Source organism: Macrotis lagotis, chromosome 1 (assembly GCF_037893015.1).
Source record: "Macrotis lagotis isolate mMagLag1 chromosome 1, bilby.v1.9.chrom.fasta, whole genome shotgun sequence".
NCBI classification, from domain to species: Eukaryota; Metazoa; Chordata; class Mammalia; order Peramelemorphia; family Peramelidae; genus Macrotis; species Macrotis lagotis.
In genome coordinates, this window is record NC_133658.1 from 507,064,916 (window position 1) to 507,184,386 (window position 119,471).

General features: G+C 36.4%; 2 protein-coding genes and 1 pseudogene across 2 annotated transcripts; all 3 read right to left on the reverse strand.

The window, feature by feature from the left end:
- Nucleotides 1-3,387: 3,387 nt before the first annotated feature.
- IFNGR2 (interferon gamma receptor 2) lies at nucleotides 3,388-48,293 on the reverse strand. Its single transcript, XM_074210471.1, has 8 exons — nucleotides 48,246-48,293; nucleotides 31,200-31,557; nucleotides 23,175-23,307; nucleotides 16,532-16,725; nucleotides 14,113-14,246; nucleotides 11,043-11,199; nucleotides 10,302-10,456; nucleotides 3,388-4,937 (listed from the first exon to the last, which is right to left on the reverse strand). The coding sequence occupies exons 1-8, from the start codon at nucleotides 48,291-48,293 to the stop codon at nucleotides 4,761-4,763; spliced, it is 1,356 nt and encodes a 451-aa protein (XP_074066572.1). The 3' UTR covers nucleotides 3,388-4,760.
- Nucleotides 48,294-70,003: 21,710 nt separating this feature from the next.
- Nucleotides 70,004-111,717, reverse strand: IFNAR1 (interferon alpha and beta receptor subunit 1). Its single transcript, XM_074214079.1, has 11 exons — nucleotides 111,509-111,717; nucleotides 100,429-100,552; nucleotides 96,873-97,054; nucleotides 95,077-95,225; nucleotides 94,801-94,936; nucleotides 94,111-94,222; nucleotides 88,023-88,219; nucleotides 87,769-87,923; nucleotides 86,336-86,489; nucleotides 78,209-78,348; nucleotides 70,004-73,957 (listed from the first exon to the last, which is right to left on the reverse strand). The coding sequence occupies exons 1-11, from the start codon at nucleotides 111,585-111,587 to the stop codon at nucleotides 73,736-73,738; spliced, it is 1,650 nt and encodes a 549-aa protein (XP_074070180.1). The 5' UTR covers nucleotides 111,588-111,717; the 3' UTR covers nucleotides 70,004-73,735.
- Nucleotides 78,355-86,329, reverse strand: LOC141506895 (PRELI domain-containing protein 1, mitochondrial pseudogene; annotated as a pseudogene).
- Nucleotides 111,718-119,471: the final 7,754 nt, after the last annotated feature.

Sequence of the window (119,471 nt, forward strand, 5' to 3'; positions counted from 1 at the left end):
GATAATTTATCCCATTCTCCCTCATCCTTTCCCTTTCTTCCAGTGCATTCCTCTTTCTTACCCCTTAATTTTTTTAAAGATATCATCCCTTCATATTCCACATGCCTATGCCATCTGTCTTTATATACTCCTAATTGCCCTAATAATGAGAAAGTTTTTAATGAGTTACAAAGTATTATTTTTCCATGTAGGAATGTAAAAAGTTAAACCTTATTAAGTCCTTTATGATTTCCCTTTCCTGTTTTCCTTCTTTATGTTTCTCTTGAGTCTTTTATTTGAAAGTCAATTTTTTTTAACTCAGCTCTGGTCTTTACATCAAGAATTCTCGAAAGTCCTTTATGACATTAAATGTCCATTCCCATGCCATCCCACCTGCTACCCAAAGGATCGTACTTTTTATGGGGTAGATAATTCTTGGTTTTACTCCTAGCTCCTTCACTCTCCAGAATGTGGCATTCTAAACCCTCCTATTCTCTAATGTAAAAGCTGAAAATTGACTATAATATTCTTGGAAGTTTTCCTGGGATCTCTTTTAGGAAATGATAGTGGATTCTTTCAATTTCTATTTTACCTTCTGGTTCTAAAATATCAGGGTAATTTTCCTTGATAATTTCTTTTTTCCTTTTTTTTTTTTTCAAGACAATGAAGTTAAGTGACTTGCCCAAGGTCACACAGCAAGGTAATTATCAAGTGTCTAAGGCTGGATTTGAACTCAGGTACTCCTGACTCCAGGGCCGGTGCTCTATCCACTGTGCCACCTAGCCACTCCAATCTTTTATTTTTTTTAGGATCATAATCTCTTGTTTTTTGCAATTGCTAGTATTTTTTCCAATCGCATGTAATGATAGTTTTCAACATTCATTTTTGTAATATTTTGAGTTCCAAATTTTTCTCTTTCCCTTCCTTCCCCCCCCCGCAAGAAAGCAATCTGAGATATGCTATGCATATGCAGTTATGTTAAACATACTTCCATATTAGTCATGCTGTGAAAGAAGAATCTTATCAAAAGGGAAAAAATATAAGAAAAAATTTTTTAAATGAAAATAGTATGAAAATAGTTCTTTTTCTGGATGTGGATGGCATTTTCTATCATAAGCCTTTTGAAATTGTTTTGGATTGTTGTATTGCTGAGAAGAGCTAAGTCTATCATGGTTGATCATCACATCATCATATTGTGAAAATGCATAATGTTCTCTTGCTTCTGTTCACTCTTCATTAATTCATTTAAGTCTTTCCAGGTTTTTCTGAAATCTGTCTGCTCATCATATTTTATAATGTTATAACAGTATTCCATTACATTCTACACCACCTCAATAAATAGGCTTCCCCTCAGTTTCTAATTCTTTGCCACTACAAAAGGAGCTGCTATAAATATTTTTATGTATGTGGGTTTCCCCCCCACTTTTTATGATCTCTTTGGGATATAGACTTAGTAATGGTAATCCTGTGTCAAAGGGTATATGCAGAATTTGATTTCCCTTTTGGCATAGTTCCAAATTGCTCTGCAGAGTAGCTGGATCAGTTCACAACTCCACCAGCAATGAGTGCATTATGAGTGTCCCAATCCTCCCACATCCTAACACTAATAATTTCTCTTTTCTGTCATATTAGCCAATCTAACAGGTGTGAGGTGGTACTTCAGAGTTGCTTTAATTTGCATTTCTCTAATCAATAGTGATTTAGAGCAGCTTTTTTAATAACTAGAGATAGCTTAAATTTCTTCATTAGAAAACTGCCTGTTCATATCCTTTGGCCATTTGTTAATTAAGGAATAGTTTGTTTTTTTATAAATTCATGTAAGTTTTCTATACATTTGAGAAATGAGATCTTTATCAGAAACTCTGGCTGTAAAAATTTCCTCCTAGCTTTCTGCTTCCTAACTTTGGTTGCATTGGTTGTTTGTGTCAAACTTTAATATAATCAAAATGATCCATTTTGCATTTTACAATGGTCTCTATCTCTTTGTTATAAATTATTCTATTCTCCATAGATGAACAGGTAAACTATTCCTTTTTTTTTTTTGGCTTTTACAAGCAATGGAGTTATGCGAGTTGCCCAAGGTCATATAGCTAAATAAGTATTAAGTGTCTGAGGGCAGATTTGAACTCAGATCCTTCTGACTCCAGGGCTGGTGCTCTATCCATTGCAATACCTGTCCTGAAACTATAAATCATATACCCATTTTGATGTGAGATGTTGATCTATGCCTAGTTTGTGCTATGTTTTCCCCATCAGTTTTGATCAAATAGTGAGTCTTATTCTAGGAGTTGGTCTTTAGGTTTATCAAATAGCAGATTACTAAAGTCATTTATTATATGGTGTCTTGTATACCTAACCAATTCCACTGATCCAACACTTTATTTCTTAGTCAGTACCAAATAGTTTGATGATTACTGCTGTATAGTTTTAGATCTGGTATGGCTGGGTCACCTTCCTTTACATTTTTTTCCATTAATTTTCTTGATGTTCTTGACCTTTTGTTCTTCCAGATGAAATTTGTTACTTTTTCTAGATCTATAAAATATTTTTTGGTAGTTTTGATTGGTATGGCACTGAATGATAAATTAATTTAGGTAGAATTATCTTTTTATTATCTTAGCCCAGTCAATTCATGAGCAATTGATATTTTTTCAGTTTTTATATCTGACTTTGCATGAAAAGTGTTTTGTTGATGTGTGCATGTATTTCCTGGATCTGTCTTTGCAGATAGACTCCCAAATATTAAATAGTGCTTACAGTTATTTTAAATTAAATTTCAATTGCAAAGAGTATTGGTTTTGTTTCTTCTGCCTATTTTAATTTCTTTTATTCTTATTGCTAATGCTACTATTTCTAGCACAATATTGAGTAATAGTTCACCCCTGATCATATTGGGAAGGCTTCTAGTCTTATGTCTCATGCCCAAGATCAAGATTGCTTTTTTTTTATTCAGTTGAAGCATCATTTATTCTCTCCAGCCTTTTTACCTTTACTTTGTGTTTTTTTTTTGCTTTAAATGTTCTTTATCTGCTTTCACTTTATGGAAGAGTTCATCCATTCACATTCAGTTATGATTGCTGTGTTTCCCTCCATCTTATTTTTTCACCCATTTATACTCTTCTTTCTCCTTTCATTGTTTCGTCCCCCCTTACCAATGTTTTTTTTTTCTCACATCTTTGTCTTGGATTTAATGGGGCAGCTAGGTGGCACTGTGGATAGAGCATTGGTCTTGAAGTCAGAAGGAAGTGAGTTCAAAAGCAGTCTCAGACACTCGGCACTTTCTAACAGTATGACCTTGGGCAAGTCACTTAACCCTGACTGCCTCACATCCAGGGTCATCTTCAGTCGTCTTGATTCATATCTGGTCACTGGACCCAGGTTGACTCTGGAGGAGAAAGTGACAGCTGGTTACTTAGCACAGACCCCTCATTGAAATCCAATTCACATGCTTGTTATGGCATCACCTGCTGGTATCATGTCTTCAGAACAAAGGACAAAACAACAAATGTAATTCTTACGTAAGTTATCCTATGGGTCTAAACCTGATTTCAGCTACCAAGAGTCTGGTACTTTTTTTTTTTTTGCAAGGCAAATGGGGTGAAGTGGCTTGCCCAAGGCCACACAGCTAGGTAATTATTAAGTGTCGGATTTGAACTCTAGTCCTCCTGACTCCAGAGCTGGTGCTCTATCCACTGTGCCACCTAGCTGCCCCTGAGTCTGGTACTTTCAAATTGGTTAATGTTTACTAATATTCAGTTCAAAAGCCATTTTTAATCAAGAGGCCTGAGCATATCAGCAAATCAGCAAGTATAATTTTAGAAGCCACTTTACTTTGATGATTAGGAAAGATTTGTAAAAAAAAAAGAATGGAATGAAAATCTTGCTCCTTCTGTTAAAAAGTATTATTTGAAGGCTAAATGAAATTCATCCATATTGTCATAATGCATTACTAATTTTTATAGTGCTCATCTACATATACATCCTAGACAGTGTTGTGGAACTCATATAAAGTGCAAATTCATCACCCGAAAACTCCTGATTTCAGGGAACCAATCCATAAACTTAATAGATACCAGAGAGAAAACTTCATCATGTTTGTATATAAACCGAGAAATAAAGCAGAAGAAAAAGTTGAAACTTCAAGAAAACATGGAAAAACTTAAATTGAAATATTAAAAAAATACCTTTTTCACAGAATGTATTAAAAAATTTAATCATCTTATTTTTAAAAATTTGTAATTAACAAATATTTACAAAAATTAAATGAAAACATTTTCTTAGAACTGGAATATGGCCAAGACCAGTATTTAACTTACAATTTCATTGAAGTACCAGCCAAGGAAGTTTAGAGGTAGGAAACACCTGAAAGTTCCTATAGTTCAACTTCATTTTACAGATGAAGGAAATGAGGCAGGGAGAGGTGAAGAGACTTGCTGATGGCCACCCAGTGAAAACAGTGGTGCAACTGGAAAATAAAAATCCAGCTCCTAGACTGCAGTTCTTTCCATTATTCTTAGGTTGTCTCTCAATTAAGGTATTGTAGGTGTGTACATGTTTTAAGAGATACTTTTAGTGTTGTTTTGGGGGGTACATTAAGAAGTGTTTTTCCCCCCTAGGCCAGGAAGATAGCTTATAATTGAGCTCGCCAGGCCAGTAATGTGCATTTAAAAAGGAAAATAAAACTCATCCTAAGTCCTTAAATATGGCATCTGTGGTAGACAGAAATATGGGAAAATGTCCTCTTGTAAAGTTTAGACAGTAATCTTTACAGTTTATTGGCTCTAGGTCATGTTTGCATGTGACTGGTTATCCATACAAATGTTGCTTAAATTACTGCTGAAGACACCATGATTGTCTTCTGTGCAGGAAACAATAGATAAGGAAACCCAGCAATCCTCTTCCACTAAGTTGTTCTTGTCCAGTGCCTCTAAAATAGGTTCATTGGGATCCCTTAAATACTAGAAACAAGAAGAAACAAGGTCAAGTTAGTACATCAGACCCAAAGAAATTGGCTGTTTTTGTGAGGCAAGTCCTTAGTGCTTTAATGCTATGCATCACCATCTGCAGCCCCCAAACAAATATACTCACACTATATTATAAAAAAGATTTATCAGTGTAAGTTACAAAATACTCTTCCACAAATCTATTTACAAAGTCCAGAGGATCACAGAAGGTTCCTAAAAAGTCTTCTAGTTCAAACTGGCCATTTTATAGACAAGGAAGCATGAGTTGATAAGAGCTAGGAGTTAATTCCAAATCCAATGTTGGCAGTGTGCTATACCATATAGTCTAGTGATTTACTTGGCAAGTACCTTTCCAAAGGGGAATGTATAAAAAGGGTAATGACTAACTTGAAGTTAATCATCAACATGGGGAGTTTCCAACCCATCTCTGAAAAATCAATATATGAATACTATTTTAAAAAGTTTTTTCTGCCTGTAGTTTTTTTGAGTATTAACTTACCAAATGATTTATTTCATCCACAAAAACTTGCACATCTACTCATAACTGATAAGCAGTAAGATTAGTCAGAATATTTTAGCTTTTTAACATGAATCATTCTCTCCTCTTAATGGGTTGCTCTTAAGTTCTCTTAGTCAACTAGTATTCTGGAGTTAACAAAACTTGGCTACACAATGCATCCCATAATGCCTAGTTGCTACTGTATTGTATCCCTGCTCAAAATGTATACAAGATAAGTTGGTTATTTACAACTTTATCTTTTACTACAAATGCCAGCCCTTCTCTGAGAATGTTTCCAAAGTGGCATTACTTTTTAGAGATTTTAAACAGGAATACATATTTATACAGATATATTTGTAAATTATATTTCCATATATAAAATATTCCATAATAAAAAATATTCTCCAATATTAGAATCCTAGCAAGGTCTTCTCTCTGAACTTCACACTCCTGGCTACAGTAGGTGAACATTCAAATATAGACTACCAACAGAAGAGTTGTAAACTGTTCAGTGTGAATACCCCAAGGAGCATACTTCAACAGCATTTCCTTTGGTGTTGGAAAAATTCATTTAGAAGATTATGGATACTTCCTTTAGGAAATTTTGTTTTCCATTTAAAGGCATAATTTTCCACAATGATGGGAAGATATATCCCTTTTTCCAAAGTTGTGATTATGTTCACCAACTCAGAAGTACATTTTTATAGTACTCAGTTCTCAGAAATAACAAATGTCTGCATTCTAAGCAGTTACAAGATAAACTTTCCAATCACTATCCTAGAATTTCTGAGAACTAGAAAACTGATTATGCATTAGAGATATGCACTGAAATATGAATTAAAGATAGGGACATTTATTTGTTGAATACAAGAAAGGTTTGTGAACCATTTTTGTAGGTACTAATAATACCTGATTTTGTCTTTCAATCCTTGACTAGGTGAAATCTAAATTGTCTAAATTGTCTACATGGCACAGATAAAATTGGTGGCTAAGTATCTTTGAAGTTATCACAGTTTGTGGTCTTGCAGCCCCCCCCCCCACTAGTCTGTTGAGGAGATACTCTCTTTTTCTCTAGATAACTTGAGATTAGAGACTACTGTGTTGATGTTAATGGAGACCTAACTTGAGACACAGAACTGAAAATGAATATGCAGGATACATTTTAAAATTTAATCTGCATTATTAACATTTTTTCTATCACTCAGTACAGACAACCAACAGAAAGATAAATCAAACTGATTTGTAGTATTTTTCTTTTTTTGGGGGGGATGTCATTTTCCCAGAGACTACCTGGTAGCCCTATATTATTTTTCAATTTCTTCAATAAAAATTTAACAACTGGCTTTCATGATCTGGTCTAAGAGGGTTCCATATATCCTTGTGAGTGTCCCATCTCAACCTCTGCCTTCAGGAGAACTCATCTCACCTCAAAGAATATATTATAATAAACCCTTAAGAGGATATATTAAGTTATATGCATGTAGTCTCTTTCTTTCTTCCCAGGTATTAAATTGACAAAATTACTCATTTAGAGGGGAAAAGTTGTGAATTAATATGAAGAGGAGAATTTGGCCAATTTCATTCTTTTTCTTTTTTTTGTTTTTATGCAAGGCAATGGGGTTAAGTGACATGCCTAAGGTCACACAGCTAGGTAATTATTAAGTGTCTGAGTCCAAATTTGGATTCAGGTCCTCCTGACTCCACTGCACTACCTAGCTGTCCCGTGACCAATTTCATTCTTGAGTTATTTGCTACAATCCCCTAAAGGAATCCCTGACTCACCTGGTAAAAGGAGTGGCATTATTTTAAAAGTGCCAAACAGTTTACTGGCTGAAAAGCAGATATGAAGAAATTATATATCTTGGGAGAAATGCCCATCTAACTAGATCATTGAGATCATCTGAACATTTCTACTACAATGCTTATTTTGAACTTATTTGGTCAATTTGCTGAATGAATATACTTTTTTGTTAGATGGCATTTCTTTCCTTCACTGCAGAGATTTTAGTAATTAGTGATCACAGCTTTCTGTGTTGCTATTCAACAATTCAAAAGATAATGCTGGATGTGCAGGGTAGGCTTGGACATTTCTGCTGCTTCTGATACTTATCAGCTCAGTAACCTTGGGCACTTCACTTAAGATATTTAAACTTCAGTTTTCTACAAAATACAGGGGGTTGGACTCAATAGCCTATAAGGTCTCATTCAGTTCTAAATGAATAATCCTTTAAGAACAATAAACCTTAGACTATGTGTATAATCTATAAACACACAGTTCCAGCTACAGTTCTCTTGTTATATGTTTGTGTGTAAATACATTTATACACGTCTTCATTTTTTCCTCCCTTTCTTTAGAACTGTCTTCTATTAGATGTCTAACTCTCATCCTCTTACCATTTTTTAGCACACCAGGAAACATGACTTCTCCCTTGCCCCATGAGAGATTGCATCCTTATACATACTCTTTTATATTGAATGCATGTTTTTCCTTGTCCTGATATAATGGGCCACCAAGAGGAGGAAGCTGCTTGCTTATTTGCTCTTCACTGTCATTTCCTAGCTCTTCTCTTTTCAGGTTAATTTTGCCTATATTATTACCCTCTCCACTGGCTTGTCATAATTATCATTAAGACCCAAGTCATTCTCCCTCCTTTCTCTAGGAATTCAGCACTCCCTTCAATAAACATGCTAATGTCCCTTCAAATACCCAAATTCACCACCTCTTCAACTGCCATGACCTGTTCCTTTAATTTACTAGAGCCACACACAAGGCCCTTGATCCTGATCAACTTCTTCTATGAGGAAACCTCTGAAATTTTTCTAGGATCACAACTTTTTTTATCTCATCCTGTTCCTCTCTCCTTTTTTTTTTTTAAAGTTTTTGCAAGGCAATGGGGTTAAGTGGCTTGCCCAAGGCCACACAGCTAGGTAATTATTATGTGTCTGAGGCTGGATTTGAACTCAGGTCCTCCTGACTCCAGGGTCGGTGCTCTATCCACTGCGCCACCTAGCAGCCCCCACTGTTCCTCACTCCTAAGCTAATTCAGTCATTCTACCTCTTCATTAGCCAGATCCTGTTTTTTTTTTAAGACGGTTAAGTGGTTTGCCCAAGGCCACATGGCTAGGTAATTAAGTGTCTGAGACCGAATTTGAACTCAGGTACTCCCTGACTCCAAGGCCAGTGCTCTATCCACTGCACTACCTAGCCGCCCCTAGATCCTGTTCTTATTGCAATGTTCTGCCTTCCTGGTTTTCATTCTGCAGCTGACCTGTCCAACTACATTTCCTATTGAAGCTCCTTCCTCTCTTGTCCTACTCACCACTCATGCCTTGCCAAAATCCAACTCTAAAACATCGCCTATTTGAGAGCTTTGTCTTATTGGATGAAGTTACAACTGTCCTAACTGCATATATCTTGTTTGTACATAGTGGTTTACTTATTGTCTCCCCATTAGACTGTGGACTCCTTTTTTTTGGATCCAGTCACAGTGGCTGGTTCTTACTACTCACTTAATAATTATTAGTTTGAGGGCAGCTAGATGGCGCAGTGGATAGAGCATCGGCCCTGGAGTCAGGAGGACCTGAGTTCAAATATGAACTCAGACATTTAATAATAACATATTTGTGTGACTTTGGGAAAGTCACTTAACTCCATTGTCTTGCAAAAATTAAAAAAAATAATTATTAGTTGACTAATTAGTTGAGTGCTCTAGGGCAGGGGTGGGGGTCTTCTGTTAGAGGCCTTTTGGATATTTAATGAACAATGAACAAACACTGAAGAAATTTAAATATGCTATGGAAACCTCAAGGAATACAACTCCATTCAACAATAAAGGCAGCTAGATAGCCCAGTGGATTCTGTCCTGAGTCTGGAGTAAGGAAGAGTGGCCTCATTAAGCTGGGAGACCCTGGGAAAGTCATTTAATTTATGTTTGCCTCTGTTTCCTCAAGTATAAACAGTACCTCCCTCAAGATACTATTTGTTAGGGGCAGCTAGGTGGTACAGTGGATAGAGCACCACACCCAGAGTCAGGAGAACTTGAGTTCAAATCCAGCCCTAAATACTTGAAAACTACTAGCTGTCACTAAACCCCACTGCCCCATAAAACAACAACAAAACAACCAAAAGTTGATATTTGTTAAGTGTTTAATCGTGAGTCTGGTCCAGAGTAAGTACTACATAAATGCTAGATATCATCATCATCATCATCAAGTATAAATACAGGAATAATTAGTAACAAGATAGGCCCCACAATTCAGAAAAATCTTACTTCTTTAAGACTGGACCTCATATATACAAGTGAAGTTTAAATTCCTTTCAGATGTAAAATAATGAAGCCTAGTGACCTTAGGCCTTGGAGGAGGGAGTTATCTGCCTGCTTTTTTGGCCCACAAGATACTTTCCTTGATATGAAGCAATAATGTAAGACAGAAAAGGAAGGAATTTAGATCAGAAGAAAGAGGGTAAAAGAGATGGAGAACAGGTTATTATCTTGGGATATATTTTAGGTACCTATTTTTAAAAGTTTTTCCTAAATGCCAACTATTTCTCTAAAGGTAAATTGAATCTTGTTTTTCTAAATCAACCAGTTCATCATTTCCTACACCATAGTGGTAACATTTCTTTTGGGGACTTAATCATAAAGGGATGCTAGCCCTAGATCCATGTGGAGTGGCACTACATTAAAAATCACTAATTTCTTCTCTCCAGCTTCCCTATTTTCTCACTCTGACCCAGGATCTAAATTTCTTCCTTTTCTGCCATATGCCATTTTTCAGACCACTGCTCTAGACAGAAAAAGCTGCAGATAATTAACTAGTTTCTTTTTCTTCTTCCTGTTTTGAATTTGTGTACATACCTCTTTTATCTGGGATGGGATTCCCGGAGAATGAAAATAATTCTTTATTAGACGTTGGAAATATGGTACCAGAATGTAATAAATCAGGACCAGAAGAATCAATGTGGTAATTACCGAAAGGATTATTATAATGTTCTGTTGAAGCTTAGCTGAAGCTGCAAAAATCATAAAGCATAAAAAAATCTATTATGACTGAGAGCATGAGTTAAATATTTGTAAAAACCCTTTATTCAAATATTAGCTTAAAAATCTATCCAGTATGCACTTTCAAATAAAACAAAAACACAAAAACACACAGTCTTCTAACACTGTTATTAAAGAGTTCTTACCTTTGTCTACAATTTCTGAGCTTGTGGTATGATGCTATAATTCAAACACTAGTACATGGGTTTTTTTTTTTGGCAAAGCAATGGGGTTAAGTGACTTGTCCAAGGTCATACAGCTAGGTAATTATTAAGTGTCTGAATCCAGATTTGAACTCAGGTCCTCCTGACTCCAGGGGCAGTGCTATATCCACTGCACCACCTAGCTGCCCTACATGTTTTTCACTTCTGCAATATTATGTTCTATTCTTACAGCTGTCCTTCCCTCAAAAATGGAAAGAAATATCCCTTATCTCCACCACACGCAAAACTTGAAATTCCCATATTTTATGCTGATAAAGGATTTCCAGTCTATCTTAAATTGTATGCTACTTGAAAAGGATAAAAAGAAAATACATACACTCATAAATGTACATACCCTTAGCTGAGGTTTTATGACAAAATACGTTACTTAATTGTCCTCGACGTCCCTTCCCTTCAAAGAACAATTCTGCTTGCACTTGGAAGCAGTATTCACTTGCGACTTTTAAGTCATTCAATTGAATGGATTGGCAAATGAAAGGGCCCAACTCAACCTATTGGACAAACATCACAAACAAATTATTGGAATCTCTCATGCTTTTGCTTATGTCAGAGGAAGAAACTACCATTTTTCATTCTTTAGAGTATTTTCTCAACTTCAATATTTATATGCCAAAGAAAGCAAAAATGGTAAGTTTTTATTTAAAAATAAATACAGAAGAAAGGAGAAGGAAGTGTATAAGCAGTCACAGACAAGCAGGAGAATTTTGTTATTATCAAGTTAAAAACAAAGTTAATAGAAGTTTATTTTCACAACAATCCTCTCTTGTATAGTGAAATATTTGCTTTTGTTTATGTCTGTTAAGTTCAAAATAAAAAAGAATTGTATGGAAAATTATTTCAGTGTATTAAATAAAATTTGAATGTTTCAATTGTTAAAATATTATGAACATTCGAATTTTGAGGTCTTTCCCCATTTGTCTGAAAACTTGGAAATTTGAACACAAATATATATATATTTAAAATCAAGAGCTCTGATTTTTAGAATAGATTTTTTATATTTTTTTATATCACTTAAATTTCATTTTATATCTTTTCTTCTCCCAGAGGGCCATCCTATAATAACTTTTTTTTTTTTAGGTTTTTGCAAGGCAAATGGGGTTAAGTGGCTTGCCCAAGGCCACACAGCTAGGTAATTATTAAGTGTCTAAGGCCACATTTGAACTCAGGTACTCAGGTGCTCTATCCACTGTGCCACTATAGCATCATTTTTTAAAAAAATTTATTTATTTTGAATTTTACAGTTTTCTCCCTAATCTCGATTCCCTCCCACCCCCCACAGAAAGCAGTCTGTTAGTCTTTACATTGTTTCCATGGTATACATTGAGCTAAGTTGAATGTGATGACAGATCATATCCTTAAGGAAAAAAAATAAAGTATAAGAGATAGTAAAATTACATAATAGGAGATCTCAAACATACTATAAAATAGTAATCACTAACATACAAGTGTACTGGTTAGGAAATGGAGAGATCAATTAATGAAACGATCAATGAAATGATAGTGGTAGAGCTTTTAACTTGGAATATTGTATTTTAGAAGGTAAAGAATATAGTTTTTACAGTCCTGAATAACTTATTCAGTTAAACTCTGTATAATCCTAATGGGGGGGGAATGAATTTTAAATGAAACAGAAAACCTTCAAGCCTTCCTGATGAAAAGAATTGAGTTGTAGAACAATTCTGAAGATCAAACTGAGGAATTCAGAGAAACATTTAAAAGGTAACACAAAATAACAACCAAAAGGGACTCAACAAGGTTAAATTGCTTAGATGGGGAAATAACATGTGTCCCCACTGAACTCTATAATCATCAGAGGTCACAGAACGAGTGTAATTAGAAGGCCTGGGAGAGGAAACATGTCATGAAAATTTTAAGAGAAGAATGGAAAGAAGGTAAGACAAATATATGAGATAGGGAAGGGAAAGGAAGGCTAGGGAAAATTACCTCACATTATGAAGGTGCACAAGTAGATATCTAATCAAACTAAAAGGAAAAGGAAAGTGGCCTACACTTGAACTTTACTATCATATGAACTAGCCAGTGAAAGGCACAGAGTTGGGTACATCCCACTCAAGGAGAAAATAGAGAAGAGAGAAGCAGGGATTATGGGGAAGGTGGATTAAGAGAAGTCTTAAGCAAAACAAACTCTAAAGATGTTAAAAAATATTTATAACTTCTTGAAATGTCAAAGAATGGAAATCTGAGACGATGGGCCTACATAAAATGATGAATAGCTGATCAAGTTGTGTTTTATAAATGTGAGGAATGCTATTGCACTATACAGAATATAGAACACTATATAGAAATGATGCAGAAATAGATTTTTAGGAAATTCTGGGAAGACTTATATGAACTGATACAGAGTGAAGTGAACAAAATATGGAGTAGAATTTGTACTGTAACAATATAGCAAACAGAAAAAAACTTTGAAAGAGTTAGGAATTCTGATCAGTTTAATCATCAACCACAATTCTAGATTACTAATGAAATTCCTCTCCCTTTAGAGGAAAGAATTATATATATATATATATATATATATATATATATATGTAGAGAGAAAGAGAGAGAGAGAAAGAGAGAGAGAGATACAATGTACAAATTTGTTTTCTTTGACTATACATGTTTGTAACAGAGATTTTGTTTTTCTTTCATTCTCAAGATGAGTGCTGAAAAAGGAGGAGGAGAGGGAGAGAAGGGAGATTTTTGCAGATTAAAAAAATATAATTTAACGCAAAAGTATTTTGAAGGGATACATTTCTCCTCCTCCCACTTTTAAATGTAAGCATGCCATTATCACTTAATCCCTGTTGTTCTCTTTGGATTTCTTGATAATAATTTGATTTGCAGCTCTTTATAATCTATTTGCCAGAATGTATGTGTGTGAGAGCTGGGATTCTTGACAATGGTTATGATGACATAATCACTATAATCAAAAGTTGATAAAAAATGGAAATTCCATGCCAATGCAGACAAATGTTTACATTGTTTCCATGGTATACATTGGTTTGCTAACACCAGTAATTCAAGTGGGCCTTATCCATTGTTATATGGGCTTGAAAAATCATATAGCCATGTTCTTTAAAACAGAATCCACCAGTTTTCCACTAATTCTGACAGAAATTTCATTTGTTGCTTAAATTACATGGATTTTTTAAAATGTTAGAATAAAACAACCATTAAGATCATCTCTAATATCAAACCAGTAACAGCAAATTAGTAAAAAGGCAACTTTAACTGATAACAATAATGAAGATCATTTTGCCTTAGTTGCTCATCACAAAGTATATGACTGATAGCAACAAATATCACTTGCTGAGAATAAGGTTAAGAATATATATTTTGCTTCTTAATTGAGTAAAAAATGAAAGAGAAAAAACCAAGAAAATAAGAAAATTTACTCTTGCCTTTTTCCCCCCATCTTTCTCCCAGTAATAGACATAACATTGAAATTCTTCTTTGAAGGGAGGCTGGAAGCTGATTATAAGAGAGCCATTAAGTGCGGGCCTTACAATAACATCTAAAGGAGGTCCAATTGTTGCTGAAAATGAAAGAATAAATCAAATTTAAAAATTAACAAGAGAAAACATGATTTTTAAGAACTTTAAACATATCTGTCTCTACATTTTAGTGTAACAAGGAAAAATAAAAAAGCTAAACTATAGAGAGGCTAATAGCCAACATTTGTAGACCACATGATAGTTATAAGGACTTGCTAGTCTCATAGCAACTATTCACATCTAGCCTTTACTTATAATCTTGTAATTTAGTCATTCAGACATGTGAGTCTTTGTGACAAAATAAACGAAGAAGCATATATTAAGAATTTACTATGTTTCGGGTACTCTATTACCTTACATAGAGGTTGTGGACAAAATCTATTGAAAACTACAAAGGATGACATTAATGTGAGGTAAAGGTTGGCCAAGGCTGAGAAGGTTGCCTGGTTTGCCAAAAATAAGTTATTGTTTTCCTCAATGTGTGAATCTGTAATTATGACATTGTTGCCTCTAAACCTAACTGAATTCACAAGAGAAACACCTCTATGAAGATAACACACAAGGTCTTTTTTTTTTAAGGTTTTTTTTTTTTCCAAGGCAAATGGGGTTAAGTGGCTTGCCCAAGGCCACACAGCTAGGTAATTATTAAGTGTCTGAGACCGGATTTGAACCCAGGTACTCCTGATTCCAGGGCCGGTGCTTTATCCACTACGACACCTAGCCGCCCCTACACAAGGTCTTTTGAAAGCCAGAATTTGCCCTCCATTTTCCAAATTCCTAATAGTGTAGGTTAATGCTGTCACTGGCAAGAAAACTATTTTGTTATACTTGTCCATAGATACCTGAGTTTAGAGTGGTCTAGGTGGAGGCTGAATGGTTTTGAGACTCTACTAGTCTCTCCTTGTAGAAGTTAGACCCTAACAGTTTTAACTAGCTGTTAAATCCACTGGGATTAACCTTAGTTCCCTACTATTAATGAAATTCCGTCTTCTTAGATGAGTTGGTCACACAAGACTTAGTTTGTTATTAGAATGATACTCAAACTATATTCTACCATGTTTCCAAAATAGTAGAAACTACCTGTTTCCAAAATAATAGAAACTACCAGACTTATTCTCAGCTGGTCTAGATTTTGAAAGTGATCACAAAGTATTTTTAGTTGGTTGTTATTGTTTGTCCTGTGTTTTTAAAGAGGATCATGACATCAGGAAGGTGATTCTATGACTTGCTAGTGAATTGGATTTAAATGAGAGAAGGCTGTGCAAAGCCTTCACTATCTCCTCCAGAGTCATCTGGCAATATATAGATCAGGATGATTGCAGATGGCCCTGGATGCAGTGGGAGACCTTGGCTTTTTTAAGTTAAAGTCTTTCCCAGGTCTCAAACTGAGGGCAATATCCATTCAGTGATTAAGCTAAATAAAAAATGAGGCAAAGAATGGCCTCTTTTTTTTTTGCAAGGCAATGGGGTTAAGTGACTTGCCCAAGGTTACACAGCTAGGTAATTAATTAAGTGTCTGAGGCCAAATTTGAACTCAGGTCCTCTTGACTCCAGGGCCAGTGCTCTATCCACTGCACCACCTAGCTGCCTCAAATGGCCTCTTTTTTTAAAAAAAAATATTTATTTATTTTTCCCTGGTTACATATAAAAGCAATATTTAACATGCATTTTTTAAAACTGCCCCCCCCCGAGAAAGCAAGCAATTTGATGTAGGTTATAAATGTGTAGTTGTACAAAACATTTTAATGGGGTGACCTAGCTGTGTGGCCTTGGGCAAGCCACTTAACCCCATTGCCTAGCAAAAACCTAAAAAAAAAAAATTCATAATAGTCATGGTGTGAAAGAAAATAGACCCCCTTTCCTCCCTTAAAAAAAAAGGAACCTCAAAAAAAATAAAGTAAAAAGAAATTATGTTTCAATCCATCAACTCTCTCTCTGGGGATGGATAGCATTCTTTATCATAAGTCCTTCGGATTGGTCTTTGGTCACAGTATTACTGAAAAAAAAGGGAAGTCATTTACAGCTGATCATCCTACAACATTGTTGTTACTTTGTACACAGTACATTTCATTTTTCATCAGCTCATGTAAGTCTGCAGCTTTTTCTAACAGCTCTTATAGAAGAATTGCAAGGAATGACCTTTTTTTTAAGTCCAAAAAATAATAATAATCTGGGTGGAGATGGATACTTACTCTTACAAAAGTTGAAATGAATATAAAAGAAAGAATATGGAAATAGAAAAACAGAAAACTTGGAAACTGAGAAATAATTTTTCTTATCTAATTACCAAAACAAAGAGGAAAAAATAATATTAAAATGTTCTTACCACTTTGCAAATGCCGAAACTGAGGAACCGATGCCCAGTCAGAAACGAGCTCTCCTAGCTCAGCTTTAACACGTAAAAGAACATTGAAATAATATGGAAAACACCCAGGACTTCTGGCTGCTGTGAAGTTACATATTGGTTCTGCAATTCTGGTACAATTAACACAATGCACCTTGCTCCAATTGTTACTGAGGCTATTAGGGGGGAAAAGCATTTTCACATCAATGCTTTTATTGGTATCTTTTGTTTTTAAATTTATTTTTCTAATTTATTTCTAAATTTATCTTTCCCCACTTCCCTACCCAATGGTGTTCCTTTTAAAACATTTTAAAAAGATAAAAAGTTTAGCAAAACTAGTCAACACATCAACATTCTATATATTCTGTCTCATTTCTTTTAACATTCATTGCTATGGTCATATTTATTGTTTTTCCAATCTGCTTTCTTCTCTCTGAATCAATTTTTATATCTTCCAGTGCCTTCTCAGGGATGATTTCAAATCCTTTAACACATTATCCAAAGAATTGGTATTTTATTGGGGGGACTTATGACAAACTGTTCAAGCTCCAGTACTGGGGAAAAATATGGAGAGAGAGAGAGAATGTGTGTGTGTATGTGTGTATCTATATTTATATTTCATGGCACAGTGACCTTTTAGAGGCATGCTTTGGAAATACATTCCTATCACCCTCCTAGTAGCAAAGTGGATACATGCTAGGCCTGGAGTCAGGAAGATCTGAGATTAAATTCCCACCTTACTAGCTGTGTGACCTTCAGCAGGTCACTTAACCATTGTCTACCTCAGTTCCCTCAACTATAAAATGGAGATAATAATAGCAGGAGAAACCAAGAAACAAAAGAACAAAGTCAAAAATATACAAAAAGAAGATATATATTTTTCAAAATATTAAAAAAAGATACCACCAAAAACAAATGGACCTGGAAAATGAGTCAAATATAGATAACTTAAAACTCAGTAGACTGCCCCCAAACCACAACCAAACCAAAACAATGGCTAGATTAATTCAAGAAATTATAAAAGAAAGTTTGCTAGGCCTTTTAGAACTAAGGACCAAATTGAAGAACAAAAAATTCTCCTGAAAGAAACTTCAGACTAAAAATACCAAGGAATATTAAATTCAAAATTCAGGGCTTGTAGAAAGAAAGAATACTGCAAGCAGCTAGGAAATAAAAATCTGAGTACCAATAATCAGTCAAGATCACATAAAACAATAGTAACTATTTTAAGAAAGAAAACTGAGGAATATGATATTACAAAAGTAAAAATATAGTTTTTCAGTTGTGTCTGACCATGACTTCATTTAGTGTTTTCTTGGCAAAGATACTAGAGTGGTTTGTCATTTCCTTCTCCAGCTCAATTTTACAGGTCAGGAAACTGAGCAAATCGGGTTTGGTGACTCACTAGTCAGTGTCTGAGGCCAGATTTGAACTCAGGAAAGAGATTCCAAGCCTGGCATGTTATCCTTTACACCACATAGCAGACTATAGTACTGTCTCTTAGAATACTAAATTCTACAGGATTACTACTTATTATTTAATGAGATTTGAGACTGATCTCTTTCAAGTTTCATTGAGTTCCTATATACAAAATTGGATTTGGTCATCAAGTCTTGGTTTGCCTTTCCTACCTTGTGTGATCTCTTAGTCTGCTTTTATGTCTGTTTCTTTCTTTTTTATAACTTAAACTAGACTAATAGAAATTTTCCTCAGGGAAAAAATATCTTTTTCTAGAGAAGGAGGCCAAAAATGGCATGCAACACTGCATTTACCACATGACACTAATTTCATTATGCATACTCTCTTCTAGATAAGAATTATTACTATTATTGATAATGTTGATAGTTTTGTTGCTGTTAATAATGATGATGGTAGCAGTGTTAACTGAAGTTACTGGTCTTTTACAAACTTTATTTCATTTGAACCTTATAAAAATCTGGTGAGACAAGAATGACGAAACTGAATCTTAAAGAGGTTAAATAATTTCTTATTTTACACAGTGTTGCTTCCAAGATTTGAATTCAGAATTTCCTAACTCCAAGTCTATTATTCTCTCCATTATGTAACTTTTCCATGTCTAATGTTTATGGAAATGTTATAAAAAGCACTGGTCCCAGTTTCTTGGTGAATTGATTTTTCCATGGAATTATTCATATATTTCCTTTCTTCTCCATCAATTTCATGGAGATTCAATTATTTTTAGTTAGTTCTTGGTGTAAAAAGCTTTTTTAAAAATAATTTTCTTTTCAAAATTAGAAACTTAACAATTAGCAACAAAAGTTTGCTAGGCCTTTTAGAACCAAGGATCAAAGTAAAGAACGAAAAATTCATTAATACCAAGCATTTGTATAGCATTTTAAAGACTTCCAAAGAATGTAGCAAATAGATGAGATTTTTATGAGAAAATACATCTAGAAACAGAGGAACTCTGCATGTGCTATCAGGCCAGTGAAGCAAAGCTTGGTTTGGATGTACTGCCATTCCTCTCATTTCTTTCTTTTTGTTCTTTTTTCGAAGATATAGCTTTCTGAGGAGAGGTGGAATATATCTGGGAGTGAAGAAGGCAGGTAGGTGCCATAAAAGATAAAGAGGGACTTTTAGAAAGAGTTTTGTTTTTTTTTTTTGCAAGGCAAGGTGGCTTGCCCAAGGCCACACAGCTAGGTAATTATTAAGTGTCTGAGGCTGGATTTGAACTCAGGTACTCCTGACTCCAGGGCTGGTGCTCTATCTACTGTGCCACCTAGCTGCCCCTCTTAAAAATATTTTTAAAAGAACTCTTATAGGTGAAGAACAGTGACCAGCCAAGGAAAAGAAGTTCTAGAATTCTCCTTCCTATGCTTACCACTCCATACAAATTCAAATCCAGCTTTAGACAATTATAAGAATGTAGCCCTGGGCAAGTCACTTGGCAACTGTCAATTCTCCTCATCTATAAATGGATCATAAGAGCACACCCCCTCCCAGGGTTGTTGTGAGGATCAAATGAGATCAAATTTATAAAGCAATTAGCATAGTGTCTGGAACATAGGCTTTTTTTCTCCCCCACTTCTTTTTTAAAATTTATTTACATATTACTAAAATAGTCTTGTAAGAGTAAACATCATCTCCCCTCCCTCCACAAAAAGAAAAAACCTCATGAGAAATAAAGTGAAAAAGAGAAAAAAAAATGTGCTTCAATCTGTGTTCCAATACCATCCACTCTGTCTCTGGGGTGGATCACACTCTTCATCATTAACTCCATCAGAGAAGTTACTCAGAGAAGTTACTTCCATATCTTTTCACATATTTTTGCTGTTCCTGATTGTAATTCCCTCCATCCATTTCTCCTCACTACTATTTAATATATTTTCTCTCTTTTCACTCTGTCCCTCTTCCAGTGTGCTGTGGGACAACCCAGTGGCACAGTGGACAGAGCAGTGGCCCTGGGGCCAACATGCAACAAGCCTACATTCCCCTCCAGAGACCCAGCAACCACCCAGAACTGTGGTCCCAATCCCATCACCTTGCAAAAAGTAAAAAAGAAAATGTGTTATATCTGACTATCCTCTCCCTTGATCTACACTTTCCTCTATCCCCTACATCCCCTTTCCCTTCTCTCATCTCCTTTCTCTCCTTTTTATTCTCGATTTCTATGCCCTATTAAGTATATATTATTTCCTTTCTGAGCCATTTCTGATGAGAATGAAGGCTCCCTCATTCTCCCTTACCTTCCCCCGCCTTCTATACCATTGCAAAAGCTATTTCTTGACTCTTACATGAAATATCTTAGTCTACTCTACCTCTCCTTTCCTTTCTCCTAGTACATTTCCTTTTCACCCATTGACTCCATTTAAAAAATATGTTATACCTTCATATTCAGCTCCCTCCTGTGCTTTGTCTATATAAGCACCTTCTAACTGCTCTAATAAATGAGAAGGTCCATATGAGTATTATCAGTATCATCGTCCCATGCAGGAATACATGCAGTTCATCATCATTAAATCCCTCATAATTAGCCCTTCCCGTCCACCCTCTCTATGCTTTACCTGAGTCCTGTACTTAAAGATCAAAATTTCTGTTCAGCTTTGGCTGCTTCAACAGGAACATTTAAGTACCACTGTTTCATTGAAAATCCATCTTTTCCCCCTGGAAGAGGATGTTCGATTTTGCTGGGTAGTTGATTCTCGTTTGCATTCCAAACTCTTTTGCCTTCCAGAATATTATATTCCAAGCCCTATGAGCCCTTAATGTAGATGCTGCTAAGTCCTTTGTGATCCTGACTATGGCTCCATGATATTTAAATTATTTTGTTCTGGCTGTTTGTAGTATTTTCTCTTTGACTTGAGAGTTCTGGAACTTGGCTATAATATTCCTGGGGGTTATTTTTTTTTGGATCTCTTTCTGTAGGAGATTGGTAGATTCTCTCAATTTCTATTTCGCCCTCTGCTTTTAGGATATCAGGGAAATTTTCCTGTAGAAATTCTTTGAAAATGAAGTGAAGGTTCTTTTTTGGATCATGAATTTCAGGTAGCCCAATAATTTTTAAATTGTCTCTTCTGGTTCTGTTTTCCAGATCCATTGTTTTTTCAGTGAGATATTTCATGTTCTTCTAGTTTTTCATTCTTTTGATATTGTTTTAGTGTCTTGATTCCTTGCAAAGTCATTGACTTCCTTTAGCGCCATTCTGCATTTGAAGGAATTGTTTTCTTCAGAGAGCTTTCTTATCTCCTTTTCCATCTGGTCAATTCTGCTTTTTAAGCTATTTTTCTCCTCATTAATTTTTTGAACTGTTTTTTTCTATTTGACCTAGTTTTTAGTATGTTGTTTCCTTCAGCATTTTTTTTAATCTCCTTGACTAAAATGTTGACTTGGTTTCCATGTTTTTCCTGCATCTCCCTTATTTCTCTTCCCAATTTTTCCTCTACCTCCCTTACTTGATTTTCAAAATCTTTTCTGAGCTCTGAAATAGCCTGAGACCAACTTCTACATTTCTTGGAAGATTTAGATGCAGAAGCTGGAACTTTCATCTTCTCAGTATGTATATTGGTCCTCCAGGGGATGAAAGTAATTGTCCATGGTCAGGTTCCTTTTTATTCTGTTTACTCATTTCCCCATCCTGTGCCCTGGTTTTGGGGTGCTTCCTGAGCTTTTGAGTATTATTGGGAGACCCCCCACAAGGACCTCAATTCCTTCAAGGTCTTATGAGAGGCTCTGACTGCTCTCCTGGACTGTGCTTTGGTCTGTGGATGACCACAAGTATATCCCTCTGCCCTGGAGCTGTGAGGAGGCTCCCTGATCCACTATGGTAGTATGGAGGCCCAGACTGTGACCAGGGTCTGAATATAGACAAAGCACAAGAGTCCTGTCCCAGGGCTAGAGGAGAGATCTCAACAGTCTCCCCCACCCTCTTACCTTCTATGGCCTGAGCGCTCTGGAAGCAGCTGCTGAGTGACTCTCTGCTGGGTGGCTCTGTGGGCTTGCTTCTGTTTCTTGGGATCTGGGCTGCACTGATGGCCATGGCCATGCTGAAGAGGGCCATGCTGGCCTGGGCTTTGTGCTCACTCTAGCAGAAATTTCCCTGCTGATCTTCCAAGTTGTGCTTGGTGTTCCCTGGGTTGCAGGTCAGGAAACTGCTTCTGCTGCTGGAAGCCAGTACTCCCTGGGACTCAGGTGCCCAGGCACCCAGTGGGCTATTCCTGGAAGAATGGAGTTTCTTCACTCTGGCATAGTAGAGCTTTCCCAAGATCTTCCAGGTTACCCTAGGCTGGAGAATTGCCTCATTGGATCTTTCTGTGAGTGCTGTCTCTCAAAAATTTAATTAGAGCCATAACTTTAAGATTTTTAGAATATTTTGGAGAGATTCTAGGAAAGGCTGTTCTCATGCTACATCTTGGCTCCACCTCCATAGCAGGCTTTTGATAAATATTTGTTTCTTTTCCCTTCTCTATTTTTGACAATGCCCTGAGATCTGTAAACTTTTTCCTACTATTTTTTTGCTGATGAAACAAACTGAATATTGAAATCTCTCCCCCACCAAAGCCTTTATCTATTCATTGAAGACCAAAGACCAAGAGAAAACATACTTTTATGGTGACAAAAGAAGGAATTAAGTTTTTGATAAGAATATTCTGATGATGAGGGTTATTTAGACTCTCTTAAAAAAAGCGCTGTTGGAGGGAAGAATTGAATTTCACTCTTTAGAGTGAAAAATTAATAGTGTTAAGTTTTAGAACAAGTGTTGTAGATGGTATTTTTGTTCAGTCTTTTTTTTTTTTTTTTGTAAGGCAATGGTGTAAGTGGCTTGCCCAAGGCCACACAGCTAGGTAATTATTATGTGTCTGAGGCTGGATTTGAACTCAGGTACTCCTGACTCCAGGGCTGGTGCTCTATCCACTGTGCCACCTAGCTGCTTCTGTTCAGTCTTTTTCAGTTGCATTTGACTCTTCATAACCTTTTGGAGTTATCAAAAGAAACTAGCAAATATGAGAAAACTGAAGGAAAAAGGATTAAGTGACTTGCCCAGGGTCACCTGGCTAGTAAGTGTCTGAGGCCACATTTTAACTCAAAAAAAAGGAGCAATGCTGGTACTGACTCTTTATTCACTGTGCCCCTAAGCCACCCCAAAGAGAGTAGGTGGTATACTTACTATTTATATTCCACACTGTAGAGCACTGGACCTGTAAGATTGCTTATGGGAACAGGATCCCAAATTAGAACTTGTTCTAAATTATAGAGGTGAATTCTTGGGTTCTGTGGAGCTGGTAGATGAGTAAGTAATTCTTTAAAAGAGAGAAAGATTAGCAGGTTACTAAAACTATTATTTGCATTCATTTCATACACAGCACCAAACATCATCACTTGTTCTATTTCTTTCTTTTTTTAAAATTTATTTATTTTGAATTTTACAATTTTCCCCCTAATCTTGATTCCCTCCCACCCCCCACAGAGGGCAGTTGTTTCCATGGTATACATTGATCTAAATTGAATGTGATGAGAGAGGAATCATATCCTTAAGGAAAAAAAAATAAAAGAGATAGCAAAATTACATAACAAGATAAGGGTTTTTGAAAAATTAAAGGTAACAGTCTTTGATCTTTGTTCAAACTCCACAATTCTTTCTCTGGATACAGATGGTATTCTCCATCACAGATATCCCAAAATTGTGCCTGATTGTTGCACTGATAGGATGAACAAGTCCATTAAGGCTGATCATCACCCCTTGCTGTTAGGGTGTACAATGTTCTTTTGTTCTGCTCATCTCACTCAGCACAAGTTCATGCAAATTCTTCCAGGTTTCCCTGAATTCCCATCCCTCCTGATTTCTAATAGAATAGTGTTCCATCACATACATATACCACAGTTTATTAAGTCATTCCCCAATTGATGAACATTCACTCAATTTCTAATTCTTTGCCACCACAAGCAGGACTGCTATGAATATTTTTGTACAAGTGATGTTTTTACCCTTTTTCATAATCTCTTTAGGTATAGACCCAGTGGTGGTATTGCTGGTTCAAAGGGCATGCTCATTTTTTTTTTTTTTAGGTTTTTGCAAGGCAAATGGGGTTAAGTGGCTTGCCCAAGGCCACACAGCTAGGTAATTATTAAGTGTCTGAGGTCGGATTTGAACTCAGGTACTCCTGGCTCCAGGGCCAGTGCTTTATCCACTGCGCCACTTAGCAGCCCCGAGTATGCTCACTTTTAAGGCCCTTTGGGTATAATTCCAAATTGCTCTCCAGAAAGGTTGGATGAGTTCACAGTTCCACCAATAATGTATTAGTGTCCCATATTTCCCACATCCCTTCCATCATTGATCATTGTCCTTTCTGGTCATATTGGCCAGTCTGAGAGGTGTGAGGTGGTACATCAGAGATGCTTTAATTTGCATTTCCCTAATAAGAAAGGATTTAGAGCAATTTTTCATATGACTATGGATCGCTTTGATTATTTCTTTCTTAATGAGTGGTCTTTGGCAATCTATCAATTGATTAACAGACATTATTGAAGTGCCAGTCACTAGAAAACCAAGATAAGGTTTCTAAGATATAATTCAAAAGGTGACATATGCTTTAAGTGGTTTTTTCATATTGAAATGATGGGCTGCAGGAAACCATCTAGATTCTCTCTCTTGAGATTCAATTTATTCTCCATTGAGGGGTGCAGCTTTGGAAAACAGCTTTTTTCCTATAGAACGCTAAATGCCCAAAAGATTTAGTAGGTTCCATATAAAGAAAAATTTCTTCCATCAACATATCCAGTTAAGTCAACAAGATGTTATTGTTAAGTATTTGCCAAACACTCTACTATAAAATTCAGTTATAGATAAACAAATCAAAATCAAAAATCCACAGTCCGTGTCCTTAAGGAATTTAGACATTCCAAGGTGGCAAGTAAGAGTTGATCTGAAATGAAACAGGCCTTGAAGATACTGCCTGAGCTCCCATTCATTAACAGCATCCTTGTTGTTGTTGAGGTTTGCCCTCTGTTCTTTCTTTTTTTCTGCAATGGAGTTAAGCGGCTTGCCCAAGGTGACACAGCTAGGTAATTATAAAGTGGCTGACACAGGATTTGAAATCAAGTCCTCCTGATTTCAGGGCTGGTGCTCTATCTACTGTGCCGCCTAGCTGCCCCTTGCCCTCTGTTGTTGAAGAATACCAAGTCATCAGAAAGGTGCCATGACAAGCAAGTGAATAACCAGTCTCACTTTCACCTCCGGAACTATCTGGGTTTAGTGGTTAGATATGGATCAGAACAACTGGAGATGATCCTGGATGCAGTGGGAAACCCTGGTCTTTTTAAGCTAAGGTCCTTCCCAGGTCTCAGTGTAAGGTAATGCCCATTCAGTCATTAAGGCTAGGTAAGAAATGAGGCAAAGAAAGGCCTTGTTTTCCTAGTCCCCACAAAAACAATCAATCTCGGAGGGGAAGACTCTCTCAGACCTACTGTGGATCAATCAATGAGAGCCATATTTGAGTTTAAGGCATGGTCCTTAAGAAAAAAATCTAGCAAGATTCCTTGTAAAGTTTTAGACATCTAAATCCATATTACTTTGAGCAAAGCATTCTCAGGTAAGAGTACACAGAGGGAGAGGAAGGAGGAAGAAGGGAAGGGAAGAAGGTAGGAAGGAATGAGAAACAAAGGAAGGAAGGAAGGAAGGAAGGAAGGAAGGAAGGAAGGAAGGAAGAAAATAGAATGGAAGGAGCTGCACTGCTCAACTGGAACTGACCTTGAGTTCCCAGTGGGGCAGCTGGTACTACTTATAGATCGCTGTTTGTCCTTCATTCTGGAGGACCATGACAAAAGGAAGATGATGTCATGACTTGCAAGTGAATGGGATTTAAGAAGGGAAAGGCTGCACAAAATCACCAGCCTCACTTTCTCCTCCAGAGTCCCTTATGGTCTCCCTGAAGAGCCAGGATAACCAGTATGGGAAACAAAAGGGGCTTCATGATGAAAAAAGGATTTATGTTGGATTGGACTCTGAGATTCTTTCTAGCTGCAACATTATATGGCACTAAAAATGATTTTGAATTGAATCTGTTATTACCTGAATGTATGGAAGCATTCCCTTTTCTTCATTTGATTCTAGGACTCCTCCCTCTGATTTGAACTCCTTCCTAAACCTCCATAAAAGGAGGGTACTGAGGCCATCTCTTCATATCTCAGCAGGCTGAATTCCTCCTGACTTCTCTTCATCATTCCCCTCTTGCATAACAGAACTACTCCCTGGCCTTATTTAACTGGACTCTATAAATCCTGATGTGAGGATTTAGATGGAATACATTATCCACCCATATTTGAATGTAAATAGTTTACCTTTATCATTGTTTATTCATTTGTACCTTTTCATGTTTCTCTTCACTAGTGTCTTTGAACCTCAAAGTTTCTACACAACTCTGGTCTTTTCATCAGGAATACCCATCAGTCCAATCTTTGATTAAAGATCTATTTCTTCCCTTGTAGCACCATCCCTATATCCTTACAAAGGATATATTGTTCTTTTGGAGTAGTGACTTAAATCCTTTGTGATCCTGACTGTGGTTCTTCAGTACTTGAATTTTTTCTTTTTGGCTACATAATGTTTATTTTCCCTGGAAACTCTAGATTTTGGTTATGACATTCCTGGGAATTTTTATAAGGTAGTTTTTTTCAAGAGGTAACCCGTGGATTCTTTCTATTTCCACTTTGCCCTCTGATGCTAAGAAATCCAGGCAGTTTTCTTAATTTTTTGCTCATGGTCCAATGATTCTTAAATTTTTCTTATCCTCAATCTATTTTCCAAGCCAGTTGCTTTTGCTATGAAATACCTTAAATTTTATTTTAGTTTCTCAGACTTTTGACTTTGTTTTCGTATTTCTTATTGCCTCACAGACTCACTGAATTCTATTTAGTCCATTGTAATTTTCAGGGATTTTGTTGCTTGGGTACTTTATGTATCAAGCTATTAATTCCCTTTTCAAGTCTTTCTTTTGTAGCTTTTTCATTTTTTTCCAATTCCCCCTTTCTGATGCTCTTTCATTTCATTTTTAAACTTAAAAAATTTTAAACTCATTTTAAAGGTTTTGCTTTTTCTCTTCCAGGAATTTTTGTCAATTTGGGGTCCAAGTTGTCTTTTTCTCTGATGCTTTGGTTTTTAGATATTTTGAAGTCATTGCCTTCTTTTAGGATTGTATCTTAAACTTTCTTGTCATTATATCTCTTTGTGGAGTAGTTCTTTTTTTCTTGCAGTTACTTTCTCATATTGGATTGGAGGTTGGCTCTGTGATACTTCCAGAATGTCTGGGCTGCTTTTTCTGGGTACTGAATGTCATGTTATTCGAGGATATCAATGACATAAGCTTTCAATGCTCCCCAAAATATTTCCAACTAAAGCAAGGTTTGATTGCTGCCAACCCTGGTCTGCTCTCTGGTTCTGGGTCTGAGCAAGAGCCAAAAGCTGCCAGACTCTGCCCCTATCAACTGATTAGAAAAGTGTTTGTTTATACAGCCTCTCTTTTGGTGTTCAGTTACTCTGTCAGCTGGGCTATATGCTAGAAAGGAGACCGAGCTCTTCAGTGCTGCTGGCAGCTTCTCCCCTTCTGCCTTTCTTTCTTAGTAACTGCCCAGGGTCTCCCTACCTAGGAACCCCATCTCTGTATGCAGCTTCCCTTCTCAGTCTGCTCTGGATCTGTGAGCCAGAACTGAGTACTGAATGAAGAAGCTGCCTATAGGTAGTTACTAGTCACAGCCTCAGCACCTCATCATGGGGTACTGGTAGTGTCCAGTAGCCTCCTGTTAAGCTGGGGCACAACCTCTCCTTTTGCACTGGAAGCATATCATTATAGCAAACTCTAAGCCCTACCTGTCCCCAGGGTCTGCAGATCTACCTCAATTTCTCTATTCAGAGCAAGGATTGGCAATGACTCATTATGACTTTTTCGGAGTTTCCCCAACAGGATTTTGTCTGGCCCATTTTCTAGATCAATTTAGAGGAATTTTTTAGAAGTGAGGTTGGGCACTGCTTCTTGTTACTCCACTATACTCTGCCTCCCAATTGGTAAACTTTTTATCAGACACTAGGCTCTGAACCTTTTCTCCACCACATTTATATGACCTTTTTAAAATTTTTATCCTAGGTTTTCTGCAAGTAGGAACAAATTAGGAAATTAGTTTAATTCTTTCCATTTTATTTAAATAAAATCTGAAGAATCATCTATCAAATTAATGCATCAAAGGTCAAATCTCAATTCTAACTCCAAAAATTACATTTTTCTAGTTAGAAATGTTACCAGAAAATGAGATTTTTGAATACTTTGATCCCTGATTTCTCATCTATTGTTGTACAATTGGTTTTTTAAAAAAATTATTTATTTAAGGCAATGGGGTTAAGTGACTTGCCCAAGGTCACACAGCTAGGAAATTATTAAATGACTGAGGCTTGTTCAGTTGTTTTAATCAGGTTCAATTCTTCAAGACTCCATTTGGGATTTTCTTGGCAAAGATACTGGAGTGGTTTGTCATTTCCTTCTCCAGCTCATAGTACATAAGGGGAAACTGAGGAAAATAAGGTTAAGTGACTTGCCTAGAGTCATACAGCTAGTAAATGTCTGAGGCTAGATTTGAACTCAAAAAATAAGTCTTCTAAATTTGAGGCCTGATTCTCTTTCCACTGTATCACCTCTATGAGTATGCTAAAGACAGGCCCCACACCCTGAATTCCTCTTATCCTGTGGAATTCTTGTCCAAGTCTTTTCAGGAGACCATGGAGAGGCACATGGTATTCATGACTAAGCTTACAACACCTTCCCAATCAAGGACTGAGCATGTGGAGTCAAAAGATATCATCAGAGTGATATATATCAGAAAAAGGAGCTGGGCCTCTTAGGCAATGACAAAAAAGGATAATCAACCAAAGAAGAGCTGTGATGCTGCAGCAAGACCACTATGGGAAGGCCTTCAAAGCAGAGGATGAACTTGATGGTGGGTTGGCCTGCCTCAAGTCTCTCCCTACTCAAATCCATTTTCATTTAGGCACTAAAGTGATTTTCCCAAAGTACAGGTTTAATCATGTTACTCCTCTGATTCAGAACTTTGGTGGTTTCTATTGCTACCAGGAACAAATACAAATTCTCTGGCATTTAAAACCCTTCATAACCTACCCAGACCCTCCAACCTTTCCAATTTTTTTATACTTTATTCCTGGGACAGATACTCTTGGATCCAGTGACACTGGCCTGTTAGTTGCTCTACAAACCAGATCCTCCATTTCTTGGTTCTGGGCATTTTTCTGGCTGTCTTCCATGTCTTTCTTCTTTGTTCTAACTACTGATCTCCCTGACTTCCTTACAGTTCTAACTAAAAAATTCTACCTTCTTTAGAAAGCCTGCCCTAATTCCTCTTAATTCTAGTGTTTTTTCTCTTCTAATTATTTCCTATTTATTTTGCATGTCATTTTCTTGGTAAGACAATGGGGTTAAATGACTTGCCCAAGGTCACCCAGCTAGATAAATGCCTGAGATCTGATTTGAACTCAGGTCCTTCGGACTCCAGGGGCAGTACTCTATCACTGGACCACTTAGCTGCCCTGATCTTGTATATAATTTGATATATATATAATATATGTAATATATATATTATTTCCATGCTGTCTTTCCTACTAGATTGTAAGCTCCTTGAGAGGGAGTGTTTTTTTCCTCTTTTTTGAATTTCCAATGCTTACTCAGTGCAGTGTCTGGTCCTTTAGAAGGCAATTAATAAATGTTTATTGATTGATTGATTGGAATGCTTAGATAATGCAAAAGGTATTAGGCAAAGAAAAGGAAGCCCTGACCAATATCTACCATACTAAGAAGGTTCACTTGCATGACATATCATTGCCTCATTTATGTCACAATGTTTACTTATACAAGGTGTCCCAAGAATCTCAGTGCTCAGATTTTGAGCTTTAATGGCTTAAAGCTTAAGCTTGAATGCTTAAAAGCTTTACTAAGACTTCTGTCACTTTTTTTAAGGTGTTTTTTTTTTTTGCAAGTCAATGGGGTTAAGTGGCTTGCCCAAGGCTACACAGCTAGGTAATTAGAAAGTGTCTAAGACAGGATTTAAACTCAGGTACTCCTGACTCCAGGGCAGGTGATCTATCCACTGTGCCACCTAGCCGCCCCTGTCACTCTTTCTATGTTGCATTATGAGTCATCTCAGTTTTATAGAACATTACATTTTGCAAAGTCCTCTCAATCACAGTATAAAGTAGGTAGTGCAAATATTATACTCATTTTACAGCTTAAGAGAGGTTAATGCCCATTATATTGGAACTGGGTATGATATTGGAAGAAATTGAGAAGAATGAGCATTTTCTGATGCAACGTGATATTAATGGGGGCATTCTGTACATCAGTGATTACATTAGTCTGTATTTGCAGGAAATAAAAAACACCGGAAAAGTCAGACTTCTTTTTTCAATGCTTTGTTTTTCCTATCTTGCTCTGAGGTTTTACCTCTTCCATTTGACAGATGACTCAGAGAGAGTAGAATTCAAGCAGACTTGAAGTTGTTAAGACCTAGGTTTGAATCTTGCCTCAGACACTTTCTAAATGTGTGACCCTGGACAAGTCACTAAACTTTTTTGAGTCTCAATTTCCCCATCTGTAATGGGAGGAACTTGGATGGGAAGACTATCAAAGTTCCTTCTGCTCTAAAATTATAATCCTGTTTCTGTGATCTAAATCACACAGCAAAGCAGGGAATTACAAAATCAGGACTGTTTTCACTTATAAAAGGACATATATTTGTGTGTGTGTGTGTGTGTGTGTGTGTGTGTGTGTGTATAAAACCAGGGATGAGAACGATTTAACCTTTGAAAAGTCTGGAAGTAGAGAGGGGATAACGGGAGTGTTGGCAGGAGAAACTGTCAGGTTTCAAATTGGAGGAAACATCCCGAGCCTTTCCAAAATCCAAACTAGAGTGGAGAGCCCCGGCCCGGGGTCAGGAGGCCCTGAGTTCGAACCCGGCCTCGGACACTTAATAAAGACCTCGCCGTGTGGCCTGGGGCGAGTCACCTTAACCCCGCTGCCCAGCAAAAGCGACCAAACCAAAAACACCCCGGCCGCAGGGAAGGGGCGCAAGGTGCTGCGGGGCTCCCCTCCCCCCGCCCCCGCCAGCTTCCCGGGGGAGGGGCGGCGCCGGCGCGCGTTACCTGCCAGGGCCGGGGGGCAGCTCGGGCCGCAGGCGCAGAGGAGGAGGAGGAGGAGGCCCAGCAGGGCCTGCATGGCCCCCGGGGGCGCCTCGGCCGGGCGGGGGCCGGGGCTCCGGCTCAGAGCGCCGCGGCCCTCCCCTCCGCTCCTCCGGGGGCTGCCCTCGCCGCTGCGGCCCCGGCCATCGCCTTCTGCGGGGGCCGAGGCCCCGGGTCCGCCGACGCTGCTGCGAGGAAGGGGCAGAGGCCGGCGGGTCAGCGCCCCGGCCAGCGGCTTCCCGGACGCGCTCCGCCCCTCGGGGATGTCCCGGCCCGCCCCGCCCCGCCCCGCCCCGCCCCTCACGGCCCCGGCCCCGCCCGTCTAGGCCCCGCCCCTCCACTCCTTGGACGTGGGAGAATGGAGCCCGCGGGAGGGGTCGGAAGTGACGTCTCTGCCCCGGGGCCCCCGGCCCCCCCCCAGCCTCTGAGGCCCCGGACTGCAAGGTCCAACCTCAGGCCCCGCCCTCTCCGGCCCCGCCCCCGCCCGTCTAGGCCCCGCCCCTCCACTCCTTGGACGTGGGAGAATGGAGCCCGCGGGGGGGGGGTGTCGGAAGTGACGTTTCTGCCCCCTCCCCCGCCCCCCGCAGCCTCTGAGGCCCCGGACTGCCGGGTCCAAGCTGCGGCACCAGCCCCGCCCGGGCCCTCCCGGAATCTTTAACTCATTCTTTTTACCCGAGAGTGACCCGCCCTGGAGCTTTTCTGGCCGCCCCCGGCTAACTCCCTTTAGAATTAGAGTTACGGGGGGGGGGGGCGGCTAGGGCGCGCAGGGGCTAGAGCCCCGACCTTGGGGTCAAGAGGACCTGAGTTCAAATCCAGCCTCAGGCGGGTGACAGTGTGCCCGCCGTGAGACCTTGGGCAAGTCGCTTAACCCCGGTTGCCCGGCGTCCGGGCCATCTCTGGCCGCTGGACTCGATGGCTTCTCGGGAGCCTGTGCACGCCCCCCATCCAATTCACGTGTTTGTCATGGCCTCGCCCCCTTAGACATTGTCCCCCTCGAGAACGAAGAACAAATAGGACGACCTTAGAGCCAGGTTCTCGAGAGCAAGGGGCTACCGTTGTTTCTTCTTTGAACCAAGGGCATCCCCATGCACTTTAATAGCTAATAACGGCAGCATTTGTAGCATTCTCGTGTGCCGGGGGCTTCACAAAGGTGAGCTCACGGGATCCTCACGTTTATTATTCCCATTTTGCAGCTGAGGAAACTGTGGTGAAGCGACTTGCCCAGGATCCTGCGGCTGGTAGAGGGATTTACAGAGCCGCATGTGAACTACAGGCTGACTCCAACTCCAGAGCTCCTCCCATTCAAGCTCCTAGGCTGACAACATAATAACTTGGCTGAACTGAATCGAATGAACCAGTACCTAGCTTTACATCCCTCATTCTTTCTTACCAAAAAGATAAATCCAAATATACATACAAACACATCCATGCATATATTCATACATACACACACACTCACACATGCATAGTCCCAAAAGTCTCAGTGCAGTCTGCTTCATACTGTTAAAGCACTCAAGCTTTGGTGAACCCCATACCACCCTATGAAGTAGGCAGTAGAGTTATTGTCCCTACTTTACAGCTGAAGAAACTAAGACTCAGAATCATAGACAGCTAGTTAAATATCAAAGGCAAGATTCAAGCTCAGATCACTTGGATTCCATGTTTGAAACTAGGAAATAAAAGCTCTGAAACCTAAAAGTAAAGATATATTACTTCTTTTGTCCTGAAAATATGTTTGAATTCAAAAAGGGAACTATCCCATTTATATCTCCTCCAGAGCCTAACAAAGCATCTTTTTTGTTATTTTGTTTTGTTTTGTTATATTTTTTCCCAATTACATTCAAAGATAGTTTTTTGACATCCATCCTTTACACAAACTTTTGAATTTCACATTTTTCCACCACTCTCCCTTCCTTCCTCCCTCCCCATGGCAGCAACCAATCTAATATAGGTCGTGTATGTAGTGTTACATTTAACATATTTCATGTTAGTAATGTTGCTAGCATACCTTCTTACGAAGTGTTTGGAACTGAATGAAAGGATCAGAAGAAAGGCTTTCAAATAGCAGGAATTCATCAAGTTTCCTTTTGGACTTCTCTTATACACAATCTCATTTTACTCTGTAGTTTTTTTTTTAGTGAGTTATTCTAATCATTAGATTATGGAATTGTACATAGAATTTTAGACTTGTAGGCAGAATTGTGGGAGATCTCAAAGGTTTTCTGGTTCAATCCCTACCCAAATTATGTCTCCCATGTTCTGCCCACCCCTTTCCCCAGCAATTGGTGATGTAGCCTTTTGTTTAAAGGTCTTTAAAGTCAAAGAAGTCACTTTCCTTTCCCTTTAATCTTCCCTCAGTTATTCCTAGGACTATCATTTCCAGCAGAAAAAAACTATGCTTCTTGAGGGCAAGCAGGTATTGTCTCCATCATTTTGACTTTTTCAATGATTTATACATGGTAGGTACATAATAAATGTTTGCAGAATATATTTGTTGACAAGATAAAGCAATATGGAGTAGATAATAATAGAATTCTTTGATTTTATACCTGGTTGAGTGACTTTAGCTAGTGTTAATAAATGGATCATGTCAACCTATAAATAGGGACCTCTAATGGCATACCACAGAATTTTTTCCTGAGCAACTGTCTTGTTCAATATTTTTAGCAATGATTTGGATCACAAGAGAGAAGGCATTGATAGAAAGTTGAATGTCACAAAACTTAATATACAGGTTGAAAATACTGGAATTCAAAAAGATGTTGATACATAGAATGTTTCATAACTAATAGGATAATCTTGCTAGAAATGAATGTAAAGTGTGGCACTTAGATTAAAAAAAATCATTTGAAGTAGTGAAAAAAATCCACAGTCCATCTTCTTCCATTAAGAGATCCTAGCTTTGTGCTCACCAGGTTTGGTCCATTAAAGGGAGTCAGGCTTTTTTTGAATTTTTTGACCCATTAGGTCCCCCCCTGGAGTCTAAGGAAAAAAAGCTTTCTCTCTCTCTCTCTCTCTTACTTTCATATTTTTTAAATTGATTTTTTAAAATTATTAAACATTTATTTTCCCCCTCCCACCTTTCCCCATACTACTGGGAATTAAAAAAAAAAAGAAAATCTTGAAACAAATAAGCATAGTCAAATAAAGCAAATTCTCATGTTGCATATTGATAATGTTAAAAAAATGCACATCTTATTCTATATGTTGGTTTATCACTTCCCTGTCATGAGGTTGGTAAGTCTTCTTCATTAATGGTCTTCTGTAATTATGGTTCATCACTGATTGAAGTTCTTTCAGATTTTTCTTTTTTTCCTGCTCCAACTCATTTTATTTATTTTTTCTTTCTTTTTTTGCAAGTGAACTTTAATTTATTATTACTATTATTACAATAATTTTGTAATAAGAGTAAACATACCCCCAGAAGATAATAAACCTTAAGAATAGTGTGTTTGTGTGTGTGTGTGTGTGTGTGTGTGTGTGTGTGTGTGAGAGAGAGAGAGAGAGAGAGAGAGAGAGAGAGACAGACAGACAGACAGACAGACAGACAGAGAAAATATACTTCAGAATGTGTTCAGATTTCAATGGCTCTGTCTCTGGGGTGAGTTGCTTTCTTTATCATAAGTCCACCAGAGAAGTTGCTTCAATATTTTTCCCACAGTTGCTATTACTAGCTGTACCTCCACTCTATTCCTTCCCACTCTCATTTATTCTATTCTCTTTCTCCTTTCATCCCAGCCTTGTCCAAAAGTGTGTTGTATCTGACTACCCTCTCCCTCAATCTTCCCTCTCTTCTATAACCTATTCCCCCCTTCCTTTCCCCCATTCCCCCTTATCCCATCCCTTCTCATTTTTATCTAGGGTAAGATAGATTTCCTCACCCTATTGTGTATGTTATTTCCTCTCTGAGCCATTTCTGATGAGAATGAAGGCTCACTTATCCCCCCTTGCCTTTTCCCATTCCAAGCCATTAAAAAAGCTTTTTCTTGACTCCTCTGTGAAATTTCTTAGCTTCTTCTTCATCTCCTTTCCCTTCCTCCTAGTTCTTTCCTTTATCACCTATTGACTCCATCTTTTTATTATATCATGCCATTATATTCTGCTCTTTCCTGTGCTGTCTATATATGCTCCTTCTAACAACTCTTATAAATGAAAAAGTTCATATGAATTATCAATATCTTCTTCCCATGCAGGAATACAAACAGTTCAATATCATTAAGTTCCTCATAGTTAGTCCTTCTCTTCCACTCCCTCTATGGTTCACCAGAGTCCTGTACTTGGAGATCAAACTTTCTGTTCAGCTCTGGTTGTTTCAATAGGAAAGTTTGAAAGTCCCCTGTTTCAAATCATCTTTTCCCCTGAAAAAGGATATTCAGTTTTTCTGGTTAGTTGATTCTTGGTTATAATCCAAGATCATTTGCCTTCCAGAATATCATTCCAATCCCTATGAGCCCTTAATATAGATGCTGCTAGATCCTGTGTAAGCCTGACTATGGAGCCTCAGTAGTTGAATTGTTTGTTTCTGGTAGCTTTTAGAATTTTCTCTTTGATTTGAGAGTTTTGGAATTTGGCTATAATATTCCTGGAGGTTTTTCTTTTGGGATCTCTTTCAGGGGGTGACCAGTGAATTCTCTCAATTTCTATTTTACCCTTGACTTCTAGGATCTCAGGGCAATTTTGCTGTATTGTTTCTTGAAAAATGAAGTCTAGGCTCTTTTCCTGATTATGGCTTTGAGATATCCCAATAATTTTTAAATTATTTCTTTTGGATCCGTTTTTGAGGTCAGTTGTTTTTCCAGTGAGATATTTCATATTTTCCACTAATTTTTGGCTTTTTGGGAAGAGTTTTATTTCTTGAAAATTCCACAGCTTCCTTTAGTTTCATTCTGCATTTAAAGGAGTTATTTTCTTCAGAGAACTTTTTTATCTCCTTTTCCAGCTGGCCAATTCTGCTTTTTAAGGCATTCTCCTCCTCCTTTGTGTTTTGTTTTGCTTTTTCCATTAGATCTAAATTGGTTTTAACATATTATTTTCTTCAATTTTTTTTGTATTTCTTTCACCAAGCTTTTGTGTTGGTTTTCATGATTTTTTTCTGCATCGCTCTCATTTTTCCTCTCAATTTTTCCTCTACCTTCCTTAATTGCTTTTCAAAGTCTTTTTTTTTTTTTTTTAGTTTTTTGCGAGGCAATGGGGTTAAGTGGCTTGCCCAAGGCCACACAGCTAGGTAATTATTAAGTGTCTGAGGCTGGATTTGAACTCAGGTACTCTTGACTCCAGGGCTGGTGCTCTATCCACTGTGCCTCCTACCTGCCCCCATCAAAGTCTTTTTTGAGTTCATCCATAGTCTGAGCCCATTTTCTATTTCTCTTAGAGGTTTTGGCTACAGAAGCTTCAATTTTGTCATCATCTGAGTATGTGTTTTGATCTTCCTTGGGACTAAAGTAATTCTCTATGGTTAGATTCTTCTTTTTCTGTTGTTTATTCATTTCCTCAGCCCAAGACTAATTTGTTTCTTTATTTATTTATTTTTAGGTTTTTGCAAGGCAAATGGGATTAAGTGGCTTGCCCATGGCCACACAGCTAGGTAATTATTAAGTGTCTGAGACTGGATTTGAACCCAGGTACTCCTGACTTCAAGGCCGGTGCTTTATCCACTATGCCACCTAGTCGCCACCCCCCCCCCCAGACTAATTTACAGCACTTCCAAGGCTTTGGAGTATTTTTTTTGGGGGGGAACCCCACTGGGACCTTTATTCCTCCAAGGTCTTATGCTCTCTTGGCTGTACTTTGCTATGTAGATGACCACAGGCACTCCCCTTTGCCCTGGAGCTGTGAGGAGGGTCCCTGCTATTATAGTATGGAAGCCCAAACTGCAACCTGGATCTGAGTGTGGGCAAACAACACAGTCCTGCCCCCCCCCCCCCCCCCCCCCAGGGAGAGCAGAGAGAGATTTCTGCAGTCTTCCCTGACCACTTTGCTATCTGTGGGCTGTTGGACTCTGGAGGTGCAGGCTGATTTCTTTCTTTCTTTTTTTTTTAAAGATTTTATTTATTTTGAGTTTTACAATTTTCCCCCAATCTTACTCCCCCCCCCCACCACCACCACAGAAGGCAATTTGCCAGTCTTTACATTGTTTCCATGGTATACATTGATCCAAATTGAATGTGATGAGAGAGAGAAATCATATCCTTAAGGAAGAAATAAAAATATAAGAGATAACAAGATCAGACAATAAGATATTAGTTTTTTTTTTCTAAATTTTAGTAATAGTCCTTGGTCTTTGTTCAAACTCCACAGTTCTCTCTGGATACAGATGGTATGTAGGCTGCTTTCTCCAGATTCTCAAGCAGAATTCTCTCCCCACCCCTTCAAACTGTTCCAGGGCTTTGCTGTGACTGTGGCTTTTTCCATTTCCCTCTCCTGGTGAGACACACATTTCCTGCAAAACTTCTAATTTATCTTGGACTGGGAAAATGTATCACTCAGTCTTTCTGTGGGTTTGCCCCTCTAAATTTTGTCTAGAGTCATAATTTGATGGCTTTTGGAGTTTTGGGGGGAAGGAGTTCCCAGGAAATGCTACCTTCATGCCATCTTGGCTCCGCCCTCCAGTTTATTCATTTTTAAAAATAATATTTAAGTTGCAGTATAAATTGCTCTCTTGGTTCTGCTCACTTCATTCTTCATCAGTTCATGTAAGTAAATAATAACTAGCATTCATATAGTAGTTTAAGATTTGCAAATTACCACAAATTTTATCCTCATGACTCAGAGAGAGGTATTTTTATCCCTATTTTATTTTTAATATAGATTAGACATGTGCAATCAGGTAAAACATTTTGTATCATGCTGTGAAAGAAGAAACATATTTAAAGGAAAAAAACTATGGAAAAAATGAAGAAAGTGAAAATAGTATGCTTTGATTTGCATTCAGACTCATTCCATCAGGAGTCTTTTGGAATTGTATTAGATCATGTATTGCTGAGAAGAGTTAAGTCAGTCATGGTTAATCATTGCACAATGTTTCATTTACTGTGTAAATGTTTTCCTGATTTTGTTTACTTCACTTAGCATCAGTTCATACAAGTCTTTCCAGATTTTTCTAAAGTCTGCCTGCTCATCATTTCTTATAGAGCAAAGTTACGTCATCATGTTCATATACTATAACTTGTTCAGCCATTCCCCAATTGATAGGCATCCCCTCAATTTCCAATTCTTTGCCACCACAAAAAGAACCTGCTATGAATATTTTTGTACATGTTTGGCCTTCCCTTTTTTATGATCTCTTTGGGATACAAACCTAGTAGTAGTATTGCTTGATCAAAATATTAGCCCCATTTTAGAGAAAAGAAAAAAAAACTAAAGTAACATAACTAGTAAGTGTCTGAGGCAGGATTTGAATTCAGGTCTTCTTGACCCTTATCTGGTTCTGGTTTGTCCCCAGAATGACCTACCTGTCTTTAGACCAGCTTATGCCCTTGATGACCTCTGTAGAACTGTAACCATTCATACAAGGGAATCAGTGGTATTGGGGAAAGGAATCCTCTTTCTCCTCACTGGAGTAGGAGAGAAAGAGTTTAGGGAGTCTTGATACTCTTGACAGATGGTAATCAAATCTTCAAATTAGAATAGGAAAAATTTTCACTTTTAAAAGTCTCCTGATTAAATATGTATAGCCTATATTAGATTACTTTCTATAAGGAGGTAAAGGGGGGGGAAAGGGAGGGAGGGAGAAAAATGTAAAACTCAAAACTTTAGAAAAAATGATTGTTGTAAAATACCTTTCATGCAGTTGGAAAAATAAATAAGTAAATAAAATATTATTCCTTGCAAAAACAAACAAACAAATATATAAATTCTGACAGGAAAATAAATATTATAGAAACTAATATAGATATTACAGAAGATGGAGTGACTATGGAATAACATGATTAATGGAATGGAATGTGCTAGAACAAAGGAAAATGATAGCAAATTTTCCATCCCAACTGAAAATAAGCCATAACCTTTCAGTTTGGAGTATTACCTATAAAACAAAAGTCTCCCTGAGTGGGCATCTTTTCTTTTTTAATATCTAGTCCTTTTTAACACAACTTCCTCTTATATCAAAATCAACAAGGATGAATAAAAAGTTGTATCACCCCGAAATTAAAGTCCTTTGGTGCTGAGCCAAAACATGTCAAGAAAAGTGACTAAGAGAATTCAGTGTAGCTCTACAAATATTCCTTGGTATGGCCTCTGCAGGCTTATTCACATTTATGCTTCATGGAGTGTATTCTAATTCAACTTACTGTGACATTTTCCTCTTCATTTTGGAATTTTGAATCCTGTTTTATTATTTGCTTTGTTTTATTTTGTCCCTATGAGAGTTTCCCTCCCACAACTGCCTACAAATATTATCATGTCTCTTTCATCCTCAAAACCCTCATTTGATCAATCTATTGTTGATAGCCATCATTCTACATCTCTTTTCCCTTTCAGGTCTAAACTCCTTGAGAAATCCATTTATGATTGCTGCCTCCCCTTTCTTTCCTTTTACTTTCTTTTCATCTCTCTATAATCTGCCTTCTAACCTCATCATTCAAATGAAATTGGTCTTTCTGAGGTTATCCATGTTCTTTTACTTACCAAGCTTAATGGCCTTATCTCAATCTTCACCCTTCTTGATCTGTCTATAGCCTTTGATACTATTGATCATGATATTCTCCTGCATACGCTTTCCTCTTTATATTTTCTTGATACTGCTCTCTACTAGTTCTCCTCCTCCCTTTCTGACTTCTCTTTTCTGTCTTCTTCTCTGAATGAATCTTTATCCATGTTGTGGCCACTAACCATAAATGACCCCAAGACTGACCTAGGTTTTTTCTTTATACTGTTTTGCTTAGTTATTTTAATAGCTTCCATAGATTCAATTATCATTTCTGTGTAGATAATTCTCAGATCTATTATCAAGCTCTTAGCTCCTTTCTGACTTCCAGGCTCCCATCTACAAATGCTTATTGAATTTTTTTTTTTTTTTTTTTTTTAGTTTTTGCAAGGCAAATGAGGTTGAGTGGCTTGCCCAAGGCCACACAGTTAGGTAATTATTAAGTGGCTGAGACTGGATTTGAACCCAGATACTCCTGACTCCAGGGCCGGTGCTCTAGCCACTGCGCCACCTAGCCGCACCTTATTGGATTTTTTAAATGGCATATCACCTTGATACCTTAAACTCAACATATCCCTAACTGAACTCATTATATTTCCTCCCAATCCCTTACTCTTTCAAACTTCCCAATTACTTTCAAGGGCATCCCTAACTTCTCAGTCCCCGAGGCTTACAACCCAAGTGTCCTTGACTCTTCACTTTTTCTCAACCTCATATTCACTCTGTAGCCATATTCTCTTTCTGCCTTTGTAACTTTGTAACATTGCCACCACCCTGGGGCAGGTTTATCACCTCATGCTTGCACTATTGTAAAATAGTATTCTAATTGAGCTCTCTCCTCTAGTCTCTACCTTCTCTAGTGCATACTCCACTCACCTAACAAATTACTCTTTGTAAAATATAGGTCTGAGGGGTGGCTAGGTGGCGCAGTGGATAGAGCACCGGCCCTGGAGTCAAGAGTACCTGAGTTCAAATTCGGCCTCAGACACTTTATAATTAACCTGGCTGTGTGGCCTTGGGCAAGCCATTTAACCCCATTGACTTGCAAAAAAAAAAAACCTAAAAAAAATTAAAAAGAAATACAGGTCTGACTGTTACACTCCACTCTCCCACCTTCCCTCCCTCCCTTCCCCCTCGACCCCACACATTTAATAGATCCTATGACTCCTTATTCCAGGATCAAATACAAAATACTTTGCTTTTTTTTTTACATACATATTTTGTTAAACATATTTACAAATTAGTAATTTTTGGCATGAGGAATTAGGATTAAGGGAAAGATACATAAAAGACAATTTTTATAAAGTGTTCATCATATTTGGAAGGGTTGTTTTTTTTTTTTCTGTGTGTTTTGTTTTGCGTTGTTTTTCTTCCTCTGGTTGGTGATAATATAGTCCATAACCAGTCAAATACAGTTGGCCTAGCTTTCTGGACTGTCCAGAGGAGTTGCTTACATCAGGCTTGTACATCTCATAATGTTGTTGATGTGTACACTGTTCTCTTAGCTCTACTCCCTTCTTTCAGCATCAGATCCCATAAGTCATTCCATGCTTCTCTAGAGTATGACCATTTATGATTCCTTATAGAACAATAATATTCCATAGTATTCATGTACCATAACTTGTTCAGCCATTCCCCAATTGATGGGCATTCCCTCAATTTCCAATTCTTTGCCAGTACAAAAAGAGCTGCTATGAATGCTTTGGAACATGGAAGACTTTTCCCATTTTTTACAATTTCTTCTGGATATAGATATAGAATTGAAATTGCTGGGTCACAGGGTTTGAACAGTTTTATTGCTCTTTGGGCAGAGTTCCATATTTCTCTCCAGAAAGGTCAAATCTATTGACAACTCCACCAGGATTGCATCAATGTCCCAGTTCTCCCACACCCTCTCCTATAATGATCATCTTCCCTTTTTCTCATCTTGGTTAATCTAATAGGTGTGAGATGATACCTCATTGTTTTTTTAATTTGCATTTCTCTAACCAAAAAATACTCTGCTTTTCAAAGCTTCATAACCTGGTTGATGTAGCAAGTGGCACAATGGATAGAGTGCTGGGCCTAGAGCCAAGATGATTCAAGTTAAAACAAAGCCTCAGATACGTACCAACTGGGTGATCCCAAGCAAGGCACTAAAACTTTGTCTTCCTCAGTTTTCTCAAGTATAAAATATGGATAATAATAGCACCCATCTTCCAAGCTGTGGCAAATATAGACAGCATACTAAAAGGCAAGGACATCACCTTAACCTATCAGGGCTATGACTTTTCCAGTAGCAATGTATAGCTGTGAGAGTTGGACTATAAGGAAAACTGAGCCCCACAGAATCAATGTTTCCAAATTGTGGTAGAGAAGATTTTTGGGAATTCTTGGATTATATGAGGAAAAAACTTTCGACAAAATAAAAACCCATTCCTAAGAAAAACACTAGAGAGCATAGGAATAAGTGGAGTTTTCTTTAAAATGATAAGTAGTATCTATCTAAAACCATCAGCAAGCTTTTATGAAGAAGATATATAGGCAATTAACTCAAATATATAAGAACAAGAGTCATTCCTCAGTAGATAAATGGGCAAACAATATGAAGAAATGCAAAAAAAAAAGAAAAGAAATACAAACTAAAATAACTATGAAGTTCTAGCTTATAACTAGCAGATTGACAAAGATGACAAAAAAATAGAAGTGAAAATTGTTGGAGGTGATGTGGGAGGACAAGAGAACCAATAATTCACTGCTGATACAACTGGGAATTCATCTGATCATTCTATGTTGATGATATATTTTTTAAAAGATTTCATTTATTTTGAATTTCACAATCCCCCTCAATTTTGCTTCCCTTCCCCTACCCACCCCACAGACAGTAGTCTGTTAGTCTTTACATTGTTTCCATGGTATGCATTGATCTCATCTAATCATTTTAGATGGCAGTTTTAAGCTATATTTAAAAAGTTAGTTAACTGCACATGCCCTTTGACCCACTACTACTGCTCAGTATATACTCATATAGATCAATCAAAGAGGAAAAAGGCTTATATGCACAAAAATTTTTATAATTTTGTTGTTATAAAGAATTGGAATTTAAGGAGGTGCCCATAAATTGGAGGAATGATTGAATAAATTATAACTTATTGATGTAAAAATAATATTTTTATGCCATAAGAAATGATGAAAGGGGCAGATTAAGAGGAAACCCAAGAAAACTTATCTACTGGTTCAGAGTTCTTTAAAGATTTACAACATGATTTATAAATATCTCATTTTATCTTCATAATGACTCTGGCCGGCAGGTACTATCTTTACTTCCAATTTACAGATAAGGAAGATGAGGCTGAGAATTTAAGTGATTTTGCTGGAGTCACAAAGCTTGCAAATGTCTAAATCTGACTCCAGTCCCAAGACTTTATCCATTGAACACGAAAATTAAAGATTTTTTCTCTTCTTTGTGTGGGGAAATTTTCATGCTTTTTGGTATTTGCCAATTTGATATTAATAAAAAGGAAAATTTAAAGAAAAAGAAAATGAAGCACAATTTGTGAATTTGGTGATTGTTCATCTTTTACCTCGGGTATTTGTTAAATAACATGATAGAATTTAACTGATTTCCAGAAAATTTTAATTATAAAATTGCTGTGATCATCCCACCATGTATCAAGTTTTTCCTGAAAAGTTCAGTGAGGCCAAAGACCAAACAAGGATGTGGTGATAGCAAACCATCAAGGAAGTTGGGCTCAGTTTAGTATTGGGTGTGTTTGGGTAAACAAGATAATTAGCCATTCTTTCTGGCTGACATTCTTGAATGTCCCTTTCCCCCAACACTGTCCTTCAAGTGTGATTGTGTAGTCACCATCCTTTAGTTCTACCTCCTTGGAGAAATGATTGTAGGTAGGCTAGCCTCCTTGAACCAGACTTGTAATGGGACAATTAGAAAATTTTCTGAGGATATTACTTCAGAAATGCTTTGAGAAAAATCTCTGCCTTATTAAATCTCCTCCCCTTTACATTTATACTATCTAAATTAAACCCAGGAGAATCTATTGTGTTTGTGTCACATGGCTAAATCTTTTCCTGCTTTGGGGACATTATGATAATATTTATCAATATATAAGGATGAAGTTGATATTTATATACTATTATGTCACCCCTCCTCAGTCATAAGAAAACCAAGCAATACATTTCAATATAGAACTTAGTCTTGAATGCATGAAATCTTTAAATCTTTGATGATGTGAAATGATAGCTGACAGCAATTCTGTTCTAATCAGTCAGGGTTTCATCACTCCTTAGTCCTGTATAAAAGCATCAAGCTAGCTGATATCAAAGAATTCCAGGAGTTGGACCAAGTGTGACTTTTTTAGCACACCCCCAAGGAAGAACTACATTGGGAGGAGGTCTTGATCAAGGCTTTGGTCTTATCCAAAACTCTTTCTCTTCTTTCCTTGACTTGAAATGGACTTTGAGAGCTTCAAAGGATCCAGATGATGCTGGACCACCTTTCCTCCCACTGGTGCCTTAACAGCATTCCTGAATGATGTGACAATGGAGTCAACATCAGGAACCAAGTTCAGCCTGGACATAGATTCCCCATGCTAAAGGAAAACTTCTTGACCACCCCACAAATGGGAGAAAAGGACTTCCAGCAACCAGGAGCTGATATCTACTCCTTTGCCTCACTTAACTTTCTAAGTTTAGAGAGTAAGCTTTTCTCTGGAGTCTATATGTACTCATGGGAAAGTATTACAGACTTTTAGGGAGATGCTTATCTCTTTAAAAACAATTTAAATCTGACTATCTTAAATGATTCTCAACTGATAATCTCAGGAGAAAAGTGTATCAGTTGGGGGGCTCCCATTACTGGCCTCAGAGAATCAGCCCCCCACTCCTTTGAAGTACCCTGGAACTGTGAATGGGGGATGTACTTAGTTTATGGACAATGGCTTTACCCTCTGAGCTTAGATTTTGTTCTTTATTTTGATTTTGTCTAATGAATTAAAAACTTTTTAGGTACCCTCAAAATCCTGCAAGTATTTATATTCCAATGGCTTTGAGGTTTCTACAGCAGAACTCCCCTAAAATGAGTTTGAGAGCATAACTTCTTTACACCCACTGAAAATTAAGCAGTTTATTACATAAACTTCAGGGCCCTAAAGTGGGAAGAAGTCCCTGAAAGAGATTCAGTTCTCAGAAAACAGGAAATACAGTTTTGGTTTTCTTTTTTTGAAAAAAAAATTCAAACTTCAAGGCCCTCATGAATTCAGAATTCTTTCTAGCCAAGTCTCTGCAGGGAAAAAAAAAGACAAAAAGAGATAAATACAACTTGCTTGAAAGATTAGAGAAGCTAAAAAAGTTTTTTCCTTTAGGAAGGGTCATTCTCCCCACTTCTATCTAGTAGCTGGGTGTATTAAGGGCTTCTGCTTTTTAAGAGGAGAAAAGCAGGGTAAGTGTGAAGCCTTAAGCTAAAAGAACAAGGTAGAATCTGTCCTTATCATCCTATGAAAAAGAATTAGGATTTAAATTAAAATTGGAATCAGATAGAAACCCCACATCCTTTTATCCAGTAACACCATGCCTGGCAACAACCATGGGATCAGTGTAGTATCTGTTAGGACTTCTTGGAAAAGCATAGGAGTAAATCATACTCTCAACAATGCAGAGCCACCCCTATTTTCTGGTGTCTTATAGAAGGCCTTCTGCCTACTAGTCTTAAATGGCATGTAGATTCTGCCATTTCTTGTTGGAGGAGGAGGAGGGATTTCTTCATTTGAGAGGTATTGGGGCATAGTGTAAAGAGTGTTAAATTTGAAGTCTGTAAGATGTAGGTTTGAAACACCTCAGACTCTTGATCTAAAGTCACTTAGCTATGTATCTTTAAACAAATCACTTAAACTTTATTAGCCTGTTTCTTTATCTGTAAAATTAGGATAAGAATGTCAGTAGCATTTACCTCATAGGAATTCCTAGACCTATTGATAAGATCAAATGAAATGTGTTCCAAATTACATGTCGGTACCTCAGATAAAGCTATTCTATGATGACATTTTCTGTGTATAGTCATCCACTCAAAAGCATTGCTCATGACCCTCCACATATTAGTTTACCATTAGCAATTAAGTAGGTGAAGCCAGGTAGCAATGGATAGAGTCAGGAGTCAGGAGGACTTGAATTCAAATCCAATCTCAGATACTTAATAATTGCCTAGCTGTGTGTCCTTGGACAAGTCACTTAACCCCGTTGTCTTAAATGAATAAAAAAACCCAATTGGGTAGATGACACAATCAGCTGAAAACAAAGCCATTTAATTGATTGGCATAGTAAGAAAAATTATATCCATAAGAAAATATGCTAAAACTTTTGGGATACAGACAGCCAAAGTAGTGCTGAGGAATTTCTATCTCCAAACAGTGTCATCAATAAAAGGAAAAAAGAAATGGAGTGAAAAACAGCTGATAAACAACAAATCTTAAAACCTAAGTTTTAAGAAATTCAGAAAATGAAAGAAAAGATTAATAAAATTAAAAGCACAAAAGCATAAAACTAAGAATTGCTTTTGAAAAAAACTAAAAAACTACTAGCTCATGCGATTTTTTTTTTAAACAAAGGACAACAGGGGGCAACTAGGTAGAGCACTAGCCCTGGAATCAGGAAGACCTGAATTCAAATCTGACCTCAGACATTTAGTGATTATTTAGCTGTGTGATCTTGGGCAAATCACTTAATCCCATTGCTTTGCAAAAACTAAAAAAGAAAAAAAAGAAATAAAAGAGAGGACAACCAAATGGCCAATATAAAAAATAAAAAAGTATTCTCAACAAATAGAAAAATAAAGGAAATTATAATTATTAGAAACTATTTTGCCCAATAATATGTTAATAAGTATATAACAATTAAAACGGATGGATATTTACAAAATGTGAAGTATCCAGAATAAGCAGACCAGAAATAATGAATTTAAATAATCATCCTAGAAAAAGATATTGAACAAATTATAAATGTATTACCAAAATGGGGAGAAAACTTTAGGACTAGGTGGATTTATATATGAATTGAAATCAAACATTCAGAAAACGATTATATTATTACCTAAACTGCGAAAAGAGGAAAAAGAGGGATCCCAACAAACTCCTTCTTTAAAACAAATATATTCTTAATACTTAAATTAGGGCAAGAAATAGCAGAGAAAGGAAATCGTGGACTATTCATCTCAAATGATTGTCTATTCAAAAAAATTCATCAAAATGTTGCTTCATAGACATATTAAAATGATAATACACTTGTGACCATGTTAACATTATGCCAAGAATGCAGGATTGCATCAATCTTTGAAAAAAAAAATATATGTCTGTGTGTGTGTATGTGTGTGTGTGTGTGTGTGTGTGTGTGTGTGTGTAAAACAGATTCTGTTAAAACAAAAATAATAACAATCACATGATTACATCAGTAGATATAAAAATGGTTTTTGACAAAATACACTATCCATGTTTTAAAAAAATCCCACAACAATGTTAGAAAAATGTGAGAATGGGGTGACTAGGTGGCACAGTGGCCCTGGAGTCAGGAGTACATGAGTTCAAATCTGCCCTCAGATACTTAATAATTACCCAGCTGTGTGGCCTTGGACAAGTCATTTAACCCCATTTGCCTTGTAAAAACCTAAAAAAAAGTGAGAATAGAGTAAGAACCTCTATCCCTAGAATTAACTAAAAGTTAATTGAAACAACTTCTGTAAAGTAGGATTTAAAATAAACCCATACAATAATCATGAGCCTTTCTGTATATTACCAAAACCCACTGGAAGAAATGAAAAAAGAAATTCCATTCAGAATATATAAAATATTTGAAGTCCACCTACTAATGAAGCAGGGAAACTCTGGGCATAGGGAAATGTAATCTTTTTGAAAGTTTTCTGTATTGTGGGGGTTGTTCTCATTGTGTACAGGCTTTTTGCGATCTCCATTTCCTAAGCCACTTTGGACTTTTTGGTCACATCCTTTGGGGTAGGAGAAAGTGTAGCAAGTAGAAAGGACACTGCTCATGCTCAATGAGTGCTTTCTTAGCCACTCCTTGGGGAACCCCTGTAGCATGCACATTATAGAATATGTGGAGCCAGGTGCAAAGCCAGTTCTCAAGCACCACACTTGTCCTACCCACCACAGAAGTATATTTGAGCAAAGATGCACCCAGGCAGGGTCTAGGACTTTCTTGGGCTGATGTTCCAGCTTCTCTACTCTCCTTTCCATTCTTTAAGCTGATCCTTGTATTCTGGCCCCATGTTGCTGGACCAGTATGAATCCATATCCATGCCGCTGAATCTATGTTGATCTAAGCTTCCTTTCTTTTCCCTTTTTCCTTTTAACTTGATTACTCACCTCCTTTCCCAGCTTGTAATATCCTCTTAGCTCTTTGTTCTCAACCATCTCTTTTGGCTTAACTTTATTACCTTCTTAGGAAACTATTAACTCCTGTAAGAAATTCACTATCTAGCTGCTTTTGTAAACTTGAATACTAGTAGTTTGTGGACTTTTTGTAGCAACTTGTAAACTTTATGATAACTTGTTACATCATTTGTGCAACTTTTGGATCAAAGTCTAAACTTTTCTCACCTTCCTGAATCAGAAATTGATGAGTTCTTCACTAAAGTAAACCCACATAAGTCTATCTTTAAACCTCCTTTCCCCAAAGCCCATGAAGCCCATTTCCTCCTGAGTTCACTAAGACATAGAGGAATTACATGACTACAACAATAACATAGAAAATCCTGGCAAAACAGTTTTCACATTTTCCCATAAATATACACACGATATTTGGTGGGGGGACTGTAGAACACATTAAGGAACATGTGTGGAAAAGATCTCATGAAAGGAATAGGTGTGAACAGGGTACAACTGTGGACACATAAGAAACACATGTAGCCGGGATATAGACATGGAAAGTGCGAACCCCAAAACTGTAAACTTTAAAAATATAAGGCTAAAATAAAATGACAGATAATATGTTAGACATGAAGTTTTATTCTTTGGGGTTTACCAGTTTCCTATAGGTAGAGGCCATTCTGATAATAACCACCCCAAAGACTGCTTTTGTACCATCCCTAAACAAGATATCAGAGAACCACTATAATGAAAGAAGACTAGCATGTGACACACTGATATATTCAGAGACAGAAAAAAAATACTGATAAAGGAGTCAGTAATAAAACATATATGTATAAATATTTTACACAGATAGACACACATACAAATACACAAATTTTTGGCAACAAATAGAGGAATCAGAGTTCTGTCCTGAGATGGCTTGATTCATTACAATCCTGAGGTACTTTATGTTAGATACTGGAGTAAAACGACTCAAGGGTTGTGTAAAAATTTAAAAAAAGGAATAGTGCATGATCCATAAGATGGAGGACTAAACATATTCTCCAATCCACAAGAATTGTCAAAACTCCCTAATGCAAAAATTATGTTAAAAAAGGTAAAGTAAATGCAACTATTTCTAAAGGATAATGTGCTGGGGAAGTCTAACAAGACAACAACCTGATGGATTAACAGTAGGAGACTAATTCAAAATCCTTACTCATTGCCCCCTCCCACACCAGCCCCTACTAGCATAGGGCTGGTATAATGGTACCATCCAGCCCATGAACTTGTGCTCTGGAATCCATTTAGTTGTTTAATTTCTGTTGCTTCAGTCTCTGCCAGCCCATCCTGCCCCTGCCTTCATACCATCATTATGTGGCAAAAAATAGCAGCACCAACCTACCCTCCTTGTGAAATAAGTGAAGACATAAGCAAACAGATGCAGGCTCTGCTTGCTGTGGTATCATTCAACTAGAGAATGAAAGAACAGAGGGAACTGGGACAGGGAATCTGCATGTATCTAGAAGTGTTATGGTAGAATGGATGAGGTGGCAAAGGGAATGATTCAAACAGGGGAATAGAAAAGGAAAAAATTTTCAATTCATTGGTAGGTGATGGGGTCCCACTGAAGAACACATCCGAATTATTAAGCTTTAGATGAGAACAGAAAATCAAATCAACCAAGAAACAAATGAATAAGGTAAAATTACAACATAACCAGAAAAAATAAAAAAGAATTACTAGAACTTACATACACAGTTAATACAACTAAAACTACGGGAAAAAAGAATGAAGGGATGATACCCTCAAAAACTATTAAATGTCCAAGTCACAGAAAACCAAATCAAGATTTTAAATAATCCAGAGAAAGTGAAATAGAATTTGCTGCTGCTATTGCTAGCTTAAAATGGAACTATCAAAGGAAAAAATTCTTCAACCTGATGGATTCTAACAACCTTTTATGAAATATAAAAGACAGGAAGTATTTGTTAAATTGAAATCAAGCATGGAGAGGGGCAACTAGATGACACAATGAATAGAGCACCAGCCCTGGTCAAGAGGACCTGAATTCAAATCCAGCCTCAGACACTTAATACATACTTAAGTGTGAGACCTTGGGCACACTGCCTTGCAGAAAGAAAAAAAATGGAATCAAATATAGATACAAAATTTTAAAAAATTGAACATTAAAAAATTCTCTTTAAAATAATTCAAATATAACTTGATAACTTCTTTGTAGGGAACAAAATTATTTATAAAAAATCAAGATTTGGGGTGGCTGGGTGGTGCAGTGGATAGAGCACCAGCCCTGGAGTCAGGAGTACCTGAGTTCAAATGTGACCCTAGACACTTAATATTACCTAGCTGTATAGCCTTGGGTGAGCTACTTAACCTCATTGCCTTGCAAAAAAAAAAACAAGATTTGATTGTTTTCAGGAAATATTTCTTTTTTTCCATTAAAGATTTTATTTATTTTGAGTTTTACGATTTCCCCCCTAATCTTACTTTCCTCCCCACCCCCACCCCCACAGAAGGCAATTTTGTCAGTCTTTACATTGTTTCCATGTTTCCATTGATCCAAATTGAGTGTGATGAGAGAGAAATTATATCCTTAAGGAAGAAACAAAAAGTATAAGAGATAATATCTGTTTTTTTTCCCCTAAATTAAAAGGAATAGTCCTTGAAATTTGTTCGAACTCCACAGCTCTTTCTCTGGATACAGATGGTATTCTCCACTGCAGACAGCCCAAAATTGTCCCTGGTTGTTGCACTGATGGAACGAACAAGTCCATCAAGGTTGAACATCACCCCCATGTTGCTGGTAGGGTGTACAGTGTTTTTCTGTTTCTGCTCATCTCACTCAGCATCAGTTCATGCAAATCCCTCCAGGCTTCCCTGAAATCCCGTCCCTCCTGGTTTCTAATAGAACAATAGTGTTCCATGGCATACATATACCACAGTTTGCTAAGCCATTCCCCAATTGAAGGACATTTACTTGATTTCTAATTCTTTGCCACCACAAGCAGGGCTGCTATGAATATTTTTGTACAAGGATGTTTTTACCCTTTTCCATCATCTCTTCAGGGTATAGACCCAGTAGTGGTATTGCTGGATCAAAGGGTATGCTCATTTTTGTTGCCCTTTGGGTGTAGTTCCAAATTTCTCTCCAGAAAGGTTGGATGAGTTCACAGCTCCACCAACAGTGTAATTGTGTCCCAGATTTCCCACAACCTTTCCAACAATGATCATTATCCTTTCTGGTCATATTGGCCAGTCTGAGAGGTGTGAGGTTGTACTTCAGAGAAGCTTTAATTTACATTTCTCTAATAATTAATGATTTAGAGCAATTTTTCTTGTGACTATGGATTGCTTTGATCTCCTCATCTGTAAATTGCCTTTGCATATCCTTTGACCATTTGTCAATTGGGGAATGGCTTTTTTTTTTAATATGACTCAGTTCTCTGTATACTTTAGAAATGAGTCCTTTGTCAGAATCATTAGTTGTAAAGATTGTTTCCAATTTACTACATTTCTTTTGATCTTGGTTACATTGGTTTTATCTGTGCAAAAGCTTTTTAATTTAGTGTAATTGAAATCATCTAGTTTGTTTTTAGTGATGTTCTCCATCTCTTCCTTAGTTATAAACTGCTTCCCTTTCCATAGATCTGACAGGTAAACTAGTCCTTGATCTTTTAATTTGCTTATAGTATTTTTTTCTGTCTAAATTCAGGAAATATTTCTTAAAAGTAAAAATAATTTTGTATTGGCTAAGACCATAAAGTACCTTTCTCATTTGTTAGACTTTGACCCAGTTAATGTAAGTGCCATATTGAATGAAGATAGAAATCAAATTTAGTCACCCTTTTTTTCCTAAGAAACATAAAAACAGAAGTAGTCTCTTTTAGCATGGGAAGTCTCATGTGAATCATTGCAGCACAGTATGAGCAATGACCTTAATGTACATAAAATAGAAAAGGACAATTCAGTTCAGATACAGTGAACACATATAAAAAATGACATGGATAGTGTTGGTTTCAAATTATGAAGTCATAACTCATTTTTCTTTTCTGTCAATGAATTTCAATGTATAAGAGGAGAATCATATGTTTTAATTCTTATTAACAATAAGGAGTTGGGAAGTACTTTTTCCAAATTTTCCAAAATAAAAGCAAAAAGTCTTTTTAACTTCAATCATTCAATAAGATTTTTTTTAAAAAAGGAGTTAGGTGCCTATTAGATACTGGAATTATACAAAGCATGGACAGTCTCTGCCCTCAAGGAATTTTCTTTTCCTTTAACAATTCCTTCAGCTTGTATATGCTGTCTGCAAAAACTGAAATGGGTTTGTTATCTCATTCATTTAGATGTTTCCTCTGGCAGTACATAACATTTACAACCTCTCCATATTTGCCTGTCTTATGCCACTCTTGTCTGTGATGTCTCATTAAATTGGCAGAATAAATCTCAATGAGCTGGATGCTGTTTTGATTTCTCCTGACCTTTAGACAATACAAGTGACTTAATACAACTGTTCATCTGTCTTCATCAGTCACTACTGACACATAATCAGCCCATTTTTTCCCTATGAAACATCTCCTTATAGACAGCTTGGACTCTGGCTCTTCAGAGGTCCTTCCCAGTATGTGTTAAAGCCCTACTATGTACCTCTTCATTGCCTGCTAGGATCCTCATTTTCAGTTCTTCAGATAGTGACCCATTGCTTACATTCCAATTTAGTGTTATTATTAAAAAGATGGACCTCTTTTCCAAGTGGTGATGGGGGTTATTATCAGAGCTTTGCAATTTTCTGAGGACAGTCTCTCTCCCACTTCCATCTCTGGGTTCAACTCATTGTTCATTTGTCTTATTGTCTCCAGACATACTTATACTGGTGGGCAAGCTGATTTTCCTTCAGTTGGATGTCATAATCCCTTCAGTAGACATACAGTATTTCCCTGGAAATAAGACTGGGTCCTATATTAATTTTTGCTCCAAAAGATGTATCAGAGATTGTTTTCAAGGGCAGTCTTTCTTGCAGGAATCAATATTCCAATTCCTCTTTGAAGGAAGTTCTTCATGTTGCTGGCTGAATCCCAGACTAGCAGACCTCTTTGGCCACCTTGCAAAACAAATGACAGCATTCAATCACCCCACTTGTGTGCACCAGGCTTTTTTGTTTTCAAGAACATAAATGCCTGAAATATGTCCAATCATATTTTTCTTGTCCTTAGTGATGATTAGAAGTGGGCCTTTCTTTCCATTCAGACATTATCAAGTATGCATGTTATTTGTACATTGTGTCTGTTCTCTGATTGGACATTCAGCAATAAGTTTTGAGTTCAATTGCTTATATTTACCTCATATCCAAGGGTACCCACTTGGGTATTTACAATACTTAATTATAATTTATATTATCATTTAAGCATTAATGTCACTAATATTGTTTTTATTTAATTATATATTAATATTATTGTTTTATAATTCAATATGTCTGTGGTGTATTGGAAAAGATGTACTAAATGCATTTTTCTGACTGATGATCTTAACTGGGGCTTATTTTCAGGGTAGGACTTATGAGCATTCTGGAAAAATCAAGTCAGGTCTTGTTTTTGGGGAAATATAGTAGTTTGTGGATGACACTGTGCTGGTTGCATGAAGCCATTCACAAGAAACTTCTTGACCTTGCTGCTAATACCTTCCCCTCTGCAGTTACCTTCCATCTATCCTATGTGCCCATGAATATACATGTTGTCTTCCCTATCAGCTTGTAAATTCCTTGAGGGAAGGACTCACTATTGCTTTGTTAGCATAGCCTCTGGCAGTTAGTAAATGCTTTATAGATGCTTGTCAACTGATTGATTTTATGTCTCAACTGATATTTATGATCAGGGTTTGTTTGAACAGTTCTGTTGTATCATTCATGTACCCTTGGATGGTTTCTAGGTGGCACCATAGATTGAGGGTTGAACCTGGAGTCAGGAACATCTGAGTTCAAAAGCAGCATCAGCTTACTAGCTGTAAGACAATAAACAAGTTATTTAACCTCTCTGACAGCCTCAGTTACCTCATCTGTAAAATGAGATAATAATACCATCTATCTCAAAGTGGTGGTAATATTTGTAAAGTGCTATGGAAATGCTAGATATAATTTTTGTGTCTGGTTTGGGAGATATCTTGTTGAAAGAGCCTTATAGGGAGGGTTTCACTGAATCAAAGGTTTTTGTCATGATGAACAAAGATCAAACACAGTGGAGTCTGGTATTCTCTGCATTGATTTCAGTCAGATGTACAGTGGTAAAGGCATGATCCATTGTAGAATGATGTTTGCAAAATTGTTTCCTACAATATGTGTTATTCAGAAAAAAATTGTTCAAACATTAATTGTGATTGACTATTGAAAGCCAAAAAGAAGTGACTTTGGAAATATTTTGTTTATGTAAACATGAGTTATTTGAAATGCTTCCTGAAGCAGCAATTAAGATTTTGTGTTGGCCAATTCTCCCTTAGTATAAGAAAGGAATTTCAAACAATGTAAATGGTCCAGAAATGCCCAGAGTTGCCAGGTGAGACAATGCCAGAACCCCAGGTTGTGAGTTGGAAAGGACATCTCATGCCTGTCAAGGGTTCCTTTTTGAGCGTCTTTAATAAGTCATCAATTGGTCTATACCCAAAGACACTGCCTGAAGAGAGAACTCATCTTTTCTTGTAAAATGAGTCCATTCTACCTGATGAACTTGGGTATCTGTTATCTATTTTTATTCTCTCCTTTCCAATACAAAAATCATTCTCCTTGACAGAGAAAACAAAATCCCATCAGTTTTCTCTATTGTTAGCTGAGAGTTACTTTATATTCATTATATATATAATCTGTTTATATAATATGCATACATGCTGTCTACTCCACTGGAGTGTAAATTCGTTGAGGATGGGGAATATTTCAAACCTTTGTCTTTGTACCTCTAGAGTTTAGCATAGTGACTGGCAAATAGTAATTACTTAATAAAGGCAAATTGAGTGATTAAAAAAAGCCAAAAAATCCAAAACTATGATTATTTCAATGTATGCTGAAAAAGTTTTTGACAGCTACAATATTTATTTACACTAAAAACCTGAGAAAATAAAGTCATAAAGATATCTTTTCCTAATATGTTATAAATATGTATCTAAAATTCAGAAAAATGACATCATTAGACCATTGTCTATTATTCCATATTGTTTGCTTGACTAAGCAGTGGTAGACACATAGCAGATGTAAAGTAAATATTTACTTTGACAATACAACAATACAAATAGAGCACAGGTCTCTGCATTAAACTGTTCCCAATAGGTCAAATGCTACTAAGGTAGCAAATATAAACCTGTTGGGTAATGTATCTAAAATTCAAAACAAGTATCATGTTCAATGAAGATATACCAGAAACTTTCCCAATAAATACAAGGAGAAAAAAGAATTTCATTTTCTCCATATTATTTGATGTAGTTCCAGAAATCATAGCAATTATAATTTCAAGAGAAAGAAATTAAAGGCATACAAATAAGCTAAGAGGAGATAAGCACAATGGTTTACTTAGAAAATGCTAGGGAATCAGCAAAGATACTAATTGAGATAAAGGTTTCAGCAAAATTTCAGGCTATTAAATAAATCTTTAAAAAATCAACCACATTTAATATAATATTAACAGAATCTAAGAGGTATAAAAGAGAAACCCCATCCCAAAAAACAATCAAATACATGAAATACCTGGTATCAATCTACTAAGCACACAAAAAAATGTGTAAATTAAGGCATTGTAATGAGGCAGCTATTTGACACAGTGTATTGGACCTGTAGTCAGGAAGATGTGAGTTCAAATTTAACTTTATATACTTACTGGATATTTGACCAAAGGCAAGTCACTTAATTTTTTTTCCTGCCTCAGTAAACTGCTTTGAAAGTTTTAAAGAGCTAAACAAATGTTAGCTACTGTTGTTACTGTCATCATTATTAATTCTTTTTTTTTAGGTTTTTTTTTTTTGCAAGGCAAATGGGGTTAAGTGGCTTGCCCAAGGCCACACAGCTAGGTAATTATTAAGTGTCTGAGACCAGATTTGAACCCAGGTACTACTGACTCCAAGGCAGGTGCTTTATCCATTACGCCACCTAGCCGCCCCATCATTATTAATTCTTACAAAGTACTCCTTTTAAAAAAATAAAGGATACTTAAATAGTTGGAGGAATAGTCAATACTCATGGCTGGGCCTTGCCAATATAATACTACCAAAGTTAATTTACAGTTTTAATGATATAGCATTCAAACTGCCCAAATAATACTTTATAGAACTCCATAAATTAATAAGAAGATTCATTTGGAGTGGTAAAAGATTTAGCATATCAAGAACTATGAAAAATGGTAGGGATAAAGGGAGAATACACACTACATCACAAGGCAGCAGTTAGAAAAACCAGGCAGCAGTCAATAAAACCATTTGAAATGGGTTTAAAAATGGAGAAATATAGCCATGGAACAGACTAGACAAAGAACAACCAGAAATGATGAGATTCAGTAGTGCAATGTTCAATAAACAGTAACACAAATTCCTTAGGAAAGAATTCTCTATTTGGTACAAACTACTGGGAAAACTGAAATGCAGTTTGGCAGAAATTAGGTTTAGAACAACACCTGACAAAATATTTCTTTTTTAAAAAACTTATTTGTTTTAAATTTTACAAATTTCCCCCAGTCTCATTTCCCTCCCCGTACACCCCACAGAAGACAGTTTGTTAGTGACATCATATTTCACAATGCATTCTAAATGACTTTGGACTGTAATATTTAAGATCATAATAGAAAAAAAAATAAGGTAAGTGCAGACCACTGTTATACAAATAGCTACAATGTAGAAAGAATAGTTACAAAATAATTTTTTAAATGTTGCAAAATTGCAAAGAATTAGAGAGATCCTAAAGAAGAGTTATGTAAAGCTATTCCTCCCCATTCCTCTCCAATCCCTGAGGTGGGAATTTCAGGGAGGTGGAATACTTAAATATTTTTCAGACTTTTTTGGGTATTGATTAGTTTTGTTGATTCATTTTTTTCTCCCTCATTTTCCGTTAAAAAATCTTTTTTATTTGGCATGGCTTTGTATGGGGGTTAGGTGGGTAGGAAGACAAGAGAAACTTTGTATGAAGAAAAGATATTAATAATTTTCTTAAATTAACAAGTGGAGATTTATTTAGCTATAGAAGAATATTCAATACAAGGATATACATTGAGGATGCCTCTGAGTTGATTGATCTGAGTGAACTTCCTTTGCCCTAGTTATTATCTTTTAGAAATTTAAGTCAGTAGTCTGAACCTTTAATCCCTTGAGGCAATCAAGTCTCAAGTATAGCATTTTAGGGAAAAATCAGGCTAAATTGAGTAATAATAAATAACTATGATAAATAATGGGCATAGATGTTCAAATCTGTTTTTGTTCTTGTTTTTTTTTGCCAAAGTCAAATTTTTTTGCACTGCAAATGTCAAAACAAAATAATTGAGAATTGATAAGCAAGATGATAAAAAGAGAATACTGAGTTGTTCTTAAAAAAATCAAGTCACCTAACTCAAAGAATTATATCCTTGAATACTGAAAGAACTGTCAGATATGCTGAACCACTCAATAATATTAGGAGAGTTATTACATGATTGGAGAAGTACAAATATTCTGATTTTCAAAATAGGGAAGAGACTGCAAACTATAAGGTCAATAAACATAACTTTTTTTTTGGATAGACAATATGGATAGAGTGCTAGACAAGTAGTCAGGTAGACATAGGCTTGAATTCTGCCTCAAGTACTTATTTGCAATGTAGCAGCATGGCTGCATGGTATAGTGGAAAGTACTGAAACTGAACTGAGAGATCCTGGGTTCAAATCCCACCCCCATCACTTACTTCTTGTGTGTACTTAAAGACATCTAACTTTCCTGGACCCCAGTTTCTTATCTATAAAATGAGAGGTTTGAATTAGATGATCCTTTCTAGCTTTAAGATCTATGAGCCTATAAATCTATGACTCTATAAAAGTCATTTAACCTCTCTGGGCCTCAATGACCTCCGCCATTAAATGAACTTGATGCCCTCTAAGATTCCTTCCAGCTTTAAGTCTATAAGACTATAAGATTGTCTTGGATTCCTCAGAAAATTTTAGAACAGATCATTCATGATTCTTGGGGAACCTTCGGAAAGGAAATTGATTATTTCAATGAGCCAGCCTGGTTTCATCAAAAACATGTCATGCCAGACTAACTTCATTTTCTTTTTTGTTTTACAAAGTTACTAAACATTTTAGCTGATATAATTTACCTAGATTTTAGCAGAGCTTTTGACATTATCTCAGATTACTTTTGTGGGGAGAATGGAATGATATGTAGTAGACAATAATGCAACTAGATGGACTCAAGTTATTGGATGGTCAGATTCCATTGCGAATTGTTCATCTGGAACATGAAGGAATTTCTAGTAGAATACCTCAAGGATATCGGTATGACTCTGTGCTGTTTAATATTTTTATCTGTAGCATCTTATCTGCTGATAGGAAATATTGCTTTTTGCCAGCTGGAAGAAAGTTTTGAAGGCTCATGGTAATTAGAAGCCATGTAGTACTTGCTAAGACAAACTCAGCTTTTCACACAAATAAAGCCAGGTCTAAACAACCGGAAAAATATCCATTGCTCATAGACAAGTTGAAGCAATATAATAAAAATGACAAATCTACCAAAATTTATTTACTTATTCAGTGCCAGACCAATCAAATTACCCAAAATTATTTTATAGAACTAGGAAAAATTATAACAAAATTCATCTGGAAGAACAAAAAGTAAAGAATATAAATGAATTAATAAAAAAAATGCAAAGGAAGGTGGCCCAGCCAATACCAGATTTCAAACTAAGTTATAAAGCAGTAATCATTAAAACTCTGTTACTGACTAAAAGTAGAGTGGTGAATCAGTGGAATACATTAGGTAAACAAGATACAATAGTAAATGACCATAGTAATCAAGTATTTGATAAATCCAAAGAACTTACTATTTGAAAAAAATTGCTGGGAAAACTGGAAAATAGTATGACTGAAACTAGGTATAGACCAACATTTTTCACTATATAATATAAGGTAAAAATGGGTACATAATTTAGATATAAAGACTAATACTCCTAAGCAAATTAGGAGAGTAAGAAATAATTTATCTGTCAGATCTATGGGATGAGGAAAAATTTTTGTTAGATAATTTTGATCAGATTAAAAGGTCTTCACAAATAAAACCAATGCAATCAAGATTAGAAGGAAAACTGAAAACTGGGAAAAAATTTTTACAATAATTTATTAATTAGCTTAGCCAAGCAATCAATAAATTGATGGTCAGAGGGTTTCTCTTAGCAACCAAAGTTGCCAAAGTAGACCCTGAAAATCTTCTGAAAAGTGACATCTCTGTCAGGTGAAAATCATTCACATTTGGTGAAGAGGTGGGTTAAAAGTCTTCAACTCCTCCTACTGAAGACATGGCTTGATCCTGAGACTCAACAACTTCAAGACATTTGGGAAAGGGGAAGCCATCACTAGCTAGTTTTCACTTTCACTCATTGAGTTATCCTAAACTCTAATGGAGGAGATCAAGGACAGGAGTTTATTCCTTCAGGGCAGGGACTTGCACAGACTGAATTCTATTTATACTTTAAACATAAATTAGATCTCCTAGTTGATTTGGGTTCCCCCAAATTTCCAAGCAGGTAACTTGAGGTTTAGGAGCAATCTCATCAGGCAGCCATGCCCTTCAGAGACTGATTGACCTTAACAGAGGAGTTGGATTTTTAACAGAAATAAAAGGAAAAGTGTGGATCACAAATTAATAATTAATTATTAGCATAATTGTATATATGATAATAATTTCTTTCATTAGTAAGTAGCTGAGATCAGATTTGAACTCATATTTTCCTGATTCTTGACTCAGTACTCTATCCACTATGCCACCTAGTTGCCCATAATTAGAACTGAATACAATTTAAACTTTGTTAGTGTACACAGAATTGTGTAACAGAAGACAGTTCTAGGAAAATGTAGTCAGTCCTCTGGTTAGTCATACTGTAAAGTTATAATTTGGTAGTTTGATGAGTCTAGTACTGACTAAGTAAATTAGTTTAGGTAGTCTTGTAATTGGAGTTTCCCTTGGGAGATCATGTCACTGTCCTTCATCCATTTAGCTATATCTTCTCCCTTCATCCTTGGAATCCTATTTGTATTAACAGCCATATTTATTCTGGCAACCATCAGAAAGGTGGTGGTATTTTTGACAGTAACAAGGAAATTTGGAAGAGAGATGAGTCATAGGGAAAAGTTAAGGAGTCTATTCTGGACATGTTGAATTTGAGATACAAATAGGAACTCCTTTTCAAAAAACCTGAGCAAACCCTTAGAACTGGCCCATCTCTCTATATATATTTTGAATAGACACTGCAATGAAATTAAACTGTTTTTTTTTTTGTTGCAAGGCAATAGGGTTAAGTGATTTGCCCAAGATCACACAGTTAGGTAATTATTAAATGGCTGAGGCTGGATTTGAACTTGGGTCCTCCTGACTCCAGGGGCAGTGCTCTATCCACTGTGCCATCTAGCTGCCCCAGAAATTAAACATTTAAAAAAATTACTGACCCTAGAGAAATACAGGATTAAAATAATTTTGATTTACTCATTCTTACGTTCATGTGAGAAATGAGCTTTTTCACTCTAAAAAAGGAAGTGGATTAGTCACTGCATGATTAGTCAAAGAGAAAATGTCAAAATACAGACAGAGGTCATAGAATTGAGGAAGTAGGCATATAAACCTCAATGGGTTAGGGAAATTTCCCCTTTCTAATGAACTGCTTTAAAATCATAAATATGCAGCAAAAATGTACTGATCTTACATTCTTTTTATGATTTTAACATTTTATTTGTTTTTAATTATATACAATAGTAATATGTACCCATCATTTTTTGCAAGGCTCTAAATTCTACAATATTTACCCCCTCCTCCTTTCCCCCCTTGAAGGCTGTCTGACAGTCTCTACATTGTTTCCATGCCATACATTGATGTAAATTGAATGCTGTAAGTGTAAACATTCATACCTAAACATAAACCCCTTCCCTCCCAAGAAGATGGGAAACCTCAAGGATAGAGAGAGAGAGAGAAAAAAAATGTACTTTAGTCTGTGTTCAGATTTCAACGGCTCTGTCTCTGGGGTGAGTTGCTTTCCCTATCATAAGTCCACCAGAGAAGTTGCTTCAATATTTTCCCCTCAGTTGCTATTACTAGCTGTACCTCCACTCTATTTCTCCCCACTCTCATTTATTCTATTCTCCCTCTCTCTCCTCATCTTGGTCCTGTCCAAAAGAGTGTTGCATCTGAGTACACTCTCCCTCGATCTTCCCTCTCTTCTATCACCTATTCCCCCCTACCCTACCCCCATTCCCCCTCATCCCATCCCTGTCCTCCCATCCTTCTCCAGGGCAAGACAGATTTCCTCACCCTATTAAGTGTTCATGTTATTTCAAATGAGAAAGTTCATATGAGTTATCAATATCTTCTTCCTATGCAGTAATACAAACAGTTCAACATCATCAAGTTCCTCATAGTTAGTTCCTCTTTTCCACTCCCTCTATGGTTCACCAGCGTCCTGTACTTGGAGATCAAACTTTCTGTTCAGCTCTGGTCATCTTGTTGTCATCTTGAAAGTCCCCTGTTTCATTGAAAATCCATCTTATCCCCTGAAAGAGGATGTTCAGTTTTTCTGGGTAGTTGATTCTCAGTTGTAAACCAAGATCTTTTGCCTTCCAGAATATCATATTCCAATCCCTATGAGCCCTTAATGTAGATGCTACCAGATCCTGTGTAATCCTGACTATGGAGCCTCGGTAGCTGAATTGTTTGTTTCTGGAAGCTTTTAGAATTTTCTCTTTGATTTAGGAGTTTTGGAATTTGGCTATAATATTCCTGGAAGATTTTCTTTTGGGATCTCTTTCAGGGTGAATTCTCTCGATTTCTATTTTACCCTTTGCTTCTAGGATCTCAGGGCAATTTTGCTGTATTATTTCTTGATAAATGAAATCTAGGTTCTTCTCCTGGTTGTGGCTTTCAGATAGCCCCCAAAATTTTAAATTATTTCTTCTGGATCTGTTTTTGAGGTCAGTTGTTTTTCCAATGAGATATTTCACATTTTCTTCTACTTTTTGGCTTTTTTGGAAGAGTTTTATTTCTTCCTGCTTTCTTGCAAAGTCATCAGCTTCCTTTAGGTCCATTTTGCATTTGAAGGACTTATTTTCTTTAGAGAGCTTTTTTAATCTCCTTTTCCAGCTGGCCAATTCTGCTTTTTAAGGGATTCTTTTCATTTGTTTTGCTTTTTCCATTAGGCCTAAACTGGTTCTTAACTTATTATTTTCTTCAGTATCTTTTGTATTTCTTTCACCAAGCTGTTGATTTGGTTTTCATGATTTTTCTGCATTGCTCTCATTTCTCCTCCCAATTTTTCCTCCATCTCCCTTAATTGCTTTTCAAAGTCTTTTTTGAGCTCAACCACAGTCTGAGCCCATTTTCTTTTTCTCTTGGAGGTTTTGGATATGGAAACTTCTATTTTGTCATCATCTGAGTATGTGTTTTGATCTTCCATAGGACTGAAGTAATTCTCTATGGTCAGATCCTTCTTTTTCTGTTGTTTACTCATTTCCTCAATCCAAGACTAATTTACAGCACTTCCAAGGCTTTGGGGTTGTTTTTTTTTTTTGGACACCCCACTGGGACCTCTATTCTTCCAAGATCTCATGCTCTCTAGCTTGTGCTTTGACTTGTAGATGACCACAGCACTTGCAGGATCCAGCTAACTTGGTATGGAAGCACAAACTGCAACCTGTGTCTAAGTGTTGGCAAACAGCAGAGTTCTACCCTCAGGGAGAGCAGAGAAATCTCTGCAGACTTCCCTTACCGTCTCTGGGGGTGCAGGCTGCTTTCTCCTGTCTCATTTCCTTGCAGGTTCTGCAGCCAGTGCTCCTCACTCCAAGCTCACCCAGGTGCAGCAGAGTTCTCTCACTGCCCCTTCAAGCTGTTGTGGGTGATCTCTGGGCTGGGCTTTGCTGGCCTGGGCTTGGCTGTGCTGTGCTTTCTTTCCAACCCCTGGTCCTGGTGAAGCACACCTTTCCAGTGGAACTTCTAAGTTATCTTGGACTGGGAAAATGTATCACTCAGTCTTTCTGTGGGTTCTGCCCCTCTAAATTTTGGCTAGAGCCAACCTTTCTTTGTTTTTATGGGGTTTGGGGGGTCAGAGTTGTTGGGGAATGCTGCCTTTGTGCCACCATCTTGGCTCTGCCCCTCTGATCTTACATTATTAAAGATGGCCTTTAAAATGACATTAACAGTACTCTTGGGATGTTATGGATAGATGGAAGAAGATATTATTATTATACCATTCTATATTATCTCTTTTTCTCAGTAATATAAGGAGGAAAAATCTTGATTGTGAAGTTCACATTGTTTCTTGGTCAGTGCTTAACTATCACATTAGTTGATATTTATAATTTGAGGTTTACAAAGTACACACACACACACACATTTAATTTCTACAATATCTCTATGCTGTATTTGAGTAGTTATCAATATTTTATAGATGAAGCAGCTAGGTGGAGTAGTAGTAGATAGAGCACTGGACTTGGAATCAGGAAAATTCATCATGTGTTCAACTCTGGCTGCAGACACTTACTACTAATAAGTATGGGATCTGAGCAAGTCACTTATCCTTATTTTCCATACAATATTCACATGACTATTCGCTGCTGGGGGAGGGGAAGAATTACATAACTTAAAAATACACATATGCATTTGGATGAATGTTGAAAAACTTTTTTTTTTTTTAGATTTTGGCAAGGCAAATGGGGTTAAGTGGCTTGCCCAAGGCCACACAGCTAGGTAATTATTAAGTGTTTGAGACCAGATTTGAACCCAGGTACTCCAGGGCTGGTGCTTTATCCACTGCACCACCTAGCCACCCCGAAAAACTTTCATAACGTGTATTTGGAAAAATAAAATATAAATAAAAAAACTGGTTTTCTTTAGTTTCTTCATCTATAAAATAGAGAAGGAAATAGTAAACTACTTCAGGATCTTTGTCAAGAAATCTCCAAATGGAGTTTTGAAGAGGGAAATACAAACTGAACAAGAAAAAACATTTTATAGATGAGTTCCAAATAATTCAGATTAAATGATTGGTCCAATGATACATGGCAAGAAAGTATCAGTGAGGTAGAATTCAAGGCCAGGTTTTCTGCCTTCAGATCAGTGTTTTTCCATTATAAAGATGTGATTGCTACAAAGGAATGAATTGCTTCATGATTACAGTTTTATCCATAGGATTTAAATGCCAAGTTAGAACCCCAGTTTTAATTCAGAGAAAATCAAATATATAAACAAGCATCTTCAGTATTGAGAGACAATATGACATCATGAAAATGGTCAAAAGATTTGGGGTCAGAATATCTGGATTAGAATCTGACATGATGATGTTTGTCCTTCATTCTCAAAAAAGAATTCTTACATGAAAACTATCAGCATATAGATGTTTGAATCCAATTCTTACAGTACTAAAATAACTCATTGTTACAATGATGAGGCATTTTGAGAAGTATATTAACGTATTTGAATCAATGTAACCATTAACTTGTGCTTCTTTATAGAAGTTGAAAGCATTATTGTTGCTGATATATTAGTTAGAGACTCAATATAGAAAAAAATATCATTTCAGAAGTAGAAAACTATGTGTTAGTTATAGAGTTCTGGTAGTTTTTCCAGTGCTGTGACTTCCATGGACTGGGTTTCTTTATCTGTTACAATGGCACACTAGCATATTAGGAAAAACTTGTAGGCTTTCAGAATTCAAATTGAAAAAATAAATAGCATGTGAGTTTCTTCAATACAGTGCTTGAAATATAACCCTTGGGAGGCAGCTAAATGGCACTGTGAATAGAGCACTGGCCCTGGAGTCAGGAGTTCAGTTAGTTCAAATCAGACCTCAGACACAATAATAATTGGCTAGCTATGTGATTTGGGGCAATTCACTCTTAACCCCATTTCCTTAAATAAATAAAAAATTAAAAAAAAAATTTAAACCCTTGCATAAAAGGAGTTGCTTCAAAAGTAACTAGGTTAAACTCACATGAAAGCTCTGATAACCTCCATATTGTTCTCTTCCCCACCCTACTAATTTCCAGTGCTGGTTATCACTTCTTTCATGTGCTAACAATATGTTTCTTTTTTTATCCATGTATAAATACTTGAGATTTGAGTTCAAAACCACTCACACTAATGCTTTGGTGCCCCATTCACTGAATTTAACCTCTTGTTTAGATCAATCTAGATTTAAATGATCTAAAAATATAATAATAAGAAAAATCATGATAACATAAAATGCATCCAATGTAATCATTGTCTCAAAGCACCTCCTCCTATGCCTATGTAGCAGGATATAGGAGATCTATATCTGCCCTATGAATAGGAAACTTCCTAGATTCAAATCACTGGAGAATTGTGATTCAGCGATAATCTTACTCCTCCCATTCCTAAAGGTCAGGGTGAGAAGAAGTGATATAAAAGGAGCAAGAGGCAAACACTTCAAATCAAGGTGAGTTTCTTGGGGGACTCATAGCTTTCAATGTGAGGGAAATGGCAGGAGAGTAAAAATTGACTACGTGGACAAGGACTGTGTGACCAGGTTATACAGGAATTATGCATGGGGAGAAGATTCAGAGTTGCCAGAATAGTTTATACCGATAAGAGCTAGGGATTCCTCAGTTTCCATCCTTTTCTTCATGCCTACCCTTTCCCTCTTTGGGGTAAGAAATGAGCTTGTTTTTCCCAATATTTGTTTCTTTTGAAAATATTTCATTTTTATTTTTCAATTTTTAATATCATTAAAATTTTGAGAACTAAATTCTCTTCCTTCCTCTCTCCCTTCTCCCCGTTTTGAGAAGGCAAGCAATTTGATTTTACATATACAGTCACACAAAACATTTTTATGTTAATTATGTTGTGAAAGAAAACACAGAGATCATCAAAGAGATCATCAAAAAAGGGAAAAGGACCAACATGTACATAATATTTATAGCAGTTTTTTTTGTGGTGGTGATTAATTGGAAATTGAGGGATGCCCATTAATTGGGGAATGACTGAACAAATTGTGGTATTTGAATGTGATGGAATATTATTGTTCTGTAAGAAATGACAAGCAAGTTGACTTCAGAAAAATCTGGAAAGATTTAAATGAACTGATGCTGAGTGAAGTCAACAGAATCAGAAGAACATTGTGTGAGGATCAATTATGGTGGGTTTAGCTCTTCATAGAAATACAGTGATCCAAGATGATTCTAATGGAAAATGTCATCTACATCCAGAGAAAAAACTATGGAGTCTGAATTCAGATCAAAGCATATACTATTTTTAATTTGTTTTTTGATTTTTCCTTTTCATGGTTTTCCCCTTTCATTTTGATTTTTCTTTCACAACATGACTAATATGGAAATATGTTTAACATGACTGTGTAGGTATAACCTGCATCAAATTGCTTGCCATCTTGGGAGTGGGGGAAGGGAGAGAGAAAAAATTTGGAACTCAAAATCTTACAAAAATGAATGTTGAGAGTTATCTTTACATTTAATTGGGGAAAAATATCATTAACAGAAAAAACCCTTCCCCAAAGACTGCCCCCCCAAAAGAAAACACGAACCTCAACAAAGAAAAAAGTATTTAAAAAGTATACTTCAATTTGCATTCAGATTCCATCAGTTTTTTCCTCCAATTGTAACTTTTTTCATCATGAGTCCTTCAGAATTTTTTCAGATCATTGTCTTATTGAAAATAGTTGTCATTTTTAGTTGATCATTATACAATATTGCTGGTATTGTGTACAATGTTCTCCTGGTTCTGATCACTTCATTTTGCATCAGTTTATGTAAATCTTTCCAGGTTTTTCTGAAATTATCCTACTTGTCATTCCTTATAGTGTAATAGTATTCCACACAATCAAACACCACAACAATCATTCCTCAATTGATGGTTATCTCCTCAATTTTCAATTCTTTGCCACTCCCAAATATTTTTGTATATATAGGTCCTTTCTTTTTTGTTTTTAAAAAAATTTTTTTGGGATATAGACCTAGTAGTAGTACTGCTGAGTCCAGTAAAGATATCAGGTCCAAATTCCCTTTCATTTCATATGCATTTTCCAAGGTAAGTTAAATAAATTCCTTGAATAAAAAAAATACTGTACCCATTATAGTTGAGCTGAACTTTGAACTAAGTTGAGAGATGTAGAACCATGACTTAAGCAGTTATAGGATAAATTTGATGCAGATTAATCTTAGTCTTCTCAGGTGGAGGACTGATCTCCTGATCTGTATTTTGTCTTCGACTTTTGAGTGGTCAGCTAAGTCTGGTGTCTTTGTCCCAGTATAGATTATTTTACAATCTCTCAGACTTTTATTATGACTTTCAACTTCAAGTATCAGTTATCACCAATGTATATTAATGTCCATTAAAATATGATTTATCCAGTCTCACAAATTTTTGTATTATTGACCCATAGTACTAATATTTGAACAATGTATTAAATTTAATGTTAAATTTAAATGTATTAAATGTTCAGTCTTATATAATGGACTCTTTAAATCAGTATTCCTAAAGACCTTCAAAACATGGAGATAGCCTTAGGGGTTAAATTGATGAAATTAAGAAGGCAAGTGAGAAATATATATATATACTTTTATTTTCTCTTCTGGAGATATCAGACTTTTAGCTCTGCCTTTGCCATAGCACGATATGAAATATTGTCTTTGATTTTGGACAACCTAGTTTAGAAGAATACTGGCAATTTGAAAGTGTCCAATGGAAAGTTATCAGGCTGGTGAAAGATTTTGAGTCTGTTATATGAGGATCAATTGAAGAAACTGGGTATGTTCATCATGGAGAAGACTCAGCAGGGAACAAGACAGCTGTCTTCAAGTATTTGAAAGTATCTGATATTGTTTCACTGTCTAGGGTTCTTTTTAGTACAATGCAATGTTTTCTCAATTTTTATTTGAAATAAGTTTGATAACAAATCCTGCTTTCTTGATTTGCTTGATATATATAATAAATTTTGTTCGTCTATTATTTCTGTGTTTTTTTATGAACACAAAATTTATTATATATCAAGCAAATCTTTGGTGGGTCACCTTTTAAATTTACCTTATTGAACCCCTTTGTCCTTCATTCTAATACCCATCTTTAAAATTATAACTTACAAATGAGTAAATTAATTTCATTAATCTTGTCTTTTTACTTTTCTTGTATTTCTGTTGTATTTGCAAGTCAAATAATATGCCTACTTGTTTGATTTTTCAGGAATGCTTCCCATGCCTCTTTCAGTTGGTCAGATTTTTTTCATTGATAAACTCAGATTTGCATATTTTTTTGTCTTTTGAGTTTGTGAAAAGTCAAGTCACATGAACAAATATTTATTGAGGACTTATTATGTATTAAATACTAAACTAATTCCTGGGAATACAAAAGCAGTGGAAAAACAACCCCTGTCCTCAATTTAATTGGGGAGATAACATATAAAGTACTATGTACAAACAAAGTCTATACAAAGAACAGACTAATTCTATCATCTGAATTAACCCTTCTTTTAAAAAGTCTTTCTTTTGGTTGCTTACAAAACTTGTTATTGAAGTTATGATATTTAATAACTATATGATTTGGATGTTTTTTTATTGATATTTATTTTAAAAGCTGCTTTATGTGTAGAGATCGAATTTCAGACCTAAATTACTAGTTTCTTAAGTGTCTCATTTTTCTTTTGAACCATTTTGGTTTTTTTGTTATTGTTCCATGGTGTCTAGGGAGTTCATAGGTTTCTCCCTTTCATTAGGTAAAATTCCTACATTGTCTTTCATATTCTATTTGTTGAAGTGCTTTGGTTTTTTTTTGAGGTTTTACTTATTCTTCTATTTTCTGATTGTCATTAGTTTGTCTGCTTATGAACTAGTTTTTTAAATTCAGTCTCTCTTGATCTTTTTTCTTGCATTGTATTCCTGACTTCAATATTGTTATTCTGCTTCACACTTTCTAGCTTCTATACTTTCCATTGACAATTATGCCCCTTCTCATGATGAGGCTGTGAGGTTCTGGCTCCTGTTGTAAGAAATCTTGAGTGGAGGAAGAGGATTTCCAGTCCCATTTCTTCAGATCTATCCCTTATTTCCTTCCTTGTTACATTCTTAGTTTATAAGCATTACTATATATTCCATCCTGCTCAAGTGCCCTGCTCTGCCCCCTCCAGTCACTTTCAACTTACTTCCAGTGACTGGGCAAACTCAGTCTATCACTTCTTGTAGGGTCAGGGGTGAGGAATAGAGCAATTAATGCCACTTGGGGATCCCTACAATTGAGCCTTATGTCAAAAGGCCATAGGTTTGCTTGTGTTCATGCAGCGGGGTGGTAAGGAGACTGAATTGGAGCTCTTCTTGTGGATTCAGCTGTAGCTACTCTATATATATAGTACAGAATTTCCTTCTTTAAAAGAAACTTGAAAGGTTTTAGGGTTGAAGTTTGTAGAACCCTGTCTTTTTTTCTGGTCTCATGTTATCTTCCAATTTTTTTCTTTTAAAAATAAAATTAAATGCCTAGAATATATTGAAAATAAAGTCAAAAGATTTTTGTCCTCCACACTCCAACAAAGCATAAACATTTATCATGTTTCTCAACCAATTTTTTATTAACTTTAATTTCCTCATGTTTAAAACATAGACAATAACACTTTGTTCAAAAAGGTGAAACTCTTTCAGCATCTGATGCAAGAATTCCATAGCTATTTTTTTTCTAGTCTTATTTAAATATCAAAGATCCTGCTAACCTCTCATAATCTAGTTTTGGATATATTTGGAATGTATCACTTCTTTGACTCAGCACTATTTTACTGGCTCTTAGTATTAAAAAAAGACCTATCAATTCTTGATTTATATTTGACTCAAAAGGAACGATGTGAACCATGCAGATTGCCAATATCTATGACTTCAGATTATTCTGATTTATGTCCTAAAACACATACTTATTCATCATTTCAGATGAGGCCTCATGTGAAATAGAAAGAACAATACTTCAAGTACTCCAAGAATCGGAATATTGAATGCTAATACCAATTTTGCCATTAACTTTAAATAATCTCTAGGGACTTCCTTTTTTGTAAAATGGTGGGGAGATTAATTAGAAAGTTAGAAATTGGGGGCAGCTAGGTGGCGCAATGGATAAAGCACCAACCCTGGAGTCAGGAGGAACTGAGTTCAAATCAGACCTCAGACATCTAATAATTACCTAACTGTGTGGCCTCCTGCAAGTCACTTAACCCCATTGCCTTAAATAAAAAAGTTAGAAATTAGAAGTCACTAATTTCATTAATTTTATGATACTGATGGAACATGCAATAAAGGACCTAATGGATGGCAGAATTAAGAAAACATACAGGTCCCCTTCTTATCCCCCTCTCTATAAACATCTTTTTTTTTTTTTGTTGTTGCTTAGGGGAAGGATTGTCATTTCACTGACATGGAATATTGTTTTAAAACTTGAAATCCCCAGTTCTCAAACTTTCTCCCAAGGATCCTTTTAAGATTGACAATTTTCTAGAGCTCCTCTAAATTTTAATATCCCTATTTTCTCCTCTCTCACAAAGTTAATATTTCTTTGCAGCCTTAGGGGTGAAGCCTATTTCTTCATCCAGTAGAAACAATATATTGTGCTTTTAAAAAAGAGCAAATACAGCCAAAATTGCTAAGTATGACTATTCTTCCATGACTATACACCATTGGTGCTCTTGGCTATTAGAATGCCCCAGTCCATTCTCCTAAGTCATTTCAGGCATTTATAGGCCTCTAGTAATTTACAGGATAAACCCAGCAATCTCAATGAAGTTAAAATCAATTTGGTTTGTATCACTGAGAAGAAGTTGCCTTTATCTAACAAGGTGAACCAAATGTGTCTCAGAGAAACACCAAGTGATGCAAAAGTGGCTTCTGATGAAGAGTTCATCAGAATGGATATGTATTTCTTTGCAATTCAGAATGGAATATATATACCTAAAGTAAATTATAAGTTGTCTTCTCATATTTTAGCAAACTAAGTTATACATTCAAGTAGTTCCAGGGCCCTCTGGGGAGTAAACATGTAGCATGTGAACATTATCAATAAAAAAACATTTATTAAAAACTGGTTATGTGCCAGGCAGTTTGCTGGCACATATAAGACAACACAATAAAACAGTTTCTGCCCAAAGAAGCTTATATTTTGTAGCAAATTATATGTACAATATATACGAAAGTATATGAAAAATAAGTCTATACAAAATGTATATATATATATATATATACAATAAATTTATACCAGGGAAGTTTCAAGTTAAAATTAGTTCTCTTTAAGTACTCAAAATGGCTATGGAGTCTTCGGAACTGGTCTGTGCTCTAATATAGGCCTAAGAAATCTTGTAATCCGAGTAGCTAGAAAAAGGAAAAAATGCTGCCTTACTTTCCAAGGGGCTAGGCTAAATGATTTCCTGAGGTTGCTTCAGAAATGCAGGCCCAGTCAATGCTATCTGGACTGTTTCCCAACACTTCATATGGGGGCAGCAGAATATGTGGAAAAATTTCCCTAACAGTCAAATTTTGGTTATCTCTATTAGCAGAGAAGTGACATGGGATAATGTTAAGAGTAGACACCACAGAAATAATTTATTAGGAATGAACAATTTTTAAAAAAATAAACCTGGGGGCAGTTAGGTGGCACAGTGGATAGAGCACTTGCCCTTGGAGTCAGGGGAACCTGAGTTCAAAACTGGTCTCAGAAACTTAACAATTACCTGGCTGAGTGATCTTGGGCAAGTCACTTAACTCTACTGCCTTAAATAAATAAAAATTAAAAAAATAGGCTTGCATTTTCCTTAGGCTAATACAAAAAGTACTTTTCTTGAGCATGTTCATTGGCTGAAGAGTAGAGGGAAATGGCCTGAAAATTGTGGTGTAGCAGACAGAAGCCACCTTATATCTAAAAAGAGGAAGCAGTTAATTTAATAAAAGATCAAGCAATATGCTAATCATATTATTTTTCTTTAACTGGAGTAATTTCCTAACAACTGAAAATTTTAATCTTTGAAATACATTACTTGTTACTTAGACTACCTAAGGCAAATCACACATTTTGGGGACAGGTTTCCTCCACTATGAAACAAGGTGGTTAGCTAGCTTCTGCCAGTTCTAAATCTGATATAGTCCTATTCTATTTCTTCCTTTTGATCCTATAGTTCTATCTTCAGTATCATGGAATAATGAAGATTTCTACAGAGGTAGCAAAACATTTCAGAAAAAAATTCTGGTCTTAAAGAGACTGAAAAGCTAGGTTTGAATCCTGCTTTATACTTGATACTATGCTATGACACAGGGAGGTCACTTAATTTCTCACAGCCTAAAATCTTAACTAACTTTATCTGTAAGTTTGTTAAATAGAAATATTAATACTTGTACTGGCTAGTTCACAGGCCTCAAAGCATGATATAAATCTGAGTTATTATCATTGGTGTCTCCATAGATTCACTAATAAACTTTGAAAAGTATTTTTCTGAGTAAATAATCCATATTCTTGTCATTTTAGGCATATAAAATCCAATAAAAAGTTATAACTCTAGTAAATTAATAACCAAGACAGAAATATGGACTAGAAATAGACTTCAGCTGACTTGTCAGAAAAAGGAAAAAATGCTGCCTTACTTTCCAAGGGGCTGGGCTAAATGATTTCCTGAGGTTGCTTCAGAAAGCTATGATTCTTATTATAAAGATACTGAAAGGATGTTAAAGGATGTTTAAAGAAGTTAAATACAAAGTCAGGGGATATTCAACTTGAGAATTCCAGTCTTGGGGTTCAAAAGACTTTCTTTTTCTGCTACTTAAGGCTATTTTAAAACAAAACAAAACACTGATTTTAACTGGCTCCCAATGAAACTGGGTAGAGAAGACTGATGGCATGCTATTTAGAGTTTTTCCTCAGTAGTCTTCCTAGATGACTGTCTTAGAAGTAGAAAAGAGCAGTTAAAAAAGATTTTGCCTTATTACTCATTCAAAAGTTACATTTCTCTTCTGAAAGTTAAGACAATTTAATATTAAATAAAAAAGATAACTATTTGACCACAACATGATAAGCAGCATAATGAATACAGTGAATATCTTGAGCCATAAAATAACAAACAGTAATATTTAGAAGTCATTTAAAGAGGCAGGTGTCCAACTTCTGGATATAACTTAAAAGACAGAACCTTGAAGACATTTTTATTAAGAGGAGCAATATATTTCATAGTTATACATCTTTAAATGCCAGGAGTTTTACTTTTAAATAGAAAAGTATTAAGAATTTGGGGGGTTTAAAATCTAAGGTTAGACTCCCAGTATTTATTGTTGCATAGTTTCCTGTTGTGTTTCTTCAATCATTTTACTGTTACTGGTTTCATCCTCATTGGAACAGTTTCCTGAATCATGATTGTCTTGCTTCCTGCAAATATCATTTTTATTTGTTTCTTCTAACAAAATGATATTTATTTTTTCAATTATACAACTTTCTGTTTGCTCTTCTGAAGTGACAAGAAGATTTTTCAATGGCTTATCAGAGAAATCCTAATAAAGAAAATGAACAGGAAAAAAATTTAACATTATTGAGTTAATATGGTTTTTAAACATTCCTATCACTCATTTTTAGATATATAAATTCAAAAAAATCTAGAAATTTTAGTCAAATTCAAAAAATGGAGACTAGAAAGCTTTAAATTAAAAGTAATAGTCTTTGGTCTTTGTTCAAACTCCACAATTCTTTCTCTGGATCCAGATGGTATTCTCCATTGCAGATACCCCAAAATTGTGCCTGATTGTTGCACTGATGGAATGAGCAAGTCTATTAAGGTTGATCATCACCCCCATGTTGCTGTTAGGGTGTACAGTGTTTTTCTGGTTCTGCTCATCTCACTCAGCATTAATTCATGCAAATCCTTCCAGGCTTCTCTGAATTCCCATCCCTCCTGGTTTCTAACAGAACAAGTGTCCCATGACATACATATACCACAGTTTGTTAAGTCATTCCCCATCTAAAGGACATTCACTTAATTTCCAATAGAAAGTTTTAAATAATTTAGATTAAACCACTTCTTACATTTAGGATCTCAGGTAACCATAATGGAAAGGGTTGTTATTTGAAATAATAATCAGCATTCCATTTTTGATCTCTGTGTTTTCTCATATAACTTCTCTCATTCCTAGAAAAAGGTGATTTTAAACTATTACCTCTTGTGCTAAAAGCTTCTTTTGAGTCTCCTGGTACTCAGGGCTCTATGCGTCTCAAGCTGCATTTCCTAAACTGTGCAGATGTACAGATTACACAGAGGGTGGTGAGGGCAGGAATTGTTTTGTTTGGTTATTGTAGCTTAGGTTTAGTGTCTTGTTCATATTAAGGGCTTACTAAAAGTCTACTGAATTGTACTGGATCTGAGAATACAAAAATTAAAAAAAAAAGTCCTCACCCTCAAAAAACTTGCATTCTACTAAAGAAGGAGCATGATATAACCTTAGATAATGTGGAGAAGCAGCTAGGTGGCACAGTGGATAGAGCACCGGCCCTGGAGTCAGGAGTACCTGAGTTCAAACCCGGCCTCAGACACTTAATAATTACCTAGCTGTGTGGCCTTGGGCAAGCCACTTAACCCCATTTGCCTTGCCAAAAAAAAAAAAAAAGATAACGTGGGCAGCTAGTTGGCACAGTGGAGTTGGGTCTGGAGTTTGTTAGACTATTTTCATGATGTCAAATCCAGCCTCAGACACTTACTACAGGGCAAATAATTTAATTCTGTTCACCTGTTTCCTCATCTCTAAAGTAAAATAGGGAAGAAAATGGCAAACAACTCCAGTATGTCTGTCAAGAGAACCCCAAATGTGGTCTTGGAAAATTGGACAGAACTGAAATGATTTTGCAAAAACATCAAAGTATAATACAAAACATAATACAAAGGCTGTGATGGGGTAAACTAAATATCCAAATTACTTTAGGAAATTTAAGGAGGAAAAGGTCACTTTTAATCAGTTTAGAGGAGTCTTTTTTTTTGTTTTTGTTTTTTGTAAGGCAATGGGGTTAAGTGACTTGCCCAAGGTTGGAGACTGGATTTGAACTCAAGTCTTCCTGACTCCAGGACTGGTGCTCTATCCACTATGTTACCTAGCTGCCCCTAGAGAAGTCTTCATTAAAAAAAAAATATGGCATCCAAGTAGAGCTTTGAAAGAATTTTCCTTCCTAAGAAGAACTTTATGATTCTATAAGGCACAGATGAGGAAGGAAAGTGTCCAAGATCTGAGGGATGATGTTTGATGAGTAGCTAACTGAGCAAAGGACAGCTGATAACAAAACATTAGGGGTTTTAGAAACTAGCTAAGGAGATTTTATTTTGTTCTTGAAGCAAATGGAGAGTCAGTGAAGGTTTCTGAGTAGGGAAATGGCATATTCAGACAAGTCTTAAATAGACATTTTAGAAGTTCTATAAAGGATGGAATAGAGAAGGAAGACAATATAAGCAGAAAGACTTATTATAGATTATAATAATTCAGATGAAACATAATTAGAGCCTGAACTAGGCTAGTGGCAGCATGAGTAAAAAAAGAAATATCAGGACTTGGCAAATGATTTAATGTGGGAGAAGGGAGACAGAAAAGTCTGGGTAAATGGGGTATCAATAAAGGTAGAGAAATTATGAGAAAGAAAAGGTTTAAGGGGAAAGAATATGATTTAAGTTTTGGACATGTTAGATTTAAGGAGGCAGAAAGATAGACAATAGACACCTGGAAATGTGGTGCTTGAGTACAGGGAAAAGAATATTTAGGATCAGATGAAAAAAATCAAAGGAAACATAGTGGAAAAAAGATCTGGAGGACACTCATAACTAAAGGATAGGAAGATGAACTGGAGAAATAAACCAACAAGGAACACACAATTACGGGAAGAACCAAGAAAGACTAGTGTCAGAGAAGGCAACAGAGAAGAAAATGTTCAAATGGAAGAGTTAATTGATAGTGTAGACTGCTGAAAGGGAAAAGAAGGTGAAGACCAAGGAAAAACTATGGCTGTGCTCTATGTAGAATAATGTAGTCTTTTCCCTAAAATGTACTGAGAATCAATTGGGTAAAAGGACCTGAAGACTCAGGCCAATGGTATATAAATATATACAAAAAGGGAGCTTCCTGACAACTATAAAATTAAATTCAGGGCACAAAGTGATCATTTGTTTTCTTTTACAGATTTCTAACTATAGGTTATCATGTGCAACAGAAGGGCAGGGAAGCTATCCCTAAATGAATAAATAGTTTATCCTTGTTTGATGTCCTTTTCTTGCTGGGAATATCTTTCCCCTGCTATGGCTAAATAAACCCCTTTTGTTAATTCCCAGGTGTTCTAGGAGTAATTAACTTTAGTCCAATTTCAAGCCTGAGTAATCAGGTTGACTAGAATCAGGTCTGACCTATTACAGAAGTGATGAAGACATTAGCCTTGGCAATGGCAAGGGTCTCTTGTGCTCAAAGAAAGAAACAAACATTAAGAGGATGAGAGATGATTCAGGATGTGGAAGAAGGAAGATGAGCTCCAAAGATCTACTTCTCAAGGTAAGAGAACAGGTCATTTGCTGGAAATGGGGGGGGGGGGGCATAAAATTGTCTTCTTTGAGAGGAGAGATTATTTAATTTTTTTTGTATTATCAATGTCTAATATGACATCTTGTATTTAATAAGCTAGAGCTTATTAAATGTTTGCAAAATGTTTGTGAACTGAGTTGGAAGGTTTGGAATAGTTGCTGTGGAAAATGTTAGAGAAGAACAAAAATTATTGCTGTATTTCAATGAGGGCCTAGTTGAGATTAGGTAATAAGAGCTTCTTGCTGACCAATTCTACACAGATCCATCACTTATATGTTGGGGATTACCTAGGCTGGGAATGGCAAAGGATCAAGAGTGAAGAGCAGAACCTTGATGAACTAAGTATGGTCAGGTTCGAAGTGAGCAAAGAAAGGGAGATAGATTGGGGTAATGGACCAGGACAATAGTGAAAGACTAAGGAACTAGAGTTGTAAAATGTAGATAGAGGTGATTTAGCAGCTTCAAGACAATGGATAGAGGAAGTATAAGAAACCGGTGATCAACAAGGTGAATTTTAAAGGTGGCAATTAGGGATGATAGTATGTAAATAAGACTGCTCCCGTAAAGTAGAAACAGAGCTCATGGGATTTAAGAAGATTCATTAACTGGAAGGTCACTAAGGATCATTAATTATGAAGCTGATAGGGAATAGGGAAAAAAAATCTGTGTCCTTAAGTATCAAATTCATTAATGAAGGAAGATAACCTTGTTGGTATCATCAACTGACTTCCAGGACACTCTGATTTGGTTTAAAAATCAACTAATATTTGCCCAAAGCAAATGAGTATTTACAATTTTATTTTAATCACATAGTATATTTTATATTATTGATAGAGACCCAGTTGTATGCCAGCCTTTTCGTTATCATAACCATGAATACTTATTTATTATTTTCATTTCCACAACATATTTCAAAAACTTAAAATAAAAATTAAGTACCACAGATATCAATTTGTCAGAGGATTATGAAACTTTATAGCAAATCCTGATATCTTTATTATTTCTATGTATTCATCTATTATGTATTATATCATTTATATGTTTACTATTACTTAGAGGAAATGCTCAAACCAGTCTGTGAGAGTTTCTGCAATACATCTTAAATATTCTATTGAAATCTAACATCCTAATTTTTCTTGAAGGATCAAATTTTGTACATTCTTTATCCCTCCAAAATAAGAGCAAAAAAGTACTACATACCTCATCCATATTTGAAGGAAGTTTGCAAGATGGATAGAACACATATTTTACACATTTTAGTATAAGTTTTAAAGCAAATACGCTCAGTCCCAGGACAAATAAAAGACAAATGACTATAATCCAGTATTTTTGTTGTTCACCTAAAAAAAATGCAATTCAAGTAAAATAATTTACAGATAGGGAAAAAATGAGTCATACTATATCTATCTATCTATCTATCTAATTGCTGCCCTTATACCAGGAATTTTCTAATATACTATTGTAATCACCCAGTGAGCCTTCCCTTGTAGCAAATTTAATGGGTGCCTCCCTTTGCCCTTAAAAAAACCAAACCAACAAATTTATAGCATTCTATAGGGGAGCCATCTATGTAGGACTGGCTTCCAGTCTGTATTACTCATCTACTGAGAATCTCCTGGTAGGCTGCTTAACTATTAGAGTTGATAGCATTGGTACTTCACACCTAATAGAAGTTGGGGAGGATTTCAATCAGTAGCTCCCTTGGATAAAGATTTTTTTCCTAATCCTATATGATTCCAGTGGAACTGTTGCTCCTCACATAGAGTAGGAATTGAACCAGTTAGAGTGTGACTATGGTCTTTAAGTCTTCCTTTAGCAAAGATTTGTGAATTTTCAAAGGCCTAGAGAAAATGTATTTACCACATAAATTGATGCCATCCCTAGAGCAGCATTAGTTAATAGAAATGAAAAGTGCAGGCATTAGATAATTTGAATACTCTCTGGAGAAAGACATCCAAAAAGATCAGTGTAGGCTGTGTGATTAGACAGTGTCCAGTGCAGAAGTGAAAAATGAAACCACTAAAGCAGAATTGCCAAATTGTATCATGCCTTGATGAGGCAGCCTTTCAATGGACAAAAACTATGGTTAAAAGAAATTCACTTCATTAAAAGTAAGAAATTCAATTCTGTTATAACCACACTGTAAAATTTTTTTTATTTCATTTTCCCTTTTCTATGTGTAATGCAAATAGCAACCTTTCCCAAGACAGGATCGATGAGTAGGGTTGATGAGTCTATGAATATGAGAAGGCAGAACTCTTCAACTGAAAAGTGACACTTCTCCTAGCTATGAATTTAGAAAAACTATTTTGACTAGGTAAAGGACAGTGTGGTGCAGGTCCCCAGTCTTGAGACTTCAGCTGAGTATTGCCAATAGCATCTATGCTAGGCAAACAGAAACAATATTTTTTTTACCTATGAGTTATTTCTTCTTTTAAACAATATTTTTGATATAATCTTAATAGACATATCACTTAAAGTTTAATGACTTTTTTTGAGTACCATTCTAAATTACTTTCTGGAGTGATTAGAACATTTCACAGCTCCACCCCAGTACCTTGTCCTGCAGCCATCTCTGTAAAAAATTGTCTTTTTCATTTTTGTCTTCTTTGTTAACCCAGATAGTTAAAAACAGAACCTCAAAGCTGCCTTAGTTTTCATTTTTCTTATTATTAGTAAGGTGTAACATTGCTTTTTTTTTTCAAAGGTTTTTTCAAGGCAATGGTGTAAGTGGCTTGCCCAAGGCCACACAGCTGGGTAATTATTCAGTGTCTGAGGCAGGATTTGAAGGCAGGTACTCCTGACTCCAGGGCCAATGCTCTATCCACTGCTCCACCTAGCCTCCCCAAGGTATAACATTTCTAAAGATAGATGTTTATAGTTTGGGTTTTTCCTCCTGTAAACTGTCTGTTCACTCATCTTATTGGGGGAATTATCTATTGGGGGAATAGATTTTGTCCTTACATATAAAATCAGTTACTAAAACTATAGACATTAGCCCTTTATCAGAGAAATTTGCTACAAAGATTTTTCCCTAGTTAACTATTTCCTTTTTAATTACACCTGCCCTGATTTTGTTTGAAAATAAGCTTTTCAATGCTATGTAATCAATACTGTCCATTTTAACTCCTGTGATTTTCTCTATTCATTGGTCAAGAATTCCTCCCCTATCCAAAAATGTTTTGGGCTTCAATGTGACCTTTTATATCTAGGTGATGTATCCATTTGGAGTTTGTTGTGTTCTATTATGTAAATTTATTGTCTAATTCTAATTTCTGTCAAATTCCTTACCACTTTTCCCAATAGTTTTTTTTAAAATATTGAACCCTTACATTAGCAGTTAAGGTCTTTGAATTTACGAGAAAAATTCTGTTACTTTTTTCAATTTTGATGGATCTTAGTCTATCCTACTAAGCAGCTTATTTTTAAACCATTACCAAATAATTTTGATAATTACTAATTTGTTTGTAATTACTAATTTGTTTGAATATTGTTTTTTGTGGCTTTAAGAAGTTTAATTGGCAAAATTTATTGTTACATTTAGTTACATTTTCATCTTTGTAGGCATAATGAAGTGATAAGCATTGATATTTGTTTTTTATTAATGTCTTTGTTTTAAAAATATTTTATTTGTTTTTCCATCTACATGCAACAGTAGTTTTTACCAATCATTTTTTTGCAAGGTTTTACATTTTTCTCTCCCCCCCCCCCCCAACAGAAAGCAATCTGATATAGGCTCTACATTTATAGCCATGCTAAACAACCCAGGTTTTCTGACTTCAGGTTTTGTACTCAATAGTTTTAGCAATTTGATGCACTTTTTATTTTCCGTTTTATTAAATCTCTTCTTTGACTTTCAGACTTGCTATATTGGAATACTATAACGGTATTTATTTGGAGACTTCAGATTTGTTACTTTTTATATATTTTTTAAGTTGTATGCCAACTTCACTGCTGATGAAAGTTTTTAGAGAGCTATTTTTTGCTAAAACACTGTGTTGTTATATCCTAAGTTTTGATATGTTGTGTCATTATCATTTTGAAATTATCTAATGTTTCTGTGATTTCCTTTTGTATCCACAAATTCTTTAGGATTAAATTCATCTCTAATTTTCATACCTTTCTTCAAAAGTCATTTATGAAACATAATTTTTATGAGTTGTGGTTAAAAACCAATGGGCTTATGAAAATTTATTCCCTGATAAATGGTAAATTTTTATGAAGATGCCATATATAGCTGAGAATAGGCATGTTCTTTTTTATTTCTGTTCAGTAACAACTAAATAGCCATCAATTCTATTTTTTTAAAACAAATTCTATTCTTTTCCCTTAATTTAGTTTATCATATAGCATATTGCCTGGCACAAAGTTGGTACTTGATAAGTGTTTATTGATTGTTTGAAGGTCTTTCTATTTTATCATTTTGTTAATTTGGTTATATCTAAAAGGGATGCATTATAGTCCTCAAATATTAGTCTTAACAACAATTTCTTCTTGTAAGTTGCTTAACTTTTCCTTCAAGTACATAGATGCCATGCAATTCAATGATGACATTAAATACTGATATTAACTCATTTTCTATCTTGGCTTTATGTATAATGTGGTTTCTTTATCTCTTTTAAGAGAGAGAAAGAGAAACAGACAGAGGCAATGAAATAAAGTCACAGAGAGAGACAGTCAGAATAGAAAAGAAAGTTAAGAATTTGTGATTGGGTTCTGGGTGAGGGAAAGAGAAGAGGAATAGGAATAGGGGAGTCAAAGCAATCTGACAGAAACTAGGTATGGACTAATTTCCCATTGTAAGGTGATAAATTAGAGGAACAAAGAAGAAATTACCTATCATAGTTATGGGAGATAGATAAGGAAAGAGTTCATTAACAAACAAGAGATAGGGAAGATATCAAAGAAGGAAAAATGAACAATTTTGATGAAATAAAATGAAAATGTTTTTATACACACAAAATCAAATTTAGCTAAAATTAGAAGAGAAGCAGCAAATAGGTATAAATCTTTGTGGCATATTCTCTGATAAAAGTCTTATATGTATAAGACATGTAGGGAATGGACTGACATGTACAAGAATAGGAATCATTCCCCAAATAATAAATGGTCAGAGGATATGAACAGGTATTTCTTTCCTTTTCCTCCTGTCTAAGTCTCTGTTTTCTTTCATGGATTTTCATCCAGGTCAAAGCCATTAATTAATATTCCCCAAGGCTCTGTCTTGGGCCCTCTTCTCTTCTCCCTCTATTTCTCATTAGCTCCTATGGATTCAATTATCATCTTTATGTACATGATTCTTAAATCTATTCAGCTTTGACCTCTAGTCTCAAATCTCCAAGTGCTTATTAGACATCTCAAATTGGATGTCTCTTGAACATCTTAAATTTAAGATGGTCAAAACTGAAATTATTATCTTTCCCCTCAAAACTTCCCCTCTTCTGAATATTCCTAGTGCTATTAAAGCCTTTAGAATTATCCCAGTCACTGAGGCTCAAAACCTAGGTATCATTCTCAATTTCTTACATTCTCTCATTTCCCCGATCCAATCAGTTGCCAAGTCCTATTGATTCTTTCTTTCTTTCTTTCTTTCTTAGGACTGAAAATTGATTTTTAATGATAAATTACAACTTGGACACTGGGTGGGTAACAAGGACAAGAGCTGGATTGTCTATGGGCTTGCATTGTGCTGATGGTCTGCTCAGGGACTGGGGCTCTGGGACCAATGCCAGGTCTTGCTAAAAGGCTCACAGCCTTGGGAACTGGCAATCTGGGAGGGCAGCAGGGCTTTTTTTTGTTGTAGGAAAAGCAGTATGGTGACTCCTTTAAACATAATGTTGCTGCTGCTGTTGCTGCTTCTTGGTGGCCGCCTTGCTGGCCAGGTCCTTAGCCTTCTCGGTAGCTGCCAGGGCAGTTTCCTTCGCCTTTTCAGTTGCTTCCTTAGCTGTTTCAACAAGTGTCTTAGAAGGAGCTTCACCTTGCAGTTTGGCCAAGATGTACTCAAAGCCTCTGATGGTCTTGGTCACATTACTTTTGAATCTAGCTAGGCCGAACTCCTGTACAGCTCTGGAAACCCCAAACAAACTAGAGGAGACCCAGGCTTCTCTTCTGATTTCAGTCCAGCCACTGTTTTCAGGGCTCACACAGTAAACACATCTTTCCTCCACCACCATCAGCCGGGCATGGTTGATGTTCCAGGTGAAAGTGGACATGGTCTGGTTCTGTGGGTCCACGATAGAGTCCTCGAGTATGTACACTGAGTGGGCTACATTAGCAGGAAAGAAGCGCTCCGCCAGCGGGGCATCCTGTTGGTCTTGGTCAGAAGTCACCTCCCGGTGCACAATATCCTCCGTCAGCACGTTTGCTGCAGGGGTTGGGGTAGGCTGCCAGAAGGCGGCGAACACTTGGTCCCAGGAGCTCCAGAGCTTGCTCTGTCCCAACAAGTACTTCACCATTGTCCCGGTGGGGGTCGGGGCTGTGTCGGGGGGCGCAGCATGGAGGGGTGGGGGGGGACAGAAGGGTCGCTGGGGTCTCGCTCTCCGTCACCGCCCCAGAGCCGCCACGAGGGGGTGTTGGGCGGCTCGCTGATTATTTCTAACACCTCTTATATAGGACCACTCTACTTCCTCATCTCAACATTTTTACTGGCTATACCTCTCAATTGACATTCTCTCTTCATGTCTGCTTCTTGGCTTCCTTGGTTTCTTTCAGGTCTCAGCTAAAATCTCACCTTATAAAAAATAATTCCAGGGGTGGCTAGGTGGTGTAGTGGATAGAGCACCGGTCCTGGAGTCAAGAGTACCTGAGTTCAAATCTGACCTCAAACACTTAATAATGACCTAGCTGTGTGGCCTTGGGCAAGCCACTTAACCCCATTGCCTTGAAAAAAAAATTAAAAAAAAAATAATTCCCAATTTCTCTTACATTTTAATTATTTCTTTGATATACATCTTGTATGCAAATGGTTGTTTGCATCTTGCCTCCCCCGTTAGATTGTGAGCTCCTAGGGAGCAAGGATTGTTTTTTGCTTTTCTTTGTATCCCCAGAACTACTGACATAGTGTCAAAAGAAAAAATATTAATACATTTTAAAAAGAGTGGTCTTTAATCACTTCATTAAGAACAAAGCCTACTATACTAATTTTTCCTTTATTAATTTAGTAAACAGACTGGTAGATTTGAGAAATGCTGGAGACACAGTAATCCTAAATTTCAAAAAAGCATCATGATGGACTTTTTCTTTGGTGGGGAGTGAACAGCAGAGGTAAGGAGCACAGACTAAAGGGGAGGGGTGGCTAGGTGGCACAGTGGATAGAGCACCAGCCTTATAGTCAGGAGTACCTGGGTTCAAATGTGACCTCAGACACTTAATAATTACCTAGCCCTGTGGCCTTGGGCAAGTCACTTAACCCCATTGCCCTGAAAAAAAATCTAAAAAAAAAAAAGACTAAAGGGGGGGAGCTAGGTGACACAGTGGATAGAGCACCAGTCCTGTAGTCAGGGGACCTGAGTTCAAATCTGACCTCAGATACTTAATAATTACCTAGCTGTGTGGCCTTGGGCAAGTCACTTAACTTCACTGCCTTGTAAGAACCTAAAAAAGAAAAAGACTAAAAGTGGGGCTTGCTTTAAGTTTTAAAGAAGAAAGGCATCATGGTATACATATAGAGTCTTTGAGTTAGAAAGATCTGGGTTCATGTCTTACCTCTGCCATTTACTAGCTGTATAACCTTAGACAAATCACTGAGACACTTAATACTCCAGGAAACTCTATATGACTATAAATTGTAGAACAGGTCCTGGTATGCAATGGTATGGTAGAAGTTCCTAATCAAAATTTCCTACATTGACAAAGTCATCCATTTATTTGGAAAAAAAATTAAGGAGTTACATTATGTGCTCATTTAATGTGGAGTTAAGTTCACATGATGTTTTAGATGGAAGACAACAGAATGCAGCAGATCTTGTAACAAAAGAGTACTATCAGAGAGAGGCCACAGTAGGAATCTGAGTTAAAAGGTAATACCCTTGACTATATCTCTCATGCTGCCCATGTGGTCAAGATGTCGAGATAGAGGAACAAAACAGTTTAGAGGATTTAGAACTGGATGAAGTACAGTAGTCATTAATCAGCCCAATCAGCAGAGCAAGGGTGTGGGGTTGCCAAGGTGGGGGGGGAAGCCTTGAAATTCAATAAATTTAGCAGCTTTTAAGGGCAAATTAAATGTTTGAACAAATGGAGTATGAGAATATTATAAAAATCCAAGTGGCCCTTGGCAGGGAAAAAATCTTAGAGGAAGCACTCCTGTGGAATAAAGAGCAAGACAGGCTAAGAGACGAGTTTAACAAAAAGTAATGTTTACACTCATAGCATCTCAGAGTTAGATGGGATTCTTGGCTGTCATCTAGTCCAACCCATACCTGAGCAAGAATATACACTATAATTATGCCTAATGAGTAGTGATCCAGTCAATCCTTAAAGACCTCAACTGAAAGATCCCAAGCCTAACTAGGTGCATCAAGAGTGACTTTGCCTCTTTATATCTTCCAAACATTAATCCTATTTCTGCCCTATGAAGTAAAAAAAATATTCCTCTTCAAGCAATCCTATATGCTGAAAATTAGAAACAACATAACAAAGTGATAAACCAGAAATCTTAATTATACTAAGAAATATGCAAGAGATTTCAAGGAGCTTATTTGTTAAGTTGGATATTAAGAATTGAGAGGTAAAAAATATGTGGTCATTGGTTGAAATAATATAGAATCCACTATTAACTGTGGTTAACAGTAAAGTTCCAGAGGACTCAGGATGAAACATACTATTCCTTGCCAAAATAAGAGATTAACTCAGAACACAGAATGAAGCTATATTTTTGGATGTGAATAATGTGGAGATTTGTTTTGCTTTACTTACATATTTATAACTGGTTTTATTATTCTTTTTCTTTTTTCAATGGGTAGGAAAGAGGAAGAGGGAGGAAGAGAATTTGTGATGAAAGCCAAAATAAAATTGACTTAAAGAAAAAAATTATATGGTAAAGCATTTGGAAGACTTTACAAATATGTTAAATGACAGAAAAAAATGACAAATCACTGTCTTTAAGTAATTTCATAAATGTAACATGGAAAAAACTACCTAAAAGATGATTAATATAAATTTACTAATATATTTAAAGGGAGAAGAAAGGACATTTTAATAAAAATTATCAATAATCTAAATTTGTTTTTGTTCCATGAGATTGTGGATTCCTTTATATATCTGAATAAAATAATTTTTATCAAGTTCATTTGAAATACAGATACACACAAAAAAATCTCCACTGACCTGTTGTTAAAATTTTACTGCATACAACATTACTAAATTGACTGCTTCTGTTTCTCATATCATTCTCAAGAAGAGCTCTGACTTTGAAACAATATTGAACCATAGGCTGCAAATCAGAAATTTTAAATAATTTCTGTTTTCCTTCTATTTTGTTCTGTAAAGAAAAAAGGGGAAGTTTACATAAACATTTCAACATAGTAGTCAACTCTCAATTATACTGACATGAAATATTCATTTGGTGGATAATTTGTATCAAGTGTTTAATTCCAACTGATCTCAATTTAGCACTCAGCTTGGAGTCAGAAGAACAAGGACCCAAGTTCACAATATCTGGGCATGTAGCAGGCATAATAACCTAAATGTTGGTTGATTTTCCCTATATACTAAATCTAGTGTTAAGATGAACCTCATGAACCTCTTAAATTGGGAAATAATATCCTTTGGACATGTCACTTAACTCTCTAGGCTTCAATTTTTTCATCTGTAAACTGAGAGTAATTACATTTGTACAGCTTACCTCACAGGATTGTTGTAAAGATCAAATATATAAAGTGCTTTTTTTAATTATTATCTACTTTTATTCTGTCTGCCCTTGCATTAGGTGATAGGTGTTCCCTGAATACAAACTGCAAAGGTTGCCAATAACTATTGAGATGAGAAGTTAAATTTGTTCTGTCAAAAAATAAAGTTATGTAAACTAAGTTTACATAATGTATCATCTACTATTCTGGATTAATCCATGGTACTATTCCTTTTCTCAAGCATGATTAAGTGAAAGCTATATGTACTGAGCAATAACGACAGTAAATTCAGAAGATAAAGTGACTACATCACTTAAATTTGCTTAGACTTTCAACAGGAGGTAAGAAAAAATTCACATTTCCTATTCTTCCCTATCAGCATCTTTTTTTTTTTGTTTTGTTTTAGGGTTTTTTTGCAAGGCAAATGGGGTTAAGTGGCTTGCCCAAGGCCACACAGCTAGGTAATTAATTAAGTGTCTGAGACCAGATTTGAACTCAGGTACTCCTGACTCCAGGGCCGGTGCTTTATCCAATAAGCCACCTAGCTGCCCCCTCCTATCAGCATCTTAAGAAAATGTTTTTCTGATTCCTGTTTTATAGAAAAGCAATCTGAAGAAAGAGATTAACTAATGTTCTATACTATCTATGATATTTTCTCTGTTGTAACTGAGTTAATTTTATAGTCTTAAAGTTCAGGCATTACTCCACATATACAATTTCAAATAGTTAGGATGTAAACTCCTTGAGATAAGAGATTTTTTATTGTTACATTCCCAGGCTCCTGCACAATATCTGGGCATGTAGCAGGCATAATAACCTAAATGTTGGTTGATTTTCCCTATATACTAAATCTAGTGTTAAGATGAACCTCATGAACCTCTTAAATTGGTAAATAATATTTATGGTTTTTACCTCAATATTTGAAGCATTTTCCCAGTAAATAACTTCATAAATTAATGGATAATCGGGGCGCATTGACTTTTTTTCACCTTCTCCTGGAACACTAATGTAGACAGAGAATGAATCCTTGTTGGATTTCACTTCTATTTTTGGAGGTTCTATTCTGGCTATATATATATTTTATGGAGAAAAAACAAAAATTTCATTAGAAAAAACAAAACTGAAAAATACATCAACAAAGAAGAAATATAGCATTATCTGCTTACTTTTTATTGTATAAATTTTTCTCTCAGCAGACCAAAGAGATGTGATAGTTCCATTTGAAGCTTGTACTCGGAAATAATAAATTCCATCTGTGGTGATTTCTCCCGAGAAATCACAATGTCTCCTTACGATATTTTTACAATCAGATATAGTTTTCCATTTATCTGAATAGTCTTTTGGAATTCTTTTATGATAGCCCCTATAAGACAAAATTTAATTGGCTTTTTAAAAAGTTTAACAGTATTAGAACTTGATGAAGTTTAGAAATACTTTTACTTATAGCACTTATTTTTATCATTTAATAGTATAAACCAGGGCTGTCCAACCTTACTTTTAAAATTTTTTATTGAAACAATATACAATATATTTTGATTTGCCATTTTAGTGAGAGCTCTGCAGTAACTTGGCTGTTTACTAAAGCATTTAGTGAACTCACAGGGGACCACATAAAATTGAATGAGGGTGCATTTTGGAAAGCCCTAGTATAAGCAAATCAAAGATCCATAAATCAGATTTTTGAATGTCATTGACAAGATATCCCTGGCTTACTTTCAGTTTCTGAAAACAAAGCTATTATGTGTCCACTGTGTATAGACATATATGCATATATAATCTTAGGCAAGAGAAAACCTGCAATATTTATAGAAAAAAAAAGGTCCCTGTCCTTAAGAAGTTTATGGTCTATTAGGGGATGGGATAATGATTTAGAAATAGCTAATATAAAATAATAATTAAGTCCATTAGAGTGCTGGGTGAGATCTGAGAATGATCTGAGGAGGCTTCCTAGTTGTAGTGACATTTGAATTTTGTTTTATAGGATAAGTAAGAATACAAGAGAAGCATAAAGCATGTCAGTTACATGGAGCAATATAATATAAGGAACTATAATATAAGAAAAGGAAAAGGGGGTAGGAAATAATGAATGGTTCAGTTTGGTTGAAAATAAGAGTACATGGAGGGGAATAATATGAAATAAAGCTTGAGAAGTAGGTGTTAGATTGAAAATGGTTTCGAAACCAGGGAAAAGAATCCAAACTCTCGATAGATAATAAAGAGTAACTTGAAAGGTCTTGAACAGAGTAATGATGTCACCAAGTCAATAAGGAAAACAAGTCTGATCATGATGTGAAGGGCTACTTGAAGGGAGAAAGAATAGAGATAGAAGACTTGATTAGGAGCCTTTTGTAATGAACCCAGAAGGTAGGAAAGATTACCTGTACTAGGATAGTAGAAACAGAAATTGGAGAAGAAAAGATGGATTCAAGAGATATTATAGGGGCAGCTAGCTAGGTGGTGCAGTGGATAGAGCACTGGCCCTGGAGTCAGGAGTACCTGAGTTCAAATCTGCCTCAGACACTTAATAATTACCCAGCTGTGGCCTTGGGCAAGCCACTTAACTCCATTGCCTTGCAAAAAAAAAAAAAACCCAACCAAAAATAAACCCTAAAAAAAAAGATATTATAGAAGTAGAATCGATAAGACTTGGTAAATAATTAGAAGATACAAAAAACACTCAAAGTTTCTACATGGGGAAAATAGGATATTGGTGGTACCATTGAGAGATTATTGCTATAGACTCAAAGTTAAAAGGGACTTCAGAGATCATCTATTTCAATTTACAAAGCAAGTCTCCATTTATAACATCCTAGTAAGGACCACTCTTGTCTGTGGTTTGAAGACTATTAGTGATAGAGAACTAATTCTTTATGTCTCTCTAGCATTTTTCATTAACATCTGGATAATCTTTCTCTCCTCTTTCCTGTCTGACCATTCCTTTTCATTTACCTTTCCTAAATCTTTATTCATGTGGTATCTACAAGCAGTATTCCATAAGACTCTTTCCTGTGTCTTTTTCTCTTTTATTCCTCTCTTCTCTTAAATGGTGAGCTCCAAGGAGTTCAATTAGAATCTTTATGTAAATAATTTCTAGAGCTGTACAAAATGTTCCAAAAAGTCTTAGTGTATTTTTAAGTTTTAATAACATCAGAAATATAAATGATACAAACTTATAAAAAATTAAGTTATTTAAAATGTTGAAATATTTATATTTCTTATTTAAATTCACCATCATACACCATACATTGCTCTAGTTGGTATCTGAACTTTGTAAAAATTTTCATCAGTTGCTCCTCAGTGACTGAAAGTATTACATTCTAGCTTTAAAATCATCCAAAAATTGAATTGACCTTCACAAGAGAAATATCTAATGAAGATAGCTCAGTTGCCTGAGGTGGATCTGTGTTTCTGAACTAATGTCTTGCATTGGTTTGAGAAAGTGTCACACAAGTAGTATTGCACCATACGATGACAGGGTACTTGGTCTTAAAACTAAAATTTTATTATTCAAAATTTACATAACTAAATGTAAAAAAAATTAAATAAACTTTCAGATGATGTATTTGTAAGTTTGAAGCAGCTATACTTCTAAATTTATTAAAGCTTAAAATACTCTAAAATCTTTGGGAGGCCCTATATTTTCAGCTTTACTCTTTCTCCTGAGGATTAGTCTGACCTACCAAGAATCTCCCCCTTCCTTCAGAACCAGTCCAAACATCACTTTTTGCAGGTCTTTCTAGCAGCTAGTATCTATGATTACTTTTTATCTACTTTGTATCTATCGTATTGGAGTTAAGTCATTCAACTTTGGAACTCCTGCCAGGGGACAACATTGTCTTGTTCAGGGAGAGACCTCTATGGATTCAGTCCCAGACATCCAGCTATGCTGCTCTCTAGCTATCTTCCTGCCATGCTTATACTTTCTTGATGGGTCTTTCCCACCAAGACAACTCCTTATCTCAGTCTATAAAGTTAGTCATTTATCCTGGTTCAAGACCTTAATGATGTGTGGTTTTTTGTTTTCCCTGATACTTTAGATATAACTATTTATGGAATGCTACAGCTACTTCCTTTGAAATGTGTTATTTGAGGAGGGAATTTTGGGAAGATGGAGAAGTAGGTCAGAAAATTCCAACTCCTCCACATTTTTCCCACTAAGTCAAAAACCATCTCAGGGAGAAAGTAGCATGGCAAAAGCAACCAAAAGTTGCAACTGAATAGTGTTCCTTCCGGGACAACTGAAGAAGTTCTGAGGAAGAGAAGGAACCTCTGTTGATAAGAGAAGCCAAGTCCAGGTGAGTAGGTGAGAGGAGGTCCTGGGTAAGAAGGAATCAGTATAAGACTGGTGAGTGCTGAAGCAGTGACTTTATAGAATTGAATTCTTGGTCTTGGTTCCAGGCCAGAGAGAGAGAACTGAAGATTATAGCCATTGGAGGATTCTTAGAAAGTAAGATCACTTCCAGCACTGTGCTGAGGGGCCCCAATTAAAAAAAGTCTCTGATACCCCAAAGAGTAATGTCAATGGTTACTTGCTCAAAAAGAATTCATAGAGGAACTCAAAAGAGATTTTAAAAATCAAATAAAACAGACTGGGGAGAAACTAAAAATGAAAATAAGAACAATCCAAGAAAAACAAGAAAATTACAAAAAGAAGGAAAACCAACTGGAAAAGGAGATCCAGAATCTTAAGGAAGAAAATGACTTCTTGAAAATTAGAATGAAGAAAAGGAAAGTCAGTAAAATTATAAGAGATGAAGAAATATTAAAACAAAATATAATGAAAATAGAAGGGGTGAAACTTCTCACCAGAAAAACAAGAGATTTGGAGAGCAAATTAAGGAAAAACTCCATAAGAATAATAGAACTACTTGAAAGTTATGATCAAAAACAAAGAATCTTGATACAAGAAATCATCGAAGAAAATTGTCCTGAAGTGTTAGAACAAAGGGAGAAAGTAGAAATAGGAAAAAATTCACTGATCGCCAATTTAAAGGGAACCTAGAAGGAAAACTGACAGAAATATCATAGCTAAATTCAAAAAGCCCCAGAAGAATTGATACTGAGGATCAGATGGGGAAAGAGAGTTGGTAGTTCTGGAAATCTACTCTCATCAGGAAGGGGTTAAAGAGGGAACATTATGTATACACATATGAAAGGCTATATTATAAATTCAGAAAGAAATAAGAAGGGATAGGGAGGGTAATGAGTTAGAGCAGTGCTGTCCAACCTGACTTTTAAATGTTTTATTTTGAAACAATATATTATTTTATATATTATATATTATGATTTGCCATTTTAGTAAATCCATGGGCAGCCACATAAAATCATCAAGTGGCTGCATTTTAGACAGCTCTGATTGTTAGAGGGTAAGAGAAAGGATAAGAGGATATATAGAAGGGTGTGTAAGGTAGGGATTATTTGAAAGGCAATTGATTAAGGAATAAAAAGGCAAGGTAGTGAATAGAAGTTTTCAGGCAATGTTTTAAAAATTAGAGATACACACAAACCAAATATATATCTTTATATATCTTATGTGTGTGTCTATGAGTATGTATGTAAGAATAAATATTCATGCACATCTATGTATATAACCATGCTTAATTATAGTTGTCCTGGGTATAGGTGGGAAGAAAAAAATAAACAATGCACAGAAGGGAACAGAAGAAAATCGACAAGGAAGCAAAGATGGACAATTTTGAACACAATGTGTATTATTTATTATATAGACTCTTGAAATTGAAATTTATTGGGGCAGCTAGGTGGTGCAGTGGACAGAGCATGGGCCCTGGAGTCAGGAGGACTTGACTTCAAATCCGGTCTCAGACACATAATTACCTAACTGCATAACCTCAGGCAAGTCACTTACCCCCCCCTTGTAAAAAAAACTAAAAAAAAAAGAAACTTATTTTATATTATGAATCCTCTCTCATGTTTTACTGTGCATATGACAACTTTTTAATTTTTTTATATTTTGTAAAATAAAAATTATATTAAAAAATGTTGTCCTTTTCTTCTGAATTCCAATACCATTCCATTACCCAATCCAGACATTCCTTACTTCATGCTTGCTTCCTAATTATCTCTACTTTCAGTTTCTCCTAAACAAATTCATCCTATATACTGCCCACACATTAATCTTCCCAAAATATAAATTTTATTATGTCACTGCTCTGTTCAAAAATCTCTCAATTTCAAAATGATAAATTCAAATTCCTCCATAAAGCATTCAAGTTTTTTCATGTTCTCGAGCCAGCCTATTAAAACTTCTCTCTCATTACTCCTCAGTGACTTGTTTCCAAGCTCACTGCAAATACCTTAAACCTCAAAAATTCCACTCCCTCAAAATGGCATTTTCTGACCACAATGACATAAAACGATCTCTATATTCAACTTCTTTTCAATTATCACCTATAATACTTGTCTTGGAGTTTAAATAACATATTCATCATTAATAAATTATTTTATGGATGTTTTATTTACCATTCATCGCATGGCTAAACTCTCAGAAGCTTCTCTCTCCAGTGACTACTTTATTAATATAGTAAGGGTAAAACTTAAAGCACGTGCCAAAATAACCATTAGCACCAATTTTCTAATCAGTTTGTGTGATTATACTTTAATATAAGTAAAGTTACATTTCCTCATTGTAGATCCATTATTTTTTGTAGATCCATTTTTAAATAATCTAACAGTTGAAGAATGATAAATTGAGCTTGGGAGTTATGGCTTTTCTTATACTCCTGATTACTCTTTTCTCTACTTCCTTTCTTTTGATTTGCCATTCTAGAGCTTAACTAATCCTTCTTTTCCTTGATTCATCTCATTCTTTCCTCTTCCCCATTCTTTCTCCAGTGTCTATCATTGCTGAAGTAGATATTTAACTTGAGTTTCCATTTGAATTTCACTCCCTCCACGTGGTACTTTGTTACTTCTCCTTTTGGTTAGCCAATAATCAGTTAGAAGAGACTGCTTTCTCTTTTCTACTTTTCCTCAACCTCCCATCCAAGATCCCATAAAGTATTCAGGTAAATGGAAAGGGTAATGGCTTCAAATAATGGTGTAATAATTATCATCAATTTAAAAGGATTTCACAGAGGAATAAAGACTTAAAAGTTTAAAAGAAAAAATGGTTCAAAGGATGATTAATAAGCGAATCAACAAGATTGTAGATGGAGAGACACAGGTCAGGAAATAAAGGAAGACCATTAACATAGAGACAAGGATAGTGAATAGAACAAGGCTTGTTGAACTTACAGGAGATACTGAACTTGAAAGCTCATGTTTTCATATGGATAATCCCATTTAAGAACATAGTTATTTACAGCATCAACTTCTACATTTCCTGGACGAGGTAGTTTATGTTTAGCTAGAAGGTCAAGTAATATGTAAAATGGTTAAATTTTTGTTTTAACAAAATGATATATAATGTTAACAGCTCTAGTTCACTTTGACTATTTAGCAAGATATACTGCTTAAATATAATTATCAAAATGTTATAACCCCACAGTATTAAAACACTTTTAAGATGCATTTCATGGAAGGTTTTCTTAAAGTGAAATATCGACAGTCTTACTTCAGTAGGCCAGCCTGTTCTTGGGGAGCATGATCCCCCAAATAAACTCTCCTGCCCCCAATGCTTTTCCTTATTGCTTATCCCCTGATGATGGCTCCTGCTGCTGAAACTGTTAATTCCCTAAGGGGATCTGTTGCTTCTAATTGCCCCAACTGCCTACTTTTTCCTCTCCCTTAATTTCTGCTAACCACAATATTACTTAGATAAACCATTATTTTTTGTCCCTTTAAAAAAAATCCCATTTTCCTACAGGAAGAAATTAACTTCAGACAAAATCTCAAATACAGAAATACTTATAATGTAGTGATTTTGTATTTTCTACAAATACATTCATATCTCCTAGCTAATCTAAAATAATATTTCTTTCTTACCTGTAGTATTTATACAAAGTACTGGACTGTAGAAACCAAATTTTTTCTGTGTAATTAATCTTGCTTGAACTTTTAAACAATAAGTAGTTTCTGGTGAAAGATAATTAATTTTATCTCTGGGATAAATCTTATAATTCTGCAACGACAGAAATGTATTCTTTTAAAAATAAAATCCAATTTTGGAAACTAATTTTTCATATGTACTACTATTTTTCATTCTTCTAAAAATCAATGGTACTCCCATATCCAAATTTTACAAAGCCAAGTATTACTTACTTCTTTACTTGAAGAGTTTTTCCAAATAATTAAATCATAGGTAAAACTTGAGATATGAATAGCCCACATGCTACTTTCTGGAGGAGAAACATTTATTATTATTGATGTATCTTCAGCTTCTAATTGTACTTCTGGAGGACCAATTTGTGCTGGAAAGGTAAAAGCAAAAATTTTTGTGAGTACATACACATTCACATAATTACATGTATATAAAATTAATATTTTTATCAACATGATCAATAATTGATGAAAAAATTTGTAATGAAGATGTGGCTTCTTTGACTACTATATTTTTGGAAATTTCCACCTGGCTCAGGAATTTCAAGTACAGAGTACGAGGGGCTTAGACTAAGTTTCCAGACATACTCTGGGCATTTCAAAGGTCATTTAGAGATCGACTCCACAAATAAACTACTTTCTAGTTAAAGCAAACAAAAAGGGATTCTTAGAAATAAATATACAAGTAAAAGGTTCATGCAGTCATCCTGAAATACTGAACATGGCACCTCTAAAATACCTGGACTACAGAGTCAATGCTAGAACTTAACTTGAAGTACTGAAAGAATTTTGTATCTAATGTTAGGGTAGGTAATCTGAGGGTAAAGAGTGACCATAAATTTTTATGAAAGTCTTGCTCAATAAATACTCTGGCTTAAGAAACAGTCATGTAAAAGGGTAAAAATCCCACAAATACAAAAATATGCATAACAGCTTTTTTTTTATAGTGGCAAAAAAAGGGAATGCCTCACAAATAGGGAATAGCTGAACAAAATGTCATAAAAGAAAATGATGGAATACTATTGTTCTATAAGAAATCATATAGGATGGGATTTTGGAAAAGCCTAGAAAGATTTGCATGATTTGATGCTGAGTGAAATGAGCAGAACCGGAAGAACATTTTACACACTAACAGCAACATGGGGGTGATGATCAACCATGATGTTGACTTGTTAATTTCAGCAGTACAATACAGAGAAAATTTTAAAAGATTTATGGTGGAAAATACCATCCATATTCAGAGAAGGAACTGTGGAGTTTAAATGAAGACCAAAGTTTATTATCTTCAATTTTTTAAAATTGTCTTACACATTGTCATTTTTTTCTCTAATGTTTTCTTTCTTCCTGACTGTATCTGATTCTTCTCTTATAACATGATCAATATCAATCTATGTCTAACATGGTTACAAAGGTAGAACCTATATCAAATTGCTTTCTGTCAGGGGGAAGGGGGAGGAAGGGAGAAAAAGTGTAAAACTCAAAATCTTGCAAAAAAAAAAATGATTGGTAAAAAACTACCATTGCATGTAGTTGGAAAAAACAAATAAATGAAATATTTTTTAAAAAAGAAAAAGAAACATTCATGTATCTTAGTTACAATGAACAAACAGAAAGACAGATGGATATAAATAAACAAGGGTAAGTTAAGAACAAACTTTCTTCAATAAAATGATATTTTAAAAAATATCATATTTAATTTACATCTTAATAGTAGTTGAAATTATCCAAAGAAAGTTCCTTGAGATGTAACTACACTCCACATTGTTTCTGAGAAAAAAAGATGAAAGTGTTGATATTTAGAAGTCATGTTCTATTTTATGCCCAAGTATTCCCTAACAGATTAAGTATGTCACAGCAGAATAATGTTTTACAAAAGTAATTTCAATTAGAAACTGTTATATTACTATCTAATTCTGGCAAGAAATCAATGCCGAACACAAATTTCATGTGCACATCAATATCACGACAATACTTTTAATAAAAACTATACATAATTCAACATGGAACTAGCTCCTTACCTATTTGAAATGGTACAAATTGAATAGCATTAGACCATGGTGATGTTTCTTGTCCTTTTTCAGATCTTACATGCACTGTAATTTTTTCAAATATATTTAAATTGGTTGAACTAAAGTCACATTTGGTGCTGGTGACATTTTGACATCCAATCAATTCTAACCAATTGCTCGTGTTATCAGATCTTTAAAAAAACAAAACAAGTGTTAATCAAGTATATCTATTTATTAAAATTAAGAAAATTATAACTTAAGTACATTTATGTGATTTTAGTAATTTTTTTTTTGCACATTAAAAATAAAAGGAAGAAAATACACTGTTGCAGAAATGTTTTAGAAAATCAATTCAATTACAATTATCCTTTAGATAATTTGCAAGGTCAGGTATAAACTACCAACAAACCCCCAAAACCCATCACAACCTATAATGTAAGCTATACAAGAAAGATCTTAACATCACCAAGAACCAGGAAAGTATGGTGGTTACTGATCTAGAGTCAGACATCCTGAAAAAAAAGTCAAGTAGACTTTAGGAAGCACTCTTAACAAAAAGACTAGCATAAGTGACTGAATTCCAGTTGAGCTATTTATAATTCTAAAAGATGGTGCCCACAAAGTACTACATTCAATTTCCTTGGCAAATTTGGAAAACGTAATAGTGGCCACTGGACTGGAAAAGATCGGTTTTTGTTTCATTCCTAAAGAAGGGCAATATCAAACAATGTTCAAATTACCACATAACTGTACTCATTTTACATGATGCTGCTGTTATTGTCCTTTGTAATTGAAGAAGACCATGACATCAAACAAATAATGGCATAACATGCACATAACATGAGGGAAATGTTATGTAAAGAAATCCTTCTTATTGTCTTTTCATCACCCCATGTTCTGATGTAATAGGAAACAGGACTTATGGTGATGACCTGAATGCTGTGGGAATCCTTGGCCATATGAATGTGATCTCTCCCATATCATAAGAGGCATCAAAGTGCTCTAGCAACACTGGGCAAAGTGCCAGTATATAATTCTCTAGTGACAACACAGGCTATCCAAACCTGCTGGTGATTTCTATGACAATAATCTTTCAACAGTAGGGTTAGCTAAACTTTTCACTCAATGGTCTAATCCTGTAACAACATGGTATATTCAAACTTGTCTCCTGATGGTCAGGATACTTCATACTACCCCCTGGATCTCAAATACTAGTTTCCCAGAAGCTAACCAGTGGGTCATGGGAATGGATCGCTAATCAGCAGCGTTTATGGATATCTATTACGAGAAATACAAGGATATCTGATCATTTTCAATCCTTCAACTTTTGCTTTTGATTAATGAAAACAATGTTGGCAATTTTTTTTGCTCCAGTTCATCTTGTGCTGGTCTAAGGATTTCATGCTAGCAGTAAATATGAATGCATCTGGCCACCCCTCTTAATCATGGCCTCATTCCAAAAAGTAAAATAGAACCAGGGTTCTACTGGATTATGCTTATGATTCTGCAAACTAGATTTTGGCAATATGTGAACTGAAAATTATCAGAACAGTCTGGTTTTCAAAGAGGCAGAGGAAATAGTGACAAAATTGCTAACATTTGCTAGATAATGGATACATCAAAGGAGTTCCAGAAAAATATCTACTTTTGCTTCATTGACTATATTAAAGTCTTTGATTAAGTGGAACACAACGACATGTGGAAAGTTGGGAATATCAGATCATCTTATTTGGCTCCTGAGGAACTTGTATATGGGTTAGAAGCACTAGTTAGACCTGAACATGGAAGTGTTGATTGCTTTAGGAATGGAAAAGGAGTATGAGAAGTCCATCTATTGACAATTTATTTAACTTAATATGCAGAGTACATCACACAAAAGGTTAGACTAAATGAATCAAAGGCTGGAGAAATATCAAAAAATCTCAGCAATGCAGATGATATCATTCTAATCACAGAAAGGAAAGAACTAAGAAACTTCTTGATGAGGGTGAAAGAGGAAGAGGAGAATGTCAAAGTTGGTTTGAAATTTAACATAAAAAATCTCCAATACTAGGATCTTGGCAGTTGGTCCCATCACTTCCTGGCTAAAAATGGAGAAGAAATGGAAGCAATGTCAGATTTTATATTGGGGGACTCAAAGATCCTTGAAGATGACAACTGCAATCATGAAACTAAAAGACATTTGCTCCTTGGCAGGAAAATTATGGTAAATTTGGATAGTACACTAAAAAGCAGACATCACCTTGCTGACAAAATTCCATATAGTCAGTTATGCTTTTCCTGTAACAATGTATAACTCTGAGAGTTGGACAATAAGGAAAGGTAAGTACCACAGAATCAAAATTTTTGAATTGTAGTGCTGGAGAAGACTGAGAATCCTTTGGATAACAAGGAGGTCGAATCAGTCAATACTTTAAAAAAATGTAGTCTATTAACTGGAAAGTCAAATACTTACTTTGACCACATAAGGGGATGGGACTCACTGGAAAAGACTGATGTTGAAAAAGATTGAAGGCAAAAAAAAAAAAAAAGAGAGGATGAGATGGATAGATAGTATCATGAAAACAATGAATATGAACTTGGACCGACTTCAAGAAACAGTGAAAGACAGAGGAGCCTGGAGTAATATGGTTCATGAGGTCATGAAGAATGAGGCATGACTAGCAACAGCAACAAAAGTAACCAAGAAAATTAATTCCAACAACATAATTCTTTATTAGAGACAGAAATAATTTAGGAGCTTTAGTAGTATATTCTAGGATATAAAATAAAGAACATAATAATAAAGCATCACTAAAGTCTAACAAAAGAAAGTATTGCTAAAATAACAAACAGGCATCGAGAAGTCAATGTTCAAAGGAATTTGGGAGAAATGATTGAGTTAAGATTGATGAGTTGGAAAAGAGGGTACCTTGCATGGGAATATACATATAGCTACATATGCAAATATACATATTTATATGTTCCAAATCTTAGAGCAGTTTTAATTTAATAAAACTTTAATATACATTAACTAATAAAGAATATAACTGTATATCCATCTAAGTCCACGTTTCAACCTAAGCAACAGACATTCTTATCTACTTGGTTTTTGCAGTGTGAACAATTAAATCAAACTTTCAAGTGATTATGTATCTCCAGAAAACTCTGCAGTGTTTTGGGGCTTGATGCAATCAGATTGTCATCCACAACAGTAAACTGTCATCCACAACTGAAAGACTACACCATCCATAGGGAATCCCCTTTTAATTTGGATTCTTCACCAGATCTTTCCTATCACAATGGCAAATATTTTAAATGAGCATACTCTCCTACTTTATGTCTCTCTTGATATTTATGATAAGTGTTACTAAATAAGGTTAATAATGATGATGATATCTAGCATTTACATAGTGTTTTAAGGTTATCTTTAATTAATAAATTATGCTTGAGTAATTTTAAGGTGTGAATGGGGAAAAAACCTTGTTCTAAGAGATTGTAAAGTTGTTTTGCTTTTTCAATCAAATGCTATTTTAAAATCAAACAACAGAGAGTGTACATCAGAAAATAAAACACACATACATACTTTTGGTAATATGATGAGAAAGTAACACTGTTGTTAAGTTTGTCATCCCAATTCCATTTCAGGATGAAATTATGATCTATAATCTCAACGCTTACATTTTGAGGAGTCTTTAAGTTCTTTTCACCTATGAGGATAGGAAAAATAGAGAAGATAATTATTTACATTGTCCAAAGAAACAAAAATCCAATTCTGCTAATATCCAGCTCTCCTTCCTTTAAATAAAAAAATATATGAGCTGATGTTAAGGTGAAATGAGCAGAACCAAGAGAACATTGTACACATTAACTATAACTATAATGGAAGCAGCTCCTCTCAATAATTCAAGGACAATCCTGAGAGACCTGTTAAGAAAAATTACATCCTCATCCAGAAAACAAACTATGGATTATGAATGTAGAACAAAACATACCATGTTCACTTTTTGAAAACTTCTATTATATTTTTCCTTTCTTTCTTATGGTTTTTCCTCTCTTTAATTCTAATTCCTCTTTCACAACATGACTAATTTGGAATTATGTTAAATATGATCATACACGTACAACTTTTACCAGTTTGTTCACTGCTGTGGAGAGCAGGAGGGAAGGTATGGTGGTAGAAAAATGTGGAACTCATAAACTTGCAAATGAACTAATGTTGAAAACTATTTTTGTATGTAATTGAAAAAATTAAATAAAATTTCAATAAAGTGATGAATGGGGAGAAAGGGGAAAGGAGGAGGTAAACAGAGAGGAAATTTTCTCACATAAAAAAGATTTTCAAAAGCCCTTTATAGTAAAGGGGGAAGGGGGGGGCTAGAGGGCAACATTTGAATCTCACTCATCAGAACTGGTTCAAAGAGGAAAGAACACACCCACACCCACACCCGCATATATATATATGTATATATATATATATATACACACACACACACACACACACACACACACACACACACATACATATATAGACACAGAGTTAGGTACAGAAATCTAATTTACTAAATAGGGAAATAAGAAGGGAGGGATAAGAGATATGGAAGCAGTGATCAGAAGCAAAACAGACTTCTGAGGAGGGATAGAATAAAAAGAGAGAAAGTTAAATACAATAAAATTGGCTAGAGGAATACATGGATAGTAATCAAAATTGTGAATGTGACTGGGATGAACTCACCCAGAAAATGAAATTGGATAAACAAAATAGATTATATAATGGAATCTAACAATATGTTATAACAAGAGACACACTAGAAACAGAACACAGTTAAAATAAAGCACTCAAGCAGAATCTCTTAGGCTTGAGCTGAAGTGGAAAGGCACTTAAAATAATAAAGAAATAATCAGGGAAATTATATCTTGCTAAAAAAAAAAAAGGAACTACCCTTTGATCCAGCAATACCACTACTGGGTCTGTACCCTGAAGACATGATGAAAAAGGGTAAAAATATTACTTGCACAAAAATATTCACAGCAGCCCTGTTTGTGGTGGCAAAGAATTGGAAATCAAGTAAATGTCCTTCAATTGGGGAATGCCTTAGCAAACTGTAGTATATGAATGTCATGGAACACTACTGTTCTATTAGAAACCAGGAGGGATGGGAATTCAGGGAAGCCTGGAGGAATTTCCATGAAGTGATGCTGAGTGAAATGAGCAGAACCAGAAAAACATTGTACACCCTAACAGCAACATGGGGGCGATGATCAACCTTGATGGACTCACTCATTTCATCAATGCAACAATCAGGGACAATTTTGGGCTGTCTGCAATGGAGAATACCATCTATATCTGGATAAAGAACCATGGAGTTTGAAAAAAAAAAAAACCCTGATATCTTATTGTCTGATCTTGTTATCTCTTATAACTTTATGTTTCTTCCTTAAGGATATGATCTCTCTCTCTCATCACACTCAATTTGGATCAATGTATAACATGGAAACAATTTTAAAGACTGAAAAATTGCCTTCTGTGGGTGGTGAGGGTGGGGGAAGGGAAGTAAGATTAGGGGAAAAATTGTAAAACTAAAAAAAAATAAATAAAATTTTTAATGAAAAAAATTCTTTTTATAGTACACAAAGACACAAGGGTGAAAGAGTAAGTTAAAGAGAAGTGATAGTGGAAAAAAAACAGTGTAATATATCAAGGATTTAAACTCTGTCACACCATGTTTATAGGTGAATGAAATTTTATTTTGTTTTTGTGGGACTAAGTTGCAGAAGAGGAAGGTGTTTATTACATTTTTTGGGGGGGCAAGGCATTGGGTTAAGTGATTTGCCCAAGGTCACACAGCTAGATAATTAAGCGTCTGAGGCCAAATTTGAACTCGGGTCTTCCTCACTCCAGGGTTGCTGCTCTATCCACTGTGCCACCAGCTGCCCTGAGGAACGTATTTAAAGGCTGAGAGGGAAAGAAAAAGATAGAGGAGAATTTGTGATGTAGTCTAATCAAGTCAAAGTTTAGCAATGATGAAAAAATGAGTAGTTCTCAGGAAGAAGAGTGACTATAAGAAAATAGGCAATGAGGGAAAGAGAAATTATGAAACAAGGCTTAAGAAAAATGGAATCCCTTATTTATTGGTGGGAGAGGATCTCAATGAACAATACACCCAAGGGGAAGAAAAATATTCTACAAATGAATACAGGATCCTTAAAAGGCATATAAATTTGAGGGATTTAGTGCTCAGAGAAACCACTTATTCTTTCTCTCTTTAGAAAGAGAATCAAAACTTCTTGAGGCATTGATACACAGAAGAGTGGGAGGGGATGAACCCTAAGGAGAGCTTTCATGGCAAATCTGCAAAAAATAATCATGAGTATGAGAAAGTAATGAATCATACCATGGGGACAATATATTTTTTATTATTGAGAAAGTTAATAAGTTTTTCATATTTATATTCCTGGAATTGATATTTTAAAGAAGGAGGAACAATAGGAAAAAGCATCCATGGGCAAGATCTATACAACAATAACAGAAAAACTATTTAGAACACTGGGGAACATAAAATAGATACCATGAAACTTTAATTTTACAAGCAATAGCGACAAAGAAGGACGTAAATAAGCATAATAGCTATAAATCAAAGAATAAGTCTAGAATAGAGAAAAAGGAAAGAAACATAACGAAAAGAACTAGAGAAAGAAATTTTTTATTTGAAAAATGAAAAGAAACAAAATCTGAAAACTAACAAACAAGTTGAAGAGTAGGGAAGAACTGAGATTTTACCTGACTATTTAACTGAGAGGAAAATTTAGATAACTAGATAAAAGGCAAAAAGAAAAAAGGAATTAACATGTTAAAAGAAAATTAAGGGAGATCAAATGGAAGGAGGGGCTAAATGATAAGGGGAAGAAATCTGAATAGGATTGCTTTCAAGTTGATTTAAGCTAAAATAAATGAAGAGACAATGATAAAAGAGGGAAAATTGTATTTCAGGAAAAAAATTAGAAACAAAAGAAAGAAATAATAAGCCTAACTCTCATAACTTTAAATGTTAACAGATTAAATAATTCAACAAAAGAACAACTGACTGTATATAAAAAAAAAGAAAACCCCACAATCTTTAGCTCACAAAAAATATACCTAAAAAATAAGAGAAACAAAGTAAAAATTGAGGAATAGGAAAAAAATTTTACTCTGTACCAAGTGAATCATAAAAAAAAGTAAGAATGCAATAATGCTGTGAGATAAAGCAAAAACAAATATTCACAGCATTGAAAAGGGAGTACACATCAAACTTGAATCATGCAATAATAATAATAATAATAATGATGATGATGATGATAATGATAATGGTTGTCCTTTATTCTCAAAGAAGATAATGTCATCAGGGAGGTGATGCCATGAATTGGGTTTGAGTGAGAGGGTGCTATACTAAGTCACCAGCCTCACTTTCTCCTCCAGAGTCATTTGGGTCCAGTGGCCAGATAAGAATCAGGACAACTGGAGAAGACTTTGGATATAAGACAATCAGGCTTAAGTGATTTATCTGAGTCTGGATTTGAATCCCAGTCCACCTGACTCCAAGACCAGTGCTTTATCCACTATGCCATCTAGCTGCCCTATGCTATAAGGAATCATAGATAACACACCAATATCAATATTAAACATATATATTCTGAATGCAATACCATCAAAGTGTGTAAAAGAAAAATGAACTAAATCACAAGAAAATATAGGCAATGGTATAGTAATGCCAAGAGACTTAAATTCCATCCTCTCAGTTTTAGACATTGACAAAAAGGTTAGCAAAAGGGAATAAAGAACAGAAAAAAAATGCAGGAGAAACTAGAGCCAAAAGACTTATTATATACCAACTGAGTCTGAAAAAGAATAAGCATGTTTTTTGGCAGCACATGAAAACTTTTACAAAAACTGATCCTGTCTGTATTAGGGCAGAGATAATACAAATAAATGTAAAAAGCTAGAAATAGCAAACACATTCTTTTGTAGAACAAAACAATAAAAATAGTAATAGTTTAGGGAAGACAAAAGAAAGACAGAGTAACAAATGGAAACTTAATAATGAGTTCCTAAATACCGAGTGAGTCAAAGAAAAATATGACAGAAACAATACTAAGAAAAATAAATGACGCAAGATGAATTATGAATAGAAAATTTCTGAGATGCAATTAAAACATTTTTGGGAAAAAGATATCTCTGTAAATATACATTAACAAAACAGAAGAGAAGATTCTTGAAATTAGTGTTAAAATTAGGAAGACTAACCTAAAATAAGGTCAAAAGAGGAAAAAATGAAACAAAATTTCACAGAAAAGATGACTAAACTAAAATTTGGTTTTCTGAAAATGCTAATAAATTATAATCCTTTAGCTAATCTGATTAAAAGGAAGAGAGCAGAAACATAAATCAACAGATGAGAAAATAAACAAGGTGAAATCACAGCAAAACTAGAATAAAACAAATTATCAGAACTTATGCAGTTATATGCTAACAAAACTGAAAACACAAAAGAAATAGAGGGATATCCTCAAAAATATAAAATAATCAGATTAAAAGAAGACCAATCTATCTCTTATACTTTATTTTTCTTCCTTAAGGATATGATTTCTCTCTCATCTCATTCAACTTAGATCAATGTATACCATGGAAACAATGTAAAGACTAACAGAATGCCTTCTGTAGGGGATGAGGGGAGGGAAGCAAGAATAGGGGAAAAATTGTAAAACTCAAAATAAATAAAATCTTTCTTTAAAATAAAACAAAACAAACAAAAAAAAGACCAAGTAAAAATTCTAAATAATCTAATTTCAGAAAAAAGAAATGGAACTAGCTTTAAAGACACACCAAAAGAAAAATACTCTTGTTCCTGATAGATTCACAGGATAATTCTATCAAACTTTTAAAGAACAATTAGCATGACCACTACAGAAACTGTTCTCAAAAATGAAAAATAAATTTTTCTCACAGATAGATTTGAGGAGACAAATATGCTAATAACTAAACCAAGGAAGGATAAAACATTGGAAAACTTTAGACCAGGCGTGTCCAAGCTCAAAGTACATTTGTGTGACCTGGTCACTTAACTGGAAAATGAATAAAGGGGTGAGTACGTGTACCAACATTGCAACATCACAGACCAACTTCACCCTTAACTAACAGGGCTCAACTTTTTAATTTAATTAACATTGGCAACTATCAGAGTTCTTGGTTTTTGTTTTATAAAAAATATGTACAGAGTTATGCTGAGTCATAAATATATAATAAAGTCTACATGAGGCACTTGATAAATTTGTAAAGGGCAATATGGATTAATAGAGCTAAAAGTTTTCATGCATGCTATAGACCAATATCCTTAATGAATACTGATTCAAAAATTGTAAATAAAATCCCTGCAAATTACAAATTTACAAAAAACATCATTAGAAAGTTTAAATTTTGGGGTGGCTAGGTGGCATAGTAGATAAAGCACCAGCCTTGGAGTCAGGAATACCTGGGTTCAAATCCAGTCTCAGACACTTAATAATTACCTAGCTGTGTGGCCTTGGGCAAGCCACTTAACCCCATTTGCCTTGCAAAAAACCTAATAAAATAGTAATAATAGTAGGAGTGGCTCGGTGGCAGACAGAGCCCTTGAGCCAGGAGCACCCAGGTCCAAATCCGGCCTCAGACACCCAAAGATCACCCTGCTATGTGGCCCCAGGCAGGCCACCCAGCCCCATTTGCCCTGCACCCTCCCCCAAATAATAATAAAAAATGTGCTTCAGTCTTTGTTCCAACACCAACAACTCTGTCATGGGTGGATCACATTCTTTATGGTTAAGTCCATTGCGAAAGTTACTTCCATATTTTTCCAACATTGCCATTGCTGATCACAACTCCCTCCTTTCTTATTTCTCCATTACCATGTACTATATTTTCCCTCTCCTTTCACTCTGACTCTGCTGTAGGGTCGCTGAGCGGCGCAGCAGACAGATCCCTGGTCCTGGGGCCAAGAAGCCCTGAGCCCCCATACCACCCCTTAGGCCCAGAATCCACCTGGCCCTATGGTCCTGGACAGGCCTTCCAATCCCAGCCCCTTGCAAGAAGTAAAAAAGAAAATGTGTTATATCTGACCACTCTCCCCCCATAGTCCATCCTCTCCTCCTTTATTCACATCCCCACCCCTTCCCCCCTGCTCCCCCCTCCTTCTTACTCCAGATGCCTATACCCCACTGAGTATATATGCTGTTTCCTTTCCTAGCCACCTCTGATGAGAGAAAAGGTTCCCTCATTCCCCCTTGCCTCCCCCTTCCATATCATTGCAATAACTCATTGTAATAAAAAAATCTTATTATATGAAATATCTTGGCCTATTCCCCCTCTCCTTTTTCCTTCTCCCATTACATTTCCCTTTTTCTCTATTGACTCCATTTTTACACCATATTTTATCTTCAAATTCAGCTTTCTCCTGTGCTTCAACTATAAAAGCTCCCTCTACCTGCTCCATTAGCTGAGAAGGTTCATATGAGTATTATCAATGTCATTTTTCCATGTAGGAATACATGCAGTTCATCAAGTCCCTCATATTTTCCCCCTCTCCTCCAATCTCCATGCTTCACCTGAGTCCTGTATCTGAAGATCAAACCTTCTGTTCAGCTCTGGCCATTCCAAAAGGAACATTTGAAATTCCCCCGGTTCATTGAAAATCCATCTTTTTCCCTGGAAGAGGACATTCAGCCTTGCTGGGTAGTTCATTCTTAGCTGCATTCTAAGCTCCTTTGCCTTCTGGTATATTATATTCCAAGCCCTACGAGCTTCCAATGTAGTTGCTGCTAAGTCCTGTGTGATCCTGACTGCAGCTCCATGATATCTGAACTGTGTCCTTCTGGCTGCTTGTAATATTTTCTCTTTGACTTGGGAGTTCTGGAACTTGGCTATAATATAATATTCCTAGGGGTTGGTTTTTTGGGATTTCTTTCTCAGGGGGATCGGTGGATTCTCTCCATTTCTATTTTGTCCTCTGCTTCTAGAATATCAGGACAATTTTCCTGTAGCTCTTTTCCTGATCATGACTTTCAGGTATTCCAATAATTTTTAAATTATCTTTCCTAAGTCTGTTTTCCTTATCAGTTGTTTTTTCAATGAGATATTTCACATTTTCTTCTAATTTTTCATTTTTTTGGTTTTGAAGTATTGATTCCTGATTTCTGGTAAATTCATCAATCTCCCTGAATCCTATTCTTTGTCTGAAGGATTTGTTTTCCTCAGAGAGTTTTCTTATCTCTTTTTCCATCTGGCCAATTTTGGTTTTTAAAGCATTCTTCTACTCAGCAACTTTTTGAACTGTTTTATCCATTTGACCTAAGCTGGTTTTTAGCATGCTATTTTCTTCAGCATTTTTTTGGATTTCCTTGACTAAACTGCTGACTTCATTTTCATGTTTTTCCTGCATCTCTCTCCTTTCTTTTCCCAGTTTTTCTTCCAACTCCTCATTTGATTTTCAAAGTCTTTTTTGAGCTCTGTCATAGCCTGAGCCCAATTTCTGTTTTTCTTGGAGTCTTTAGATGCAGGAGCTTGTGCTTCCTCATCTTCAGACTGGGTATATTGATCCTTCTTAGGTTCATAGATAATGTATTTCTTAATGGTATTTCTCTTGTTTCTCTGCTTGCTCATTTTCCCAGTCTAAGCCTGTTTTTGGGGTGCTTCCTGAGCTTTTGGGACACTCCCACAAGGGTCTCAGTGTGTGAGGCTCTGTCCTCCCTCCTGGTCTGTAAATGACCACAAGCCCCCCACGGGGCTCAGGTGGGGGGTGGCCCTGCTGTTCTATTAGGGGGGCCTGGAATGTGATCAGGATCTGAATGTGGTCAGAGCCCCAGAGTCCTGTTCCAGGGGCAGAGGGCAGAGCTCTGCAGTCTCTCTCTTCACTCCCCTCCCTAGGTTCAATGGGCTCATGCCCTGGGGGCTCCTTACTGGCTCAGCCTGCTTCTGTTTCCTGGCCAAGCAGCTTGCTGTGTGCCCTGAGGGCTGGGCTTCATGTGCCAGCTCTGGCAGAGGTCCCCCCATTGATCCCCCAATTTGTGCCTGATGCTCCCCCAGGGCACAGGTCAGGAAACTCCCCGGCTGCTATGAGCCACCGGCTCCCAGTGCCCTGGGACTGCCTCCAGGAAGCTGAAGTTCTTTCGCTCTGGCGGACCACCCCTCCAACCCCAGGGAGCAGAGCCTTTGTGCTCTTTTCCAGGTTACCTTGAGTAGGAGAAGTGCCTCATTGGATCCCTCTGTGGGTTCTGTCTCTCGAAAATTTAGTTAGAGTCCTTAGTTTCAAAGATTTATGAGAGAGCACCTAGGACACAATCCACTCTTGTTGCCATCTTGGCTCTGCCCCCCCTGAGGTGATTTTTCAAAGTGTAGTTATATCTACTAGGATTTCACAGGACAGCACAGATAATATGCTATTTATGAAACATGCCCATCTGAGTACCATTCACTTCTTGTCTCCGGTAGCCCAGTCTACTAATTTTAACCTTTGAACTCTTGGCATCATCCTTTGACTTAACTGTCAACCCTGCCTGGCATAGACTAGGCCCTTAATAAATGCTTGTTGACTTATAAATGCTGCTACAGTTAGTTACCTTGACATTTCTTCCATTTTGGTTTCCATCTCTATTTTTATTTCTGAACTCTGCATGAGACCCTTTCTCATCTATTTAATGCACCATTAGTAGTCCAACCCAAGTCCTCATTAATAGCCCCTCCAAATGCACACATGCTATCTGAACTGTATGGGACTCAAGTTCCTCTTACATTGTTTTTTCTTGGTTCCTGATGCTAGTTAGTGCTAGGATACCTAATTTACTGATATGACACTAATCCTATGTTAACATTTTTTCTTACTTTGAAAAATGTATCATTTTTATTTGTACACTTAAAAAGTTGCACACCAAAACTTATAATACAGTTGGAAGAATCACCAAGTAAAAGAGAGGGTACTACTTTTTTCTGCTGTTCATTAGGAAAAGGTAGAGGAATAAACAAATGCACAGTATTTAAAAAAAAAGAATTAAGGTGCCTTTTCTAGGAACAAATTTTAGAAATATCAAAACAAATTCACAAATTTATTTGAATACTAAATATCTACATAATAAACTCCAGCTAACTTAGGTACAATACTTTTATTGATATGCAAAAAATTATACTCATTCATGTGCAGTGTTCAAACAATGTAATCAAAAAACAACTAACTGTCATGTGCAGTTATCTAAACTGTGCTAAAGTAGATTTCATTTATATTAATAAAACCCCACATACAGCACAGTCTAGGAAAAAGTAAAAGATGAAAAGTAAGTCAAAGATGTAGAAAGAAATATTTCTACAAGATACTTGGACATATATTTAAAATATGTAAAAATCTCTGTAAACCAATATTGTATCTAATCTTGTTGTTAAATTTCTGTATTATCAAGTACTATGATGGCATTCAAACATCACTGCTCAATTTCTTTCCAGGTATACTACACCTAGAAATACATTCTGCCCCCTTTTTAATTCTTTAAAAACATTTTTTTTTGCAAGGCAATGGGGTTAAGTGACTTGCCCAAGGCCACACAGCTAGGTAATTATTAAGCGTCTGAGGACAAATTTGAACTCAGGTAGGTACCCCTGTCACCAGGGCAGGTGCTGTATTCACCGTGCCACCTAGCTGCTCCAAAAGTACCTCATACTTTTGTGTTGTCAAAATGTATTTCTTAAGTCAAATAGCCTGTTACAAATGTGAAATATTATTACCGTTAAACAAGGATCAGGATGCTGAAAACCCTACAGTGGAGAGGGAAATTCAGCAGAGCCTTCCCCAAACTGCAGAAAAGTCATCACTCCTAATCCCCTCAAACAAATAAATCTGTGTGAAGACTTCGTCCCCTGTCCGTCCTGGCTCAGTCAGTCATTCCATGTCAAGATCCGTGGGTTTTCCCTAGCCGTCCCCGGAGCTCGGATGCTCTCCTTCCTCACCTGGCCCCTTGCGAGCTTCCTGGCGCCCCCAAGCCCCCGCGGAACGCTGTACAAGGCGCCTTGGCTTCCATCCCCCCGATCCCGGCGCCCGCCTGCGGACACACAGACAGCTCAGCCTGCACATGCTGCGTTTGTAGTAACACACTGCTTTGGGGGGGGGGTTGTAAAACTCGAAATGAAAAAAATCTTTCTTTAAAACAAAACAGGGGCGGCTAGGAGGTGCGGAGGGCGGAGCGCGGGCCCCGGAGTCAGGAGTTGGCGAGTTCAAATCCGGCCTCAGACACTTAGTAATGACCTAGCTGTGTGGCCTTGGGCGAGTCACCTAACCCTGCTCCCTGGCAAAAACCTAAAAAAGAAAAAGACCAAGTAAACATTTTCCAAATAGTTTAATCACAGAAAAGGACGTGGAACTAGGTTTAAAGGCGCACCAGAGGAAAAGTACTCTTGCTCGAACTGTTACAGAACTACAAGAAGGCAGCGGGCGGCGGCTCCCGCCCGGCCTCGGCCGCCCCCCCCCCCCCGCCCGGGCGCCTTGGCTCGCCTCCGGCCGGGGCTGACCCCCAGCCCGCGGGGGAAGGGGCGCCCCACAGGCCCACGAGGGGCCGGGGGGCTCCCGCCCGCCCCGGCCACACCCTCCCCTCCCCAGGGACGCCGGGAGGCTCACCCGCGGCCTCGGGGAGCAGCCAGGGGGCTCCGAAGGCGAGCAGCAGCAGCAGAGCGGCCGCCGGCGGCGAGGGGGCCATGGTCCTGGCCGGCGGCGCCGCGGCCACCGCTCCCCGGCTCACATCTCACATCTCACAGCCTGGGGCCGGGGCCGGGTGCGCGGCGGCCCTGCGGGCGGGCTGGGCTCTGCGGCGCCTGCGCTCTGTTGGGACAGGAAGCCGCGCCTACGGGAGAAGAGCCCGGACAGGCGGGCCACGGCCCCGCCCCCCGCCCCGCCCCGCCCCAGGGCCGCCTCTTTCTGCCACGTGACTGCCCCTCCCCCTCATCCCTGCTTTCCCGGAAGCCTGAGGCCACGAGCCTCAGTGCCTTCCGGGAACACCGCTGCAGTTCTCTTCCGGCGTCCCTCCGCCTTTTCTCGCGCCCTCTCTCTCTGCCCTTCCCCCCCCTCTCCTCCTCCCCTCTAGCTCTTTTCTCCCCCCCCCTTCTCGGAGTGCGCATGCTCCCCTTCGTCTCTTGTGGTCTGAAAACCCAATGGGCTTTTTGTTTGGCGGAGGACAGTTGTGGAGGATATTATTAAGAGATAACAGGGAGGAGACAAAGAATCAGAAAACCTTTCATAATTGTATAGAAGGATGGGGAAGAGCTGCATGAACTTTTTTATTTTTTAATTTTATTTTAGGGTTTTTTTTTAAATTTAAGGCAATGGGGTTCAGTGGCTTGTCCAAGGCCACACAGCTAGGCAATTATTGTTTTAAGATTTTTATTACTATTATTTTTTTTTACAAGGCAATGGGGTTCAGTGGCTTGTCCAAGGCCACACAGCTAGGCAATTATTGTTTTAAGATTTTTATTACTATTATTTTTTTTTACAAGGCAATGGGGTTAAGTGGCTTGCCCAAGGCCACACAGCTAGGTAATTATTAAGTGTCTGAGACTGGATTTGAACTCAGGTCATCCTGACTCCAGGTCTGGTGCTCTACCCACTGACACCCAGCCGCCCCTATAAACTTTAAAGTGTATATATTTATTCTATTATTTCGTTTGTCATTTGAATCTAAAATTCTTGATTGTTTTTTAATAGCGTTTTATTGCTTCAGCTAACTAGCACCCCCACCCCTTTCCAGCCCTCCCCTCCTTCTTCTAGTGTGCTTGTTTCTTATTTTGAAAAAATGAGTCTAATTTGCTTCTTTGAGCACCAGGGTAGGATAGAATATTTGGGGGCCTTATTCCCTCCCCTTCCCGCCCATCCCTAAAGAGTTATTCAACCACTGCCCAGTGACTCACTATGAAAGAAGCCTTTTCTAAGTTGCAGAAAGGCCACCTCTTTGTTCATAGAGTATTAGGATTCCTGCTGTACAACCTTTTAGCTGAAGGCAGAGAATCATTACATCAACTTTTCCAGCTGCAGTTATGTCCACTTCACTTTATGAATCCTGAAATCCCTTTCTCTGATGATAATCTTTTGTCATTCTATCCCCCACTTAAACATTCTGACCCACTACCCTGCTCTACATCTCCACTGCCATCTCCATCCCTCTCACTCTTCATTTCTTTGCCAGAGAATATACTATTGAATTTGGCACAATAACTAGGCATGAAAAGTTCTTAATTTGGAAAGTGTAAAATGCTATGAGCCAGTGAATGAAATAAATGATTATATTCAAAAAGTATGTTGGATTTGCTTGAGAGAATTAGACATATCAATGTGTCTATGTGGTGGATCCTTTTCTATTTTCACTTCTTTGCTCTCTAGTTCTAATAGATCTTGGAAAGTATGGTTTATGATTCTTAAATATAAATATAAGATTTTTTGGACCATTTTTTAGGCCCACTTTGATTTTCTTACAATTATTCCTCTATGAGTGGTTTTCTATTTGAGAAGTTTTTGGTAAATAATGTCTTACATTTGTGTTATCAATAGTTCATCATTATAAATACTTTGTCCAGAGTGATTAAAATGGATTTTATTACATCTTTGCAAAGAAGTACCTCCTTTCTTAAGGGGACCCCCCAAATTACAAAAAGGCAAGTCTTATATGCAGTTTGAAAGGCTTATTCCTAATCCTTTGTGCCAATCATTGGCCAGGTATCTCATTGATACATTCATCCCCACATGTTTTCCCCACCCTGCATTATACTAATGAGCACTGGGGAGTGAACAGTAACATCCTTGAGCAAGCACAAAGGACAAGGACATAGACCTTAGGTCAACTCAGAACTAGATGGAGCAGGCCTGATCTTATCTTTGGTTTTGATCAGATCAGGGCCAATTCTTTTGTCTTATACTTGTATGCCTGCCCATAGGCACCAATACAGCAGACCCTAATCTTTGTAATGGAAACAATCTCCCCTCACATTCTTGTGGAAACCAAATACCCCACATTCTTCACAGTTTGTTTCTCTTTTTTTGATCTTTTGTTCTTCTGAGCTCCAGTCCTGTATCACCAATGCCTTTTAGATATCCTGAATTTTATATCTCCAACTTAATGTCCAAAATGGAACCCTCTCCATGCTCATATTCTCTTTTCCAAGTTTCTTATTACAATCATGAACATAATATTTCTAGTAACCTTGCCTTGCAATGGACTTTCACCCATTGGTAAGTGGTAGAGCCCTAGCAGAGTGAGCACTGATATTACTTGTGACAAAGGTAGATTCATTGTAGTCCTTTGCTTACTTTAAACTAGAATTGTTCGAACTTTAACTCAAGAGATCCCATATCAGTTATGAACATCATTGGTTAATATGTGATTTATGTCTTGGTGTTGAGCAAATGTTTTTAGTATAGTTTCATCTATCCAGGAATCTTGTACATCCAGACAAAGAGAAACTTTGTTGAAGGGAAATCTTTAAGGTTATAGGGAGTTAGATAATCTTTGTAAACAACAACAGAAACTCAAGGGGACTTGATATTTTCTTCACTTCTAATTTAATTATAGGAATGTGAAGATGTAACAGCATAAATTCTGTCCCACAGCCCAATGGAATTCTCTCATCATTAGTAGAGATGAATGTCCTGCCATCCCTGAAGGGTGAGTTAAGTTGCTTAAAATGAGAGACCTTCAGTTCTTGCTCAGTTTTTTTTTTGACCTTCAATTTCCTTCTAGATGTTTTTGGCTTCCAACTTTGAGAAGGAAGATGGAAAAGATCAACTTTAGATTTCTGAAGGAAATACTCTGAGCAGGCATAAGAGGAGCTGGCAGTCTCTAGCACATCCTAATCTGTTAGGAAAAGGAATGTGATGGAGACTGTCAGCTCTTCCTTTAGTAGAGTGATAATTCAGCTCAACCAATAGAGCTTTGCAATTTAGAATTTTTTTGGTGGGCTGAATTAATTCTCTACTAATGGGAGAGCTCCTTTACACACACACTCTCTCTCTCTCTCCATATATATATATATATATATATATATATATATATATATATATATATATTTTTTTTTGCTCTGATTTTTCTATTATGATTTGGCTAAGTGGGTTTCTTTGCTATTTGCTGTGTGTTCATTATGGAACCAGTATTTGGTGGTGGGAAAGGGGCCAAGCCTTGAATAATGAACTTAGGCTCTTTCTTATCCTCAATAATGACACAGTGATGAAAAATTAGATTGGATCAAGATTAATAATATTTAAGGGACAAGAAAGATAAAATTATAACCTGGTACTGATGCAAGGAATTATGAATATAGGAGGTTTGTAATTGTAAACAGATTTTTTAAATCCTTTATACTGTTAAATTTTGTAAAAAATGTTATCTGTTCCTGTGATATAAATTGACTCCTATTGTTCCATTATTAAATGTAAAATTTGTGGTGGCTTCTCATTCCCAGCTTCCAACCCTTTACCTGGTTTTGGTCACATGAGACAGGGAGGTATTTCTTCTTTGACCTCAGTCTCCAGACCCTTCAATACTCCTAGAATGGACAAGACTATAAAAACCTGGCCTAAACTTCCCTCATGGCCAGCTAAAAGTCCAAGCCCATCTGGCTCTCCCTGGTTTTCTCTCCCTGTCTCTCTTTCTGTCTGTCTCTGTCTCCCAAACAAACCTCTCCTAGTCTTCTAGAATCTTGTTGCTTCTCCAGGAGGAAAAAAAAAAGCTTTCATCTGTACCCTTTGTAGGCTTCTATAATAAATCCTGAACAGTTTGGTTTTTTTAGGCTTTTTTGCAAGGCAAATGGGGTTAAGTGGCTTGCCCAAGGCCACACAGCTAGGTAATTATTAAGTGTCTGAGACTGGATTTGAACCCAGGTGCTCTTGACTCTAGGGCCGGTGCTTTATCCACTGGGCCACCTAGCCACCCCCCTGAACAGTTTTAAATCCCAGAGATGTGCATGAATTCTTTCACCATTCAAAAACTCTCAATCCTAATTTGGCAACACCAATCATCTGGCAACAGTACCACCATCTCTCTGAGAAGGATAGAGAGGAGGTATCGAGCCCCAGTTCATGCTTTTCTTGCTAGTAGAGATGAAAGTCTCCCTTGGAAAAGGATGAAGAGAGGAGATGCTAGTGATATTTATTCTGCTTCTCTTTGAGCCACATAATGACAACATTCCTATGCAACATGAAGGGGGGACAACTCTCATGCACCAACTCTTATTACAGTAGAAAACCATCTTTTTTTTTCCTATTTATTTCAATGGATTTTGAGTTTTAATGCAATAAAAAAATTCACATAAATTCTCAAATGGCTCACAAAGTACATTCTTTGAACAGGTTATCAGGAAGGTAGAATCAAAATAGTGGAATAAGAGAAAGCAATTAAACCTAGTTGCTATTATGTCTTCTCCATTCTTAACTATAATTTTCCTAGGCTAAAAATGAAATAACAAAGTTAGTTTTAAAAATGAAGTTTTTCTCTAGTATCTTACCAAAAACACAGAAGTAAATGAATAATCAATATTTATAGGATTTAAACAAAGAACCAGAAAATTGTGAGGGCTAACTAATAAGCTTACACATCTTACATAGAGGTGGCACAAATCTTAACATAACATAGGTATCCTGATTTACAAAGTCCATTCCTTTTTATAAAACTAATAAGAATTAAGATAGAAGGAAGACCTTTGTATCCTATTCTGGGGAAACAGATCAATTCCTATTAAACTTAGCATATTTAGCTCATTGTCTTTCCTCATCTGGGTAAACTCAAATTTGCAAATTTACATATCAATCAAAGGACATAGGTTGATGAGATGGAAAGGCCTGGTCTGCCCTTAAGTCTCTAGTGATAAGGACACAATTCCTGACTAGGGCAAAGGTTAGCATCCAGATCTATATTCCAAACTTACAGAACTCAACTGGGGGCTTATAGAACAATTTTGATCAGAAATATTAATTCCAAATTAAAGAATATCAGATTGGGGGGGGGGAGCAGTGGATAGGGCACCAGCCCTGGGGACAGAAGGACCTGAATTCAAATCCAGTCTCAGACAATTGCCTAGCTGTGTGACCTTGGACAAGTCACTTAACCCTATTAACCTTAAATAAACAAAATTTAACAAAAAAAATATCAGATTTAGACACCATAATGATTTAGACTGATTCAGTATCAGGTCTAATTTTGATTAGACAAGTCAAGAAAAAGACACAATGAGATTTTTTTTTTTTAGAACAGGGCAATTTAGGGAGACAGACAGGTCTGAAGACACTGGGGATAGAATTTGGTCAGAAATCCTCATGGCATAGAGAATGCCAGTGCCCAGGGACTGAAAGAGGACTGAACTAGGATACTAGGGCAGAAAAGAGCAAGGCAGAAAGACATTCCAAGGGATCCCTGAACTCCTCCTGGGTATGAGAATGGGTACAATCTGGCAGCTCTGTTACTCACTACCCAGTTCTATATTACAGATCTGTGGTAGAAAGAGTTGTCATAAGCCTGGACTCTAGCTATCTACTGAGCAAGGAACAAGTTCCTGAAACATAGCTCTGTGTCAGGAACAGACATAGAGGGGGGGGACTCAGTTCTCATCTTTAGTCAGGTGTATGATTATGGGATGTAAAAATTAGCGGTTGGAGTCCCAGAATTAAAGAGGGGTGTGTGTCAGCATTTCAATTACTCTGAACCAAAAAGAAAAAAAAATCTGTTTTCAGAAGTAGTCAACTGAAACGCTCAGCCAGGGACTGGGAGACTCAAAAAATAGGTTAGGAGCTTGCAGGAGGGCAGTGAACAAGCTTCTCCCCAGATCTAAGAATTTTGGGAGCACTGAAAGCTTTCAGGTTTCCAGACTTATCTCTGAAAGCATTAGAAGGATGTCAGGCAGAATTTCCCCTTAGAACCATACAGAGTTTAACATAAAGTCCAAACTCAGAAATGAGCAAACAAGAATCTCACCATAAAAAGAAGTTAAAGACACAAACAAAAGAACAAAATGATTTGAAAATAATTATAAGCAAAGGCTTAAGGAAAAAAATAATTTGGATATAAGTCCAACAAAAATTACTAGGAGAACTAAAGTAATAGGATGACAGAATATAAGCAATCCAGCTGAACTCTCTCAATATTTCCTTTCAAATAATTTTAAAATAATGCCTCAAGATGATCAACTATGATGAACTCAGCTTTTCTCAGCAGTTCATTGATCAAGAACAATTAGAAAAGACTTGTGATGGAAAATGTCATCAACATCCAGAGGAAAAACTATGGAGTCTGAATGCAGAGCAAAGCACACTATGTTCACTTTTTAAAACTTGTTTTATGTTTTTCTTTCTTTTTCATGGTTGTTTCCCCTTTAGTTCTGATTCTTTTTTCATTATATGACTAATATGGAAATATGTTAAACACAAATATACATGTACAACCTGTATCAGATTACTCAATGTCATGGGGAGGGGAGAGAGAAGAAAGAGTGGTAGAAAAATGTGAAACTCAAAAGCTTACAAAAAGATGAATGCTGAACACTATTTTTACATGTAATTGGAAAAAAAGTAAAATTAAATTTAAAAAACCTCACATACATTTTGTAGCTACAAAGCCAACAAAAGGTCCTGGGGAGACATTTTTCTAGTCTAAGAAAATTTAGGAGATCAGTAGAAGAGGCTTGTGATGCTGGATTAGAGGCCTGTTCATATCCCACGTATGGTGGCACCAGTAGCAGCCATAACAACAACATCAGGAGCTTTCAGCCCAGAGATGGTGGGGGGCGGGTCAGAAAATTGGTTAGAAAGAGATTTCAAGGGACCCTTTCTGGCACTGGGTTCAGCTGGCACTGGTTTGCAGTTTTATTTCCCATAAACAGTTCTGGGTCATAGTTCTAGGATGGTTAGGAGCATTGGGGGATAGGAGCACTCACTGGTGGTGAGTAACAAAGCTACACAAGGGAGTAGGAAACCTGGTCATGGTTCTAAGGCAAAGAGGAGTACTTGTGCTTGTGGCTGCAGGGAGGGACCAGGGGCCTTCTTATGGGCTTGCAGAGCACTGACCAGGAGAACAGTGACCACATCTCTCTTCAACACCATACCTCAAAAGCACTAAAACCTTGGAGACTCTTTGAAAACACTGATACAAAAAAAAAGCTAAAGCTTAGAAAAGTGCCTTCCCCAACCTAGATGAACAAAGCTCAACTTTACCATAAAATTTAAAGTCAAGAAATAGATTGGAGAAATGTGCAAATAACAAAAATAGCATCATGTCATAAAAAGATACTATGAGAGCAGGGAAGACCAAGACATAAACTAAGAAAACAATGTGAAAATAGTTACAAGGCTTCAAAGAAAGCAACTAACTGAACCCAAGCCCAACAAGATTCCTGTAAGAGTTAAAGAGCTAAGAATGGTAGAGGCAAAGAAAAGAGAGTGATGCAAGGAAATTATGAAAAAAGAATTAATAGTTCTGGTAAAAGAGGCACAAAATAATACTAAAGAAAATTAAAAACAGGATTGACCCAATGGTGGGAAAGTCACAAAAATTCACTGAAAAAAATGACAGAATGCGACAGAAGGATGCACTGGGAGAAGGGGGGAGGGGGAA

Bases quoted from the DNA above. Each gene is read 5' to 3' on its own strand.
- IFNAR1 (XM_074214079.1), bottom strand. From the start codon at position 111,587: ATGGCCCCCTCGCCGCCGGCGGCCGCTCTGCTGCTGCTGCTCGCCTTC. The intron at 94,937-95,076 runs GTAAGTAATACT...CTGTCGTTGCAG, and splicing joins AAAACTCTTCAAGTAAAGAA to AATTATAAGATTTATCCCAG. The intron at 73,958-78,208 runs GTATGTAGTACT...TTTCTTTATTAG, and splicing joins TTCCTTCAAATATGGATGAG to GATTTCTCTGATAAGCCATT.
- IFNGR2 (XM_074210471.1), bottom strand. From the start codon at position 48,293: ATGGTTGAGAACAAAGAGCTAAGAGGATATTACAAGCTGGGAAAGGAG. The intron at 31,558-48,245 runs GTGAGTAATCAA...GGCGGGGCCTAG, and splicing joins ATTACAAGCTGGGAAAGGAG to ACGGGCGGGGCCGGGGCCGT. The intron at 16,726-23,174 runs GTAAGTATACCA...CCCCCCTAATAG, and splicing joins TACAGTGTGGAATATAAATA to CCTCAGTAACAATTGGAGCA.